This window comes from Chenopodium album, chromosome 26 (assembly GCF_948465745.1).
Source record: "Chenopodium album chromosome 26, dcCheAlbu1.1, whole genome shotgun sequence".
Taxonomy (NCBI): Eukaryota; Viridiplantae; Streptophyta; class Magnoliopsida; order Caryophyllales; family Amaranthaceae; genus Chenopodium; species Chenopodium album.
The window spans coordinates 8,746,232-8,890,410 of record NC_137859.1 but is presented as its reverse complement, the minus strand read 5'-3'; the positions used below and the strand labels follow the sequence as shown (position 1 = coordinate 8,890,410).

General features: G+C 33.0%; 9 protein-coding genes and 4 pseudogenes across 10 annotated transcripts; 6 read left to right on the top strand and 7 right to left on the bottom strand.

The window, feature by feature from the left end:
- Positions 1-783: 783 nt before the first annotated feature.
- Positions 784-3,966, bottom strand: LOC145617210 (transcription factor bHLH62-like). Its single transcript, XM_081671898.1, has 8 exons — positions 2,850-3,966; positions 2,569-2,748; positions 2,368-2,433; positions 2,213-2,281; positions 2,037-2,108; positions 1,710-1,913; positions 1,349-1,439; positions 784-1,207 (listed from the first exon to the last, which is right to left on the bottom strand). The coding sequence occupies exons 1-8, from the start codon at positions 3,762-3,764 to the stop codon at positions 1,170-1,172; spliced, it is 1,635 nt and encodes a 544-aa protein (XP_081528024.1). The 5' UTR covers positions 3,765-3,966; the 3' UTR covers positions 784-1,169.
- Positions 3,967-18,728: 14,762 nt separating this feature from the next.
- Positions 18,729-22,656, top strand: LOC145618393 (uncharacterized). The gene is made up of 7 exons (XM_081673167.1): positions 18,729-19,066; positions 19,918-20,746; positions 21,337-21,496; positions 21,585-21,746; positions 21,838-21,945; positions 22,043-22,111; positions 22,236-22,656. The coding sequence occupies exons 1-7, from the start codon at positions 18,925-18,927 to the stop codon at positions 22,470-22,472; spliced, it is 1,707 nt and encodes a 568-aa protein (XP_081529293.1). The 5' UTR covers positions 18,729-18,924; the 3' UTR covers positions 22,473-22,656.
- Positions 22,657-35,857: 13,201 nt separating this feature from the next.
- Positions 35,858-37,198, top strand: LOC145618319 (uncharacterized). The gene has a single exon (XM_081673098.1). It carries the CDS (start codon positions 36,093-36,095, stop codon positions 37,068-37,070), a length of 978 nt encoding a protein of 325 aa, XP_081529224.1. The 5' UTR covers positions 35,858-36,092; the 3' UTR covers positions 37,071-37,198.
- Positions 37,199-47,082: 9,884 nt separating this feature from the next.
- LOC145618310 (germin-like protein subfamily 3 member 4) lies at positions 47,083-48,071 on the top strand. Its single transcript, XM_081673085.1, has one exon. It carries the CDS (start codon positions 47,229-47,231, stop codon positions 47,913-47,915), a length of 687 nt encoding a protein of 228 aa, XP_081529211.1. The 5' UTR covers positions 47,083-47,228; the 3' UTR covers positions 47,916-48,071.
- Positions 48,072-49,140: 1,069 nt separating this feature from the next.
- Positions 49,141-50,865, bottom strand: LOC145618347 (V-type proton ATPase subunit D pseudogene; annotated as a pseudogene). The gene is made up of 2 exons (XR_014107902.1): positions 50,697-50,865; positions 49,141-50,144 (listed from the first exon to the last, which is right to left on the bottom strand). The product of XR_014107902.1 is annotated as a V-type proton ATPase subunit D pseudogene (transcript).
- A 9,247-nt stretch (positions 50,866-60,112) lies between these two features.
- Positions 60,113-61,925, top strand: LOC145616758 (uncharacterized). The gene is made up of 2 exons (XM_081671489.1): positions 60,113-61,004; positions 61,108-61,925. The coding sequence occupies exons 1-2, from the start codon at positions 60,113-60,115 to the stop codon at positions 61,923-61,925; spliced, it is 1,710 nt and encodes a 569-aa protein (XP_081527615.1).
- Positions 61,926-64,977: 3,052 nt separating this feature from the next.
- LOC145616642 (U-box domain-containing protein 9-like) lies at positions 64,978-68,494 on the top strand. Its single transcript, XM_081671398.1, has 2 exons — positions 64,978-65,668; positions 67,014-68,494. Exons 1-2 carry the CDS (start codon positions 65,309-65,311, stop codon positions 68,121-68,123), a joined length of 1,470 nt encoding a protein of 489 aa, XP_081527524.1. The 5' UTR covers positions 64,978-65,308; the 3' UTR covers positions 68,124-68,494.
- A 7,914-nt stretch (positions 68,495-76,408) lies between these two features.
- Positions 76,409-84,027, bottom strand: LOC145618084 (E3 ubiquitin-protein ligase CHIP-like). The gene is made up of 8 exons (XM_081672867.1): positions 83,779-84,027; positions 83,546-83,613; positions 83,394-83,457; positions 79,498-79,569; positions 77,531-77,664; positions 77,265-77,418; positions 76,963-77,073; positions 76,409-76,872 (listed from the first exon to the last, which is right to left on the bottom strand). The coding sequence occupies exons 1-8, from the start codon at positions 83,893-83,895 to the stop codon at positions 76,747-76,749; spliced, it is 846 nt and encodes a 281-aa protein (XP_081528993.1). The 5' UTR covers positions 83,896-84,027; the 3' UTR covers positions 76,409-76,746.
- Positions 84,028-85,303: 1,276 nt separating this feature from the next.
- On the bottom strand, positions 85,304-93,075 carry LOC145617233 (adenylylsulfatase HINT3-like). Its single transcript, XM_081671924.1, has 7 exons — positions 92,652-93,075; positions 90,649-90,704; positions 90,482-90,539; positions 87,529-87,595; positions 86,021-86,076; positions 85,750-85,803; positions 85,304-85,670 (listed from the first exon to the last, which is right to left on the bottom strand). The coding sequence occupies exons 1-7, from the start codon at positions 92,865-92,867 to the stop codon at positions 85,530-85,532; spliced, it is 648 nt and encodes a 215-aa protein (XP_081528050.1). The 5' UTR covers positions 92,868-93,075; the 3' UTR covers positions 85,304-85,529.
- An 8,771-nt stretch (positions 93,076-101,846) lies between these two features.
- On the top strand, positions 101,847-103,586 carry LOC145618201 (serine/threonine-protein kinase OXI1-like). The gene is made up of 2 exons (XM_081672982.1): positions 101,847-102,299; positions 102,509-103,586. Exons 1-2 carry the CDS (start codon positions 101,920-101,922, stop codon positions 103,473-103,475), a joined length of 1,347 nt encoding a protein of 448 aa, XP_081529108.1. The 5' UTR covers positions 101,847-101,919; the 3' UTR covers positions 103,476-103,586.
- A 7,354-nt stretch (positions 103,587-110,940) lies between these two features.
- On the bottom strand, positions 110,941-112,436 carry LOC145616756 (alkane hydroxylase MAH1 pseudogene; annotated as a pseudogene).
- A 12,882-nt stretch (positions 112,437-125,318) lies between these two features.
- On the bottom strand, positions 125,319-126,701 carry LOC145616755 (alkane hydroxylase MAH1 pseudogene; annotated as a pseudogene).
- An 11,154-nt stretch (positions 126,702-137,855) lies between these two features.
- LOC145616754 (alkane hydroxylase MAH1 pseudogene) lies at positions 137,856-139,388 on the bottom strand (annotated as a pseudogene).
- Between the last annotated feature and the right edge of the window lie 4,791 nt (positions 139,389-144,179).

Here is a 144,179-nt window from a genome sequence, read left to right as displayed (position 1 = left end):
TTGCAGTGAAAAAAGAGAACAGAAGCTTCTTTTTGATTTAATTTTTATTGTGGATAACATAGTAAAAAGTTTTTACAGAATAAAAAGAAAGAAAAAAAGAAAATGACATAAGTCATGAGTTGACTATAATTTAGGAAAACTTACACTGTAAAATTGTAATTATTCAAGCTTATGATTGTTTAGTATAAATAAATCAATAAAGAAAAAGGCCCCACTAATCACAGCTGGTTTACAACATAAATTTAATTATGCTTTTGTAAGTTGTAACCAACCACTTTAACACGATTTGATGCATCATTAAAATCTTAGGCAAATCAAGAAAATATTATGTTTAATCATGATGTAAATAAATCAAGTTTTTAACCCCATCATTTAGATTTTTACTTATGATTATCAAATATTAATTTTTCATAATGGAGATGGTATAATATGCTACCTTCGATTTTAAAAGTTCATAACAATTCATCTTTTCATGCTATACTATTTAACTAGTAATATGTAATATCTCTAATGATGTATTTGAAAAATTTATATAAAAAAAAAAAAAAAAAAGATAGATATCCTAATATACATATTGAGATTAATTTAACAAGATTTGACATGAATACAGAGTGTATATTCTCTATTTATAACATACTACGTACATAAATTGCATAATATAGTCAAAGGTTAGTTTGTAAATAGTGACAAAGGTCAAAATATTAAAAACCATTAGAGATACTAGTCCACGGTGTATATGTTTATCCATACTTGATTATTAGCGGAAAAAAAAAACTTCACAACCATGGAAACTAATTTTTTTTTTCCTTTCCTTTCCTTTCTTCAACTTAATATGTTACATTGAGAGGTGCAAATCCATGACTTTTGCACCAAAATGATCATAGAATATTACAAGGGATACATACTATAAGCATATAACTACACCTAAAAAATAATTAATGACAATACAAAAATTAAAAACATGAGAGGGTGAGATGAACCTATGTTGAATAATAGGGTAATAATAATAAAAGATAAAAAAGTAAAAATAATTTTCTTGATTAGATATTTAGACAATGGCCTTGGAAATAATTCAATTCTCTTTTGTATATACAATCAAGCTGCCTCTCTGTCTCTCTCTCCTTCTTCCCTCTCTTCTGGCAATCATATTCAAGATTGATGATTGGTGGTTAGAACTCAATTTTCATTAGTGGTGATGGATTTGACCCTACACAAGACAAAATTAAAGATTAGCAAAATATTAGTATAAAGTTAAATTAAACATCAATTTGCACTAATATAAAGATTATTATTGTTATAGATACACTTTAATCATCACAAATTATTAGTAACAAAGATTATTAATTACCATGTTGTTGTTGTTGTTGGAATCCATTCTCCTTTTGTCCATAACTCATCTGTACAATACTTTGAAGATCCCCCTCACATAATGATGGTAGCTGTGTAATCAAAATTGTTTCATTAATTAGTCGCATAATCTAAATAATCACTCTTTAATCCTACTCGACGTAGCTTAATTATGAGTTTTGCCAAATTTAAACCTAGCCTAGCATATAGGATAACTATAGACAAAAAGAGTTTAATTTCTTGATCAGGCAACTAGTTATTCAGACCCTTAGTCGTATCCACTAGGCCAAGACCTTATTAATTATTGTTCTATTGTGTTTATTAATTGATATAATGAACGGAAAATAAGCGCGACAAATTACCTGAGGAAGACCATTAGAGAAAGCATCAAGGGAATGTAAATGTAAAGGATGATTTTGATTATGTGAAGGGTCCATAGAAGATGGGGCCGTGGTGGTTATGCTATCTTGTAAAGGATGATTTTGATGAGGTTGGCCATAAAGGTTTGATGCCAAGGAATCTAACGGGTACATTGGATGCGTCAAGGGGTTGTTTGGTTGGATCACCTGGAATTACCATCAAAAAGAAATTTAAATTAGTCAATTATAAAGTAAATTTGTGGAAGAAAAAGATATGCTAACTTTTGAATTAACTTATAAAGATAGTAGAAAAATTAAAGTTGAACTTACATCTTTTGAGAAAAGGTTTCCCATGTTGAACTCTAGTCTTGGATTTACAGATGATAATTTCATTGATAGAAACTACACAAAAATAAAAATAAAAAAATTAGTTTAAGGAAAATGATGTTGATTAAAATCTAATTTAAGTGTAATTAGTGTAAAATTAATTAAGCCTTAAATTTTACCTCAACTTGTCTTTGTAATGACTGTACATAGTTGATAATTTCATCCAACATTAGTGCTTTTCCTGTTACCTGTAATTAGCAAATTCAAGACTATTAAAAAAAATTCCCATAAAAAAAGTTTGATTTTTTCACTAATTTAATGGAAAAAATTGCACCTTATCACAGCCAGGTACAAGATCTTGAAGAAGTTTCATTCTTTCACTAATTTTCTCTCTCCTAACCTGAAATTAACATCAACATTAAAAGAAAAGTCAATCATAGGAAATTACTAATTATGCTAAGATACAATTAAATTCTTAACCTATGAAAAATATGTAATCTTTCTAAATTTAGAATCAAAATATAATAATTCTTACTCTTTCAGCAAGACTATGACTATCAGTTGCCTGACCCCTTCTTGCTCTAACATGAATATAATCTTTTGGTGCTTCTGGAGGCTTTTGGTTTGCATCACCTCTGTTTTCCTCTGTTTTCGAAACACCGCCTTCTTCCGATTTGCTTCTCTTTGCTGTTGAATCCTCACCATTTTGAGCCACCTGAATCATTACACAATCATCAAAACGTGATTCTAAGCATAAATTTCATTTTTTCTTTTCTTTTTTTTTTTTTTTTTTTTTTTTTAGGATCATGAACTTACTTTGTTAGTATGTAGGGGTGATTGAGGCAGAGTTTCCTTTGTTTTTCCTTTAGGAGCAGGGGCTTTCCTCTTCTTATTTGATCCATTTTCGGGTGCCGGGTTTTGCCCGGAAACCGATGAATTCTCTCTAGAATTAGAGAATTCACCATGATCATTACCACACATTTCACCTTGTATTCTCTCATTCTTGTGTTTTTCATCACCTTGATTTTCAACCTCCTTAAGCAATGAAGGACTACTCAAAACCCTTGTTAGCTTACTATTGGATCGATAAGTATTTTCGTTATTACTATCGTTACTACGATTATGACCTTTATGATTATGATTGACAACATACTGGCTTGTTCTTCCGTTGAAACTCCGACTACCAAACGAAGAAAACCTCGCTGCTCGCTCCGCAAAACCCGGATCACCGGGCATTGCCGGTAAACTTGACCTCAAACCAACCGAATTTCCTAAGGCAGGAAATTTATCATTGACTAAATGATCAACGTTAGGTAATGACACACCCATCTTAGGTGGTGAGCTAAGTGGTGTACTATAACACGAGTTACTCGCACTACGATTGCCACCACCAATTCCACCAATGTACGGTGGCAGGCCATGGTGGCCGCCACCGGATACATCACCGGAGTTGCAAATATTTCCAAGTTTACCAATCAATTCCCTAATCATGAAATTGTCATTAGACAAGGCCGGGTTCGAGGCGGCCGGGGAGGACACCATAGAGCTTAAGGCAGACTCAAAGGTGTCATTTGTTGAAGTAGGAGGTGGTGTAGATAGAAAACAATCAGGTGATTGTAATTCCATTGCGGTTGATAAAGCTTGCCATGTTGGCATTGTGGATGATGAGAATGGATGATCAAAGTGTAGTGAAGGCGGTATGCCGGTGTTTAGAAAGAATTCCTTCTCCATAATTGAGAGTGAAATGTAATCCAACTCGAACTTGAACTCGAACTCGAACCGTGAATTGTGATTAGTATTGAGTGATTATTAAGATTTTTACATATGAGTGTAAGTTAGAGTTTGTAGTGTTACAAATTTTTTTTTTTGATGGGTTGAATAATTATAAATAAAAAAAAAACAGGGGAAAAAAGGGGAAGTGTTATGATGAAGAATTGAGAAAGGAGGAAAAAAAAAAGGGGAGGGTATTTGGGTGGGAAGATTGGAGCTATATAGGAAATTAAAAAGGACTGTTTAGTTGGGACCTAAAATATTTAAAAAATTAATATTTGTTTTTTTTTTATTTTATAATTTTTTAAAAAATAAAAAGGGAAAATGATATTTTAGGGGGTGGGTTGATGAAAGTAGATGAAAGGGAAAGTTTGACCAGGTTAATAAGACATACTCCGTAGTAATAAGGTTACTGACTCCCGCATAAGTAGCATTCCAAATTCATGAAGGATAATCAGAATTCTTTCTAGTCTCCGCAAAAGACGGATGAAGGACTTGAAGAGGTGAAGTTGCAAAAATTGCCCTTTTTTTCTTAGTTTTGGGTTCTACTTTGCATGCCTACTTGCTCACTACATGGTCTATACTCTACAATATTGTGTTTGTTGTGGGATTAATTATTACTCCGTGGTTCTTCTTTCTTTCTTGGCTTTTGGTTTTTTCATCAGTGGGTGATCGGATGGTAAAAAAGATATACTTCAGTCCGTCTTGTGTGCGGTTGGCTATGTGATCACTTGTAAAAAAAACAAAGTATCTCCTATAATACTGACAGAATAACCACTGTTATGCGGACCAAGTAGCCCCTTTAACACTGACCGAGTAACCCCTATAATATTGACGAAATAATCCCTGTAACACTGACCGGATAACCCCTATAAAACTAACGAACTAACTCCCATGATGACTGGTCATACGATGGGCTAGCCACCTATAAAAGTATGTGATGAAATTTAGCATAGAAATATGTGTTCAAATCTTGTATTAAGCACATTGCATATTTTTAATTGTATATGTATGATATGGAATCAAATATCTATAGAGAAAGTGTCACCTAATATACAAACTTGTTTATGAACGTAAAGAGTTGTTCAACCCTCTTTCACACACTCTCTCATCTCTTGCCTCTCATCAATCTCTCAATCTATGTCATTACCAATTACCAAAATTTGGCTACACTCAAGAACAAAAAGATATTTCTTCTCTTAGCTCTCACAAGTTTTTTCCCTGCATATAATATAAGTAAAAGTCGATCTTTCAATCTATCTCATTACCAAAGTTTGGCTAAACTACTCAAGAACAAAACTAATTTCTTCTCTTAGATCTCGCAAATTTTTTCCCTACATAACGCAAGTAAAAGTGCCTGAAAGTATATCAATATGAATGACTACACACATGAACAAGATATTTATACTAGTTCCCATCATACCTTGAGCAAATTATCTCTAGCATCATATATTACAAACGTAAGCATTAATCAGTTAATAAATCAACTAAATTTGACTAGATTATGAGGACATTATATATGACATAGATACAAACATGTATGATTGGTTGATTTGGCTTGCATTAAACATGGCTTGGACTTAAATTCCACAATTAAATTTATAAAAACATACATCAAGACTAGAATACAAAAGAAAAAACGAGAAAAAGTGTACAAGTTTATATCTCAAAACCAACTTTTTCTTTCAAGATAAACTCCGAATCACTTGACCACAGTATCACGGCATGCATCACCTCTAGTGATTTCTCTACTTTCCAACCTCCGTTGTCTCATTCTTCTTATTTTCTACCAACCTCTTTCTCTTCTTTTCTCTTCTAACTTGTAATATAACTTTAAATCAAATCTTAATAATTATCATCGCAAATGTCGCTAAATTATTGTTTACAATGCTATCTTAATTTTGATGTTTAGGTGGGCGTGAATCACTCCACTATTGCTAATATAAGCTAGCTATATATCTAGAAGTATTTCTAATTCAATTTTCTCTTTGTTAGGGCATAGTTGTGATGCAAGGACGACTATGGTGTTGTCATAAGTAGTTTGGATAATTGGATATTTAATTCTCTAGTCTTGTTTCCCATTCTAACTTCGTGCACCTAACTGAACTTTTAATTTATGCACGGTTACATGTGACAGTTAATCATTTCACAAATATATATTGTTTGCTGAAATCCCACGTATAAACTTACATAGCGATACATGTTTTGATGATCGATTTAACGGCAACATTATTTGTCTAGGCCAAGATTTAGATGTACAAAGCTAGGTAATGTGTACGAAAGATTTGCACAATTCTTAAAGATGATTCTTCTTTGGAATCAAAATCAATGTATGTATTTTTTTCCTTAAAATTTAGAATTACTTCGTACTACTTACTTATTTAGTAATACTGACATACATTAGTACATTACAAAAAAAAAAAAAAAAAAAAAAAAAAAAAAAAAAAAAAAAAAACATTTGATATGCTTTATTGGTTCACAAAACTCTCCAGACTACCTCTCTTAGACCCCTCACGTACCTAAAGTTTAAAATCTCAATAATCGATTACGAGTTTACAACCCTCTCATATATTTGGTTACAAATTTCTCTCCAAGACTAACTCTCTTAACACGTACTTACACATTATAAAATTGGTAACAAATTTATCTCGAAGACACCCTTCCTTTAATTTCCTCAAAGATGTCATGTTGGCCAACCCTATATTATAGGTACGTAGATAGTGTAGTGGGCATGAAAGGCTGGACATTGGAAAATCATTCCAAGTTAATAATATGATGAGTTGTTATTCAACGAACCATATATAACACGGTTATTCACTGTCTTAGGTACGTAATTCTACTTGTACTTTTTTATTCGACTTTGAATTTGGGCGTGTAGAATTTCTCGTGCCCTGTGGAAAAACTGTAGGAATATTCTTCACCTATAATACAGTAACACCTTTTATTTTTTGGTTTTTTTTGTTGTTCTTTACACAAAATTAATATAAAAATTATAATAAAGTCGTAAGTTACACTTTGAATTACTCCATATTTGATTCCTGCGGTATTATTACGCAATATATAATTTTTATATTTGATGAACTACTAACTACTTAATAAAATAAAAAGATGGTGGCTAATTGAAACAAACTTAAATTGTCATTTCACTAATCTTAGATCAGATTCCATTCGTCTAGAGCTAATACTCACTTTTCTTTTTTATTTTTTTTTAAAAAAAATATATACAAGTAGTAGCTAATACACATGCATTAGTCACATATACTTTGTATTATTTTAGATTCTGATTAAAGATGGTGCTTTAGTATACATAGGCCTTAAGACGATGTTCGCAGTATGTAACGAGCTAATAATATATACGGACTACAATGCTAATTACTTTTTTTTTGGTGTGTAAGACTATAATTCTTAAAATTGAAAGAATTATGATATCTTTTTGTTATTTTGATAAAAAGTCTAATGCTAAAAGTTTTTTTTTTTAAAAAAAAACATGAATTTATTAAGCTTTGGTTGAATCCCATGATTGATTTATATAGTCTATCACTTATGTATTGGGTATGAGTATCTTTTAACCATAACGACAATTAAGGCCGATGGAAAGTTTAATTATTAGTTAAAGTTTCTATATTGCTATAATAAGTAACTTAGGCACTTAGCCACGACAATTTTATAGACTTAGTATTAGCTAGCTACATATGCATACATTACACATGTATGGATTAAAATATATAATAAAAAACTCTATATACATTCCTTAAACAAAAGGTTGAGAAATAATATGACCTAGAAACATATTAAAATGAAGGCTTATAAAGAAAATAGAAAATGCTTATTAAATACTACATTTTATTACTCTATTGATTGTTAGATGATTGATTACATGTTAATCATGCAATTATTCATATAAAAATGTATAGAGGACAATAATTAGCTAGCATAGAAACCAACTCGATCAAGAGAAGATATATAATCAGAAATAAAACTCACAAGATAAGACATAAAAGCCATGAAAAAAAGTTGTTTAATAGAGTGGGCATTAAATTAGAACGTAGGGTTTTGGTCAATGATTGAACATATATAGAAATTATGATAATGATAATCTTGTAGGCTATGAACTATAACTATTAGACAGATTACATTGTTGCATTAAATTTATCCGCTGACCATAATTTTTGGTCGGTGTGACATAATTGGCAATATTGCTTGGAATTTAGAGATCTTGTGCACCTCCAAAATGCCACTAGCTCTATTAAAGAGTTTTATTTGGATGTTATTTTGAGGTTCGAGCCGCCAAGGGTACCTTTGAGGACACTCCTTTCCAATTGATTGGAGTCAGGCTAGATATCTATGGAGAAACGGTTAAATTATACTTCATATTTCATTTTAGTTCGGCTCAGTTTATGACTTTAATTTACTTTAGTTTGGCTTAATCTTAATTTATTAGTTTACTTCAATTTAACTCAGCTTAAAATTAAATAATATGCATTGACCTAGTAGTAAGGAAAGAACCTTTGTTGAGGGTTCAAACCCAAAGTATCTAGATTCTAGACAATGGATATATACATACTAATTGGTAGTGATCAATCTCCTACGGACCCATTAATTATAACCTTGAAAATTAATTGATGACTAGAAGGTTATCATCTTCAATTTTATTATAATTTTTTTGATATAATGTCGCAATCAATTGCTAATTTAATGCCTTTGATAAGGGTTGTTAAGCAATAAACAATTTTGTGTTTCCTATGTTGAAAAGGTGAAAATTGATGATATTTCTGTTGTAATACCCCTCATGATTGCTTTAAAGGAGTTTGATATACTACTCATATCAACAAGATGCATCTTTCTTTTAGGAAAGCTCATATGCTAAGAATACTGACGAAATTCGCCGGAAGGACTTGTGTTGGTTTGTGGGGACAGTCGTTGGCCCTCGATGCGCATTTCGTGACAATAGGCCCCGCCTCTCTAATTTATTTGGGGTCGGGGTGTTACATCTGTTGTGACAAAATACTTCGTAAAAGATAATCATCTATGAATCTTGCAATTTGTTGAATATTTTTGGCTTGTATAATGTATACCAATGTTTGCTGATATTTCTGTTTTCACAAAATAAAGATAGTCTATGCATCTTGCAAATTTTCACGTGCAATGGTTTTTGCTTATTGTATACAATTATTCACTTAAATCATTAAGATTATTACATCATCATCTACCAATGACAATACGATTTGAAAATTGATAGTTGTACTTAATTTAATTTTATATTTTTTATTCGAACAGACATAAATCATGCAAAGAAGGCATTGTCCTCTATGTTACATTAGACCATTGTACACATCTAGTAATAATACATTCAAAAGTTTCCAAAATATGAAAAGTTTTAAAGCTAATTTTGGCTTATTTTGCTTTTGTTCATAAAAGATGAAAAAGTTGGTAAACTAAATAATCTTATAAAAATGAGTGCTTTAGAAACTAAACTACTCCGTAGCTAGCTGTTCTATGGTGTCCCTCTTCGATCATAAGTACTAATTTTCACACTTACGTACCTAATCAATTGTTACTATCTACTAATTTTAGGCTATCTCGTCAAAAACGTAAACCATGGGTGCCAACAGTTTACAACTATCCATTCCTATACATTTTAATAATTAAGTGAAATCTCAACTTATATAAGTATATGTAGCGAGATTTAATAATCAAAAATTATAAACGACTTTAATGTAAGAAAATAGCATTCAATATTTTTTATGATTTATTAATGCATAGTTTGAAATTAATCATTACGCTATTAAGAGTTCATTAGTATCTAAATCATTAAGGATTATTTCTTTATCATTCAACCAACGACAATATATAAGTTATTGGGTATTCAGAAATCAGAATTATTCCTGTATAATTTAGCACGATAGGAATTCGGAAGTGGCCATTTACATAGAATTGTACCTCTAATGCAAAGTCAAAGCATATTATTTATTCTTCACGTTACCATCTTAGCAAGTTAATTCCCACTTAGTTGAATGATTATTAAATCATTACACTTGTTAAACCCCCCATTCCCCCAAAATAAAACGCTATCCAAGAGTAGTAAGTTTTTTTAAAGCCTTGTTTCCATATTAAATGGGTACTTTGTACACAAAAGGGTGTGTTATCTTCACTTTACAAAATAAAATTTCAAATCTGATAAATAAATTCATATAAATTTCAATAAGTTCCAATAGTTAATTCAAATAAGGTTTACTTTTGCATGAAATTAGGTCTAAGAAGTTGCAATCAAATTCAATAAATTAAATTGCAATCAGGTTTAATAAGATCAAATAAGTTCGATAAGGTAAAGGAATGCACTCATATTACTCATATTATTAATCTCAAATCATAAAAAAGTCAATTTTTTGCGAATTACTATTACTCAATTTAGGGGCCTAATTAAACTATTAGTGATGTACGTAGTATGTAATATAACCGTCATACACATTTTTAAAAATGAATTTTACTGTTGCCTAAATAAGTTAATCTCATGGTGTTGTTATGCTCTGCACGATGTATTAGTCAAGTAGATCTGTAAATAGTATGATGCAAGCTAATACGTAGTTTATATTTTGTTTCACTGATTTTTTTTATTAAGAAATTGTACCAATTTATTCCTTCTCTTTACCGGTTCAACCGGGTTCCGGTCGGGTTCACATACCATAACCAAGTGTCCAAGCTACTTATTGCTTGATATTTTATTATGGAAGTTATTATTACTACAACTATGTTTATGAAAACCCAAGTTTTCTTCCTTAATAAATAAATAATCAGTGATTACTTTTATACAATTCCTTGGCTTAGGTCAGCTGTGCATGCATGCTTGTATGTTTGAATATTAGATGTAGCAGAAATGGCCGGCCTGCAGGATGGGCTATAGGGGGGCTGGGTTGGCCTGAGAGGTGGCCTAGTAATGTCCGGTGAGGGATCGTGATTATATATATACGGGTTAATATAGCTAGGGTAGGAAATTAGTGTGTAGCTTGGATGATGCCCTAGGTTATTACATACATTAATGGTTGAAAATTTTCGGCAGGCTATTTCGATTTTTATTTAAATGTTTGATAATTATATATCATGAAAGGTTTTAATTGTTTGATTGAAAATTAAATGTAATAATGTTGATCATAAGAGATAAAGAAATTGGCATCGACTACTTCTAATTAAAAATAACATATGATCTTGCTATTCAAAAAAAATAATAATAATAACATATGATCGATATACATTGCATCAAAATCTAAGGTCTTATTGATAGTTTTAAAGTCATATTAAAAATGGCTGAAAGGAGCATTTGTATGTATTCCACAAATTTTCTACCATGGTGTTTGGTCAATCTCCCAATGCTTAAATTAAATGGCAATTTTTTTATTTTATTTTTTTTCATATACTTCATTTAGATGGTTTCTATGAAAAATTGGCAAAATTTGATTTTATTTCGCTTTTTAGTAGTAATATTTTATATTAAAAAATGTTTCTTTGATCTTATCAAGTTATCATTTGTGCAAATGACAAGTTAAGTTGATCATTCTCTCTGAACATTTTTCTAGTTTACATTTCTTGTCAAAATTAAACAAATTGAACATGAACTATGCTGTAACATGTCTCTTTTATTCCTTCCCTCAATCCCTCTCTCTTTATTTCTATCTCCTACCTATCTCTGAAGTTCTAGTCGCCATCGTTTATAACTTATACGAAGTATATAATATATCTCTAATGAGCTAAACTAAAGTGGTAAATATTTAACATAAATAAACCTTAATATATCATTCTCTTAATAATAATATCTCATATCTTTAACAGTAAGCTAGCTAATTATTGGGGGATGTGAAAATCAAAGCTATCATCTTTCATATAAAGTATATTCCAAATCTAACACCTTTTATATACACTCGGGTGTATGCATATTAAGGTAGGTGCACCCAAGGGTGCTCTATTCTAATTTGCTTTTAATTTTTTGCTTTTTTTTTTCTCATAATTAATAAGCAAAAAATATTAGTATTATTTTTTTTTTCACCTGTTTAAATAATTTTTTTTTGCTCAAAATCAACCTACCGTCTCAAGATGATTCCTCTAATACAAATAGAATAAGCTCATAATAAAAAGAGGGTAGAAATATTCCAAGATATCATATAATTATTGTTAAAAAAAATCGAAACCTACAACTACCTAATTTAAGTAACCATGCAAATTTGACACTTTTGTTTGCTAGCGTTTGCAAGTCGATATATTAAGAAAGTTTTAGTACACTAAAAGATTTGGTGAGTCAATTGTACTAGACTTGTTCAATTTCATCGTTTTATATATAAGTGTCCAACATTTTTCAATGTTTAATTGTTTATTAAATGAATTTAGCATTTTGTTTGATTTTTTATTTGATCGAGTTAGTTACAAGTTCACCACACCTAGCCCTTTCTCACTTTTTAAGGAAATAAATAAAAGCTGAAAGTGATAGAAATGCTTTCTCCCAGACCAAAATTTAGCAAGATGTTATGGAGATAGATCACATATCATATAATATATGATACAAAATTATTATATATAATAAGAATGAAATAGAAACAAATTTTGGCTGTATATACATATGATATTTTTAAACAAACGATGAATAAATAAAATATACTTGTGTATATTATGAATAAACACTAGTTAAATGAATTTTTAATAAGTGGGTGGTCCTTTAATTTTTAGATTTAATGAAACTATTTTGAAAAGGTTGAAACATACACCTTATCTATATTTGTGTGATTGTGTCTTTAGTGGTACGTACGTAGTCCTACTACTAATAAATATTGGGATGATTCCTCAATTGCATGAATAATGGGGCACCACTCTTAAATTGATACATAGTATCTTTGGTACTTTTGGCTGATGGTCTTGTAACTATTTCAAGTTGATGGGGAAGTCCATCATAATAATGTTAATATGACATGAAAGATATTCTAGGATTTGAAACGTTGAATACATGCATACTACATACTACTACCTATGTTCAAGTGGTCGATTAATTTAGGATTGAAATTTCATCATTTTTGTCACAAATGGTAAGCAAGTTTGAAATATTCGGTTTATTTAATTCATATGGAAGAGAGCGAATGTTTGTATTCTTGTAGAGGTATAAATAACGTTCTTTTTTAACTGAAATTATTCTTATTGTAGAGAACGAGTGATCACCCTATTGATTTTCCACAACTTTATTTAAAACAACTTCATGTGTATTAAGGATACGACATATGACTTCTTAATTGAATTTGAAGTAGTGTTTACTTGAAAAAGTTTCGTATTCGTTTATTGTTATAGTACAACATGACTTCTAATTTGTTGTGGCATATGTAGGAATCTTAAACAATTATAACAAAGAACACCTACACAAAGTATTTAAATGATTTACTAACAATATGTTACCTGCGTCCATATAAGCAAGAGGAAATCTAATTACCTGTCGAGAAATACCGATTAAAAAAGCAAATTAAATTAAAACTTAGGAATGAAGATTATAACCTTACATAATACTTCAAAAGTATAAATAAAATAGGCCTCAGATTTAGGCCCAAACAAAAATTATAATCACTATCAAATATCATGAAACGGTGATGGGTCGTTTATAGGGGACAAACCGATGATGAAATATTCTAATACCATTCAAAAACATTTGAAAGAGTATTGTATGTCCTACAATAAATGTGTATTTGATGGCTCTCGTTAGTTTAGTCATTATGATGAGGATTATGCTCTTTTCCATTTGAAAAATAGGAATATATACTACATACTTATCAAAAAAATAAACAAATAATTCAACCTTAACCAATAGCCTTTTGATTGGGTGCCCGTGTGACAAAGGCTAATGTATGTTTCATCATGTTAAAACATTAAACTAAATTTATTTTATAGAACTTGGTGGGATTTTTAGGACATTTTTCCAACATAAGAGGTGTTACTCAACCTATATAATTAATCCATCCCCATTTGCTAATTATTTTTCTAATTATATCTTAATTTCTTAATTATGGTAGGGGATGGTACGTACTTTCGTTCTAATTATTGTACTCCGAATATAATATTTCTTTTGTCAAAATTAAAATTAATAATTGTTTCTTAGATGTCTTTTATACTATATGCTTATATTGTGAAGAATACACTAATGTTTGTTCCAAATAGTTCTGTAACTTTTGTCTACAATTTAACACTACACGTACAACATAACTACTCTACAACCTTGTTAATTATTAGTATAATACAGCATAATTACATAATTAACTGACAAGTTGTTATTGTCTTATCTCTGAAATTAATTAAATTAATCATTCATTTAGAGAATGGTTTAAGGAATTATTAGTACAATAGTCAGTGGTGATGCTGGTGAACTGCTTTTCTTTGTCTTTGGCTTTTTACATCTTCCTTTTTGAGGTTAATTAAATTAGTGTTCTTTGTCCTCTTTCTTGGTTAACACTTGTACTACTTTGTTCATATCTTATGTTTTCTTTTAAGATCTAGGGAGATTAAATAATATTGGTCGGTTCTTTTTTATTTAATATTTCATACACTTAAGTAGCGGCGCAAGTGATAAAATGGGGTATATAGGAATACTAACTGTTTCATTTAACTTATTTGAATTTATTACTGAAAATAACAAGTACAAAAACATTCATGTGTAACATTTAGTATATTAAAAGTAAGTTAAAAAAAATACTTCAGATACTATAAGTTCATATTATAGGAGGTATGATAAGTCCAAGATAAAACATAAAAGGCTAAGTTCAAATAAAATGAGTATAAGCAAAAACAGGCCTCAACTTGCATTGACCGTTTTTCAACAAACTCAGGGCCTGTTCACATTTACTTAATTTCAGTTCAGTTCAGTTCCAATCAGTTCAGTTCAGTTCAGTTCCAATCAGTTCAGTTCAGTTCAGTTCAGTTCAGCTCTTAATTTCTCTCTCACATAAAATATTCATTTCAGCTCAATTCAGTTCAGTTCAGTTCAGTTCAGTTCCAATCAGTTCAGTTCAGTTCAGTTCAGTTCAGTTCAGCTCAATTCAGTAAATATGAACAGGCCCTTAATTTTATTGTTACAAAGTTTTAAATTTTTATTTAGCACAAAAATCAACAAGTCCGGTTCATATATGTTTAAGTTCACTATATAAGCTATAACATACAACTTTTATGATTTGAAAATGACAATAATGTAAAACCGATATTATTTATTTTTTTTAAAAAAAAAAAAAAAGAAAAAAAAAAAAAGGAGCCTCTATAAGAGTTCTTATTTATTTATCTATTCAAATTGTTTGAGCTATGGTCAACAATTTTGATAATTAGTGGATATTGGTTGAATTTTAATTGTTATTCCTTAGTTTGTAGAGGTGCTATTAATTAAATTAAGATATTGACATCTTGACTATAGCAAAAGCAAATGTATGACATGTATATCATGTATGATATATTAAGATAGTTGCCCCAAAAAAAAAAAAAAAAAAAAAAAAAAAAAAAAAAAAAAAAATTGATATATTAAGATAGTGAATATTTTTGGAAATATATCCAAAATGCAGCCTCTAGACACAAAATTGTGCTCTTGTCAAAAAAAAAAAAAAAAAAAAAAAAAAAAAAAAAAAAAAAAAAGACACAAAATTGTTGGATCCAATAAGGGCAATAACTTTTGACAAATATTACCACAATCTACTAACCACTAATGAAAGCACCATCTTATAATATCACAAATATTAGTTAGTATTAATATAACTAATGATTAACAAAATGAAACTAATCAACTATTGGTCTCTAATCTCTACTCTTTTTTTTTTTTTTTTTTTGAAAGAATCTCTACTCTTTTTTTGAGGAAAAAAGAATCTCTACTCTTAAATATATGGCGTTAGTAAATTATTGGTCGGCTAAAATGACCCATTTTGAGCTCAAGTGTAGGGGATTAGTCTGATTGGGCTTTGGCCCAGAATTTTAAAAAGAATAACAAACTCTTTAGGTTGTGTCTTGTGGGCTAAAGATGATCAGCTGTAATTCTTTAAGTTGGATTTAAAATCATACTCCCTTCATCTCATTATTATTTAGGGCCTGTTCACTTCAGCTTAATTTCAGTTCAGTTTAGTTCAGTTCAGCTTAACTCCAGTCAGTTCAATTCAGTTCAGCTCAGCCTCTAATTTCCTTCTCTCATTAAATATTCATTTCAGCTCTATTTAGTTCAGTTCAGTTCAGTTCAACTCCAATCAGCTCAGCTCAGCTCAGTTCAGTTCAGTTCAGCTCCAATCAGTTCAGTTATGTAAATGGGAACAGACCCTTAATAACATTTATGATATGTGCTTGTATTCTTTTTTGTGTGTCTCAAAATTAAACCTGGAAATTCTGACCCGACCTGTGAACTAAAATTATGACTTGAACCCGAACTAACCCGACCTGTAATGAAGTTGACTCGAACGTGATCCGATGCCCGAAACGACCAGATCCAAATGACCCGACTCGAAACCCAAAGTGACCCGACCCGATTTTAACCTTTATGATTGACCCAAAGTGACCTAAGCCAAAGTAACCTGACCCAAAAGTGACCCGATTCCTGAAGTGAATAGGATGAAATGGTGAATTACTTATTTTAGGGCTTCTTTCTTTCCTAATTAATAGATACTCATAGTTTTATTTTTACTTTATTTTTCGAACTATTTTTTAAGTGAATTTATTTTGGTGACCTGACCCAAACTTGATTCGCCCCGAACTGACCTGACCCAAATTGATCCGACCCGAAATTGACTCAACCCAAAAACCCGACTCGAAAATTGGTCCTAAAAATTAAACTGGTATGAACTAACACAACCTGAATTTGACTCGATCCGAACTTAACCCGAAGTGCTGACTCGAAACCCGAATTGACCCGAACCCTACCTGAATATTTGCTGACCCGAAATTGACCCTACTTGAACGACCTGTTTGCCAAGTCTATTATGCATAATTTTACTATCATTTTGTAGGATAACTTTACCATTTTGTACTAATAAATTTTTCATAAAAATATACCCCTATTGGCCCTATATATTAAGATTTGAAAAAAAAAAGTTTGACATGACACGACATAAATCAACATAAAATTGGGTTAGTGTCAAGGATTTATGACATATTTGATTAAACGGGTCAACATAACACGACACTATACGTTACTTTATGACATGTTTGATTAAACGGGTCGAAGGGCTATTGGGCTAAAAATTCATTGATGTGTTGGATACTGGGTTGACGTGGAGTGTTACAGCCCACAGACGAGCGAGTTCGACTGTTTTTTTTTTAACACAAATTCTGGTCTTTTCTGTGAGCAATTGTCCAGTTGTTTGGCCATTGATGATTGAATACAGTGAAACCTTAAATAAACACTTTTAATTAACTTAACTAGTACGGAGTATAGGCGTAAATTCACATTATGTCGTTCTTATAAACAGAGTATTTATTTGTACATAAATTACTACATACGAAGGGTCTGTTCACATTTACTTAATTTCAGTTCAATTCAATTCAGTTCAGCTTTATTCTAATCAGTTCAGTTCAGTTCCAATCAGTTTAGTTCAGTTCAGCTCAGTTCAGCTCCTAATTTCCCTCTCTCATAAAATATTCATTTCAGCTCAGATCAGTTCAGTTCAGCTCCAATCAGTTAAGTTCAGTTCAGTTCAGCTCCAATCAGTTAAGTTCAGTTCAGTTCAGCTCAATTCAGTAAATGTGAACAGACCCGAAGTATATAATTTGATTAGGTAAGAGTTACATAAGAATAAGAGCATCAACTTGATTTTATTTATAGGAAGCTTAGATCTTAAGAGTTACCATTATATGTGTCATGGTTATTTAACACCGACTAGTTTGATTAAGATTGTATTTAAGTAAAACGAGAAGATTCAATCTTGAATACTAGATTTGAGTAGTTAATTTTACTTTTTGCGTTGGTGTGGTTGATAAAGAGTGAGTTAGAAGAATATCTAATATGCTAAAGTATACACAAGAATTATAGTAAAATGCAAAAGTTAAGAATATAGATTGCCTCTTAGGAAATTAGGCATTCACCCTACATTACTATATATAACCAAATTTACTTATATTGTTAATTTGTTACATTATCGTTTTATAACTCTAAAGGCATTGCTTAAACATTTATCTTACCTCCACCTTTGTATAGTGAGTACCACGGAACATGTCTCTTAGTCTAGTTCAATTCCATCGTTTTTTAGTAGAAAAAAAAAAAAAGTAAAAGTAATATTCACTACTCATATAATTTACCAAATCCTTCATTCAATAGCATATTAATTTATTACCCTCAAATAAAGTTGAAAATCAAAGACAATTAGCTTAAGAAAAAAAAAATGACATAATAAGAACGTCGTTTAGTAACTCCATGCATTTTACATTTTGTTTGTGGACTAAGATCCTGCTCACTTCACTTAAAAAAAATAATACAGTATTAAGTAAAAATAATTTCAGTTCAGTAAAAATAAGTTCACTTAAAATAATTTCAGTTCAGTAAACTTAAGTTCAGTCCAGTAAAATTCAATTTTCTTAAACAAGAATCATAATAGAAAATTAGTAAAAATAATTTCAGTTCAGCAAAAATAATTTACTTAAGTAATATTAATTTAAGTTAAGTAAAAATAATTTAATTTCAACAAATATAATTTTGTTTCAATAAAAATAATTTCAATTCAGCGAAAATAAGATGAAATGAACGGGGCCTAATTGAGAAATGGGCTATACTTATTTCTTATAAAGTCCATTCTTTTCCAATTCAAAGAAATGAGTTATGAGTACATGATTTAACATAACACCATAACCCTAGGTCATTTTCATTTTGATCAACAGTAAATAATCAACCCCACTATAAATATCACTACCTTCATTTCCTCAATTTCTCATACTCTCTTGCTTCTTAAGCAATCCCCACAAACCTCCATCTCCTCTGTTTTTCTCTTCCGAAAATTACCCAATTATGGATTCTGGGTTTTCTTCAAAACTCTATTTCAAATTAGGGTTTTGATTTTCATTGCAAATGTTTCAATAATACACCCACAAAAAAAAAATCCTTTATTTTTGTTAATAAAACCTCTGTTTTTTAAGCTTTTTTCTGTCATCAATGGCGAAGTCTGTGAACTCGTTCGCTTTACTCGACGACGACGTAGAAGATGATGACGTTGAAGCTCTTTTCAATCGCATTGTCAACAAAGCTGTTGACTCGACAATTCATGCGCATAATGAGGATGAAACTTCAGATTTTGGTAATTTCTTGTGTATTTTCAATGATCTTTTAAGGGTTTTAGGGCTAAAATCGACGTTTTTTTACGCACTGTGTTATTGTTTGTTTAATTTATTCAATGTTGTGGGTTTAATGTTATGTTTCTTTAATGTTTGACAAATTTCTTCCTGTTTATTTTGGATCTTTTTGTAAAATGCTTGCTTTTTAATCATGTTTAGAATTAATTTATTTGTTTATTTGGAAAAAGTTATATGTTTGCCTGTTTAATAAATAGTACTTGCTTTGTAAAGAGATTTGTTTATTATTATACTTGATATTCACCTTTTATAGTAGTATATTTGATGTTCTTGTTAGTGATTCTATTTATTGGATAAGAATTGTTTTAATTGACACCAATTACTCAATTAGACACGTCAAAACTGACCCGACTTGTACGTTTGTACCCAAATTGTATAAATAGGGCTCTGTCTTGATTTTATCTTTCCTTTGATAACTGTATCAAATTGCTAGTGCCAGTATATAAATTACCCCGATTAGACATGTTAAAATTGACCCAACTTGAATCCCCTGACCCAAATTATATAAAGATGGCTTTGTCTTGATTTAATCTTTCCTTTGATAACTACAGTATATCAAATTGCTTGTGCCAATATATAATTGATCTCAATTAGACATGTCAAAACCGACCCGACTTGAATTGCTTGATTTTTATTGGTCGTGTTGCCAATAGTAGATTACGTATCTTGTTCATGGAGTTTAAAGATTTTGGATTTTATTTGATTTTTAAGTTTTTGCTTGCTATGGGATTTGGTAGATCTTTGGTGATCACTGTTTTTATGTGTTTGCTTCTTGCTGTTTGTTGACTTATATTAGCCCGCAATGGTAGTGGTAGTAGGAAAGGTAAAGGTCATTGGGATGGAAGCCATGATAATGGAAATGGTTGGGATGATGATATTAAGGGAGGTGGTGGACTTGAATGGAATCATAGTAGAGATTCTTATGGAAGTGGCCATGGTAAGGACTTTGGTGGCGAAAATGGGTGGGGGGATAATGTGAATGAGGCTTTTGGTGGCGAAAATGGGTGGGGTAATGTGAATGAGGTTTCTGGTGGCGAAAATGGGTGGGGTAATGTGAATGAGGCTTCTGGTTCTGGTTCTGGTGACTGTAATATTCAAACTGTAAATGATGATGCTGGGTGGCAGGAGGTTTCAAAGAGTAGGAAGGATTATGCTTATAATGGCTGCGCTTTTGGAGATAAGCATGGTTACAAGAATGGGAATGATGTCGAGAAGAGAGGTTACTGGGACCAAGTTCAGGATAATGGTGCTGCAGACGGGCAGAGGCAATACAGAAATGGAAACCAAAGATATGGTGGTGAGAGAAGAGGGTATGTGAATCAAGGTCAGGGTAATAATGCAGATGGACGAAGATACAGGAATGGAAGGCGGGGCTGTGATGGTGAGAGGAGAGGCCACGATGATAAGGTTCAAGATAACAATGCCAAATCTGAACAGCATAGTATGGAAGTTGATGTAAGTGAAGACAATAGAGCTGGAGGTGAAGAGAGGAAACACAGAAGTGGAAACCGGAATTATGGTGGTGAGAAGAGAGGTTATGGTGGAAACAGGGAAAGAGGTAGACCAGATTACAGGAATGATGATGGGCATGATTTCAGAGCTGTACATGTCAATGATTCTGGAGGGTAAGTAACTAAGTACTTTTACGAAGATTTTTTGTCATTGTGTTTTCTGCATGCTGCTTGTCATTGGGGTTCATATGTCATTATTTTTTGAGTTATTTGCTTCTATTCATATGTTTCAAATGTAGAGGTTCATGATCATAATTATTGTATGCTGGTATATTATACGAGTTTCATATTCTAGGAATTTGTATGACTTTGGTTTAGTGTGCTGCTCTGCAATCTCTTATTGTTGGAGGGAGATATCTCAATATGCGGAAGAAAATATATTCTTAGATTAGAAGAAAATAAAATGCTTGTTGAGGAGTAGGGGGACAGTGAAGCAGTCACATATCTTTATATTTACTTGAGGATCTTATTTCAGATTGATCTTTTTATCACGCATCTCAGTGTATGCAAGCACAAGCATTTTATCATCCTCTCATGGCTCGAGTATTTCCAATTAGTATACAAGACTACTATTAATTTCATCTATTCATTTAGCATATGGTGAAACTGAGATTTTATTCCTTGTTTTTCAGTTCAAATTCTTTATTAATTAGGGGTCAAGAAGTTGTGTTCATGTTTGTTTATATGTTTAAATGGTTCAACAGTGATGCTGAAATGGTTTGGGAAGCCTCAAAAGCTGCAGAAATTGAAGAACATAACATTACTGAAGAGGTCTCTGAAGATACTCGAGTCCCAAAGGAGGATACAGAAGAGCAGAAAAAGAAAACCGAACTTGAGCTTAAAAAGAAAGAGGAGGAAATGAAGGTATATGTTTTGTTACCTCAGTAAGATGGCATGTTTCTATGGCTTAAAGACTAATCAATCTTCCTCTTTCACAATTACTGTCATTTAGGAAGCTGCACTCATGACTCTGGATGAATATGAAAAGCTGCTCTTAGAGAAGAAACAGGCGCTGAATTTGCAGAAGACAGAATTGAGGAAAGTGACTATTGACAAGGAATTGGAGGGAATGCAACTGCTTGAGAAAAAGCCTCTTGCTATTGATGAGATATGGGTGAGAGTTTAATTCTCATTTTGATTGTCGGTATCTCTATGTGAAGACATGGAGTTCAATTTTGAGTATTTGTTATTTTAATGTTGTGTAGAAACCTGCTAAGGACAAGCAAAAGATGAAAAATAGTCCCAAGAATCAAGCATCAGAGACTTCAAAAACAGAAGACAATGGAGAGGTTACTGAGAGTGATGTCAATCTGGTGAGTTGGAGTTTTGATTGTTCGTGCTCAGAACTTAATAACTTGTATGGCTTAATTTAGATCTTTTAAATGAACGTTTCTTAAATTTCTATTCCAGATATCTGAGGAGGAAAAGCTGCAGAAAGATGGAAGTCTTGAGAAGAAGGAAAAGAGCCGTAAATTTGTGGTATGTACAAGCTAATGAGATTGATTGTCATTTCTTTTAATTTTTCATGGCAGTTGGTCAATGAATCTTTTAACTTGCCTTTCTGAGTATCTTTAGATTCATAGTTGTTGTTTTTTGTGAGCAGGCTGTCGAGGTACATGAAATCTTCAAGTCAACTTTCCATCGTCGGAGTTCTGGTGGAAGGGGGCAAGGGCGTGGTGGGCGTGGTGAGCAAGGTGGCTTCAGTGACCGCACTAACAGTGATGCTGCTGGACGCGCACCTGCACGTGCTCCTGCTTCTAGGCGCCCACGCATTCCAACTGACAAAGATTTTCCTGTCCTGGGTGTTTCTCTTTCTGCTCCTGTGAAAAAATCGACTTAATTTCCGTTCTTCCTAGTTAGTAGACCTATTAAGACAGCAATATTAGTCCTCTTTAGCTGGTTATCTAGAATCCTTAGGCTTGGCTTAACCATTATACTTTATACAAAGTGATTGTTTTTAACGGTTATCCTCTGCTAGTCTACTGGTTATCTGTGGTTCAGTTGATGCTGCTCCTAAGTTCTTTGCAGCACAGGTTCTGCTGCACTTGCTTTTCTTGTGCTAGTCTTAACAATGTTATAGGATCACATATGATATTACCTTTTATAAAATTAAAATGAAGAGACATTTGGAAAATGGAGTTAAACAGCAAATTTTTATTCCTTAGTTTGCATTAGAATCTATAAATAACATTTCTAAACAAAAAAAATATGTATATAATAAATATATAAACAAAAATGGAAAGAAGCATGCTTTATTTTAAATTTTTGCTGCATGGCCTTGTGAACTTATTTTATACAAACAAGTCTGTCATCATGCAATACAGATTAGTGATTGTTATTCAATGTTACAGCTTTTAGATAATTAAAGCCTGCTATGTGAATAATGAACTTACTAGGAAAGAAATAAGTATATACAAATCCTCAAATTGTGCTTATATTAGTGCAGAAAATACTAATTAGGATGTCGATGATGCTACCAAATCAAGTCTGCCTCAAAAGGTTTTGAAAGAGAACTACTAGAATTTATTTAGTCTAGGTTTAACTATACTAGGATTTGCTGTTGTCTTAGAAAAATAATTTTATCAACAAAAATAAAAATTATTATGCAAAGACATAAGAATATAATTCATCATTTCTTTCAAAAAAAAAAAAAAAATATAATTCATCACAAAACAAATTTACAAATAACAAGTGACTGTGTCTAACTTGCCCTTTTATGTATATCATAGGCCTTTTTAAAAACTCTAACTTATAATGTTTTGTTTTTCACAACAAAAATAATATCTTATGTTAAATGGGATAATTTTATACAAAGTAGGTAAATATTGTGCACTAGTCTCACATGAGATTTAGACATTTAGTTCATTGTTAATCGTTTTCTTATGGAGACCTTGAATTGAGGTTTGTTGAGCTAGGCTTATGTATTTAGCTTATATTGGGCTTATGTTTTAGCCCGATCCTAGGTTGTATAAATATACCCTTATACGTAATACACTGACTAAGGATTCACATTCTTGACATGGTATCAGGCCTAAAACTCTAAACCCTAAAACACTGATTTTTTTTTTTTTCAACGCTTAATCATCAACAATGGAGGACGGAAAGATTGATCCTGCTTCTCCGTTTTACCTTGGCTCCGGTGATCAACCGGGTAATTTGATTACACACGTCATCTTCACAGGTGATAACTACTTGGCATGGTCGAGGGCGATTACACTATCTCTTCGATCTAGGAGGAAATTTGTGTTTGTTGATGGAACCATCACCAAACCTACAGAGAAGAAGAAGCTGCTTGATTGGGAGACGGTCAATTCGATGCTAGTCTCCTGGTTATTGCGGTCTATGGACACTAAGGTTGCGGCATCGATCCCTTACTTTGAGGAGGTGAAGCGCCTATGGGATTATTTAGAGGCACGCTATTGTGTTTCGAATGGACCTCGTTTGCAACAATTGCGGACTAGCATCACCGATTGCAAGCAACAAAAGGGTATGACTGTTGAAGCATATTACACGAAATTGATGGGGTTATTCGATGAACTCACGCGAATCAAGCCCCTCCATGGCTGCGAGTGTGGACTTTGCACGTGTAATGTGGCTGGCAAGTTTGCTAAGGATCGAGATGAAGAAATTTTGCACCAATTTCTGATTGGTATTGATGATGACTTATATGCGGTGGTGAGGACGAACTTGCTTTCTCAACAACCCCCTGCTGATTTGAACCGTGCTTATCAAGCTTTCCTCCAAGAGGAGGAATCCCGTGGCATTGCAAAAGGAAAAGCCGAGAAATCGAAGGAGGCTCATGTTTTTGCTGTGCCTTCTATGCGTGGGAAAGGTAATTTTGATCGTCAAGATCGATCAAAATTATATTGCACTCACTGTAAAAAATCGGGACATGATGTGGAAGGATGCTTTGACCTCCAAGGCTACCCCGAATGGTGGTTCGAGCTCAAAGGGAAGGGAAAAGGGCGAGACAGAGCTGCTGCCCCTGCCCCTGCCTCACTGCCGAAGTCTGCTGCTGCTGCCCCTGCACCGAAGCACACACCTGCTGCCCCTGCTGCTCGTGCTAACAACATCACAGGAACTCCTCAAGCTGCTGCCGGTGTGTCTTTGGCCGATCTCAAGCCTTCCGATGTTCAGGTTTTGCTAAATATGGTTCACAATCAACATGAGCGAATGCAAGGTGAGTGTGTGCCGGGTTCTTGGATTATAGATACGGGGGCTTCTCATCATGTAACCGGGGATGAATCGTGCTTGTTGGATGTGTATTCAATTGCAGCGTGTCCCGTGGGCTTGCCTAATGGAGACCAAGCCGTGGCCTTGAAAGAGGGTCGGGTTTGGTTGAGCGATGATTTAATATTGGAGCATGTTTTATTTGTTCCAAAATTAAAATGCAATTTAATATCGGTGTCAAAAATGATTGATGATTCTCAATGTTTTGTTCGTTTCACTAATTCTTTATGTGCTATACAGGACCTACATTCGGGGAGCCTGATTGGAGCCGGTGAACGGAAGGACGGACTCTATTACTTTCGGCGAATTCCTACAGTATGTGCGGTGCAAGTTCCGGGGCTGTCTGTGTTCGAGTTATGGCATCGGCGACTTGGGCATCCGTCAGACAAAGTTGTCAAGTTAGTTCCTGCTGTTAGTAATAGTACTACTATGAAACATTTAAATAAAGCTTGTGATGTGTGTCCTCAAGCTAAGCAGTCTAGGGATAATTTTCCTAATAGTGATAGCAAGGCTAGTAGAATTTTTGAGTTAATTCATTGTGATTTATGGGGGTCGTATAAAACTCCGTCTACTTGTGGTGCACATTATTTTTTGACATTAGTTGATGATTTTTCAAGAGGTGTTTGGGTTTATTTGTTGAATTCCAAAACTGAAGTTTATTCCGCATTTTTATCATTTTTTGCTATGATTGAGCGTCAATTTGACACGACCGTCAAATTGGTGAGGAGTGATAATGGAACTGAATTCAATTGTATGCTTCCGTATTTCAATGAACATGGCATTATTTTTCAAACTTCATGTGTTGGGACACCCCAACAAAATGGCCGTGTTGAAAGAAAACATCAACATATATTGAATGTGGCTCGTGCTTTGATGTTTCAAGGGAATTTACCTATTGGTTTTTGGGGTGAGTGTGTTCTTGGGGCGGTATATTTGATTAATCGTACACCCTCTCGGTTACTACAAAACAAAACTCCATATGAAATTTTATTTGATAAAGAGCCTAGCTTTGATGAGTTGCGTGTTTTTGGTTCTCTTTGTTTTGCCCATAACCAAAAATCCAAGGGAGATAAATTTGCACCTAGAAGTCGAAAGTGTGTTTTTCTAGGCTACCCTCACGGTAAAAAGGGGTGGAAATTGTATGACCTTGAAACGGGGGAGATTTTTGTGTCTCGTGATGTGAAATTTTTTGAGAATGAATTCCCTTTTGCTAGTGAAAAGAACTTGATTAATGGCTCCGAAAATAATGTGGACATGCATAATATGGATGTGGATAATGTGGGGGTCGATATTGATTTTTTGGATGATTTGGAGGCGATTTTGGAGGTGAGTGAAGGGAGCCGAGAGCTGCATCCAGAGCCCACTGCCGAGACTACTGCTGCTGCCCCTGGCAGTGCAGTCCGCAGCCCACCTGCGGCAGTTGGCAGTGACCGCAGCCAGCCTGCGGCAGGGGCTGCTTTGGCCAGCAGCAGTGCTGCCTCTGCGGTGGACGACAGAGCAGCAGCAGCCCGGGACAGCAGTGCTGGCAGCACCCTTGACATTGGGGCAGCTGCTAGCGACGTGGGTGAGGGTGATGAAAATGTTCTTGATGTTGGTCGTGGGGTTCGTGTACGACGTGCACCGGGTTGGCATCAAGATTATGTTGCACATACGGTACAAGCGACGAGTCCTCCTAGTTCACTTTCTCCATGCTCCTCAGGTACTCCTTATCCTATAGCACATTATGTGAATTGTGAAAATTTTTCCCTGCGACACCGTATATTTCTTGCAGCTGTAATTGCAGGGACTGAGCCTCGTAATTTCAAAGAGGCTATGAAAGATGCAGGGTGGAGAGAAGCAATGCAGAAGGAGATTGCAGCATTGGAAGACAATCAGACATGGGTGATGGCTCAATTACCTCCGGGGAAGACGGCTCTTGGTTGCAGATGGGTCTATAAAATCAAGTACAATTCTGATGGTACAGTTGAACGATTAAAGGCTCGTCTGGTCATATTTGGCAATCATCAAGTTGAGGGCATTGATTATAATGAGACGTTTGCTCCTGTGGCTAAAATGGTTACAGTTCGAACTTTCTTAGCGGTTGCGGCTGCGAAAAATTGGGAATTGCATCAAATGGATGTTCATAATGCCTTTCTCCATGGTGATCTTGATGAGGAGGTTTATATGAAGCCACCTCCTGGGTTTCATGGTAGCAAACCAGGAATGGTTTTTCGTCTTCAGAAATCGCTTTATGGTCTTCGTCAGGCACCCCGCTGCTGGTTTGCCAAACTTGCAGGGTCACTCAAAAGGTATGGCTTTAAACAGTCATATTCTGATTATTCTCTGTTTACTCTGAATCAAGGGAATGTCCATCTTAGTGTTCTGGTGTATGTTGATGATTTATTGATTTCTGGCAATTCGGCTTCTGTGATTTCTGATTTCAAGGCATATTTGAGTGAATGTTTTCATATGAAAGATTTGGGTGTGTTGAAATACTTTCTTGGTATTGAGGTTGCTCGTAGTCCGGAAGGCATATTTCTGTGCCAACGGAAATATACACTTGATATTATTGCAGAGTCTGGTTTGTTAGGGGCACGCCCGGCAGGTACTCCGATTGAGCAGAACCACACTCTGGCAAAATCAGAGGCACTACCTATTGCGGACCCCGAAATGTATCGGCGGCTTGTAGGTCGTTTGATCTATTTGTCTTTCACTAGACCAGATTTGGCATACACGGTCCATATTTTGTCTCAATTTATGCATCAACCTCGTCAAGATCATTGGGAGGCAGCTCTTCGTACGGTGCGCTATTTGAAGGGTTGCCCGGGCCAGGGTATTCTTTTGAGGTCAGATTGTGACTTGCAATTGACAGGTTGGTGTGATGCAGATTGGGCTAGTTGCCCTCTTACGAGACGTTCAATTACAGGTTATTTGATGTTCCTTGGGAATTCTCCTATTTCTTGGAAAACTAAGAAGCAGGATACTGTTGCTAAATCTTCTGCAGAATCTGAGTACCGTACGATGTCTAAGGCCACTGATGAGTTGAAGTGGTTGAAGGGTCTTCTTGATAGTTTGGGAGTTTCACATCCGCAAGCGATAAGTTTATTTTGTGACAGTCAGTCTGCGTTGTATATTGCGCAGAATCCGGTCTTTCACGAACGTACTAAGCATATTGAGGTTGATTGTCATTATGTTCGGGATGCAATTCAGGATGGGATAATTCGACCATCATATGTGAAGACCACGGACCAACTAGCGGACATCTTCACTAAGGCATTAAGTAAGCAACAATTTTTGTATTTACTTGGCAAGTTGGGCATTTGTGATTTGCATGCTCCAACTTGAGGGGGGGTGTTGAGCTAGGCTTATGTATTTAGCTTATATTGGGCTTATGTTTTAGCCCGATCCTAGGTTGTATAAATATACCCTTATACGTAATACACTGACTAAGGATTCACATTCTTGACAAGGTTTGAATTAAATGGTAAATTTGATCAATTAATAATATAAATGGGGGAGAGAAGTTGAAGATAGTTATCACAAGGCTAAAGTGATAAGTGAAGGGCCAAGTCTCAACTACTTATCTTGATAATATCTCCTTGATTATCAAAGAAAATATTTTAAATGCACAAATATAAAAATTATTATGGACTTCTACTTGAGTTGGAGGATAATAAGAAATTATTTTACAATTGCGTTGAATATATCCTAATATCCATTACTCATTTATGAGTGCATCCATATTAATCTCTCACGTTTATCTCGGTGGTAAACATACATGATACATTTGTTTCTATCCATTATATAGAATAAAGCTTTTTTTACTTGGAAAATAAAATAAAAAGATTGAATTGTACCATGTGATAGATATGCTCCAAGTGAATATGATTGGGTAACAATTTTATATTCGCCTATCACTTGTGTTGGCATATTGGGATCAAAATGAGGTAAACTAATGAACTTTTTATTGTTAGAAAAAGTGTTAACAATAGAGAACAACAACAACAACCACAACAATAAATATTATAAAATGAGGCCTTTTGAGAAGGTGTCCAAAACAGTGAAAACTTCCTTATAAGATGAGGCCTTTTGAGAAGGTGTCCAAAACAAATCCATGCGGTGGATTAGGTCTAAAGCGAACAATATCATATAGTATTTGGAGTGTAATGTGCGTGCAACCCGTCAAGGTGGGTAATCCGGGCCCAACACACTAAATAACATGTCTCATAAGTCATAACCATGCAAAAAAGAAATGGAGTTAAGAAGTACTAAATTAGAAGTGTGGGCTAACAAAATCAAAATGAAGTTAAAGTGAGTATAACATGGTATATGAAACATTCTAAAACGAACATTGAGTATATCTAAGGGCGAAGGGAATGTATTTAATAACGCAATATATTAGGTTAATAAGGTCATGGTAAATTGATGATGAAACAAGAAGTGGATTGACTAGATTGTTATCCACACAAAAAGCAATATTTTTCGGAAAGTATAGTCTATGTGTACCCTACATAGACAAGTGATTTGCTCAATTTCTATTGGCTAAAATTGTTGGCTCCACCTTAAAGGTTCTCTAAATTTTAGTTTGAAACATTTTGAAATTCTATTTGAAATTTAAATTTGAATTTTGAATTTTATAGGAACGACAACATTCCCATCATTGTTTAAACTGTTACTTATTAAGTTGATGCTTGAAAATTGGCAAATTCGTAATTGAAGTTGTCAATGCCTTTTCATATGAATTATCTCTATTGATGCTTGAAAGTTGGCGAGATCGATAATGATCTTGCCTGAATATACATTGTTTGGCGATAATTTCTAAAATATGATTATGATTAATTGCAAATTCTAATAATTTTTTCATGAAAAATGGGTGTCAAATAATTTAGCTAAAAGTTACTGTGAAAATTTTGGCTCACCACTTTAGTGCTAAACCTCCTAAATTTTTCCCAACAACAGTTCTCTTTTATTTTTTGGTAAGGGATGAGTTGTCATTCTTGTCAATCCCTAAGTGGTTGTCTATGTGGGCACTCACATAAACTAAGTCTATGTTTATCACCTCCCAATGTTTTCTTCTAGCATGTTTATTTCGAGTGTTTTTCTTAATGAGTTACTCAAATATATTAGATCTAGACACGTGTAAGAGCCACATTCATCCCCGATTTGGAGAATACTCCCTTCGTCCCTAAATTACATTCCTCTTTGGAAATTTACACGGGAATTAAGGAGGGAAGAATAAGACAGATAACAATAATTAGATAATGCAATAGGAAGTACAAAGATACATTAGTTATTACTTATGACAAGTCATCAATCCTTTGCAAAAAAAAAAAAAAAAAAGGACCAATCACATGCTCCTAATTAAAAAATTTTAACCAATCATATTCATTGTAATTTGGCACAAGGATTATGAGTGAGATTAGGTAAGGATGAGTGAGAAAGCATTAAATATAAAACAGAAAAAGAGAGTTGATTTACTAAAAAAAACTTACCAAAAATAGAAAGGAGGAATGTAATTTTGGAATACCAAAAATAGAAAGGAGGAATGTAATTTAGGAACGGAGGAAGTAATGTTTTTTTTTTTTTTTTCTAACTTTTATGGTTGATTGTATTTATTTATTGTGGTAAGAAAAAATTGAATATAGAGAAAATTAGTAAAATGTCAGAGTAATGACATTTTTCATTTCTTCATATTGCTTTTATCTTTCCTTTTATGAATTTATCTTCTTATATAACATATTACCTCCGTTACAGATTATGTACAACGATTTGACATAAAGTAGAGAGGAAAAATGTCAAATCGTTGCACATAACCTGTAACGGAGGTAGTATTAGAGTTGTCAGTCACAATGGTTTGTTTGATACCATTATAAATAATAGTATGAAATTTTGAAAAAAAAAAAAAAAAAGAAAAAAAAAAGTAAGGTTAAATATCATTATTTTCGATTCCTTTTAGTTGCAACTAAGGAGTAATATTTGTAACACATAAAAAATTCCTTTTAGTTGCAACTAAGGAGTAATATTTGTAACACATAAAAAATTCTTTTTATTACAACTAAACAGAAACGAAGGTAGTAATACATTATCATTATCATCATTTCTTATCATTAATTAACAGACGAGTCATAAGAGTTAACCAACCACATAGATTAAGGACAAGGACAAGTAGGTTTCGTTCCCTAATACGGAGAAGGCACAAAACCTTAACACACCACACCAAAATTCGAAAGAACGCCCTTAAAAAAGAGGGCAGAATAGAATAGTTTGCCAGTTTCTAGACAGTTTCTAGACACTATTGTACCATATAAGACGTGGGTTTCTATTCAATAGTCAATCGTCATTTTCGTCAACGGCAACAATACAAAAACAATATGCTCTTAATTATATTATTTAGAAGAAAAAAAATATAGAATAAGGTCGAGTAGAAAAGGTCACTTGACCCCCAAATTAAAAAATAAAAATGTGATTGGTAGTATTTAAAACAGCCATTTGGCCATTAAAACTTGCCCAATCAGGTTACTCTAGACAGCTAGCTTGATAATCTAACGCATTATCCATGTTTATGTTAGATTTATATGTCACTTTCAACTTTATTTTATTATCTTTATCTACTTATTGACTAACCATAACTCTAAAAGGATAAGGAAAATATACCTAACTGCATGCTCATAATATTATGTTTTATTAATTAAGTTGTCTAATAAAGACTCTAAACATATAATTAAACATATAACTACGTGATATGATTAATATCTGGTTTATGTAACGCTTACTATTTCAATCACTAAAGTAGCTTAGTGTGTAATGTAATGTAATCAAGTACAGTACTCCATTTAGTATTATACTAATGAGTAATTCTTCCTAACTTTTACATATATGATTACCTAATATGAATGTGAACTTTACCTTAAATCATATGATCTACTATTACATGAATTGAAATTGAACGAGCTAGGGTTGGTCAACTCGAAGATCAATGTCAATGATATAATACCTTGTTGAAACCCATGTATGTATTGTACACCGGAATTATCTCACATTATAGAGGTGAATATATATATATGATAACTACTCGTACCTTATAATAAGTTTGAGGAAATCTCTCTTCACCTCAAAATAGATCTTACACTTGCTTATATTCATAATATGCATTCAAAATACCCTTCCTCCCGACTCCTGTCTCATATATAATGCTCGTATCTCTATTTAGGGTCAAACTTAAAAATTTTGACCAATAACATTAACATATTTAATTTTATTTATGTGTGATAATGATCATATCGCTGGATGCGTTTCACATTTTTATAATATTAATTTCTTTTTTAAAATTTTTTTTAATGCGTAATCAAATTCATTAGCGGTCAAAGATGCATCTTAAAAAACAGAATAAAATATGCACTCTATTATAGGACGAAGGAAGTATTTGCAATTTTGTTTGGGGAAAAGTTTATGAAACTTCTATGTATGTACTACATTGAAGAAATTAGGGTCTCATCACACTCACTTCATTTAAAATAAACATTACTGTAATAAAGTATATATATAGATATATTACAAATACTTTTCAATTAAAAAAAAAGAAAGTGTGTTATAATTTTTCTTTGTTTTTATAATTGCATTTTATTACCTCTATTTCATATTATGTGCAGTAAAAAATAATTGTTACACATTGTATGCAACAAATATTTTCTTTTCTTTTTAAGTTGTTATTTCTTTCTATCTTTTTCCTCGTCACAACATCATTGTCTTCCCTCTTCATTCAACACTCTCAAACACCTTTTGCATATGATATGAGTCCATGAAAACTCTTTTTATTTTTTGGTTGGATATAAATGAAACAAAGGTAGTATTTACTTTTTGCTGGATATTCACACCTGAAATACTAAACTATCCTTGTTCACATAATTGTGATAAAAACCATTATCATCCCATATTTTCTCTTTTTCATTCGTTCGTATCACTTGAACTTTTTCTTAAATCTCGTGCCCATACCAAATAAATAGTGTGATAAAAAATAAAGTATCAGTAAAAAAAAATAAAAATAAAAATAAAAAAGTAACTATTTGTCAAGTCTCAAAACTAATACCACAAACATAATACTACGTTTAATTTATATAATCTTAATATCTACTACTCCTGTATTATGCACCACCAATAAATTATGATTATAAAATAAAATCTTGTAGTATAATCTAATAATCATGCGGTGACCAGACTGCGCTAACACACCTAGTTTCAAATACTTTCTCACCAAAACATAAAGAGCATATACCAAAACACCATAATGGCATATTCCTTTTCTTCTATAAACGTAGTAATGTAATGCACTCTACATGGCACCAACAACATACACCATATATAACATACATACTTGTATATACCAAAAGATCTAATTAATCATTCATATAATTATTCATGATGATAACACTTTGTTATGTGCAAGGAAACCCCATTATATAAACGACATCTCAAAATCAATAAACAAGCATAGTATAGTTATTGTCATATTTGTCAATGATAATCTTAGGGATAAATAAACTATTGTTAGGGGACCACTAATTATGTGTACAAATTTCAATAATTATTATTATTGGACTGACAAGAAATTTAGTGTTAGGAAGGATAATTCTAGACCCAAAATCCGGATAATTGACTGATGCCATTTGGACCGTTTTTATTGTGAACTTATAAAACAAGGACAACTAGAAATGAACCTCATGCATGCTTTAAGGGTAAACTTTACCGTACTTAATCAGTAGGCTTCTCGTTGGACCAATCGTTTTCGCCCTTCACACTTGTGAAGAGTTAGGGTGTGGACCCACCTACCCTTGCCTTACAAAACCCAATTGCTTATAGAATTACCATTTTATTTTGTACGGATTACTTGATTTTATGAAAGAACTAGGTTAGATCCCGTGCCATGCACGGTAATTTCAATATTTATCATTAGTTTAATACAATTATTTTACTATAAAAAATAATATCAAATTGCAAAATAGGACGAAAGTTCTATAATTACAATTTTTTTTTGAATCTTTAAAGAAAACAGAGGAAGAAATGCATGCACGACTAATAAAAATAACCATGGATTACATTACAAAGTTATATATAATATTACATTATTGTATTATATGACTTTGTTCCCGTCATAAAATAAATAAATATATAAATCTTTGTTGAATGTGTAAAAATGAATATACTTGCCAAATAGAAAAGAAATATTATTGTAAAGTAAGTATTAAATTAAATACTTTTCTAAGAAGCTTTGAAAAAAAAAAAAAAAAAAAAAAAACTTTTGGAGGGAATATTTTTAACCAGGTTATGACAAGTGTCATTTCTGATTTCGCCTTTAGTATAGGTATATTGATATGCTCATTTTAGATTTTTGAGGAAATTTTGATGATTACATTTTACTTTAGAAAGTCATACTTGGATAATCAAAATGTGAACATGTTGATTTGTTGAATAGGGTTGGTTTTGTGCCTTTTTTTTTCTTCTTAAAATAGAGCAAGAAATGGGTTAGATAGGTTTAACAATGAAATCGATATTAAGAGAAGGTTTGCATTTATAGTCTTTCATAAATATTGTTGACATGCATAACTCGACTTTGAAACTACATGAAAATATGGTGATGAGAGAGTTATAAAGAGCAATGATGTATATGAAATTCGATTATAGATTTTGAGTATCATCCCACAAAACTTAAACCAAGTAAAAGTAGAGCGAGTAGTGTAAATGTAAGGGCATGTTCTCTTCAGCTTAATTTCAGTTCAGTCTAGTTCAGTTCAGCTCCCAGTTCAGCTCAGTTTACTTTTGATTTCATTATCTCATAAACAATTCATTTCAGCTCTATTCAATTCAGTTCAATTCAACTCCGGTCCAATCAGTTCAGCTCAGTTTAGTAAATCAGAATAGGCCCTAAGAAAGGTCAATGTGATATATACGTTTTTTTTACAACCACAGGCTTTTCTAAAACTACCTGTTCACATTTACTTAATTTTAGTTCAGTTCAGTTCAGCTCCAATCAGTTCAGTTCAGTTCCAATCAGTTCAGTTCAGTTCAGCTCTTAATTTCCCTCTCACATAAAATATTTATTTCAGCTCAATTCAGTTCAGTTCAGTTCCAATCAGTTCAGTTCAGTTCAGCTCCAATCAGTTCAGTTCAGTTCAGTTCAGCTCAATTCAGTAAATATGAACAGGCCCTAAGTGAAAATGCAAATGAAGTAATACATTGTTTAAAAATTATACAAATTAATTTTGTAAATGTATAGGATATGACTTGACTACTTCGTAGTCAATACTATGAAATATACTTATAAATTCTTAACCATTGTGAGTTTGTGACATAACTTTATATCGATACCTAAGGTAATAAATTATTTACATTAATCTATAAATATTAGAGGAAATTGTGCTCCTAAAAGCCTCAATAAAAATCCTTCTCCAATCTCCATGAATACAGAATACACCATATATGCTAAGAAGTATGTAAATTGACACCAAATATAGCGATAATTACCAACAAAGTGTTGGCTCACAATCCTCGTATGGTAAGGTTCCTACCTCATATCCTAGAGGTCTAGGGTTCAAATCCTACCAAGTGAGGGGTATTTAGGGGTAGGGATTTTCATACCTCCCTCTACTACCAACTCCCAAGTCCCAAATGTCCAGCCTGCAAATATTAAACTAAAAAATCGTTAGAATTTAAGTTTGATTAGAGTCCTTCTTGCCATTTAAAAAATGTAATTGTAATTTTATGACTCATGAAACACAAGTGGTGATTTGCACCTAAAATCCACGTGCCAACCCATGCCCTTATTATTCAAAGCACATTCCCCCTACCCTTAACTCCACAACAAAATCCTTTTCTCTCTCTCTATCCATTTTCAGTCCATCCACCTCATTCCTTCCCTTCTGTCGCATATGCCTTTAAATCTCCAATCCCCTTTTTCTTCTTTATTTAGGATATCCTCTCTTCTTCCCCCCTTATTTATTATTCAAACCCCCCAACATTTTATTTATATTACCCTATAATCCCCTTTCTCCTTTGTTTTATCCCAAGAGTCACTCTTTTTTTATGCCGAATATCCCCTCTTTTTATTCCTAATTTTTCTCACACTTTCTAATTTATTTATTTAGTCCTACTATTTCAACATCCTCCTTTATAAATACCCGTCCTAAAATTCGTTTCTTCTCATTTCATTACACACAACCACCAAATCTAATTCAATCCAATACAACTAAACATAAAAATGGCCGTAAATGTGAGGAGGTGTAATAGAAGAGTAACGGACCCTTTCAATGAGAAGGTCCGTGCTAGAATTTTTAGTTCTATTAGTAGTACCACTAGTAGTAGTGGGAGCGAACACGACGCCGAGACCGACGTCGTGTCCGACTCCTCGTATTCTCTTTCCTCTTCCGCCTCTACCTCTCCGTGCTTATCCCACCTTGTACAAAACTTTCTCGAAAACGATAATTCCCCGCCTAATAACACTTCCACCACCACCACAGCAGACCCCTTCCACACCACTCGTGACTCGTCCGATTCCGAATCGGATGAGCACCTACAATCAGACCCGGTAGCAATGATCCACAACGTCGTTAACCCGATTATTTGGAACAATGCGGATCAATTCAGAAACCAGCTTCTCTCAAATGTAATCAAAGCAAATGAGATTTTCTCCATTTTTCGAAGCAAAAATAAATCGATGTATAATCGGAATTTAATGGCGTACCTTCGAGAAATCGGATACAACGCCGGAATTTGCAAGACCAAATGGGACTCCTCCGCCGGCGGAACCCTAACCGCCGGAAACTACGAATTTATCGACGTTATCCGGCCAAATTCAACGGTAAGATACGTAATCGACGCCGAATTTTCCGGCGAATTCGAAATCGCAAGAGAAACGGAAAACTACAGAATACTACGAACATCATTACCTAGGGTTTTCGTCGGAAAAGTCGACGATCTGAAGAAGATCATACGGCTAGTATGCGACGAAGCTCGAAGATCGATGAAGATCAACGGCCTAACTTTGCCGCCGTGGAGAAGGAATCGTTACATGCAGATAAAATGGCTTGGTGCGTATCGTCGGACGACGAATTATTTGCCGTCGTCGACGGCGGATCCTACGGCGGCGGCGTCGAAGTTCGCCGTGAAATGTCGGTCGGTTGGGTTTGATGTTACCGGTAATAGTGGCCGGTGTTTATTTCCGACTACGACTCAATAGTTTAGTTTAGTTTAATTTGATTGATTGAGTTGATTTAAAATTGATTAATTAATGATGGATTATTGTAAGTAAAGTACGGAGTACAATTTTTTCAAGTAGTATGAGAATGGCCGGAAATTTTTGATATACGTTACGTATTGTTTTTGTCTTTGTTAAATTTTTTTGAATGTATGATTTTTACTCTTCCATTTTGCGTAGAAATGCATTTTATAATGAGTATAGTCTAGATTCGATTATAATTGTTTCATCATTTGGATTCATGTGTTATTGAGTTGGTTCATTTGAAAATATTTAGATTTTTTTATTGGTTTGTGTTTAATACTATTACACATAAGTTGTTAATTGTGGCGGATATATTTTAGAAACGTGGCAAATTTAAATTATAGGACAGTTTTTATGAAAGGGTGTTTAGCGAATTGGCGTAAGGGATATAGATAAAAAGGATAAGGTGGAATGATGATAAGATGTTGTCGGTGATTATGATAAAGAAAAAAATAACTAGTAACCAAGAGTGAATACCAAATTCAAAGTTTTAAACGTCTCATTCTTTCCTCCTTCCGTTGAGGATCTTCACCATAAAATGTTTGTCGTTTGCAAGGTAAATGGTACTCTCTAACATTGAGACTAAGGTTTCAATCATCTCTATAAACATTTTGGTTGGTGATTATCCTTTATCCACCTCTCCACTCGTAATAAATTAGCCTATTTACTCGGGTCAAATAACCATTGAGGTGTTTGTTTAGATTAATTAGTATGGATTTCAATTTATTTGCTTTCTGATGTGTTATATTTACCCGATTTTAATTCATCAGAATATATATAAGTTTATCGGAACTTATTATACCTTATTAGAACTTATATATATTTTAATTATTATTTGAATTTTGATAACCTTTACCATAACTTAATTTTCTTGAAATAAGTGAAAATTAATTGAACTGATTTAACATTAGCTCCCTATGACTTCAAGCTAAGGTTATGAACTATTGTTTCTACTTATAACTACTATGTATTCTGTATTCATGTTTAAGGTTTTTCATTCTCTTTCCCCCATTTTTAAAAGTCTAACCTATATATAAAGGGCTTGTTCTCATTTACTGAATTCAACTCAACTGAGCTGAACTGAACTTATCAGAGTTGAACAGAATAGAAATGAATATTTTATAAGAGAAGGAAATTAAGAGTTGAACTGAACTGAACTGAACTGAACTAAACTAAACTAAACTAAACATATAAGAGCTGAAATGAACTGAAAATAATCGTATGAGAATAGGCCTGTAGTAATTGAGATGTTTTATCTACAAGTGACAAGTCTTGGTAGAGTGTTTCTTCTTCCATAGAAGTATAACATAAACAATAATATTTACCACTTAGAATTGTTTATTATGAATTATTGATGAGAAGGAAATATGTGAATTGTGTGATGCGGAGAATGAACCATGCAATTTAGTATGCCAAGACACGAAACGGAGTGGAAACAACAAACCAAGGCGGATGTCACGTGGGATGATGACTTGTAGCTTTCAATAGCATGAAAATATGAAATCTTAGCCGTTTAAGAAAATTTCATAAAGTTTTGTTTGGATAATCTTTTTTTCCTTTTCTATCCAACAAAACACATTGCACATGTGTCAATCTTTCTTATGGCCTTTGGCATTTTTTAAAGGTCAATTATGTACTTAACCCCATTTTTTTAATTTCATGATTGATATTAGAGTATCATATTATACTAATCAATGTAATCAATTCCCACCTTAGCTTGACCCCGCCCTAGGTTTGTGCTTAACTATGCATGTTACTTAACCAATCAAATCAACTTTCAATATTTTGTTGTCTTCTTTAAATACTTTGTTTGGTGATTAATTGTTAGATTCATGTTTAATATCTATCATAATCTAGACCTACCGGACCAAAATTTTAATAAACTTGTGCTCGCTATATTTTTTTTAAGTAACAATGTGTTTTTACATATAAATTTCAAACAACAGTTGTTTTTCTAATCATAATGGTAAATTTTTTAAGTGAAAAATAATTCTGTTATTTCTTAATGAACGATAGCTTAAGAATATGCGTATTAGCACTTCTGGTTCTCCTTTTTTAACTTCATTTTTAACTTTTTACGAGTTTTGATTTCAAACTTGACATTGCCAAAGAAAAATACTTGATAGATGACAAATCTAACATGCAATGCAATAAAAACTATACCACTTAATTATAATTTCTAGTCAATAAGAAAAAATCAATAGTCAAACATACTAGAATTTGACTATGCAAAACTAATCTAAAAGCTAAGTCATATAAGAGACATTGGCTTAATCAAGTATTAATTTGAACGTATATTAAGCTTAATACTTATATGAAATAGGACCACATACATACATTACAAGAGAGTAATTAGCAGACACAAAGAAAAGTAGCTAGATAGGTGGTTGGATAAGCTAAAGAGGTGAGTTTTTGGGGATGAGATTGGGGCAGATAACCCATTTTCTCTCTCTTCAATAGGATAGGGCCCATTACCCGGGCCCATTTGGGTTTTACTCATATTTATCACCCTTTCGTTTCTATGTCTAGACATGTCTTTTCCTTAGAATTGATTGCAATAATATTCTTCATCATATCTTTCATTTGATGATATGACCATTTAGGTGAATTATCTAGAACAAATTAGATAGATATAAATGATTTTGATGTTTCTGAAGGATTGTCTATTTTGCTTTTGGCTTTTATACGTATAATAATTGAAATTATTAGGGCAATAATGTACAATTTAATTCCAATATCATTGGTGTTGATTATTGCATTATTTGGTTTGATATGAAAAGATTGCAAACATTTGTAAAATTAATTTTAAACCTAACATGATTACATGAATTGTATTTATGTTTATAATATAACAAGATAATATCTCATGTTGTATGTATGGTCTACTAAGACTACTTTATATTAATTATGGGCCTGTTTATATTTACTGAACTGAGCTGAACTGAACTGAACTGATTGGAGCTAAACTGAACTGATTGGAACTAAACTGAACTGAACTAAATTGAGCTGAAATGAATATTTTATGTGAGAGGGAAATTAAGAGCTGAACTGAACTGAACTGAACTGATTGGAATTGAACTGAACTGAACTGAACTGATTAGAGCTGAACTGAACTGAAGTGAACTGAATTGAAATTAAGTAAATATGAACAGGCCCTATGTCCATGTTAGCTAGTATTTTATTGCATAATATTGATCATCAAGTAAGTGACATTATCATGAAATTATAGTATGAATTAGTATATAATAGTCAATATTGGTTTTCCTTGACGATTTAGAATTAAAATAATAATTGTTTCTTCTTGAAAATCAATAAGAATTAGAGTCAAATGAAAGAGTCAGAGGTTAAGAAAAGAAGAAAATAGAAAAAATGGACCGACTCTAGTGTCTCTTTTGCCTCCTTAATATACGTTATTCTATCTTTTTGCCATGCATATATAGCTAAAGATGTTCGATTGTTTGCTCACCTTCAACAAAAATTCATATATCAAATTGTTGTGTATTATTATTATTATTATTATTATTATTATTATTATTATTATTTTTTTTTTTTTTTTTTTGAGAAACAAATTGTTGTGTATTTTAAGTGTTACTGATTTTCAAGACTAGATTAGTACCAATAAAGTATTAATGTATGTGTGATGTATACCAACAAATAATTTCTTAATCTAAGCCTAGTTGATGCTAATAAGATTTAGAGATTGATATGGTACATGATGGTATAGTAATTAGCTGGATCATGTGATGTTTAGTCCCTTAGCTTGCTTTTCTCTCACTCATTCTTTTTCTTTTGATGTTGTTTGGAAGATATGATGATTTGTGCCTCATCGTCGTCGATCTCCCACCTTTTTCTTTCGGTCTCTCTCTTCTCCATTTCATTTTCTCTCACGCGATCTCTTCATTTTTGTATTGAATTAATTTCTTAATCCCTGATATAGTTATTATAGACAAGAGTAAATATATATTGGTCATTTCTCACTTTCTTGTGCCGTAATACTTGTTTTACATCCAAAGTGATGATTTAGGTTTGTGATTCTATGATATACATTCAATAACTTATATTATAAAAGCAATTATCAAATTTGGCAAATGACTTTAGAGCAAGCTTTATTTTACTGTTAGTTGACTGTTGGCTTTTAGTTTGTCTTGATCAAACGACCCAAAAATACATGCATGGTGAATACATTATACTTTCTTCTTCAATAAAAATAAGAAAGATAATTTTAATGGTTTTTGGCTAGCCTCCAAATGTATTAGAATTGGTAATACCATCTACATATCATCAACTTTTACCTATTATAACTATAACTAGTCCTACTAGTCATGTAACAAACAATTATTGTATCATGTATTTAATAAATACTTTGATGGACAACCATGTACTTCTAATGTGTTCTATATTAATTCCATTACTTTCACCAAAAAAATAAATTAATTCGATTATTATTTATTCGAATTTTTCTAAACTAACTTGAATTATTTTGATTGTTAATTAAACTTGAATAACCTTTACAAATTAACAAACAACCATTAGCTCGCAAACAAGAATAATTCCATATTGGTGCCTATAACCAAGATATCTAAATACTTCTATTTCTTAATTAATAATAGTATAAAACATTATTAATTCATGGAATTAACATAAAATGTAATCACACCACGGATTGAACGCGGCGAACAAACAGATGGAGAAACGATCTTATCGACAAAGATATCCGAAAGGATAAGAAAAAGTAAACATAGGTGTAACTAAACAATTAAGCTAATGCTAATCAAAAGACCAAGAGAATAACACAATTAATTAAACTAATAAATCTCATTAGTGTTTTATTTTTTTTTTTTTTTTTTTGACAATAGAATCTCATTATTGTTATAATTTAATCATATGAATTGTTTTAGTTATTTCATGATAGTTACTAGTACGAGTGCACTTCGTGTGTATCATAGGAAATTGCCTTTTACGGGTTGCGAAAGCGGAGTAGGTTGTTCTTAGTTAGCTTTTGGTCACCTGAGTGGGGTTCATTTCAACATTATTCAACTTGATTATTAATTTTCAAATGTTTGTAGTTCTCTCTCGTCAACAACTTTGTCTGTCATACCTTCGAATGTATCTAGACTTATATAGTTATATATAGAATGTATCTAGACTTATATAGTTATATTGTTTCTAAAGTAGAGTTTTAGACTTCATCTTTCATTTTTATAGTCTATGTCACTTCGACATTTTTTTTTTTTTAATACCCGTGTTGGATATTCGACCCTCTAACAAATGTATGAAATTCTTAGGACCTGTTCTCATTGACTGAACTCAGCTGAACTGAACTGAAGTGAGCTGAACTGAACTGAAGTGAATATTTTATAACAGAAGGAAATTAGGAGCTGAACTGAACTGAGTTGAACTGAATTTCAACGTAAGACAACAGACCCTTACTTGACATTACTACTACTACTTCGACACTTCAGTCATCTGGAACTACGTGTCTCTATATTTAAAATTTCTACCTTGACGTATCAGATGCTTAGATATGTTTCATTTTAATCGCACCCAACACTCGTATATTTTGTTTAGGATGTCCACCTAGTTCACCGGAGCTTAGCTTTGACTACATTCGGATTCAACCCGAGTCGTACACCTAGCTTATGATGGGTGAGAATCCCAACAAGAGTTTCTGCATACGGTGAGGCTCGAACCCGAGACCTCCCTCAAGCGTCCAATATGTGTCCAAGTATTATAGCCTGTACTCCTTTCTTATAACAAGAAGCCGTAAATTTTCTAAATCTACCTTCTTACAACTTTAACTTTAAATGTACCTAACTTTAGATGCACCCTCGCGAGTATGTAACTAGTCTAAGTACCAGGGCCGTCTATTAGGGGGAGCACCTTAAGCGACGGCTCAGGGCCCCCCCTATTCGTGGGCTCCGACATCTAAGATTTTTTTATTTTTATTTACAAAATAAAATGAATTTTTAAATACTAGATATATATGAGAAACATTTGGTTTATTTATTATCACTAATTATACCCATAACCATGCTAATAATATAATCTTTTACTACGTCCGTAAGTCAGTTAAGTGATAATTATAATATATTTGCTTCACTTTTATGCTATTCAATATTGATATGCTTATATTACTTTGACAATATTTTTTTATCAATATATAAAATCATATGTTGTCATGTAAAATAATTTTGGATTAATATATACTACGTATATAGTGTAATTTGTGCATTAGCATGTGTGTGTGTGTGTGTTTTTTTTTTTTTTGACAGGAACATGTGTGTTAGTATTGCTATTATTATGAAATAAAAGGAGTATATTATAGCTCTCTAGTCTCTTCTCTCTCTTGTTTCAAATTTTGTGATGCCCGTCAATTTATTTATTTAGTTATCCAATTATAAGGGGTAAAATTTTTATTGCTAAATTACGTATAAAATACACTTTGTAGTTTAGGGTCAGGGCCTCTATTCAAGTTTTTGCTCCGGGCCCCAAAAATGTCTAAGACGACACTGCTAAGTACTACTGTACTAGTTCATCCTCCCTCGTCTCTTGACTTTTGTTTAGAGCTATAAGAGTAAATAAGGATACCGAACAAGTATCATAGTCAATTAGTCACATAGGCTCGTAGTGTTGGTTGATGAATAAAGAGAAAAATGGAGTATCTTTTAGACATTATGATGGGTTGCTATATTGAATATTTGAAGGAGGAATATAAGTTAGGTTTCATTGATAGGAATAATCGTGTATGCACTTTTAATTTTTTAACAGATGTATGTATGGATTGAAGTGAATAATATTCGTGTTGTTGGGTCTTTCTTAGCACTATGTTAGTTTTCAACCAATTTATCAACGTGTGTCATTAAAACTTTAAGAGAGGATCTTAACAAGTCTCTTTCATATATCTCCCCTTTTTTCCTTTTTTTTTTTTTTCTTCTAGTACTATTATATTGACTTATACATTCGTTAAACCGTAAATAAAAAGGTCTAAATAGTGAAATCCTTGATTGAAAAAAATACTGCATAAATTTTCTTAAATGATCATAACTAGATGATCATGAAGTTTTTTCAATTAAAGACCTCACCGATTTGAAGTTTCTAATTAATTAATAACAAACCATCGATAAACATTTCCATAGATTGTACTTGTATGTTTCTACTTTCACCCTATAATATACAGTATAAAAAATGAAAAACTAACCATAATGAAAGTATACTTTTGAGCATGGTAGTAGCTAGTGAGCTTCTAAGAAGGAATTCTAAGAGAGCTATGACAAGTTTGCACCCAAAATTAACGATGGCATCCATAATTTTATATCGAAAGAAAGGGTGGACATTGTACGATCTAGACAACTAAAACAAGGATAACAAAGTTGATTAGTAAAGATATGGACTTATGTAAGATGAAGATAGACATTGTATTAGACGCGGATTATAAAAGCTTAGAGCATCAAAGGTGGAAATCAAAAGTTTATGCAAAGTATAAATAAGATGACATCAGTAGTATAGACTTAACAGCAGAGGGGAGCAAATTTGTTGACTGTCAATTTTCATCTTTACCAGATTTTCACTTGTGATGAATGACTGATAAAAAAAATCATGGAAAGTGGGCTGGGGATACTCTTATGCTGCACTGTTGTAGCCTCTGCTGGGCTCTCCAGGACAGCGCTCAGCATGGTATGGCGGGAGCTATAGCGTATAAAGCCAGCTGAAGAGGTCTGAGTGTCTCAGACTGCCTGTGGTGCTACACTGCTACTGCTCTTCTGCCTCGGTTGTGGGCTGGGTGTGTTTTGTGAGCCATAAAGGTCTTGTATGTCGGTTGTTTTTACCCCTTTACATGATCCTTATGTGTTTTTTTTCTTTCCCTTTTATAATTTTATTTGATCTTCCAAGCATTAAGTACTACTAATTTTCATATACATAACATAAGTTCAGCAAGCTTAATTGAAGAGAACAAAGCCTAAGACGATAGGTCATTCTACAAAGAAGACAGAGAACATGGAAGAGCAAATTACTAGCAAGAAAGTTTTTGGGGTTTCATGCAGATAATAGAAAGTAGTATAATGTACTTTGTGAGATAATTATAAGGTTTTATTCAACCAACTACTTCATTCCGGTCTCTATATTCCTTCGGGTCTAAATGAGCCAACGTAAATATACGCGTGAGAGAAATATGTATCAAGAACAACCTGGGATTGGTAAAAATGTCGAATAATAAGATGAAAATTCGGCCTTTTATCTCTACAGGCTGATGATTTTAAGTTATAAGTTGGTTTATGAGATAATGAGATGTATGAAACATATAGGTATGGAAGTAATGGAACTATGCTGCAACATTGAAGCTGTCTAAAGCTGCAACAGACAAGAAAGATGTGGGGGAGATTGAAATTTCAATGGAAGCTAATTAAGTTTTTTAGCAGCAAGGAAGGATGTCCAACGAAGTATAGAAAGAAAACGGGTGGTTTAATGAGATATCGAGTGTTGTGTGAGCAGATAAATGAAACACAGGACCGTCTATTTCAATCTGCACTCCGTCTGAAGTCTGCTGATGCAGAAACTTGTGGGAGAGCTGTTCGGAGACAACTACTGAAATGTAGAACTGCTCTGAAGCTCCGATCATTACATTGGGGCATCGATTTCGTTTGTGAATCAATCGATGGTTGTTTACATTGGGGCATGTTCATTGGTAAGCATTGCAAAATAGTCTCGTATATTCTAAACTCAAGGAAATGATCGAATCTGATCTCAAGAGTGAGTTGTAACTTGTGTGTAGGACTTCGAAAAACAAGGCTTCCATTGACAAAAGAGAAGATTGGCAGAGAGGAGAGAAGAAAGAGTGAAAGAGAGAAATTCCGAGTGTAGTATTTTTTATCAGGGTTTACAGGGCTTAATTATAAGACTGTTAGGCACTAATTCACATGACATCTACACTCTAACCAACTCTCTAAAAATAGAAAATCTCTAATCATAGGATACCCACATCAATAGATAGCTGTATAATTACTGATTAGTACTCCGTATATGATTAGTCTCTCGTAATCTACTTACAGTATACCAAAAGGGATGTTTCAGTTAGAGCAATGCACAGCAATGAATTAATTCAAAACAATAAACCAAGTCAGAATCATGAGTGAAATAAACACTTTGCATATAAGTATGTCTGTATGTGCTAAATAGTTCGCGAAAAAGGTTACAGACCGTTCATAGACGTTCCAAAAAATTAGTATGTAAGCAATCTAAGCATAAGCATTCCAGTTCCAGAGGTCATTGACATTAGGTTCAACTCTAATCCTCCTTACTCGTTTCAGAGAAGAAATTTGGAATACAAACATAGATCTACTATTAGGCTATTAGCTAAGGTTCTTAACAAAGGAGTAAATAGAAGAAAACCATGACTAGTGTAAAGTTCCAATCAGTTCTACATTGTCTTTAAAAGGTTTTTTAAACAGTAAACATTAGGGTATCTCAGTCAACAATAGTTACATGAACTGTTTGTTGGATGTTCAAAGGTAGTTGTCACCTAATCCGAAATAACTTCCTCAGCCTCTCTATTAAATAGAGTAAGTTACACTTCGACCTTTCTCATATTATTCTATACTCGTAGTCCTTAATAATACGGAGTATCAAGAACCAAAAACATACGAAATCTAATACGATGGATGAAACGTAAGATTCTAAATGCAAGAGCTAGTGTCTCAGATATAACATAATCTAAGAGTACAGATAGATACAACATTCCCCTTACCAATTAGGTAAAGAGCTGAGCATCCTTCATCCTATTCCAAACTACTAGTGTTTCAAGTCCTTGTAAATGCCTCGTCATCCTCATATACTATCAAGATGCAATACGAAATTCTAGCCTTGTATACTAATTTCTACTTAAAGTCTAGAAAATTTAAATTTCCCATATGCATGTTTCTTTTTGGTGCAAAGGAGACTTCAACAGTTATATTACTTCTAAGTAATCACACTTGAAGAATAATCCAACCCCACCATTTCCCAGGAAAAAGATCAGTGAACTCTAAGCCAAGAAATCAAGTATGCATATATATTCATTTTATGCAGCTTATCTAGCACATAGAACCTGATAAACCTCTAATAAAAAAATTTAACCTCAAAATGTTTAGTTCATGGCATGTCATCTCATATTTCCTCTTTGTTAGCTTCAAATTTTGCTTAGCAGACAACGATAACCTCCAAGATATCTGCCCAGCAGCAACCCAAACTTCAAAAACTTGTCACACCGGATTTTTCATCAATGGCCTTCCTTGCAAGAACCCAGCAAATATAACAGCCTCTGATTTCAAAACATCATACCTCAAACAAGCTGGTGATACCTTTAACTTCCTCCGGTCCTCTACAAACATTGTGACAGCAGCCGAATTCCCAGGCCTCAACACCCTGGGCCTCGGATTGGCAAGGACTGATTTGGAGGTAGATGGTATCGTGACCCCACACTCTCACCCTCGGGCTGCAGAAATACTCTTTGTAAGCAAAGGGGTTGTGACAGTCGGGTTTATTGACACCAAAAACCAGGTGTTTCAGAAGGTTCTAAAAGAAGGTGATGTGTTCATTGTCCCAAAGAGTATGCTCCATTTCTGCTTCAATGCTGGATTTGAGTTTGCTACCATTTTTTCTGTCCTTAACAGCCAAAACCCAGGTCTAATTGACATATCAGGGGCCGTGTATGGTTCTAGCTCTGAAGCTGCCACAAAAATGAAGGAAAGAATGGTATCTTTTTCTTCTCAAAAGAAGGCTAATTATGACACCTCCCAAACAACATTTTCACAACATACAGAATTATAAGATGGGCTTTATTGCAATGTATATTAATCATCTTGCGTTTCTTTTCTTGGGGTGTGCTTGTATGAAAGTGTGCATCTCCCAATGTATAGTATAATTATGGCTTGAAATTGTAAGGTTGAATCTGTATGCCTTATTACATTTTTTACAGATATAAGAGGACACAAATTTTTTACTCTCTGTTTCTTCCATACTAACATGACATTCTCCTAACCCATTTTGCAGCATAGTTATGGGAGATAATGAAAAGCAACGGCCCAACTCTGGTAAGAATATCTACAAAGGGATTGATGTGCACTTACACGTACCCCCTATTAAACTTGGTGAAACAACTAGAAACTCTTCTTAAGCCCCTGCAACCTCAATCAGGGCCATGCTGTGACTAAAATCAATTTGCCTGATCTGATCAAAGAGCTAAATTTTATTTTAGAGTTCTTCTACTTGTACAGCAAAAAACACATATAGCACCATAGATACCGATGAAAGAGAGCTCCATTGACTATGGTACAACATGGTATGAACCTTAAATTGATACAACACTTAAAACATCAGACTCCACCAGTTGAAATTCATCTAATCCTCTACACGTGTGACTTAAGATTCATAATCATAAACTTCACCCAAGTCTAGGAGTTGGCTTCGTTGTCAGAAAATCTCTCTAAAAGTTGCTGATTTTCCATCCAAAGTTCTATCATACTTGGTATATTTACTTTCACCCTAACTCAACAACCAAAAACATTTTTAAAAAAATCGCAAACTGAGGAGAAACAAAAGGGAGAATAGCACCTGTCACCATCACCGATTAATTTATTTTGTTAAGCAGACACATTAAGGCTTATGTCCACATATTAGCCACTAAATTAACAGTTCTAACCAAAGAACTTCTATTCAGAAGATCAACAGCCAAACATCACAATAATCACAAAGATGGATACCAACTGACAAGATCTGAGGAAACCAAGTTGAGCTTAATCTCAAACTTACCAGGTCAAGACTACAATAACAAAAAGGCAATATAAACAGCTTCATTCAAGTGTTTCAATTAACTCATCTTATTTGGAAATAAATAAACACAACTAGCCAAAGTAGAGGCCATAAGCCATATGTACAGCAATGTCCATAAACACTGGTGTACTTGATCAAAAGCAATGACAAAGCTTTCATCTTTTTACCAATAGAAGCAAACAATACATATTCGACTTCACAAAGTGAATAAATCACAATGATGTATATCCAAAGTCACTCATAGGATGATTAAGAAAATTAAAGAATTCCGATTGATTCTAACAAGAGATCGGCATATGCTTTTATTTGAAACATACAAGCTACTCCAACTAAAGAATGGGAATTTTCTTCTACAAAGAGTGAACCGCCTGAAATCACACAGCTGTAAGATAAAAACTCAGTAGACTAACCTCAGCATCAAAAGATTATGTCCTCATCCCTCTCAGAGCCAGCCAATATATCATGCGCTGCATTGACTGATATTCCTCTCTGCAAAGAAATTCTTTCCACTACCTGGTCCTCCGCAAAAAGCTTTGCAGCCGCAAGCTGTTTCGCAATCTCCTTCTTCTTGAAACCCTGAATCTTCTTCAACCTGAAAAAGTCTTCTCTTTCCAGCTCATCCAACTCTCCCTTAATGTAGCTAATGGTGTTTTCCAACTTTGGTTTCACAACATTTTCCAGAGCATTCACCCTACGGTTTGTAGTCTTGATAGCTTCATCAAGTGTCAAAAATGAAGTTTGAAGAGAAGCTAGCTCAACAAGAACCTCAATGGCTTTTATATAGGCGCCACGGCACATCTGCACTTGCTGGCCACCTCTAGCCAATCCAGTAAGATCATTTTTGGTGTCTCCCTCTGTGAAGTACTCAAACTTGGGGAGCTTCACTCCAGCAACATTTTCTTGCCGAGAACGAACCTTAAGGGATGCATTTTGGACATTCTCAAGGACAACATGTTTAATATTATCTCCAGCAACATATTTGGCTTCAGTTAAGGAAAAAGCAGAGTCTTTCATAATATCCCCCATAGATTCCTTTGTAGACACAATCTTCTTAAGAATGGCACGGAACTGCACAGTCAAAGCATCACTCTTCTTCTTCAAGAGAGCATGGCCTCTTGTAGCACCAATAAGACGGGCTTTGATAACCCCAAGCACGGTAACTGTTGGCACGACATTGAGACGCTGGCCTGAACCCGCCATCTTAAATTATACAGAATTTTACAAGGCCTACATTGTTCAAATTAAGGTAATCAGGGTACAAATAAACATCGATTTCGGTTTTCGATTTAATAATGTCTCCCAAGATCTATACTTGCATTCATATCTTCTTCCCAAACCATATCTTCTAGCTAAGAACAAGGGTTTTACTTAATAATCCATGAAATCATTGATGATGCTAGACCAGAACACAAATATAATCAGACAAATTTAAACATAAACATTCCGATGAAATTAAAGATACCCAACATAAATTTATCAAAAGCATCCCCACATAAGATCAATCAATAGACCAAACCAAATCAACAAAATCACACAATCACAACACATTGACAATCTAGTAATCAAATTCAATACGATCAAGAATTTAATTCAATTCCCACAAATTCTAAACCAATAATAAAAATTGAAACCAAATATCACAAACCCTAATTCCCCACTAGATCAATCAATGACCCTAGTAGCGAATTAAAGGGGGATTTCAGTGGGATCAAATCATGCAAAAAATCGAATTCGAAAGTGTTAAAGCAAAGAGAGAAATTGAAAAAAGAAGGGAATTACCTAACAGCGGAATTGAATTTCTGGAAAAGTTTTGATCTTGAAATCCTGAAATTGGGGGAAAGAGGAAGGAGGAATTGAAGAAGACGAAAGAGAGTTTGGTTGTATGTGAGTGGTGATCTGGGTTCTGCGATTTGGTTGAGGAGGTGTAAGACAATGTTTTTTTTTTCTTTTTTACTCCTAATTGACTTAATCATTCATCTCTCGGTGAATGATGAAGTTAATCCATTGCGGTGCTTTCGAAATAGTCCCTCCGTCACTTTTCTATGGTTATGTTTATGATTTTACGTGATTAATAAGAAGTGTAAAAACTTTGGGATAGATAATATTCTATTCTAGTCGTTACGAGTTTTAAAAATACAAACAAGTATTCCGTATGATTATTTTTTTAGAGGTTTGTTGAGTCACAATGATGAGTGATAAAATCAATTTCATGATCCCTCTAAATTTTTAGGAAACTCTAATAATTTTTTATGTCCCTCAATCAATTAATCAACAATTATAATTGACATGTTTCTTTTATCTCATTTGTCAACACACAAGTTCAATAATTATATCACTAATCACATGACTATGTTTTATCATAATTATAAATGATAAAATTACGTTAAAGTAAAGTTTATGAATAATGTCAAAAATCAAAATGTATCAGCAAAAAAAGAATGCAATAATTGGATCATTAATTAATCTAGTTGGTTGAAACTTTGAGCAATACAGTAGTACTCAAGACCTAGGATCACATATTGTCTGCATCATTTGCCCTTAGCACTTTTTTTTTTTTTGTAAATACGTGTTAAGTATGTTATAAAAATAGTGTTATGAAGTTTGGAATATGTAACTCAATTCTGCATCAATCAGTGCTATATAAACTCTTAATCTTTTATGATAGCTGCATTTATCATTTATCTTAAAATTTACAATTGTAATTGTTGAATAATGAACATACCATTTGAAAATCTTGATTTGTTTTGCATGTCAACTGAAAATTTTTGTAGTAGTTATTTAAAATATGACTATCGTAATGTTTTAATGATTTTGGAGTTCATAATTGACATATTTTTCTCAAAATAATAATTATATTACTTTATTTTTGGCATAAATTAAAATAGTATTATCAACATTTTTTATTTATCAAAATTTTAGTTTCATTTATGTAATATTTATTTTTATTTTATAGTTTCTCGAAAATATTTAATTTCAAAACTTATATACATTGTAGATATATATTTCAAACGACCGCTGTAAAACATCCGCATGTCAACTATTTGATGCTACTCTCTTTTGGTTAGTGTCTTAACAGTTTTTTAAAATGTCTTATCATGCCCATTATAATACTAGTTGAACAATTTAGACCTCTAAAAAAATAAAGTCACATATTTTCCTCGTGAACTATCCACCTAAGTCTTTAACAATGACATGACACTACATCATAGCTAGGTAATTATATTTTTGTATTTAAAAAGTTTAATAATCCTCGTGTTAGGCTTTAGTCACACCTATGGAATTCACTCTTTCTATCTTAGGACTAAACTTGCCAATGGCTAATTATGTACCGATTTATATCTCTTTTTAGAAACTCGGCTTTTTATGTGATTACCATTGGTTACGCAAATGCCAATGAACATCACACTCTGATAAAGTAATACCCAATATATATCTTCACAACCCGACCATTCTTGTACATAGTAGTTTATATCTCAAATTTTAGTTAATCCCTAATCTCATCGACATTAGATCCCGACCCTCTAATTTGCATAACAATGATATATTTGTGTTATTAAGATTTCCTTAAACCCTCTCTCAAAGAGTCTTGTGAGTTGTGTTCATGCTCCTCCTTTCTTTCAATCATGTGCTCCTTCATCAGTTCATTGGCGGTTTTGCTAGAGATTTGTGGACATTGGGCCTAGAAGTGAACATGGACATTGATTAGTGGGCTTGTCAATATAAGTTGGACCAATAAATTGGATCAAAAACGACATAATCAACAAGGCAAGGCAAATTGCAAATAAATGAGGCCTGAAATACATCTAGTCTAGTATGCTATAACTATCAACCTTATATGAAAGCAGGAATAAAAAAATTTGCCATAAAATTCAGGCATGAAGACTACTTTTAGGTTGTTCTCTTCAGCTTATTTTCAGTTCAGTTCAGCTCTAATAAGTTCAGTTCAATTCAGTTCTTATCTTAATTTCCTTCTCTCATAAATTTTTCAGTTCAGTTCAGTTCTAATAAGTTCAGTTCAGCTCAGTTTAGTCAAACAGAACAGGTCCTTTATCACCTAAAATCAATTCATAATTCATATAACCTAGAGAAATTATTATAAACACTATTCTATTTGGTGAAACGATAGAGTTTTTGCACTATTCACATAATCTACTTTTAGCAATGTTATTGATTTGTCCATAAGAAAAATATGGTCATGTGAATACTTGTTAGAATTATTTTAATGCATAATTTCCGAATGTTAACTTTTTATAATTTATTATATTTATTACTAATTAAATAAATAATTGGTCAAGTTCATGTGTTAGCATACATGTCTAATGAAAGTGCGACACTTAAATAAAAGAGAGAGTAATTCGAGTATCATAAGTACATTAGAATCTACATTGAAAATGGAGAATCAGAGTAAAAGCCTGACATCATTTCCTTAATATGCTTGTTACTCCCTCCGTCCCAAAAAGAACGACCTATTTGGCCAAAACTTTGTCCCAAAAAGAATGACCCATTTGCATTAAAACACCCACCAATTTGCTACTATATTTATGCAAAATTAGCTTCCCCATATAAAAATTTGATTTTCCATGTTATTTTATTACTTTCTCTCTCTATTTTTTTTACAAACCCCATGTAAATTTATCTTTCCAATATACTTTTACTTCTTTTTACTTAATTTCCTTAATACCCGCGTAATCAACCCAAATGGATCGTTCTTTTTGGGACGGAAGGAGTATTTCAATTAGACCCTCAGGTAATTAACAACCAAATCAATATGCATGTTTCATTTTTTTTTTAACAGAGAGAAAAGAAAGTACATTGACTATTATTTTGTGTCTTGTGCGATTAACATGGGGTTAACAAGGGGGTTGCTCATAGTTATTTTTCAGAAATTGATCTTGAATTTGAATACAATTGTAATTTTACATGCAGTCAAAATCACATATGTCATTACTTGCTCCAATAACTAGTTAATACTTTGAAAATTGTGACAATAATGTTTTCCTAGTAGTATTATGTTTACTTTTGACTATTTTGAGCTTTTTTATGGCTTGTATACTATAGTACTCCATAGACTTTATAAAGAATAATATAAACATGGGCACGGGCTGTGCCCGTGCCGCCGCGGGCCGTGCCTGGCCGTGGCGGGGGGCCGTGCCGTGCTGGCTCCGCGGCGGGCCGTGCCTGAAATTGGCACACCCCAGCCCACGGCACGGCACGGCCCACGTGCCTTGCGGGCCGTGCCGGGCCGGGCCGCGGGCCAAACCGTGCCTCCCTTCTTTTTTTTTTTTTTAAATAAATGATAAAAAAAACGAATTAAAAACAACAATGCATATAATAAAAAAAAATACGAGTGCGATAATCCGAAAACACAAAAAATTGAAGAATAACTTATTTTATTATATGACGGTTGCCGGTACGAATGTATGATAATTCAATAATACAAAATAAGTAATGATAATTAAAAATCGTACAATAGTGTATGAATATTGAATAACTTCATTTATTATACGGAATACGAAGTTCGATAATACAAAAAGAATACAATAGTGTATAATGTAAATATGTAATCATGTAATTATTATTGGTCGTCTTCGTCTTCACCTTCGTCTTCATCTTCGTCTTCGTCTCCTAGAGGTTCAAGTTCATTCGCCAATTGAGTGGATTGAGAAGTATGAGAACTAAAAGAAGTCGACGTTCCTTCATCGTCGTCGTTTTGTGCATAAGTACGATCTTGAGAACGAGTTTCGGCATCCAACCAATCCTTGAAGCAAACACACATTTCAAGTGTTTCGGGTTTTAGTCTTGTTCTTCTATCGTCTAAAACTCTTCCCGATGCACTAAAAGCTCTTTCGGAGGCAACGGAGGAGACTTGGATAGCAAAAATATCACGAGCCATTGCCGACAAAATTAGATGTAACAATAACAATAATAATAATAATAATACAACTAACAATAACAAAGTAACAATTAACAACAATAATAATAACAATAACAATAAGAATTAATTAGTAAGTAGTTTTTATATAAATTAAATTTTTAAAAATAATTATAATAATAGTAGATTACTTGGATCAATGAGATCCCAGGTAGGAGAAGTTAGGAGCGACGTTGTCCAGAGCCCAAGTCCCGCCTTAGACAGATTTCAACAATCCAAATAACCCACAATTAAAATAGAAAGTAGTTTTTATATAATTAAGTAATTCCAAGAATATAATAATAATAATAATAATAACAAGATTAACAACTAACAATAACAATAACAATAACAAATTAAAATAAAGTTGAGTTAGATCTTACAATGACGCTTCAATGCTTTCCCAAATTTATAATTTCTCGAACTTATAATTTCCCGAATTTTTAATTTCCCGAATGTAAATATAACAATTTTTTTTTTTTTTTTTTTTTTTTTTTTTTGGTAGTAGACTAATAAAAGTAATAATAGTAAAAATGTAAAATTTATAAGAGAGTAGGAATTTTTTTTTTCTTTTCACAAAAGAGAGCAAGATTGTATGATTTGTAGGAATTTGAGAATTGAGAATTTAAGAGTAAGAAAATTAGAGAGTAAGAGAGAAGAGATGAGTTGATGAATTGTGAAATTTTTGGAGGAAAATATGAGGTATTTATAGGGAATTTGGGTGGGAAAAGGGGGGGGGGGGGAAACTAGCCGTTTTAGAGCTGTTGGAAAACGGCCAAAAACGGTTAGTTTTCCAACGGTCAAGGCACGGGCCGTGCCGTGCCGTGCTGGGCCGTGCCTGGCCGTGCCACGTGCCGTGCCGGCGGGTCGTGCCAGCGTGCCGGCCATCGTGCTACCCGCCGTGCCCGTGCCAAAAACCAGAAAATTGTTCACGGCACGGCCCACGGCCCACAGGTGGGCCGCCGTGCCGTGCCGGAGTCGTGCCGGGCCCGTGCCGCCCGCGTGCCGGCACGGCCCGTGCCCATGTTTAGAATAATATGAATTACAATTTCATGTGAACTAGAATTATTATTTATCATCACCGTCCATTTTACTTTAAAATTAAAAGCCAAAAATGAAGGGAGAATGTCCTAAAGATGTTGATTTTTGTAGTTAGGATTTTAGGAAATTGAAGCTCAACAACTTGTCAAATTAAACATGATAAAATATAAGAACACTTTATTTATGAAAAATAGATATTTGATTTTTAGCTTTAGAATAGTCAACCAATTTTCTCATTAAGGTAGAGCAATTAGAGGGGAAAAGGGATTATGTTAATCTAAATCTAGCAAGATTTTGTACTTTGGATTTCTAAAAGCAATCTTCAATTAATCATAATGAGCAATGTGAGCCCATGCTTGTTTCCCCTTTCTTTTTTCTTTTTTATTTTTGACCCATCTTTCTATATATATGTTTGTGCATTCTTTGCGGTTTATACAATCATGTCATGACTAATTAATTAAGTGCTATGCTCTTGATTTTTTATTAATCAATTGATTTTTTAATTGATTTTCACCCCCATTAATTGAGGACTTGCACTTGTATATATATAGAATAACATTTAACGGAGCAATTTTGTCTTCATTCGCCATGATCATCAATGAACAAGCTAGCTTAATCAAAGAGTCATTCGGTGTTACATACGAAGTACTTAAAGATACCAATCTTATATGTTTTATTATCGCAAATAATGGATCACAATACCCCGTCATTTCAAAATTAAGTACTCAATATATGCCATTAATTATTGTCTCTAAAAAAAGAGAGACAAAGTATATGACATGATTATATTCACGTTGTTCACATTACTCAATTTAAGTGAAAGTTTGAGAAAACCAATTATATAAATATGTAACTTTTCTTAATAATTCAAGTGGGATTCTATTTCTTTTATTTTTAATCGTTAGTGATTTAATTATAAGGTTTGAGTGGGGGTATAATCTATTGGGGTAGTGCATGTATGAGTGTATGTAGAAGATTGAAGGGAGCATATAGTTTTAACTAGAAATAATTAAAAACCTTCTGATAGAGTATAAAACATATTCCTGGGCCTCAATCATCAGCTTAAGTTTTTGGTTGAGTTGGTCCTCTAACATGATATCAGAGCCAGCGTGATACAAAGGTCACAGGTTTGAATCTGTTGCATCCACATTTCAAGCCCAAAGGGTCTTTTATGTGGGGGGGAGTGATAGAGTATAAAATATATTCCTGGGTTTCAACCATCAGCTTAAGCTTAAGGTTGTAATTACGGGCAACTGATTTTAATCTACGAAAATAAACCAATATGAGTAGAGTATTATTTTGAATCGAATGTTGACATTATTCTAAATCTCAAAATTTTCTACTATTTGTTCCTCTTATGTAAACATTATTATACCCTATTCTAATGTTTCATCTTGTCTCCACTTTGCTCGAGAAGTTGACAATATCATGCAAAGTTTTGTAACATGACATTTATGCACGATACTAGATGGAACCTTCATCACAATATTTTAACAATTAAAAAAAAAAAAAAAAATCAAATAACAATCTTAAACAAAGAACATGCAAATTGTCAAATTCAAAGGACATAATTTCTTGACATTTTCCTTTAATTTTGTGATAACGAGAGACGGTGAAAACGACTGGAAAATCTTAAACAAAGACATGCCATCACTTTTTTGCCTCAAATTCGTGGTTATTTCATTTAATCCAAATCCACTGCTAATACACGTAAATGTCTAAAACCCTAATAACGACTAAATGACTAATATTGTATTTATGTTGCACTACAACTCATTAAGATGTGGACTTATGAGCTACATCTATACATGTTATTAAGACATTGTCTATTTGATTGTTTGATTAAGCTAGATTAATCTTATTAATCGTGATTTTGACGGCAATGCAAAGTCTTTTCTGTATTATTATTTGTAGTATAATAGTATCATCACTACTATGCAAAGATTAATTTAATTTTTCAAAACTTATTTGTTTGTGATGTATATATACACTCATTTAATTTATTTCTTAAAAAAAGCTACATACATGCATAGCCTTTTTAAATTTTTCATCAATGAATTTGCCTTTAAATTAATGCATTTTCTAAATAATTTTGTATGTAATTCTTATTATATTTTTAAAAAATAAAATAGAATCTCGAGAGGAAATTGTATTATGTTTAATAATTTTTCACTATTTAATACAAGTTAAAAAAATAATACTTAAAACATGTAGCCCACTAGTCCAATCTATCTACAAGGTGGTCTTATGGTAGTAAAACGATCTTATTGTGATGGTTCTCCATCTTTCTCACTCCCACAAAGATCATAAACTATAAGAGTCAGCTTAACATTTTTTAATGGAAAAAAAAAACGTCACTTCCTAAGTACTTGCATCACAGAATCGGGGCATTAGTAAGTACTGTAATTAGCACTAGTGATTTGTCAATTAGAAGGCTTATTATTTCTTTAAGCTACCTAATATTATAGGGAGCCTTAACCTCTAAGAAACATACAGTTTATTACAAATATATTCGAAAGAACAACCTTTAATTAACTCATTAATTAAGAATTGATTTTCCCAAGAAGATTACTCGAAATTACAAACATTGGCACTGTTAATTCTATGTACGATTATACAGAGGTGGACTTTGAATGCACATGTGGCAAATCTTGTAATCTAAAACATGACACATGTCCTATTTATTTGGTGCACATGCACTACAGTTGTTGCATACATTACTCCTACGTACCCGTTTGTTTTTGGGTTTGGTATAATGATTGTACTTGTAAATTTCGTAATACTTTCTTTGTCTCAAAATAATTGACAACTTTATAAAAAAAAATTTATCATAAAATATATGAAAAATCTATATTTAATCATCCTTAAAATTACTACTCGTATAATTATATTGTAGTATTTTACTTAACCTAAAGCGAAATTGAGTTATATACTATAAAATGGTTTTCAAGTTTAATTTGTGAAGTTTATTTATTTAGGTAGTTAGATACAGTATCAAGGTACGTATGCATTAATTCACTTCAACTTATCTTCTAGCTCTTCATATATGTATAAAGACAAAATTTTAAGACTCAGTTTATTACTTACCATTTTAATTAGGCCTCTTTTTTAATAGAATAAAAATATGCCTAAATAAGCACTACCAATTATTAAAATGGTTTAATTTCATCTATCATAATTTGTAAGCCTGTATGAATATACAAGTATTATATTTGTCAACTAAAAAAATTCTTGTAGGCATATTCCCATAATAATATTAAGAACCATACTGATATCGTGATAATGGAACCATTTTTTTCAAAGACAGCTCAACAGACGACTAGACAATGCCTCTAAACTTAGCCAACAAGTGAAAAACGCAAATCATGCAAGGTAATGCATGAAAATTGCAACTATGCATAGTGTTGTTGTTAAAATATTATTACATGAAATCATTTAGAGCGTAATTTCGTTGCAATGTATTCGTATTATATGCCCATTCACTCATGGATATAAAAATAATTATTACAAGTACGTATTATGTACTACATGTTATAAAAGAAATACTTATTTCTTAAGAAAAGAAATAATTATTGCGCGATCTCATACTCTACTAATAAAGTAAGATAATTTTTGTTTAAGGAGTTTAGGGTTTTCATTTCCGATCCCTTTTCAAACATGTACCCATGCATTACTCTTGCTCGAGTTTCCATGTATTGTTTGATTTATATTTTATGATAAATTAATAGTGTAACTAAATTTATGATGATACCCACGTATAATTTGTACTCCGTATATAAATAATTATCTCTTACTTCTCTTGAAAATTTTATCATTCTCTTTAATTTTGCTTGCTTCCTTCTAGTACGTAGTTTGCATTTTCTTCAACCTTTGGTAAGTACGAGCTGCGTGCATCAGGTCAAGTCACACTTGATTTTCTTTCCTCTAAAGAAAATTCCAATTGATCAGAGTATAACATTGATGAATTATTAAAATGTATATACTACGTATTAATATTCGATGATATTATCATTCAAAATTCCCCAAAATATCATTTTCAAACCCTATCAATTAATTACTCATTATACGTCTCTTATCAATTCTGTATCCTTCCACCCGACGTTAGACAAACCATACTTACAAGTAGCCAGGATCAACGTCCACCTTACATCTTTTTGATCAACTACCAACAATCCAACTTCTTACTTGTGAATAAAACTCAAATAATAAAGACAATTGTACTTATCTGGCTTCTGTGTTGCGTATGGATTCTAGGAGCTCCTTAGGTACTTATCTGGGTATGCCTGTTGATATGGGCAGGGGGAAGTGTCAGGTTTTCCAGCCTATGGTTGATAAACTTGTTCAGCGCCTTTCATCCTTTGCTTCTTTGCACCTTTCAGCAGCTGCGAAGTTGGTTATTATCAATTCTATATGTGTTGCTTCCTTCAACCATATCCTCTCTGTGTTTAAAGTGCCTTCTACGGTTTGTAATCGACTTGATAATCTCTTAGCTCGTTTTTGGTGGCGCTCTTCTCCTTCCTCTAAGGGGATAGCGTTATCTCCTTGTTCTGCTCTTTATTTGCCTCGGGGGCTGGGAGGTTTGGGTATTCGGAAATTTAGTTGTTTTAATGCTGCTCTCCTTGCTAAGCAGTCTTGGCGACTTATGCATAATCCTCAACTGCTTGTTTCCAAGGTGTATCGAGCAAAGTATCCGTCTTTGCTGGCTTCTCATGGCACTGCCAAGACGGTCAGACCGTCTTGGGGTTGTCGTAGTGTGTTACAGGGTTTTCAAACCCTTTGTCATGGTTTGGTGTGGAAAGTGGGGTCTGGTACCAACATTAGTATTCTTGATGATAGTTGGGTGCTTGGGGTTCACGTTCAGTTTAAGGATTCTGTGAACAGGATGGGTGTCCCATCCTTTGTTTCTGATTTGATTAATGTGCGTTCGAACGCATGGAAAACGAGTTTGATTCATCGGTTGTTTCCTCCCCGTACTGCTGGCCTTATTTTGGGCCTTGAACGGCCTAAGGAAAGAATTGATGATTTTGTTTATTGGAAATTTACTAGGGACGGGATGTTCTCCACGAAGACTGCGTATGTGTGCTCCTTGTGTTATGAGAATGGGGATCACCGATCACCTTTAGTTCTTGACTCAAGTTGGTGGAGGCATTTTTGGGCTTCCCCCTTACTTCCAAGGTGGAAAATGTTTGCTTGGAAGATTATCCATAATGCATTGCCTTCTGCTTCATTGCTTGCTAGGAAGGGTTTTCCCGTGGATTCCAAATGTGGGTTTTGTCATAAGGATATGGAGACTATTTCTCATCTTTTTCGAGATTGTCCTTTTACTTGGAGTTTATGGGAGAACGCTATCCCCAGAGTGGTTTCCTGAGGTTCTTTCTAAGTTTCTTCATGATAAGGACTGGTTGATGTTAGATCGTTTTTTTAGTTTGTTATGGGCCCTATGGCTTACTCGGAACTCTATGAGATTTCGTTCTGCAGTTTCTTCCCCTGATTGTATTATGGATCTAGCTTCTAGTTGGGTGGATAGGTGTTCTGAGGCTAGGTCGTTCAGATATGATATTAATATTACGCCTGCATTTCCTCCTGGGTTTTCTTGTAATATATCTTCTGCAGTTCTTCGAGGGAATGCGTTGGATGCTTGTTCTGTCAGCCTTACTTTTGATGGGGCCTGGAGTTCTGCCAGTCATAATGCGGGTACTGGATGGGTATTCTTGGATCTGGCTTCTGATGTTCAACTCGGGGGTGGGGTGCAGGCTTGTAACTCTAATTCTGCGTTACAGGCTGAACTGATGGCTTGTCTGTTTGCTTTACGCCATGCTAGGCAGCGTGGGTATTCCTCTTTACAAATTTTAACTGATTGTTCTTCGGTGGTGGATTTGCTTCGATCTCAGTTTCCCAAAGATATTTCTGTATGTTGGATTCAGCAAGAGATTTTGGAAGTTATTGGTGCTTTGGATGTGTGTCATATTCAGAAGGTTCCAAGGTCTATGGTTGCTCAAGCTCACTGTTTGGCAGGGAAGGCACGTCGGCGTGATTTACTTTGTTTACGTTTTTAGTTTCTTTGTTGTTGGTTTGTAAGTTCTTTTGTCAAAAAAAAAAAAAAAAAAAAAAAAAAAAAAAAAAAAGAAGACAATTGTACGTAAAAGAAGCAATAACAAGTTTCTAATTCTATATCCTTCCAAAAGAATTGACGTACCATATAAACTAGGTTGGACCATGCTACATATCTATGATAGGAACAACAAGTTTTCAAAATGAGAAAGATATAATTAAAACCTTCACATCTTTAAGATTTCAGCACATCAAATTTATATATCCACTTGAAAATAACACTAGTATCAGAGTGAATTACACTGATAGCTTTTTTTTTTTTGTTAGTTTTAGTTTGTAAAATTAATTAAGGGCGTAGGTAGAACTATACTAATTACATAAATAAATGAATAAAGTTGATCATAAACCTTGAGTTCCTAACTCTTGACAATCCCTAGCTTGAGAATTTGGATTTAAAATGCCCATTAAGGTGGCTTGACCAAAATTCAACTAAACATCGCATTTGACTATGTCACTTCTATTCCGTTTTCTTTTATTGATTTTCTTAAATTTTTAAAAAAGTTGGTTACTTGGTTAGAGTGTTAATTTCAATTTGTTCTTTCTTTAAAGTGGAATGACTAAACAGTCTTAGAACACATTTTCTACAATAAAATTAGGGTTAGTTTATCACATTTTATTTGCAATCACCAAACTTTATTATTTGTTATTATACTACATGTACTTATTAATGAGTTGATTATGCTTAAGCATGCTTATATACTCCGTATACTCGACTATTTATTGTTCCATTCGGAGTAGAGTATAATGTAATACGTAATAACATTGTACCAATACATTATTATTTACTCCATATTTGTTCATTTTAAGTATCAATATACAAATAAATTACTACTCCGTAATGTACAAAACACCATGTTAGTCCTTATAAATATCATTGTATGCATTTTTCAAGACTTTATTAAGTAAATTATCCCCATACTGATCATATCTTTCATCTTATTTTTCTTCAATGTTTTTTTTCAGGATTTGCCCCCATATCTTTTATTCAAGTAACCAAATTAATTAAGAGAGTCAATGCAATCCTGACCTAATAGTTAAATAATCAAAAATACATTAAATTTCATACTCGTATCTTGTCCCCCATCTAATTTTAATTGAATCGGTTTAAAGGATATCAAAATCATATCGGATCCACAACCATTTATATATTTACGTACATTTAGAGATACAATGAGATGAATAGAATGACTTTTTGTAAGACACAAGTTATTGATTGCCACGTAAAATGAGATTTATGTTTTTAGTTTAGTATAATTGCTCAATATAAGTTGGGGGAAATTATACTTTTGTGAGTAGTATATTAATAGTTATATGTTGTAAATATAGTAACAATAGTCGTTGGTATGTTTTTCAAAAAAAAAAAAAAAAAAATAGTTGTTGGTATGCATGCATGATATCTCGGGTCATTGTATGTAATATAAGCTTCTTTTTTTTTTCCAATGAAACTTAGGTGTCAAAAAATGGTCGGTTTGATGAGAAAGAAAAATGTAACTGATGATAAGTTACAAATGTTATGAAAATAAGTGACTAGCATTATAGTCAGTGTGATAAATTAAGGGTTTGTTCTCTTCAGCTTAATTCAGCTTTAATCAGTTTAGTTCAGTTCCTAATTTCCTTTTCTCATAAACAATTCATTTCAACTCTATTTAGTTCAATTCAGTTCAGCTCCAATCAATTCAGTATATCAGAACAGACCCTAAGCAATAAAATTTGATGAGTTACATTAGTTTGTTACATTGACGACATACCTGAAAATGTTTTAAGTTTGACAATAAATATATGCAAAAATGCAATTAATTTGTATCAGTAATATATGTTGATATTTATTTAAAAAGCTAGTGTGTAACAGCATAGTACATACATTACACAATAATTTATTTATACCAAGAAGAAAACATGTTCAAATTAAACTTAGGGCTAGTTCACTTCAACTTAATTCAGTTCAGTTCAGCTCCTATCAGTTCAGCTCGTTTCAACTCCTAATTTCATTCTCTCAGCTCTATTCAGTTCATCAGCTCAACTTCAATCAATTCAATTTAGTTCAGTTCAGCTCCAATCAGTTCAATTAAGTTCAATTCATCTCCAATCAGTTTAGTTCAGTTCAGTTTCGATCAGTTCAATAAATGTAAACAGAACCTTAATGTAAAATGAAATTATTGCAAGTACGAAACATTAGAGAGATTATAAATTAATCCCCTTAATTTTTAAAATGCAACAATCTGATTGACATATTTGAGCACTAATAATTTTAATTGCATATTAGAAAATTTAAAATATATCTCTTGATTGATCCAACAATATAGTACATGGTACAGTTGCATTTTTTTTTATGTAACAGTAAAAGAATTAAGTCAAACTTTGCATGTTAATAGATCAGAAGCGGGGGGAGTAATTAATTGTATCCATTGTAAAACGAATAAATAAAGCGGCAAACAAATTAAGCTAGATATCCAAGTACCCAGTCAAACAAAGATCGGCAATTAATAAGATTTTGTAATTTTAAATGTGAAAGGAAATAAAGGGAGACGAACAACTTAAGTTATATATTCAAGTAGCCAGTCAAATAAGAATCGAATAAATAATTGTTAGATTTTATAATTTTAAACATGAAAGGAAATAAAGAGATCAACATTCGTTTTCAACCTGCCTAAATAAAATCCCTAAATCTAGGTGAAAAGTCTCATAAAACTCACCTCTAACTCTCCAAGTACAACATTTGGAATTCATTGAAGAAGATCCAAAAAACCTCACTACTTTTTCTTCTCAAAGTCCAAAATAGAGAGAAAACAAGAGAGAATGATCTCATCTCATCATCTTAAGTGAGAGAGTGTTAAGAAGACGAGTCGACTCACTCACTCTTTCTCTCTCTCTCTCTCTCCTCCGCGTTAAAGCCAGCTGGTCTCTCCTGTGGATTCCTTGGTGGCGTGCATTGTGGACCTTTTGGGTCCCATTTTTCTTTCTCTCTCCTCCAAATTATTTATTTTTAAATTTATTTTTATTTAATTTTTCTTTTTTTTGAAGAAATTATTCAATTTCCCTTTTTTTCTTTTTCTTTTTACTATTTATTATTCCCACCTTCTTCACTCTGCCTTTCCCCGTGCCCCCATTCCTTCACAGCTTCACTCACTACTCTCTCTCTCTTTCTTCTTTCTCCCAAAAAAAAATTAAAAAAAAAAATGTTTTCTTGTATAGTTGAATGATAATTTTTATAAATTCTACAAAATTACTCACCAAGATTAAATTTTGATGAACACCCAATTCAATTGGGTGTGAGATTCGATCTGGGTTTCAATTTTTTTTTTTTCAAAAAATCGAAATTTAATTTTGGATGGCAAAAACAGGGGTAGTTTCAGAGGGAGATACAATTAGGGTAAATGAGTTGAAAAAAGAGCTTAGATTATTAGTTAAAACAATATTAGAAGAAGAAGATCACATTAATAATCTTAATTATAATGATAGTAATGATGATTATTGTGTCTCAAATTCAAGTAATTCGTCCTCTTCATCTGTTGTTGACGCCATTGATAAAGCAAAAGACGTTCCTTTTGCTTTAAAAGAGGCTAAATTGAAGAAAACGACGTCGTCTTTGCGTTTAGATGATGGGTCTTTCTCTTCTTGTCCTCCTGAGTTTCGTTGTCCTCTCTCTAAACAACTCATGCGAGATCCTGTTATCATCTCTACTGGCCAGGTTATTTATTCTTAATTTAATTTGATTTAATTTCAATTTTTACTGATTAATTGAGTATTGCTTAATTTCGTAATTAAATATAAATAAAGTATTAATTTGTTGGTTAATAACTGGAATGTTTTGATTTTTATTGTTTGCCAATTAATCTTGATTGGATAATTGTTTCAATTGTTCTTACATTATTAATTTGATTTTGATTTATTTAATTTTTGAATTAATTGTTTTTTGGGTTTTTGCTCAATAAGTGTCATTATCAGTGAAGAAAAAAAAAATTCTGATTCTTGTCAGAAGTAAAGTAATGGTTAGCTTTATTTCAATGCTAAGCATCTAATTCTGGCTTTATACAATGAATTGTGCACTATTGAGTCGTATGAATTCTTCAATTTTTGTCATTTAAAGAACAGTTTCAACCTTCTTTTTAGGTAGGTGATTGAGAGAATTTTGATTAGTGACACTAATGATTCCTTTCCTTTTGTTGTCGGCGATGATTAATGCAGTCGATTTGAGTAATGGTCTTTGATCGACTAAGCTAGTTGACATCGAAAACACTGGCACCGTGGCACGAAGTATTGTATATGAAGTATTTAATGTTTTTTTGGGGTCCACATGAGCTACAAGGGCATTGCAAATTACAAATGGAGATTAAAAATTCGAATTTGTGACTTGTCATACACAAATACTCGGTCAATGTCATTAGGCCAATACCTCATTTGTGACACTATCACACTAGTGATTAATTATAGGTTGATTATGTGCATCTTGTTGTTATTGAGTATTGACACTAGTGATTAATGATAGGCTTGAGTGTTAGATTATGTGCATTTGTTTGTTATTGTCACCCAAAAAAATGCTAAATGACTAATCCGTTCTTCATTGAACACCATTTGAAATTACATGGCTACCAAATAGTCGAGCTCGAAAAAATTTCAATCTTTTCATTTCGACATTTGTTTAAAATTCTGATAGGAGAATGTCTAATAACTGGTCCCCTGTAATTCTTGATTAAATTCTCTTTGATTTAAAATAATACTTCGTATTAAGAACCCTGGAAACCCTAGTACAAGAATCCTTCTAACCCGGTCTCCTGTAATTCTTGCTTTATTAATCCTTTTTGATATAATAATGTAATTAGCTTAATCCACTTTAGTTGATTAACAATTTTGTCGCGGTTTGGACTATGTACTTTATTCGTGACGTAAGAATGATACTGCTTAACTTTAATGTGCTTAATCTTTAAGTATGATGCTGTTGTTTTAGATAAAATCCTTTTGTTCTCAATCATCTAAAGAATTTTGATGATATTGCTTTTTATGTTGCTAAATGGGTTTTGTTTGATATGTATCAGACTTATGACAGACCGTTCATCCAGAAGTGGCTGAAAGCAGGGCATAGGGTATGTCCAATTACGCAACAAGTCCTGTCACACTCGCTCCTCACTCCGAATTTTTTGGTTAGGGAAATGATCAATCAATGGTGTGAAAGTCGGGGGATAGAGAATCCCGATACTGTTGGGTATGTAAATGAGGAAGGAGCCACTGAGGCTGATAGAGACTATTTTTCTGCTTTGCTTGATAAAATGTCCAAGTCGATTGGGGAGCAAAAGGCAGCAGCCAAAGAACTCCGACTGCTTACCAAGCGGATGCCCTCATTTCGTGCACTTTTTGGTGAATCAACTGAGGCTATACCTCGGTTGTTAAAACCCTTAACACATAGGCGAGGATCCTTTTCATCAGGGAGTAATGAGATGACTCACCCTGATCTCCAAGAGGACTTGATCACAACTCTATTGAACATATCGATCCATGATAGCAACAAGAAGCTTGTTGCCGAGTCACCTATGGTGATCAAAATACTAGTAGATGCATTACAATGTGGAACACCGGAAACAAGGAGCAATGCAGCTGCAGCCCTCTTCACACTGTCTGCCCTTGACTCGAACAAAGTCCTAATCGGGAAATCTGGTGCATTAAAACCATTGATAGAACTTTTAGACGAAGGACATCCAATGGCAGTGAAGGATGCTGCCTCGGCTATATTCAACCTATGCATTATAAAAGAAAATAAGACTATGGTCGTCCGTGAAGGAGCAGTTCAAGTGATTTTCAAGAAGATCAAGAATGGGGTGCACATCGACGAGTTGTTGGCAATTCTAGCAATGCTATCAACCCATCAAAGAGCCGTGGAGGAGCTGTCTGATCTCGGGGCAGTCCCATGTTTACTAAGCATAATGAGGGAAAGCTCTTGTGCTCGGAACAAGGAGAATTGCATCGCCATCCTCTATACAATATGCGTGAACGATAGGTCTAAGTTGAGAGAGTTGCGAGAAGAGGAGCGCGCCTATGGGACATTGTCACAGCTTGCACAAGATGGGACTTCAAGGGCCAAGAGAAAAGCTAGTGGCATACTTGATAGATTAAGCAGAGCTTTTAATCACACCTACACTCATACTGCTTGATCATGAGACCATAAAACAATACCAAAAGTCAAAAACAACTGTATGTAAATTTTGTACCTTCTCTAAAATCTTTGGTTTTTTTTTTTTTTTTTTTTTTTTTTTTTTTTTTGTAAATTCTTGGATTTCTTTCTTTTTTGGGTTTTTATTTTTAATCTTAGGTTAAGCAATATAATCTGTGAATAAAATAAAGAAACAAATAAGAGAGTATTATGTCTACAAAAACTAAATATCTCTGACAAGGTAGCACTATTTATGTTTTATGTGGCAGTTTTGGTTTACTCCTTTGTATTTTTCCTTTGAAGTAGCTATATATTGAATATTGACAGTTGTCCTTTTGTTCTATCTATAAACAAGTGTACCTCATTTAAGTATTTTTGTGGGTTTTTTGCCAGATTCTTAAAGAAGATACCAAATTGGTTCTTTTGAGTAATTAATTTTATTGCATATGTGAATTTATTTTAGCTTTTGCTTTCTTAATCTAATAATAATAGAGACAAAGTTTAGTAAGCAATTTTATTTTATATGTAAGAAAATGAAAGAATTGACTACATATTGTAAACTCTTATGTTACATGGACGCGGGTTGGGTTGGGTTGGGTTGAGTTTAATATGTGTTTGATATAAATTGAATTTCGAGTCTTTTTTTTGGGATTATCTACGGTTGGACAATCTAAACATCTTTTTGACTTTGAAATCGAGTTTTCAATTTGGCTACAATCTTATACATTACTCTAATTTTAGGACAAGTTTGAATAGAGTTATTGGATTAGGTACAATCTTGCACAAGACACTATACTTCAATTAGGGTTGAAAAAGGGTTTTGAACGGATCATAATCTTACATTTTACTCCGTGTTTCAAACAGATTCAAATCGAGTTTTCGGGTTGGTTATAACCTTACATGTTACTCCGTACATAACAATTAAAGGGTTTTGTTACAATTTGGAGGATACATCATTAATTTTTTGTTGAGTGGCTAGAACTAGAAGTGAGATAGGAAGATAGGAATCAAGTATAATGTGTATGTATTCAATGGACACTAATAGAGCATGTATCAAGTGTTTGTGGTCCACTTAAGCCTAAAGGTGTCAATTCCACATTTCATGTATGACATAAAAAGAAGTATTTTATGGAACTGTTACCACCAAACTTTACTTTCATTGTTTATAATTTCCTAAGCTTTTGAATACCTCCTTTTGATGGTTTTTATTTTTCCTAAATAAATAAAATAATTAGTGTTCTTATTTGATAATAGGAAAAAGGTGATTCTATTTTTTGTTTCACTCTATAACTGTTTTGACTTTTGGGTATTTAAGAAAACAACTTTGATATTGTGCAGAAATCAGAATATACTATGGTATAAAATTATAAATGAATACATGACTTCACACCCCACAAATAAATATATACACACCTACCACAGTTCATTGTGCCACTCTACTCCATATATACTCTATACTATGGTATCAATTTCATTAATTGCTTCAATTCGTAAAAGGTGAGAAAATCTGATATGTGAGTCCTTGAGTATTAATAACTTGGAAATCATACCAAATTAAATGCTTATTAGGTTAAACACAAATTTTTATATGTGGCTGACCAAACGGTATGACTGGGATTACTAGGTCGGTGAAGATTTACTATCTATATTATCGATTAAAATAAGCATAGATAATTTACTTATGTTACTCTTCTCCTCCTATTAGCCAAAAATCAATAGGATAATAAATGCGAAATATTATGAGCAAGTCTTAGATGAGACGGAAAAAATTATCATATAAAAACATAGAGAAGGTCATAGAAAAAATTGCCAAAAATGAGCATAGCTCTATACAAGTCAAATTGTCATTATACCAAAATTGGTAATGATAAGATAAGAAGAGTTATTTTTTGTAGACAAAAGGTCCGTGTGTAGTGGTGATAATACAATAGCAATTATTGAAAGAGATGCAAATTCAGTGGTCCTCTTTCTATCTTCAATCTACTTGTATAAGTGTTTTATGTACCACTTGCATGTTTTTATGTCATTATTATTATTTCTTAAGAAAAAACTTACCTGTTTTGTTGTTGTTGTTACTTGTTAGTAGTAATAGTGTAGTAGCGGTAGCATTGATAACAATAAGACTTTGTACTATAAAACGACACGAGTATTAGCGCATAGGTGAGAAGTACGTGGTTTGATTATGGCAAGTGAATAAGTGATCTAGTATATAAACCAATCTTGAACTTCAATCATCAATTTAACAATTTGGCCTGAGCTGGTCTTGTAATAATAAGACGACATATTTTCTAAAAGATATTCTCCGTATATAGGGTCATTTCATGTGAAGTACAAACGACCTTTGCCATCAGTGTGTTAGGAGTGTGTACGTATTATGGAGTACTACGTTACATATGTGTTAGGTTTAACGAGGAATTACTACAAAGAATATAGTTTAAATTTGAACTAGGATGTATCGGGTGCCTACGGATGCTATTTATTAGCAATGTCGATAAAGAACTGCCCAAAGATCAAAGTAAGCCTATGTATGATTAGGACATTTTATGTTCTGTGGTGGGAGAGCCAAGAGCTGAGAATGCCACTAATTGCGCAGTTTAATTCACTGAGCCAACCTTTCAATTTATGTCTAATAATCTCCAAAAATTTCGGTTTTACGTAGATTTAGAAGTATTCATCACCTACAAACTCTTAGGAAAGGGAGCCTATAAGCCTAAGTCGTAGTATCATTTTGTTATATTATTACTCCTTAAAAGTGAATATATTTGCATCTCAATTATTTGTTGATGATGTTATTATTTTACCAGTGTATCAAAATATCAATATATAATAGTAGTTTAGTTATATGAACACTAAAATGGATTGATTATTATGACTCTTTTTTGCTAATGCAAACTCTTAATCCGTAGTTGACATAACTAAGGGCTTGTTCACATTTACTGAACTGAGCTGAGCTGAACTGAACTGATTGGAGCTGAATCAAACTGAATTGAACTGAAATGAAGTAAATGTGAACAGGCCCTAAGTAATAAGGCAAAGCTACATCTATCCATCGGATAAACTACCCAAGTCAATACTAATACAAAATCAAAAAATCTAATTATGTTGACTTAGATTCCACTATCAGGTCTATCACTACTCTTTATTACGAAGTATATTTTATCCAGTAGGTAAACGAAAAAATTGCCAACTAGGTTGAACTAAACCTAGCTTTAAAAACAACATTATCCAAAGTTGCAATAACTAATTCCAACAATTACAATACTAATAACAATTGTTAACATGAAGTGGGAGTGCACAAACAAAAATGTTGGAATAATTGTTCTGATAGAAGCTAGCAAAAGTTGGAATTTCTCTCCATCAAACTAGTCAAAAAAAATGGAGAGTACCGAACACTAAAATGAGGTGGACCTCGTGTCTTTCATAAAATATTTTACTATTAGTAATAGTTTCTGCCTAACTCCAACTAATTTTGATCTTATTTGGACATTATTAGAGTAGTACTAAGAATTTTAATTTATTTTCTTAATATAAAGTTTATAGTAGCATTTTTTTTGCTTTATCCACTCTTCCTTTTTGATGTCGTCTTCCTAAGATTTGTGATCTCACTAGTTAATAGTATCTTGCATTAAAATTGGCATCATCTTTTTCCTCCTCCTTAGCTAGAGTTGTGTTGAGGGTGAGGATGAATGTACATATAGTGCACTAAAGTAAAAGCCATTTGTGAATAATTTCTATTGATTTGAAGATTGTAGGATCGATGAAAATGGTTTGAAGACATATTTTCAGCAAGGTTAAAAAAAAGTACGTGTGGAAAGAATAGCTCACATGCGAGTTGAGATTAATTATTCGACATTGAATAAGACGAAAACAAGGAAGAATGACTAACATATACGGTAAAAGTATTTTGGTATATATTACATTACCAAAATACTTAGGCTTGATTTAGCCCTATAAAGATTTGTCAATTGCTGCCTTCTTTGAGTTGCTCAAAGGAGATAGAGAATAAAGATGTTGCCCCACTTTTAAATGACATTCCTCCAATTTAGGGTACTTTGCTAGTGACAAATGTATCCCGTTGTAAAGTTTCAAGGTAGAACACCACAACATATAATGACATACATTTTATGCTTGATACTACTTGCTTGGTCCATTCATATTAAATGATTAGGCATAAGATAATATTAAGATAATAGATGCATGTAGAAGTTAATAATAAAACAATAATAATCACGTTAAAATAAAATCAATAATACTAACAGACAGATGAATATCTACATCATAACTCAATATTATTATAGATGTGTTTTCTTATGGAATATCATTGCTACTTACTAACTTATTGCTTTATGTAAGTAGGGGCTTATTGAAGTTATTTAGCAATATTTTCAGATTGCATAATTGCAATTGACATAATTCAGTAATTCACCAAGTAGTTGTATTCGAATTCATATTAGATGTCTTAAATATAAAAATAAATAAAAAAAACTCTTAAAATAATGCTTATGCATGCAATAGGTGGAATAATTTCCTTATGTAGAATTGTACGTAGAAGTCTTGTTCATAATTGAAAATTGAAATGACACCATAATTCAATCTGATATCGATGTTATTAAAACATTGTAAATACATTATTATGATAAATTCCCTCAATTTCAATTTGCCTTTAAGAGTTTTCAAGAGTCACGTTATTAGCTATTAAAATCATAAATGACATTGAATATGAAATCATCCAAATAAAATTGATGGTAACCATATTAGATTACCAAGGCTTGATGAACAAAGTCAAAAACCATAACACCAAGTGCTTTTGAACAACCACAATAATGATTTTATACAATCAATTCAAAACAACCATTATAGACCTTAAGGGTTTGTTTTGGGGTACCTTATAGGATCATTTAGATCTTTACCCGCAATTCATGATGTTAGAAAAAAAGAACCCCTAGCCGAAAATGTTTATATTTCAAACCCTTTCTCCTAATTGATTGAAAATTCCAAAATTTATTATTGCTCTTGAAATTGAGCGAAAAGGTCTGATCCCTATAGATGTTCTATCAATGTTCCACATAACGAGATTTATTTATTGTTGCCTGAAAATTGAGCGAAAAGGTTTAATCTCTATAGATGTTTTGTCAATGCTCCACGTCACACAAAATTAACACCCAACGACAAATGAAAAGAAAGAAAAGAAATAAAGGAAGCAAAATCACTTAGAAGTGGTAAGGAGACAAAAGGTCTACCATGTGGTATAAGGCACAAGTGCTTATATAAACACCCAACATATTAATTGCGTATGTTAGAGCCTAGTCTCTTCGTTATATCATTCATCTAAGGACATTATATTAGACAGGGTGGGCAATATATCATTTCTGCCTAACTCCAAACTCCTCTTCAAGAAACTACTACACTACTTATCCAAAAAGTTCCTAATGATATGAACCAATGAAAATAGGACATGAGTACAATTGTACAAATTAATTTTTATAAAGGTAGCAAAAATAATGGAGCATCTTGTGTTGTGGTTTGTGGATGAATTATTGGGGAGATGGCCCATGGGAGCAATTGCATATTTAACATAATAACATTAACAATGTGTTAAACAACACTATAAAACTTAATTATATATTATGGATCATTGAATGATTGTATGATAACTAAATTATTAGTTCCTTCCATTTTTCTCATGGGATGATTGATATAAGGTGTGCTTAAATATTACTCATCTTTTAAGTTTTGGCCTTTTCATATGGTAAAAAAAATGTTTGGTAAATGACCTTCTCAAAGTCTTTATGAAATTATTAAGTATCGCTAAATGTAATTTCGCATATTCTGTTTTAGGATGAGTTTATTATAATTAAAAATAAAAAAAAAACTTCTTAGTTGGTCAAATAGTCAATTTTAAAAAGGCAACAATAATAGTCAATCATACTAGCCAAGTGAAATAGCTAGTTGACAATTGACACTCAAGAAAAGTTAATTAAGCGGTCAGATAATATAAAATAAGTGTTAAATAAGTGATCAATGTAGAAATGGAATTACTAGCAAGTATCGATCATGAATTAAAAAAGAGGGAAGGGGAGGGGCGAATGGGTGATGTGGAGTAATGATTGATAATGAGGAATTTAGGAATCTTGTATTAGGGTATATCAAGTGAAAAATCAAAGCCAGCACATATATATCCTGAGTACCAAAAGACTATTTCCTCATTCGTTGGGGATAACTGAAAAGGAACAACCATCCATTTTGGAACAAGAACAAGAATCCAATAATGTTATGATAAAGACCTTCATGAAATTGACGTGAAAAAAAGACAGATTCTTCATTAAAAGAAGGAAAATAAAATAAAATTTGTTGATTAACGTATCCTATTAATAAATGAATTAGAGTTGCCTTAAGGGGTTAAGGACTTAAGGTTTGAGGAGTAATTGGAAGATGCTACCATGTCTCTTCTATTTGAAACAACACTAGAGAAAATCATGGCTTTGAAATATAATAAACACTTACTATTACATTTTGCAAGTGATACGACTGTACGAAGTATATGGTACTACCTCTTAGTTATTTAAATAAACTAGTTGATATCTACGTATTCTTTCTTTAAATTGTTCATTCCAATATAAGTTTTCTACAGACCAATCAATTTCTTTGCTCGAAAAGGTTCAAAATCTTCTTGTCCGTTGCCATTAAAAATAGGCTTGTGATTATACTTGAGCGTCAATTATCCATCATTCTTTCTCTGTGAAAGAACACTTAGCAAAGATAGATGTTTCATTGCCAACTGCATATCTATCGCTAATAATATAGACTAACAAAAGGGATGAAATAAGAAATTTCCGAATCATTTTACTTCATATAATCTAGGCTCACTTATAAGATTAAGGCGTAACTAGTTAGTTTAATGAGATAGGCGTACAATCTCCGAACTGTTTAGGCATAATACCCTATCAATCATGTATTAATGGGAGAGTTCCAGCTTACGTTGCTTGGACACTAGTATAAAAAATCATGTGATAATTTGGATAATATACTCATGGGAAGACAACAGTTAGCAGCCCATACATATTTAAATTAAAATCAAGTGTTCTTTGCACAAAGACAAGCAGTAGGTCAGGTTCACAATTGGTCAAACACCTCAATTCTACATTGGATCCCTCCATCTTCAGTTTCACAGGTTCCTACCTACAGGCCAGGATCCTGTATTATTACTGGTTTTCTGTCATTCTTTTCCAGACAGATTCTTACATATGAATAGAGGGGCAGACTAGTCATTAAATTTAATTCTATTTACGTCCTGAGCCATTCCAATTGGATTCAGGTCAAGTCAACTTCGGATTGAGTCATCCGAATCTATTGATCTTCTAGTCAAGTAGGGTTTATTTTGGTTCATCAAAATCAAAATTAGTCTTACTAGGTCAAGATATAAAATGGTTTTCAGTCAGTCATATATTAGTAACGTAACCAACTAAGTTAGTTGTCATCGGCAGCAAATATCCACAATAATTGCTTCAATATAATTGCATGTCAGATATCCAACCTTTGCACTATTCCATAAACTGTCTTTTTCCTAGTCTGCAAAAGATAAGGCATGTTGAGTGAGAACTGAAGATAATACCTGCAGTCTGCAGATATTTAAACATCAGAAGAAACCAAAGAAGCTGAATCTCAGTAAACTACCAGTTACAGATGATGACAGGTCTCAGAACCAGCAAATATTGCAAGCTATACACGTGAACCAAAATGGTCATCAAATCACTATTACTCCATATAATTTTACTCATGTTAGATCCTCATAACAAACTCATTCGTACACAATCACAATCCCAACCACTAAGCCACATTGTCCCACCAGTCAAATTTTCACAGAAAATAGGCCAAGCTGATCTAACTCAAGATATCAGAAAGATTTTCAGGTAAGGTTTGTGGAACCGAATACTAACGCGTCTTTGTATGGTAAGCGATAATTTTAGCAACTCTCAATCAGATATGGGAGAAATCCTTGCAATCTTTTAACAAGTACATTACTAATGAAACAACGGAAATCATTAACACCTTAACAAGTCGAGATAAGAAATAAGTCATAGATTGTAGGTCGGTATTTATTTATTGCATTTTCTTGTCAAACCAGCAATGAACTTCAGTGTACATGGAATTAGCTCAATAACATGGTGCTCTTAGCATATTACCGCGTCAATTATAAGAGACAAACAGACTATCAGCAAGGACTGTGAGAAGGATTTCCTTTCAGCAAAAAAATACCAGCAAAATCAATCAACCACAAAAAATGAAATATATAGACCACACACCTTTGGTTTTTCACCCAAGGGAAAATTTTTCATTTTTTCCTGCCTCGGGCAACAATGTTTTACTAACTGTACAAGACTACAAGCTTTACAACCCCTAGTCCTCAACTATGTCTCATAGTAACTGTACAACTTAAAAGATAAATATTACCCCTCAAACAGTTGAATGACAGTAATACTCTATAATGTAAAGAATTGCACAAGATGTGATTAGTAATAGGACCAGATGGGAAGATCACATGTTCCACAGGAAGGATGCCCTTGAGCTTACTTTGAGTTACGACCAGATCCACGTACCAAACCAAGAAGTTTAGCATACCACTGCTAGTCTGTCTTATAAGCCCACCCGTGATCCTCCAGATATGCCTGAACTGCTTCTTTTATGGCCAAATTTGGAATCAATTGGGATTGATCAAGTGGTTCACGAGTGATTGGGTCAAACTTGCCCATCTAAATTCCAACAGAAAAATAAGTTCTCAATATTGTGATAAAATATACATGCAATTAAGAAGAAATATTGTCAAAAAACTCAAATTTAACCTTCTCAAGATGCTCAAGGATAATGGCTCTCTCATATGTGACCCCACTTGGTGTAATGACAGGATCGCGGAATATGTCAAGTGTGATTCTGCAGCATAAATAGTCAGGCACCTGAAAGATGATTTGTGTTTTCTGCATCAATAACTGCCACAGAAGTATCTTTGAAGCACATCTGATAAAAAACTGCAATACAAGTGCCCCCCCCCCCCCTCCTTGCTTTTCCTCTGTTTTGCTTTGTGTGAGTGCGTGTGTGTGCTGGCGGGGTGGGGGCAACAGAAAACAATTTAAACAGACTTGAATACCTCAGAAGGTATGTCATGTTCTCCAGCTTTCCTAAACACATTATCCAATGCATCCAACTGTTTCATAAGGCCAGCATCTGCTTCATTAATAAATCCTTCAGTCTTGGAAGAATCCATTATATGTTGTTCCTTAAGAGCCTCTTGACATGCTTCTCTGAGTGATAAACAAAATGGAAGAGAAGGAAGTAAACTTCAATGTAGAATATGATACTATAAGAAGTGGTCGGAAAACCAAAAGGAAATAGCTAACTTAAAACATTGCATACTTCAAGGTCTGCAATTCCCATGAACGCTGGCTAGATTCCTGTTCCCACAATAGATATCTTGCTTTGGCGAGCTCTTGCCAGATCTCCTCTACCATATAACCTTTTGGATTAGCACCTCTTCCTAGATCTAATGCCTGGAGGTCCAAAAATACCCAGTAAATTCAGTAATTTACCATAATAACTTAACGTTTACTCTAGTAAAAATCAGATCAAACTAGACCAAAATATTTAAGACCAAACACCACCAAATTTCCTTATTTTCATTTATAGTTATTGATAGGTACGAAATATCTTTAAAATTGTTATGTAATAAAAATGTATAAAAATTTTTAATTTGAAGAATATTGATTGAGATGGATCGTACAGTTAAAGTTCAAGATCTCACATAAAATTGTTTAATCTTATATATTAGGGTGAATATACAGTTAATGTTCAGTCAGGCCAGACCTTAACAAATGCATACCAGAACACCCTATTTCAAGAGAACATATCAAGGCCTAAATCAACAGAACATAAAGCTTAATAATTGTATTCATATTTATATACGAAGTATATGATATCAATATTATAAACACAACCAACAGCAACCAGAACCACAGAAACTTCTTTAGCAAAAGAAAAGACCAACTGTTGTCCTAAATCATACAGTATCAACAACTATAAAGTCAATACCTGCTTTCATAATTAACCAGAACCCAAGATCAGCAATATCTAAAACACCAGGCACCCTCTACAGTTACCTTTATTACTTTCCCCTGAGACTACTATGATATTCGCTACCTTAAAAGGAGATCTTGTCTATCTTAATACCTTATCATGTCCATTGACCTTATCTCCATTAAAGAACCTCAAAAAGATCCTAGATCTTTGATCGCCCACAAAATCTTCTAATATCATAATAATTATTCCCAATCTGGACAAATGTTAATCTTAAAGTCATGGCCAACGATATGGAGTCCAAATGCTTATTACGTAGAGAGCTTTTGAAAGCAAAACATGAAGATAATCCTTCCAGAAATGTAAAAAAGTACCAATATATTCTCAACTCTTCATATCCCAACTGAAGACTAACTGATTGACCATAGGTTCATAACTGAGAGGAATCATGACATCAAACCTAAACAGTGAAAAAAAAAAAAAAAAAAAAAAAACAAGCTACTAAAAACACTAAAGTCGTGAAGCATTGGCGCTAATTTAAACCCTAAAACTTCATATAACTCACTGCTTGTTCTGCACAGGTAGGGTAATTAGAGCCTTTAGCACTTCAACCAAAGCTTCCATTCTAAAAGTGCACCTTTCGCATCATGGGTCAGCTAGGAAATAGGAATAGTGGCTTAAGCCACTAGATGTATTTCCAAAGTAATTTAGCAGTCTTAGGAAAACTACTTCCACAGTGCATAGATGAGCACTCTACTTCAACAAATGCCAGATAGGTCTTTCTAAAGCGCTAAACCCAAGCTTTCAAGTTGCTTTTGCAGTGTACAGATGAGCACTCTACTTTAACATGCACCATCAGCATAATCATACTTTGACCTCACACAAGTTGTGAGAAGGTCTAACATATTACTGTAGAGTAGCCCGAAAGACCTATTATTTTGACCTTACTAACATAAGTTTCAAGTCTAAAAAGTCCTAATAAGTTCAATTAAGTGCAAATAAAATGAAATTTAAGGCTCAATAGTACTGTTCACAACTTGAAATAAGTTCAAATAAAGGCCAATAAGTTCATCGTTTACAGGTACGAATAAAAAGCCTCATAAGAGATACATATACCACAAAACCCCCAATCCCCCCCCCCCCCCCAAAAAAAAAAAAAAAAAAAGAGCTCAAAAGAGCCAGCTGGCAGTAAGCAATTGGTGATAAGATTATAGAAGGGGTAGAATGGAAGAATACTTTACCTACAACTCTACTAGTACAAATCATAAATTCAAACAATACTCATCCTTTATCAAAAACCCTTAACATACCTTTTCCAGTTCTTTAACTCCGTCACTATAGTCTTGTTTCCGTATCAATGCAAGACCCAACATATAATGTGCCTGTTATTGGAAACAATACTACTCATAATTATTATTTAATGAGAAGTTAAAAGGACAAAAAATTGAAGACTGTACACCAAACAAGGTTTTTGCAATATATTCTTCAAACTGAAAAAAAAAATCCCAGCAAGTAACCAAGAGAAGAAATTCTTTCAGCTCCAGATCTTTTACGTCAGATACAGAATGCCCATATGGTCTCCAAGGTATATTTATGTCTTCTACTAGAACAAAAGAAAAGGCAAAACCAAAGAAATTCTTTTACTATGTATGATTGTATTGTGTAAAAGGAATTCCCTTCATGGAATCCTTCCTTAACTCCCGCATTTAAAAAATAAAAAAATAAAAAGATTTGTAAAACTAAAATTAGCTAGATTCAAGAAAAATACCAGCAACTCAATGCAAGAAAGTTATCCCCACCCACCCACCCACTCAACTAAGGAAAAATACTAAGGCTTAGATTATACATCAACTAGCTCAGATGGGAAGTCAGTGTAAATGGTGGTTTGCAATTTTGCACATTCCAGAACGATACAAAAAACGGCTCAACACTCAACAATTTCTCCACTTAAAAGTATAACGTGTCTTAAAACTAGGGATGTACGGAAGTAAGATTTCTATTGTTCAGTAAATGTAACCTACTCGTGACCAAACTCCCGAATTCCAAAGAGAAACCATACTTCATAGGCACTGATATCACGTAGCAACCTAACATGATCTAATTTCTCTATTATCAAGTGATTGTCTTGAGTTTGGACAATGTTGCCATCTTGCCATTGCTTAAGGATCAATATTCATGAGGCATTACAGGGGTCTACTAATTTTTGCGGGTTTGAACTCAACATGAAAGGTGTTACAAGCCTACAATTCAAAATCGACTAATCTCTATCAAAGAATGTGATAAGTGAAAGAAAAATTAATGTTATGGTTTCCATTAGAATGTATCCTCAAAATTGCGAATTGATCGACATGCTCAGTGACTATGTCACCTAATTCCACTGTCTTGACAGGCCAAAGTACTAATTATTTTGTTTGAATATAACCCTTTTCTAGAAGTGAGAAAGGGGGGGGGGGGTGTTTTAAACCCATTTGTTTTAAATCACTCAACCGACAAAGTAGTGTTTTTTCTTTTTGGAGTAATTATTTTCCTTCTGTTGGTAAGCACTAAGCATTCAAATTATAAATAGACAGAATAGTTCTACTAATTAATGGTATAGTTGACTTTTTAAGGAAGCAATTTTAATACCTAAATCTATATTGCAGATCACTATTCGAATAGATTTGTAACACTGGCATGGTACGTGAGAACTACCCACAAAGAATCAAGTACAATTAATTAATGGTTTTTCAGCTTGAAGATTCTTTTGTCAGTTATAAATGGTATATATTATAAGCCATAAAACAACAAAAAATACACCATTACTACCTTCCCAAAAAGATAAAGGCATTGGAATATTACAAATAAACTGTTATAAAGTAAAAATACACAACACCATCGACAGCAGTGCATAGCAAATTGATTCCAATAAAAAATAAAAGATAAAAAAAAAAGGCGAGAGAGATGAGCACCATCCCTTAGTGAGTCATAGGATAGGAACGAAGACGAGGCTTCATGCATACAAATTGTAATTCCACCAAAAAGCGATGTCAGGAAAAGTTAGCCACCTATCCTTCATGGACAGCAGACCACCTGTCCACTTCTACTGGTCATTTCAACCTGAGAAATAATCGTCTTGTCTATTCTTTTTCAAATGATGTATTTTGGTTTTTCTAACCTAAATCCTAGTTTTGGTATGTGGAAGAAACACCTTAATTACTTTATCTCAAGAGATAGAGAGCTGATCATTGACAGGACTCTTTGGGGGCACCCAAGATTGGTTGGCTTGAACCACAAGGCAGGCAGGCAAGCAAGTAAATACTTAACCCAAGCTTGTTGCACTCATCTCGAGTGCAAAAAAGCTGAAGCCAATAAGCTGTACAGAAGAGTAACCCATGACATAAATTCAGCAAATAACAATCTCCAGCATAGTGGAATGTGTCCCTTCCAAATGAGTGAAGCCTCTGACCAACTCTCCATCTTCAGCTAACACTTAAAGTGATTTGAAAAGATCTAGCAGAACAAAGTCCAAAACTCTAGGCAAAGAACACAATGAAATCTACAGACTGTAACATATCCAATCAAGCACTCAACATCACTAAAGAGCTATAGTTAGTAACACCTTTCATTTGCTGATAATTGAAACTACTCGTCCCTGAGAAAGAAATTTACACTACGGATGTCCCATAAAATATACGAAGTAACACTTACCTTATCAAGTAAAGTTTCACTCTCTCCATCTCTGCAATATATTCTACCTTTTCCCACTCTAACCTTTATTCTAAAACTATGTGCCACCAAGTGTGAATCCATCTAGGACGATAATCCTTTCTACATATAAGTAAGACCCTAACTCAAACAAGACTATTTCAGACATTGAATGGAGAAGCAGAGAGCTGCACTTCAGCACATTCCCCCCACCCCCCTTCCCCAACCAAAAAAAGGGAAATTCAAAAGCATTCAACTATTAAATCTCTCTCGACACGTGCCCATTCATAAGGTAGTGTCTTGTCTAGTGTAAAGTCACAAACTTGCTATTGGAATTGCTGTTTGAAGCTCTAGTTCGTCCGGAATTGTTGTTGGACAGAAGCCTATGCTTTGGTGATTTCTTCACTTTTGCTCTTCTACTACTTTGCTCATTCCTTATAGTTGGTGTTTGTTGGTGGGATTGGAAACTTTTGTAGACTGAATTGGATTAATTTTACACTCAATTATCAATAAGAGATGTACAAGGTAAAATCCTCAAATTGTCCCGTGGTTTTTACTCTTCACATCTAAGGGGTTTTTCACATATAATTTATGAGTGTTCTTTGCAATTGAATCTTCCTATAATTGTTGTCTTTATACTGCATTTGTTGCTTTTTTAGTTGATGATTAGTTGTTGTGATTATTTGGGTTCATTGTATTGAATTGTTGGTTGATTATCTCGAGCACGGCATTTTAGGTGTCATATTGACCCCCTGGCTTTCCTACAAAGATTGCTAATATTGTTCATTGTAAAGACCACATAGTTACTGCTAGATGAGAAGTCTAAAAAACAAAAACTTTTTTTTTTGTTTTTTGTGGCTTCTCTCAAGTTGTGAGAGTATTAGCTCAAACCTTAAAGGCAACACTTTCTAAACCAATTGGTCCATCCCAAAGGTATGATACGAATCTAGGGATCAATCTGTAACTATGTATAAATCCCATCTCTTGCTGCTTTGTTTATAACACAAGAGGGGTATTGTCACCTACTCGTAATTCCTAAAAAAACAATAGTTTTCAAAATGGCCAGTTGGCTACAAGCTTATCACAGGGACAGCCAAAGGGGAACTCTTTGAACACAAGCTTAGCAAAAAACATTCGACAATAAATAATATAAAACACACAAGAATGTATATTATGTCCTTAACTTCTGTAGTATAGTAAACTTCCATCTCCGGGGAGAGTTCAGCTGATTTCCTTTGCAACACCTCAGTACATCATCAAAGCTGACTAAGTCTATTCGTACTCAAATATCCTACAAGGAACTCAATCTAACATTCCCAAATGAAACGACTTCGCTAACTTCTTTCCAAGTGCAATGTCAATCAATACCAATGCAAGACAGCAAAATAAGGGCATATAAAGTCCGAATTATAGCAGAAACACTGCAGTTGCGCAACACGGAAAAACCGAGACAAATTACCAAAAACTGTCAAACAACCATGAAAGATTACAGCAACAAAAGATTCAAAGAGATACCACACACCTTGACCGAACTATTGTCAAGTTGTACTGCTCTTCGACAATCTTCCATAACTCTATCCCAATTACTACACAGTAAACAAAAACAATAAAAATAAAAAATCAATCAAAACAAATTACAATGAAAAATCGACGATCAAATATAAAGGTACATACTTCTTCTTCATATGACATAGTGCACGATTCGTCCAATAAACCGGAATATTAGGGCACAACGTAATCGCCTACAAAAATCGCACGAAATTCACCAATCAAAATGTGCCAACAAAAAAAAATTCGCTTCCTATTTCTCAATTGGATGATAAATTGTTACGTAAAACCTAAATTATCAACAAATTTCGACGATTAGAAACAAAAATTAGGGTTTTTTTTACAAAAATGAAAAATACCTCAGTATAAGCATCAATGGCAGCTCCAAACCTTGATTTCTTGAAGCAGTTATTGCCGTCTTGTCGAAGTTGCTCCGCTTGTTTCGCCACTGAAGAGATGGCCGCCATTGGAGACATTTCTGGTTTCTCTCTGTTACTGTTAGATTATCGGAAGATTCTGGAGAATTTGAAGATGGAAGATTTGAGAATGTTTTGAGTTTTGACCCAGAAAAATGGTTATTTGGGGTAATGAATGAATAATAAATAAACAGTTTGAAGAAGACAAGGTCTTAAGTTGAAGAAATGAATATAAAGGGGGAAGTTTAGTGTGTTATGTACGTGTGTTGTTCTTTCGGTTTTTAATTTTTAGGAGGAGGGAGTTAGACTGTACATGGAATTGGTAACAAAAATTTACAACTTACGGAAATTTTCGTCTTTTTCGCTCTCAAAGTCTCTTAATACTAGAAAATATGATACTTGAAGTGACTGGATAACGTAATTAATGAGGCTGCCTAAGAAGTTCCGTTTATCATAAACCGCTACTTGAAGTAGAGGTTTATCATAGAGATAGACTTATATTTTCTTGTAATTAATTATATATTTAGAGTGACTATATAACGTTATTAATTATTGACCAAGCGTTGACCAACAAAGTATTCTCTTTGTTTCATTTTAGTCTACCTTGTTAGCATTTCACCATATCCCAAGCAAAAGCAAAAAGTAGAAGACAAAAAAAGTGGATTAGCTTTATATTGAATGTTTTAGTTGGTTGACTAATTACCAAACCCCTTTTGACTCTTAATCCCTACCCATTAATCCACCACCATTGATAGTCATGCCACAATCCTTGTGGAAACTACAAACTATGTTTTGTTATCCCCTTCGATAATCTTAGTTCCTAAATGCATATACTATGATAAGTGTAAAAAAAAAAAAAAAAAAAGTTGATTATATTACTTTTACAGCTCATTTGGTAGGCCGTAATAAATAGTGATAATGGTAATAAATTTAGAGTATACATTATGAAGAAAGTTTAATCTAATTGGTAGTAGTACAGTAAAGAGTTGGATCCAAATTTGAGTCAATCGTAAGAGCTGGATCAATAGACAATGGTAGGAGTTAGAAGTTAAACTATTATACGTAGTAGTAAAGAGCTGGATCAATAGACAATGCCTAATTTTGATTAGCAGGCTAAGATCTCAATGGTACAGTAGTATTATAGTCAAGAGTTAGATGCTTAGATCCAATGTTTTGGACTATGTGCTTAGAAGATTTATTACTTCCAAGTTCCTACTTCCCAAAAAGATTGCTTGAATTATCTTCTGTTTGACCTCCAAATTGGGCTATCAAAACTACTACTTACTACGAGTAACATAAATTCATAATCCAACGCCTCGATTTCGAGTCATTGTTTCCCAGAAAAAGGGGAATTCAGTATGGGACTTTGGGTTCTGAATAACTATGGTCTAATTGCTTCAGAGTGATCTGAAACTGTATTGATATGAAACTGTCAATCTAGAACTCAAACTGATAGACTTAGTGTAGAATTTTGAATAAGTCAATCAAATACATAGTCCGAAAAATACATGTGTATAAAATGATACAAGTAGTATTTATATATTCAATGTGTGTGATATCCATATCCATCAAATTGATTGATCACAAAGAGTTTTTTTTCTTTTATACATTGTTGCTTATTTCTGCACGCTTTCGTGAAAATCAAACTAAAAGAATAAGAATTCATTAGTGTACAAAGATTACATTTAGCAGTGTCATCCTCTACAATTCCCAGCCAAAGCTGATCCTTGATCCTTGCATTCTTCCTCGTTTTTTGCAAGCAAAAGATGTTCTCGAATGCTTTCCACAAGATGAGGTACTTCCTCATCCAATTTCACAGATAGTCGCCTCAGACTCTGCAATAGTTACACACTAATAAGTTTTTATTCCTAAACGGTTGGAAGTATGAAGCTATTACATGAGGAGAAGGAATACCTCTGAGTCCCACAAGCGGTCATGTGCCTTTCGTGGAATTATATGGATGTGTGTCTGAAGATGCCACAAAGAATTGCAAGGAAATTAAGGTATGATCAGTAATACTAAAAAGTACTCCGTAATAGCTAAGTCGAGCAAACTATTACATCCTTTATAAAAAAAAAATAGAAAAACATTTTATGGAATAAAACAACAAATTTGAAAGGCAGAGCCGCAGAGGTTTATAACTTTGGTGGACTGATAAGATGGAGGATAACAGTATTATACTCACATGGAATATGACTTGGCCAGCAGCAGCACCGTTGTTGACTACTAAATTGAAGGAGTCTGCAAAATTCAGATTTGATTGTGTGAATTTTCAAATGACGTTAACTTTCCTTTGAAAAGAATAGCATTGTTAACAGTATTTTACAAAGGACGGATTCTAGGTAACGTAACTGAATGCAGAAGGGCACACATGCTCTTCGAAACAACATGCAAGCATTTCATCTTTGGAGGTATGAACACTGATTTTTGAAATGGCCATATACTTTAAAATAAGATGGATGTATACCATACAGACACGTGAGCTTCACAAGAATCTAACTCTCCAGATACCATAGAAGACAAACCATCTAAGGATCAAGGGATGTTTACAAAGAAGAGTGGTAGCAAGTCCGATCAGCATGTATGAGAATGTACAAACATTACCAATATTATTGGCACTGCACAAGATGAACTTAATCATTATGAGCATCTACAAAGCATTCAAATTTGCCAGTAGCATATTAAAAGATGATGTCAATATCGATTGGTTAAAGCAAACTCCTCTTGCAGCCAGCATGAATACTTGTGAGAGTAGAATGAACAATGAGCTCCTCATTCTAGGAAGCATAAAACAACCAGGTAAACCAAGGTTTCATGTAATATCGCCTAGGAGGGAAGGTCCAAAATCAGTCTGATGTGAGTAATAGATTCAATAATTCTAGGGACATATAGCCACTAAACTTCCTGGAACAGAATAGAAAAGGATGAAATGGCTCATGCAAACTACCCAAAGTGAAGAGAGCAGGCTTAAAATGTTGACAGCGGCCAGGCCGATAAGCTCGATTCAATCGGCAGTAAGGTTACACATGCAAAGAACTAGTCATGTCCATGATAGAGTTATATGTTCAAAGGAACTAACTCGCCCAAGACGTTTCAAGGAATCCTTCAAATCCTAGGTTACGGGATTTTTCTTCCCTAAAGGGTGTTTTTGCTTGCAACACCCTTAGCATCAATGACAGTAAAGCTTGCATTTCATCCAAAATAAATTAGGCCTTAAGTCAATCAATGATAGCCAATATATTGTTTTATAGTATAAGACTCCCCCTATAAGCAAATTGGAAAAGGAGAATGATGCACCCCCATCTCCAGATCCTGTAAAGCCTTTATTACAAGCAGGGACTCCCATTATTGAATACAAGGCCATTATTGATCTTACACTTTGAGAAAACATCAGCTCAGCGAAGCTTAATGTAGTGAGTATGAACCCAAATTATGGTCAAACATGACACAAGTGAACAAATATTCTTTAATTTTTATTTAGATTAAAATAAACCATTCTACATTCAGATAAAACCTCAATTTGAGTCTTATGATCATAAAACGATGCCAAAAACTTAATATAACCCTCTAGCCAAAGAACATACTGAGCCAACATGCTGGCAGAAAAAAAAATAGAGGGGCGGTGGGGGAGGTCTACATGAATTATCAAAGCTGGCACAACAGAAAGATCAGGAAAGAGCCCTGAGGACTTACCGCAGCCTGTAGCTTTCTTAATTGCATTGCTAATGAAGGGTATTTTTGAACACATGGCAGCTATAACCTGCAGCACAATCAACTCAGATGCTGAGAAAGAGAAAGAAATTTGTAGAATGGGATTCAGGCTTTCAGCTAATATTCTCCATCAGCGAAAAACTCCAGAATTTTCAGCAAATAAAACACAAAACATAGAATGAAAATTTGATACATTTATTGTGAGGAACTAGCTTTTATATTTATAATTTGTGAAGAAAAATCTTTTATCATAGCTTTGGTTGCATGATTACACCGTTAGCCATATTCCAGTGATTAAAGTCGACAAGCAAGTACTGTCACATGTTTGAGCATGGATGTCTTATCTCTTTTTTTTGGCCCAATCAACTAAAATCCTTCTTTTCCCTCCACCCACTGAACTACTTCCTCTCCCTTGTCTCATAATACGTTTCCACCTCTCTCATCCATCCTCACCCTGTTATATTCTACAATAGCAACAATTTGAGGCACTGTCAACAAAGGCAATGCAATCCTACCAGATACATACAAAAGTATCTTTTTTCTTATGAGCATCTCATTGATAATTAGGGTTTCAATCAGAATAAATATGCAACAAAAGGTGTTCATATTCCAGCATAGCTTCACTTTAAATTAGGGCTTGCATTGAAATAAGGGATTACAGAATGCAGGGCATCAAAGGATATTTGTAGGGATATTTTAATTGCATTAAAACCAAATTAGGGTGTATCTGATGGCAGGATCTAGTTTCTAATAATTTGAGAGCCTCCTACCCCTTAATTTACTTGAAACACGAATCCATCCATCCTTATGCAGGTGAAAGATGTAATGTTAGTATTAAGTTCATCATCGGCCCCTTTGCTTCATACCAATTGTCACTGTGGGCTGATTGCAGCAATTTTTAATGCATGGAAAATGATAGCCTATAGGGGCTTGCAGAAATTGTGATGTGGAGAATATTTATTTCATCTTGTATTTTGTCTGATATAGTTTGCAGCACCTAATTGGGCTTATTCTTGGTTGAATAATATACAATGTGATTACATGTTCAAAGCAATAAAAGAGAGGTAGAAAGAGAGACAGACAAATAATGGAGGAAAGAATTTGCAACGAATGATGGATTAGATCGAAGAAGTCAATAATGGCAGATCATCTTTGGGAATATAAATTAAGTAATTTGAGTTTAGAATGGAAAAAGATGGGCAAGTTAAGGCAAGGAAAATCACATGACAGCCAACTTAGGTTTGTTGACTTTTCTTACCACACAAAACAGCCAAAAGGTATTCATACAAGATACAACCACAACTTTCATAAAAAGGTGCAGTAGTTCTCTATCCCAAAAAATTATAAGTAAAAGGTATTACTCAACCCATTTAAAAAAGGTAGTACTACAGAGTAATTGACGAATTTTACCCAAAAAAAAAACATAGCTTCAATCTCCTCAATCAATCCATCATAATCCATAAGTCTAAGGTGAAAATAAATAAATAAAAGAACAGTCGTGAAAATAATCCAAGGAGAAATGCTTGGATCTCATATCATGCAACACCCTAGTTCATCAATATGCCTATCATAAGATGCATGTGAAGGGTGAAGCAATATTGACATTATAACTTATATCAGGTAGGAACTTCACAGGAACAGGAAAAAAAAAAGTCTGAAGAGTCTCAGTTTTACAAAAAAAATTTTGAGCATAAATGTTTTAAAATTATAATTCAGTTAGATGGGTTACTTCACTGATTGCATTAATACACGAAATCACTTACTCAAAAGATCACAGTGCGCAGTAGCTCATTGAAGCAGTTCCTGACCAGACACATATTCTATCAATTATATATTGACTTGATAAAGGTTCAAAGGGAGGAGGGTAGAAGTTAACACATAAAATTTAAGTTTTACAGTTGAATAACATTGCAATCAGGGATCTTACTAAACCCTTAGCTATAACAGGTCACACATTAGAAAGACATTAAATAGATTATGGGAATAACCGAATGCAGCCTCAGTCCAACTACAGCATTAAATAAATGGAAAATCACAAGCTTCTTTCAAAAACTATAGTTCAAGGAATGCATGTCATGTAAGATAGCACTAGCTTTCAATCAGATTTATAAGAACCAGCGCAAAATTTATTTGAAGGAACACAACTTAAGCAGAATAGGCAAAGACTCAAAATCCAAATCTTTAAAATGATTGAAACAACCACTTATTATGGTTGGATTACAATGAATTAGCCATGACAATACAGAAACAGTGGTACAGAAATTACAATCATATAAAATTCTTCCACCAAGGCAACAACAAACTAGCATCACAAAACCAACTTATTCAACAAAAGAATTACCTATTCTCAAATAACATCAACCTAATGGATTTGGACTGGCTACAGGATCCAATAGGCTCTCTGGCTGTGTAATTCTTAAAGAGATGCTAGCAGAAAGATCTTCTCCACATCCCTCATGAACAGGAAAAGGATATGCAGGTGGTGGAGTGAAAAAAAAAATGGTAACTTTAAAAAGCTCCAAGTAATATAGTGAATAAAAAAAAAAAAGATATTTCAGGACATTTAGATGGTGCATATTCACAGAAATAATACTTCCATCGTTCTCTTTTTATCACAACATATTCCTTTTCGGGAGGTTGCAAATTAATTTTAACATTACTTTATTTGGCCAATGAATCAATGATGCTCTCTATCTCTCTCCTCATCACACGAGTCTTTCTTTTTATCTCTCTATCTCTCTCCTCTCCTAAAAATACCGTGCATCCCCTCCATGTTGCAATTAAAAGAGAACGAAGGAAATATGATCATAGTATCATACAATAGACACACCCAATTGCATGCAGCAGAATTTTGTCCAGATTTAAGCACCAAGGCACTGATCAATATATGGCCATAGAAACCGAATTGAGTAACAATGTTTGTGAGGTTACTTACAGAAGGATGAGTTGTATCCAAGGAACAAAAATGACGTTTTGGAATGAGAAGAGAGTGCCTGTAAGTCAAAGCATGAAAAAAGAGTAAGTATGACAGCATGATGACAAAAGTTCAATTCAAGGACAACTTTACCAGACTTAAAGTACTATAAATGGATGGTACCTTACCCACGACTGAGTGGACTTGTATCCAAAATGCAAATGCATGTATCATCTTCGTAAAGCTATGAGAGAAAAACAAACATTAAAACAACTGTGAGCTGGCTAAGTGGCCATAAACATGAAGATCACATGTTCAAAAACAATCATCATTCGCCAAAAATCGCAAGTCAACCACACTGAGTCTGCCCACAGAAGGATGGAAACTTCACCAAAGAACAGCTTGTAAAAGGTTAGCATTAGAACACTATTTTCTATTCACAATAAAAATAACGAAATTAAGGGGAACTAAGTTCTACTCGTATAGGAAGTTCTTAAAACAAATAAAGGGTAATTCTACATGGTGACCACTTGTTTTTGCAAATTTCATTTGGTGGTAATTTTTTTTGTGGATTCCTCGAGTGACCACCTACTTTTGCATGATTAATTACAGTGCCCTTATTTATGCTTTATGGGCTTATGGCTAACCCTTGGTGTTTTATGGCTAACCCTTAGCTTTAATAATCAAACTTACTAGTCTACCCTTCTAATTAATTCAACCAACCTCCTCTCCCCACGACCAAAAACCAACCTAATACCCACAGCCCTTGTCCAACCCAATTCAACCACCAATAGCCACCTAACCAGCCCAACACCATCACCCAACCCAACAGAAATCACTTGCCACCTATCGAAACAACAACTGCCAACCAAACATTGAAATCAACCATCCAATTTCTAAAACAAACACCCACCCACCAAGAACCACCACTCAACCTTCAAAAACCACTGGCTATCCATTGAAACCACCAACCACCAATCAAAAAACAGTGAATAACCTCTAAGACAACCACCTGCCAACCAATAACCACAACTCAACCTCTAAAACAAATTAGCAACCCACTAACAAAAAAAACATACAAAAATCATTGCCCAACACTCAAAATCACCACCCATCCACCAAAAACCACCACTCACCCACCAAAATCCGTCACCTAACCTATGAAAACCTTCACTGGTGGGTAGGGTAGTGATTGTGTGGATGGTAGTGGTCGATTGTCGGAGAGTTTAAGGAAGCAATGAGTTTATAGGTAAATTGGTAAATTAACTTTTTAATCTTAGATTAGCTGCCACTGTAGAATTTTGCAAAAGTAGAGAGTCACTTAAAAAAATGGCAACCAAAAAAAAAAAAACACCAAGTGGAATTTGCAAATAAACCAGGTCAACATGTAGAATTTCCCAATAAAAAGAAAAATCTAATACGTTCCAATCTGATACAAGTCAAAATTTGAGTGATGAAACACACCCTAGGATGATTACAAATACAATCCCTTCCCCCTCCCCAAACCCGCGCATCCAAACATCGGATGATCCCCACGGCCCATATTAATTCCCAAAACCTCTCTGCCATTGTATCAGACTATCAGTAATGATAAACCCTTGACTGGTCTACTTTAATTTTACACTCATCATATAAGCTAAGCTAATCAAATCAAGCAAGAACCTTTTCATTATACCTTAATACGGAGTAATAGATTACATGTGCATATTGAGGATCATCCTGACTACTTTTAAAAATCAAAGTCCTTTTTAGTACTTAGTTTCAATTTTCCTAGTCCCACACTTTTTCTTCCAACCCCACCCCCACTAAACTCTCACACACACAAAGTCACAAACAATACATCATTCCCATTTAACAAATTTACCAGCCTGTTCGACGGGCAGTAATAAATAGTCGTAATGGAAATGAATTTAAATTCTACGTACTCTCTTTAACCACAGGAACCATAAATCACGGCGACATATCATAAACTTTTTCAGTACCATTTCTGACTTCTGTTGCAATATTCAATTAGACAACAAACTCCAGTAAAATACAGAAATGCTAATAATAAATAACTTCAACTCAATCACTGCCACAAAAACATAAATGCTGAACAACAAAACCCCAAATTTCAATCAGAATACAACACATGATAATAAATTCCACCCACCCAACATTCAAAATTGAGTAAATATTGTTGTAATTGTACCTTAAATGCCGGGGAATTACCCTGAATAATCTGACAAAAAATGCAAGTATCTTGAGGATTGGGGTTTTTCGCCAAATCCCTAGTTTGAACTTGAGCTGTAGTTGACTCAGATGAACAATTCGAAGTAGATACGATATGGGTATTCCGTGAATTGATGTGGGAAGGGCATAGATGAGAGCTTAGTACAGAAATTCGTCTTCGAGCTTCAGAATTCATGGTTTTTTTTCTGGGTTTTTGGAAAGTTTGAATTTTGATTGTCAAAGATTTGTGGGGAAGAAGAAGAGAGAGGTAAAAGAAGAGGAGGGAACAAAATAGAGGAATCTGTGGGATTGATTGCTTTTGGCTGCTTATCCACTTGAATTCATTGAGAATTGATGGGATTAATCCTTTGGTTTTTCGTCAAACTGTGTCCTCTGTCCTATAAACATTATGAGATAGTTTGACATTGACAGCAAAATACAAGTATGAGTGTATTGTTGCCTAATTTAGGGTTGATTTCTACGGAGTACTTATTTGAGAAAATGAGTTTTGAAAACGTTTTGGGTTATATGACATCTACCATTGACAATTAACGACAATAAAAACTAATTTAACAATCTCAAACAAGAATTAATCGGGAAAAAGCTAAGAATTCAAATACATAAATATAATAATTCGGCTCATTCTCGATTCGTTGTCTCATACAACATTTTGAGTGGATCCCTCGTCGTTGTGTGGAGCTGATTTCGTAATCCGAATTCGAGCCATGATCAATTGTAGCTCCACACAATTGAAAACCAAATTAAACACAAATAAAACCTTGTCTTTGAAAGACCTTGTCTTTCGAACGAGTTTGAAAAAACCTCGTCTTTCGAAGTATCGTTTGAAGGAGACATTATTATAACTTAAGAAACAAAAAACTTAAAATAAATAAAGATTAAAGCTTTCCATCGCTGAAATCCGATGAAGCCCCTTTAAAATTAACAATGTAGGCTAGAGATTAGGAAAGAGAAGAGAGAGAGGAGGCTAGGGTTTTTGTAGAGTGGTTTTATTTGATTTGGGTTACTAAGGGCCTCAGTTCAGTTCTCATCTAATTTCTTTCTCTCATAAAATATTTAGTTCAGTTCAGCTCTAATAAGTTCAGTTTAGTTCAGTTAAGCTCTAATAAGTTTTGTTTAGTTTAGTTTAGTTCAGCTCAGTTCAATCAGAATAGGCCCTAAAGGTCTGTTCTGTTCACCTTATTTTCACTTATTTCAGGTGTAATAAGTTCAGATAAGTTCAGGTATAATAATTTCTGATGAGGGTTACCCAAATACAAATTAAAACTAAAATAAGTTTTAAAAAGGTCAGGTAAGTTCATATTAGTAAAAATCAAGTGAATAGAACATAACCTAACTTAGATAAAATAAGTTTAAGAAAAATAAATTTAGATGAGTAAATTACTTAAATTTAATAACATTGGGTTATTACTTTAATTTAACTTTGTGTTTTTTTTTTCCTCGAAAAAAAGGGCAAGTCCTACTTTAATTGAACTTTGTGATTATATGTATTTAGTCTTTTTTTTTTATGAGGGAAATATGTATTTAGTCATTAAGACAATCAATTCCTCTCTTTTCCGATCTCCCTTCTATTTTTATATTTTTATTTATCAATTAAAATCTTTCTCATCTCCCATGATCAATAATTTTGTTTGGTCATGTTCTCAAGTTGAAATGACTTACATACTTTAAAATTTTGGATATCTCATACCCGTGCCATTCACTTAATTTGTTTTAAATTTTCGTTGTTAATTCTATAAGTATACACTTTGAACAACCTGACATATGCCCACGGATTAAATTGTTTATTTTGGGTTCAGACATAGATCAAATTGGGTTAATCAAATCTTTCCAAAATCTTATCGTTTGGATTGGCTTTAGAAAGCTATCTATAGTTTTAAATTTTGAATTAATTTAATAAGAGTAAGATTAATTCAACCACAAAGTCTAAATAATATTTACTATATTTCTCACAAAGTATATATAATTGTCACGATCCTAATATCCCTCAATATTACAGTGTATATTTATATAAGATAATTACCTAAAATATTATCTCAACAAGTCACAAACTCACATAATATCCTAGCATATGTCTAATTTGATTTAAAAGACAAAATATAATAATTAAAAACTAATTATTTTTATGATTTTTTAAAGACTAATCATATAATAAAGTTCGTAATATATATTTTAAAAAAAACTTTTCAAAATATTCATGAATATACTATTTTGTGGGTAAAGTCCAATTCTTAAAGGGTCTTACACCAAATTGAACCGAACACACTAAAATCAAATTTCTCAGTTTGAAAGCAAAACTCCAATTTTGATGCTGAATGCATATTTTTCAAGATCAATCATTAGTGAGAATAGTATATATTATGTGAATCCCGAACTTAAGATGAAACGAATATAAACTATTTAACTTTTTTTTAGTTTTTGAGCATCTTGGGTTTTAAAATTTATATACCTTGTATAAGTTTTTCAGCATTTCATAAAAGTATTTGAAAATTTCCAATAATTTTTTGAAAATTTCATGTAAATTACTCTATTATTGGATATAGTTCGTATTATTTTTCTAAAACTTTATGTATTTAATATATGGATCTACGATAAACAAACACACCCAATACTTTATGATTATAAATATGAAATTTATTGGAAAATAAATTCTAAATATTTATAATAATACGGTATAAAGAGAAAAAGATCAAAGAAGACTAATTATTTCTTGCCTTTCTTTATATTTTTAATACTAAAGAGCTTATGATATAAAATAAAAATTCCAACATATTGAAGGAAAATTTATAGCATTTTGTAGATGTTTTGTACAATATTTTAATAAATAAAACAAGTGTACTCCATTAAAAAGCGATTTTTTAAAGATCACTACTAAAATTCGGCTAAATTGCGACCGTTTTTTACGACCGTCTGAAAAACGGTCGCAAATTATGAAATTTGCGACCGTTTTTTATGCGGTCGCAATATTACGACTACTTTGACAACGGTCGCAAATTTGCGACCGTATTGCGACCGTTTTTAGCTTTTTAGACGGTCGCTAGGATGTTTGAACAATTAAAAATAATTCTAAATTAAATTAAATCGTTTGCGACCGTCAAAGACGGTCGTAATTGTCATAATCTGCGACCGTCTAAAAGACGGTCGTAAATATCATAATCTGCGACCGTCAAAGAGACGGTCGTAAATGTCATAATCTGCGACCGCCTCTAAAACGGTCGCAGATTTCTAATTTTGCGACTGTTTTAACAGTCGTAATTGTTTTTTTTTTAATTTTTAAAAGGGGGTATAAAAGGCATTCCAACTTCCAACTCACACTAACCCTAATTTTTTTACACGGCCGCTACTCTTCCTTCATTTTCCTTATCTCCTCTCTTTCCTTCTCTTCCTTCTCACGTTCCTCCTCTCTCTAATTCATTATCCTCTTTCACTCTCATCTCCTATTTTCTGACTTTCATTGCTGAGAAACCAAACAAAGCAAACTTGCTCGTGAATTCTCTTTCTCAAAATTTCCTCCTATTCTCCCTCCCGTATTCTTTCCTCTTCTCCTTTTCGTTCTTTTTCCTTAGGATTTTCGCTCCATCACTTTTTCTTTGTTTCTTCTTCATCTTATCTTTTTCTTAGGATTTCTGTCAACTGATGAATTGTGGTGTTGTATTCTCGTCAAAGTTGGGTATTAATGGTCAAATTCGACCATAAAAATTCCAGATCTGGAGTTTTTATGGTCGAATTTGACCATATAAACCTAAAGAGGTAGAAATTTTGTGAGAGGTATGTGTTTTTTCTCTGAATTTTTATTATATTTTTGTTTATTTTCAATTTTTGTTGTTTTATTTTGTTCTCTAATTTCCATGATTGTTCAATTTTTTTCCGATTTTTGTTTGTGTTTTTTTTTTGAGTTTTGGTTTGATTTTTGTGTGATTTTTGACTTTTGGTTCGAATTTTTGTTGATTTTGTTCGATTAGTGGTTCGATTTGTGTCGAAATTGTGTGATTGTTGTTCGAATTTTTGTGGGTTTTTTTGAGTTGAATTTTTGAAATATTGCTTAGTGTTTGTGGGTTTGATTTGTGTTTGTATTTTTTGTTGATTTTTTGTTTAATTTTTGTGCATTTTAGTTGTGGGTTAAATTGTTTTGATTAATTTATGTTGCTTTTTTTTGTTTCCGATTTTTTGTTTGATTTATGTAAATTTGTTCGAAATTATATGGGTTGTTTTTGTTGGTTAAATCGAATGTTTGTTGTTTAAATTTCTGGGTTAATTTTTTTTTGATAAATTTATGTTTTTCTGGGTTAAGGGTGGGTGGGTGGTGGTGAATATTAGTGGTTGAAGGTGGGCGAAGGTGATGGTGGGTAGAGGGCGGCGGCTAGTGGTTGTTTAGGGTGGGCAGTGGTGGTGGTTTGGGTGGGATCTAGTTTCGATGGATCTGGGTCAAGGGTTGTGGGTGATGGGACTGTTTTCTGTTTTTTTTAAAAACTTTTTGCGACCGCTTATGACGGTCGGTAATTTCAAGATCTGCGACCGTTTCATAAAGCAGTCGCAATTATTAATATTTGCGACCGTTTTCTTAACTGTCGTTGAAAATAGTAAAAACGGTCGCAAAAAATCTGCGACAGCCAAACGGTCGTAATTTTGTTTTTTTGCGACCAGGAGAATAACGACCGACATGTTATGACCGTTGACGGTCGCAATTATGTTTTGCGACCGTTTTTGCTAGTTTCTGCGACCGTTTGAGGCGGTCGCAATTTGGCCGAATTTTAGTAGTGGATTTTGGCCTGAGTCAAAATGAAACAAGTGTCCTCCATTAAAAAGCGATTTTTAAAGGATTTTTGCTTGAGTCAAAATGAAAATTGAAAATTTTAATTTTCGGATTAGAAGATTTGATCGGTTCTTTTAAACCCGCTTTAAACCAGACCATTTTTTAAGCACCCATGTTTCTAACAATTGGTAGTGAGACCCACTATGACATCATATAGGGGAGTCGGGCAAAAGTGGTGGTAGTTTTTACTCCCTCCGTATTTTAATAATAATTACACTTCCATTTTTCGGCAAAAACTACATTTAAATATACTAGGGAAGCCTACGCTCGCGATGCGCGCGGTACAGCTAGCCATCGTGGGAAGTTATGCATTTGAGTCTTAGAAAGTGGCTCATGCATTGTAAGTCCTGATGATGTCTAATACTGTGTTTCACCACACCTAAAGCACTCTGCTTCGTTCTATATAAAAATTAAGTAAGTCAAGGATGTCCTCTTTCTGAATTGGTCTCATGCATTTTTCTATTACATGTAAGAAACACAAATTTGGTTCTATCTTTCTTATTCTAAAAGAAAGTTCAGCAGGTATTAAAGGACTTGGAGTTCTTGTTTATTGTCAACTATCATATCTCCAAATCGAACAATAATGAATTTACAGTGTATGTATCTTGCACCTTCTTAAAAGCATAAACCATCGTGGGGGCTGGGGGAATTAAGGTGACTATGATGACAAATATGGTTTGACAAGCATCTATACCAATCACCAATAAAAGAGTGAATGAAGCATCAAGCCATCAATAAGAGAATTAACGACATTGAAACCGCTATTATCTGAAGAATGCTCAAGGCATCATGTAAGAAGCTCTTCACCACACACATCTCCTTCAACAAGGGAACAACCATACCATCCTCTCCAATGCTTTCCATTTCCCCTCGTATAATACCATCTTATCTATAATACCCCTTCATATAATATACTCTACCTTGTAAAATTTGTTGTCCTTGATGGCTTGATGTATGCCTTTTATTTAAGCCTCTTGTAAACAACATCTAATATGGCTCCTTCTCATCCACCAGTATAAAATATAAAAGTTCAAACCTACAAACAAAATTTTGATACAATAGATTATGTAAGATCATGTTTTGTTTTACTCAAGTGAGGATAGATCAATAATATGAATATTGATGTAAATTTAAACTGAGAAAAGGAACAAGATTTACAAATGAAATACTACCTCCGTTTCTTTTTAGTTGACACGTATTCCTTTTTAGGAAGTTTCTTTTTAGTTGACACGTTTCCTTTTTAGGTAAATTTTTTACCTAGCATTTACAAGCTACCCCACTTGTTTTTTCATTCTCTATTATTCTCTCTCATCTCCTTAATATATGTGCCTAAATCAAACGCTTCAACTAAATAGAAACGGAGGAAGTAATACGTATTACTATATAAACTCAAGAAATTACAAGATTTACTACTTAAGTGATAGACATATAACTAAAATGTTCCATGGCTGCACTGATAGACTTGAGAGTGCTTAAAATCTTTACAACTCCATACCATTACCCTACTGCCTAAACAAGAATAAGCTTGAAGCTTGGGTAATTAACAATTTGCGGATTCGGCAGGCCTAAAAGTAAATCAAAAATTAAACCTAACATCAGAAATTAAAATGGAAATTGAACAGATGTTTATTAAAATTTCATTTTTAACAAATGTGCTCTTCAAACCAAAAAAACTTTTCGATTGTTAATTCAATTCGATGAGCATAGTCCATTTCTTAATGATTACCACACCTCCATTTTCGATACATGCCAATATCATCAATCAAGATCATAAACAATATTGAACAAAACAATAACAACAAAAATTAAACTTAGTAATTTTAAAGCGTATCAATTAAAAAGCTCTTGATAGATAAATTAAGAAAAATCAAGCAAAGAAAACAACTTTATTTCTAATAATAATGCACTCACCACTTCCGGAAGCAGAAAATGGGTCAACATCCTTATTGTGGTGGTGGGTGGTGACCGTGGCACTGGATCAATGGAGATTGACGTGTCAACTTCAAGGCGTTTCCGGCGAGATGATTTATATTTCCGCAATTTTCGGCAACCAGAAAAGGGGTTGGTTGGTGAACCTGGTAGAAAGTAGGAGCATAAAAACAGAGAGGAAAGTTGAAAAATGAGGAGTTTTGGGTGGTATGATGAAGAGGAAGATAAACAAAGAAACTTTATTTGAGGCTTTCAATGGAGAAGATGAACAGAGTAACAAAGGTCAAATGTCTCAATATTTTAATTGGGGTAAATATGTAAATAAACTTTTTTAAGGGTATAATAGTCTTCATATTTTAATTGGGGTAAATATGTAAATAAACTTTTTTAAGGGTATAATAGTCTTCACACTGTTCATAAGAGTATGTTTCCACTTTTTATAAAGTAGGGATAGAGCTTTTTCAGTGTGACAGGCTACATGGTGCGGCAGGGGTTGCTTGTATTCTGGGTTACTTGTTTCTGGAGTTACTTGTAGCCATGTAGGTGTTACTTGTAGGATGATACTTGTATTCTAGGGTTACTTGTATTTTGGGGTTAGTTGTGTGGATTACTTGTAGAGGTTGAGTAACACCTACAAGTAACCCCAGACCAAAACCTCACACCAAACCAGTAACACCCTACAAGTAACCCCTGACCAAAACCAGTAGCACCCATACAAGTAATTCCAGAATACAAATAAAACTTACAAGTAACCACAAAATACAAATAATACCTACAAGTAACCCCTGACTAAACTAGTAACACCCATACAAGTAACCCCAGGATACAAGTAACACTTACAAGTAACCCCTGACAAAACCAATAATAACACCATACAAGTAACCCTGCCGCACCATGTGTGTGGTCAGCCGTATACAAAAATTTGTGTTAAATATAATGTCTCTCTTCTCTCATCGTCCCCACCCAAACTCACTACTACTTACTTTATTATTTATCTTCTCTCACATTCAAAACTACTCAATAAAAAATTTATTCCACTATTTTTCTTTACCGCACTTACTTTTTTTTTATTTAAGTCAATTATATTGTCTAAACTATGTTCCGTTCAAAGTGTAACAGCTATTAAAACACGGAGGGGTTGTGTTTTTGATAAACTAGGTGGTAAAATACAATTTAAAAAAACTTGATGTGGTAATGTCAAAATTGACAACAATTGATGGTTGTATTTTTCAAATTGTCCTTTTTTCTGTAATGACATAATATGAATGTTCTTTATAACATGTTGTAACCTTGAACCACCAAACTTCCGTTCCAAATTAGTCTTCAACCTCTCATTATAAAATATCAAAAAAAAAAAAAAAAAAAAAAAAACTAGAAAACATCCACACACCACGAAAAAAGGGGAAATAAGAAAACGCTTAGAAAAATTGGAACTCTAAGGAGGGAACGCCTAAAATTTCCAGATCCCCATGGAAGATCCGAAAATTCCAAGTGTTTCTTTAGAAACGCAAACGTCTAGAATTTTTGGATCTTCCAAGGGGATTCGGAAATTCCAAGCGTTCCCCTTTGGAGTTCCAAAATTTCTTGGCATTTCTTTAATTTTTTTTTAAAAAAAATACACAACTTCAAATGACATATTATATGGCATATTTGCTTCGACAAATGCTACTGGTGGAGTTGGGGAGGTATGGTTGCAAGTGGTAAAGTATTGGGAATTGAATAATAACGAAATTATAATGAAAGGGTTTATATAGAGGGCAAGTTCGTACATACATGTTAAAAAAGGAGCGTTATCTGGTAAAAAGGGAGCGTGTTTCAGTGATTCACGAAATTAAATTTATCGATTAAAAGATCAGATCGAGTTCTCTTTAACCCACATTAAACCGGGCCGTTTTTTAAGCACCCATGTTTCTAACAATTTGGTCGACCATAATTTACAAATATATAGATGTACATTCTTTCTTTAATGGCATAATATGAATATTCTTTATACTAGTATAACATGTAACCTTGAACCACCTAACCTCCTTTCCAAATTAGTCTTCAACCTCTCATTATAAAATACTTGTACACAAAACAAAAAAAAACAAAAAAAAAAAAACATAAAACCCATGACAAGGCCCATAACCTTGTTCTTTGGGAACAATGAAGAATGAACACACCTTGCTTCCCAAACAAATTCTCATATTCTCTCTCCTATATTTATTGACCAACCCCAATTTTCTCTCCCTTTGATTTGAATATATATCATTATTTTATATTTTCTTTATTATTTTTTCATATCAAAAGGTCACACCTTCTTCTAGAAACAGGGCATAACATTACGTACTCCATAACATCATTACCTTCCTGATTCTTCAACAAATTCCCTCATTTCTTGGCACCTTCATATTCAAACCATATTTCTTCCTCCCCAAGTCACAAATCTAACACTTAAAACACCCTTATTTTTGACAAAAATACCCAAAATTTCAGGAGAAAAACAGAGATGAAAGAACAATCAATCGTACCAAAATTAGAATTAAATCAACTCAAAGTTTTCGGCCCAGTTGGAAGAGGAGCAAAAGGGGTTGTTTTTCATGTCAAAATCAATGATTTGGGTGAAGATTTGGCGTTAAAAGTGGTATTGAAATCCGCCATTAAATCCAAAACAGAGAAACAGAGTAATGGGGTTGTTGAAGTTCAAAACAGAGTATTTTTTGAACAACAAGTTTTGAAGGAATTTAATCACACCCTTTTGCCTAAACTTAAAGGGGTTCTTGAAACTGATAATGTTTTTGGGTATGCCATTGATTATTGCCCTGGTGGTAGTCTCAATTCTCTAAGAAAACTTCAAGTTGAGAAGATGTTTTCCGATGATATAATTAGGTAAGTTTGATCAGGGTTTCGCTTTACGTATCCGTAATGGTTAACTATAAGCATTAAATATAATTTGTCCGGTAGTTTAATCACGGAATTTATGATAAAATCACGCATTTTAATGTTTGTTATTTTTTTCCGTAAGCATTGAATACATTCAATTGGAAATTACGTGTCGATCATTATAATTAATGTTTGTTCGTTTTTTGTTTTGGCAGATTTTATGGGGCCGAAATTGTTTTGGCATTGGAATATTTGCACAAAAAAGGGATAGTTTATAGAGATTTGAAGCCGGAGAATATATTGATTCAAGAAAACGGTCATCTTATGTTGGTAGATTTCGATCTTTCAACTAAACTCGTTCCTAGATCGCCTAAAACTCGGTCGAGGTCGAGTTCAAGTTTGAGGTCGGGTTCAAGTTCGAATTCAGAATCAGTAAAAACACCCGAGATAGAAAAGAAAAAGTCGCAATTATCAAGATTTACCGCGTTTTACCAATGCGGTAAATCTAGATTTTCAATGGAAGAAAATTACTCGGGTGAAACCGAGGACGAGTTAGAAAACTCGTTCGAGTCAGACACAATGGGTAAATCCAACTCGTTCGTTGGTACGGAGGAGTACGTGGCACCGGAGATCATCCAAGGGAACGGTCACGATTTCGCCGTAGATTGGTGGAGTTTTGGTGTCGTTTTACATGAAATGTTGTATGGAACGACACCGTTTAGAGGTGTAAATAGGAAAGAAACGTTTTATAGAATCATATCAAAGTCACCTGATTTGGTTGGTGAAACGACGCCGTTGAGAGACTTGATTAGGAAATTACTTGAGAAAGATCCAAAACAAAGAATATCATTGGAGGAAATCAAGGGTCATGATTTCTTTAAAGGGGTTAATTGGGAGATGATCGTACGGCTACAAAGGCCTCCTTTTATTCCTGATCAAGAAGAGGTTGATAATGAGGGTATAGATGGAAATAAAGCAATTGATGTTGAGAGTATTGTTTATGGAATATTTAAGAAAGAAGAGGTGGTTAAAAATGTAAGTGAAGGTAAAAATAAAAATTGTGAGGTAAATAATAGTGGTAAAAATAGTTGTGGTAAATTAGATGAAGAAATTAAAAATAGAGGTGTTTGGGTTGAAGGGTTAGAGCAACCTTCTATTTCAAGCAATTTTTTAGTCTTTTAGATTTTTGCATATTCTTGGCTTGTTAGTTATTTTACCTTTTTGTATGAAGCATTCTTTTTTGTAGTAGAAAATTCAATTTATTAAAGAAGCGGAATTCAACAAAGTATATAAAAAAAGGTTGATTCTTTGTAGTTTTGTGGATTTTGTTGCACTCTTTATAAGTTTATTATTTTTTTTGAAGAATTATAAGTTTATTATTAATTGTCGTAATTGGAGTGTGTATATAATTTGATGAGAATTAAAAGATAATATAATGTGTTGTATACTTTTGTATTAGAAATCAAGGTATCTATTCTATTAGAACATATAAAAGAAATTTTAGTTTTTAAAATATTAGTAGTGTTTTTTATAATATTCTCTTTTCGTTTCAAAGTAATACAACTTGATCGATAAAAGTATATTCTTCCTGTACCAATCGTTTACAAGGTGTAATTTTTTCAATCGTTAAATACATAAGGTGTAGTTGTGGAATGTTGACAAGAAATTTTCATGTTAAATGCCTCAATGACATGTAATCATATCTTTAATTGTCGAAAATTTGAGAAGTGATATTCAAATTAAAGAGTCAATTCTCACTTCCTTTTGCGCCTTTGTGGTGCCTTTTCAACACCAAAAATCATGTAACAGTATGAATGTTTGGCTTATAAAACCTTATTTTTATAACAATATTCCTTTTGTGTCTTTATAGGGTTTTACTTTCTTTGTTCCAAAATATATATTGAATATTATTCACTTGTAACAATTATTTGTGAACATAAAATATTCTCATAAAATATTCTTTTGTTGCAATTAATAAGAAACGAGGTAGTAACTATTATGCTATATAAATAGTTACTACCTCGTTTCTTATTAATTGCAACAAAAGAATATTTTATGAGAATATTCTCATATAATGGTTACTAAGATCACGTAAAAATCGTGTGGAATAATCATCAATCATGCTCATATAATGTGGATAGCAGTGTCATTTTCTATTAAGTGTGCATGATAAATAATTGTGATTCTTGAAAATAATCACCAAAATTTGTTAAAATATCTGTGGATAATGTCACCAAGTCGTACTACAATTCACCATACACTTTGTGCTCTAAAATTTAGTCAATTCGTGTTGCAAATCAATATCCATTAAGCATCACAGATTATATGATAGTCGACTTCATTACCCACATAAAGTTTTCGTTGCTAAAATTGCCACAATAGCTACTTTTATAAGTTGTCAATTTATAGATACTTCATTCAAACCACATATCAAAGAAACTTTTAATTTGTCAAAATTGTTGTTGACAATATGCTATTATAAGAAAAGGACAACATCAAACTATTCACTTGACTTGACGAAAAAAACAAAATTAAATGTAGTTCGTTATCCATATCTTAAAAGTTTGTTGAAAATTTTGTTTCTTGTTAATTTACTCATGTTAGAAGGGTTGAGAAAAAGGTAATGAATAAGGGGTAAGCTTAAAAGATGTTCTAGAGGAAGCTCGATCTCACTACAAATTAAAGTTCGTTGCAAAGTTGAAGACCTAGCCTTTCATTCAAAAAGATTATAATCATGTTAATGATTTATCAAGATTTGCCTGAGTACTGCCTCCATTTCATATTATTTGTAACGACTAGACATTTTTTCCCTCTAATTTATGTCAAATCGTTGCAATTAATACGAAACAAAAGTAGTACAAGATTTGTGTGGTAGTCACTTCATGCATCTATCATTCCAATGCAAGAGGATCTTGATAAATTGAAAATGACTCAAATAACTATTGAATGAAACCTTGGTGTACCATGACCTACCAATATATTATACAACAAGGTTAAGATATAGAACGCTAACTTAATAACTATTTCAATGAACTAATTAACTTTGTTTCTTGTTATATTATAATATCCTACTCGTCTTCTCCTGCTAAACTTTTGTTAACGTATGCTAAATTAACAAAAGATTAGGGAAAAACAATGTACACCATACAACCATTAATCCAACATGACTAAGCTAATAACTTGTACTACTATTGTCCAAAAAAAAAAAAAAAAACCCCTTGTACTAGCTATGGATTACTTATATCAAATGTAACTAACAACCTGAAAACATACATTAGTGGATTCCATTGTATGATCACTCGCTCATATTTTGTTATCCCGAATCTGAAAAAAGAGATATGAGAATATTTAAGCAAAAAAATTATGATATGATATGATATCATGTAAAAGTAATATATCTAGATTTGGACCGTTGCTGGCATATATTCTTGGTACAACTGATTGATCAAGGTATTGGAAATAATTCCTAACAAAATAAATTGCCAATATTTGTTTTTATATATAAGTGGAACAACAATAACAATGCAAGATACTATTTTTCCCCCCCAAAAAAATAAACTAATGCAAGATACTGAGCTACTCCTATTATATACTGTAGTTTTTAATAAAATTATATACATGTATACTTTTCGTACAGTCCTATAGTTTGGTAATTTCTTTTGGGGCATGATTTCGTTAACGTTTCCTGGGAATTAATCTCCATTTTATAACATCAAATCACTTTTTAAGATTCTTAATCAATCATTAGTATGAATAATCAGTTTTGTTAGGTGAGGTCGTAGCCCTACAATAAACTATAGCTGCTTAAATTGACTAGTTTAAAAGCATGTTGCTAAAACTTTAGTAGCTCCTGTCAAAAAAAAAAAAAAAAAAAACACTTTAGTAGCTCGCAATTAAATTCAAATGCCATGTGAAACTCAATTAAGACGAGTTTTAATTATACGGCATGGGGAAAAGTTGGTTACTAAGATATTAACAATTAAAATTTACTCTTTCAACTTATTTAGTACGAGTATGAATAAGATTTGATTATTTTATCTTATTTTATTTGGAAAAATTGGTGAAAATAATCCCAACTTTAAGGCATTTACTTTTAATAATCCCAACTTTAGATTATTATTGAATAATCCCAACTTTAGGGGGTATTCGCTTTTATTGATCCTATAGGGTACCCTGTAACCTGATAAAAGTGTCACTTAAGTTTAAATTTTACATCGATTTTAATAAATATCAAAATTACAATTATAAATATATGCTTTAAAATTTTTCATTAATTACTATTAGTTTGTTTTATTTGCGAGTTATAAACACTTTAAACTAATAACCATCTAGTTTTTTTATATGAAAATCTGCAAAAAAAAAAAAAAAAAAAAAAAAAATTTTACTAAACAGGGTACTCAAAATCGAAACCGGAACCTGTAGGCTCTGATTCTGGTTCGCAATTTCCAGGAACCTGTCTAACAGGTTTCGATTCCGGTCCCCAATTTTGAGGAACTTGTTGCAACAATTTTCTGTTTCGGTTCCGGGAATTTTAATAGGGTACCCTGTTATGCTTACCCCTATTTGACGGGGAATAGCCATTAGCCACTTAGCCAGCCTCATACTTTTTTATTTTATTTTTATTTATTTATTTATTTTTTTTATTTTTGGGCTTTTTTCTTGCAAGGGTCTCAAGCCCAAACATAATTGGGTCATTATAGCCCGTATTAAAAGCACAACAAAAGCCCAAAAGTAGTGCCTCTTGAGAGCTAAGCAAAACCTTGTCCATAAAAACTACGTACTGTATTGTATTGTATCAAACTATCAACAATTCAACACACACAAAAAAGGAACAAACCTGATGCTCAAAAAATAAGATTTATGTAAAATGTAAACAATTCAACAATGACAATGATAAAAGCCAAGGATTAGACGTGGAAAACAACTCCATTGTTGAAAGAAAGAAAATGGGCCGATTTTTTTAGGTAAAGCCCAATTCAACCCATGATTACCGAGACATACAATTGATAGTAGTCTTTAATCTTTACAAATCATACAAAGAAAGTAACATACGTCGTATTATATATAAACACCAAAAAGTATACTTTCTCCGTTTTCTTTTACTTGCAACACAGCTTTGTGACACGTGTTTTGAGGTCGGATTTATGTAATGAAAACGGACAAATTTTGCATTATAATTTTTACAAATAACACTTAACCCTATTCTAATTTTCGGGTAAAAATTATATTGATAAAATCGCTCGTTTACCCTCACTAATTATCTCCTAAAACTGCGTGCTTAAAAGGTGTGTTGCAAGTAAAAGAAAACGGAGGAAGTATATATTAAGACCTTATTTGGTTGCAATTTAATGATGGGAAAATATAAATTCACGAGAAGTATATTTATTCTTGGGTAGTTTTATGATAAACATTTAAAAGTAAAAATGTGAAAAAGGGAAATTCCTTGAAAAATTGATATTCCTACCGAGCATGAAAATTAACTTACCCCCACCCTGCCTTGGTCAACCAAACTTTCCACATAATTTTTTGTATGCAATTACATTCTTATACACTTAGAGTCTGTTCATATTTACTGAACTGAGCTGAACTGAACTGAACTGAACTGAACTGATTGGAGCTGAACTGAACTGAACTGAACTGATTAGAGCTGAACTGAACTGAATTGAGCTGAAATGAATATTTTATGTGAGAGGGAAATTAAGAGTTGAACTGAACTGAACTGATTGGAGCTGAACTGAACTGAACTGAAATTAAGTAAATGTGAACAGACCCTTATTCAACCTAACCTCCTTTCATAATGATAATAACAAGTAGACAATAAATGAGTTTTAATTGGCCAAATTTTTTTAATTAGCTACACAAACAAATCTGCTTTATTTCTTTAAAACAATTTCAAAATATTTTATTTTTTTGAAGCAAATCAATTTATTAATAAAAAGCCATCCAGCACCTACAAATGAAATCTAAATTAACAAATACATAAAATTGAATCAAACTAGGGTTTCCTTCATCAAAGCTACGATCGTTGAAAGATCTTGCACTGCGGTACATCCCTCGCACACATCGCTGGAATATACAGCCTTTTCGGAGAGACAGTCTAACAATTTGTTGTAGGCGTAAGGATGATTTTCATCTGATTCACTTGAACGCATTCGAAAACTTGACAACCGCTGCAATCCCGAACAAATTTTTATCAACAAACTGACAATAGGGCAAAAGATGATTACTTTTTGATAAACCCTAACACACAAACAAACCCTAAACGTAAACAAAGAACTAAACTAACAAAAACTAACGACTCCACCATAGGGAGACGGACGAATATCTACACTACTAGTGTAGATTTATTGAAACCTAAATAGCAAAACTAAAGAAAATTAAGGGAAAAGGGAATTAGACTATTTCCGGCCTAAACGACCAAGATTTTGGAGAAACCCTAGAAGAGAGAAGGAAAGAATAGGAGAGGAGAGGAGAAGCGAGAGAGCCTTTATTTCAAAATAAATTGTACATTATCATAAGTAAACCTTTTGAATATATCTTGCAAGTCGATTTCAACACCACGCTTAGAGACATTGTCGAGCAATAATGGAATGAGTCACCTATCCGTCTCTTCCCAAATTATCGCCATAAAATTTGAATTGAATTTGGGATGGCCGAAGAAAGAATGAGCCAATCTTCGATGGTACTGCCACAAACTAGAATCCGAGTTAAAGATCCCATCTCCAAGAAATTCTACAATTTCTTTAAATTTAGGGCCTTTGATATAATTTCCGAAGCTCTTGCTAAACACATGGTGAACGTTGGAAGGATCAACGCTAGTAATGAAGTTCATGTTGGAGAACCAAGGGCCCATAATAATGAAGTTTTTCTCCAATTTTGAGGATCACACTACATGAGAATGAGAAATTTGAGTGAGAAAGAAAGAAATGGCGGGAAAAGGTGGTTAATGGGCCCCACATGGCGTCAAACACTACAAGAAAACACGCCATTTCCGATGGAATCATTCCGATGGCCACCTAAAACCGTCGGAAAATACATATTTTCCGATGGTTTTATAAGCCATCGGAAATTTTCGATGGTTTAATAATTTTTCCGATGGATCAAGCCATCGGAAATTTCCAACGACCCTAATAAGCATCGAAAAGTGTATTTCCTATGGCTTTAGCCATCGGAAATTTCCGATGGTTTTAAAAACCGTCAGAAAATATATGATTTCCTATGGCCATAGGAAATTTCCGATGGTTTAAAAGCCATAGGAAATTTCCGATGGTCAAAAACCGTCGGAAAATAGATAATTTCCGATGGTTTTTAAAACCATACTCCCTCTGTATTCTATTACTTGCTCCATTTCTCTATGCAGAGAATTTTAGGAAAAACAGTAGAAAGTAAAGATGGGCATCGTACTGTGCCGTGCCGGGGTGGGGCTTGTTTTGCACGGCACGACACGGCACGGCCCACCCACGTGCCGGGCTGTGTAATATATGTATATATATATATATGTGTGTGTGTGTGTGTGTATATATTATAAAAATAACGTGTTGGCAGGCCGTGTCGGCGTGCCGATGATCGTGCCCGTGCCGTAAACACAACGACACGGCCCACGTCCCACAAGTGGGCCACCGTGCCGTGCCGGACCCGTGCTACTCGCGTGCCGGCACGGTCCATGCCCACCTTTAGTAGAAAGTAACAAAATATGAATAAAGTGGGGTTGGTGCCTTGATGGAAAAATAAAGTATGATAGTTGGAAGGAGAGAGAATCTAGAAATATTAAAGTATGATAGTTGGGGGTACACTAGGAGTGAAAAAGTTAGTAAAATATTATGAAAGATTTTCATAAATGAAATGGAGCAAGTAATAAAATACGGCCGCAAAAGAAAAGTGGATCAAGTAATAAAATATAGAGAGAGTTGTAGATATCGCTTGTTTGGCAATTGACTGTTGGTAGGCTGGCTGCTAGCTATTTCCCTTGATTAGCTGGTTTGAACAACTACTTGTGTTGGCTTTATATGTTGGTTGTTTTATCGGCTCTTAAATAGATATGTTTAATAAAGTTAGCTGTTAGCCTGTTAGGATATAAATGTAAGTGTAAGTATAATGGCTAACAACCAATACAAAAAAAAAGCTGGTCTTTCTAGCTTTTAGCCGAATGTCCTGGCTAGCTTTTTAGGCAACAAAAATACCAAATAATTAACTTAAACATATATTGGCTAATTGACCACATAAAAAGCCAAAAACCATAATTAAAGCCAATTGCCAAACAAGCCCATACTGTAAATTGTAGTGTTGGGTGTTACCTATGAAACTAAAGAAGTTCATTCTTATACACTCATACAACCTCTGTTTCATATTAATGCTAACATATACGCTAAAAATAAGTTTTAATTGGATATAAACTATTAGCTACACTTTAAATTTTATTTATTTCTGTAACACATTTGTTACCACCAAAAAAAAAAAAAAAAAAATCACTCTCATTTTAATCATAGAAGCAATGCAAATTCACAATACAATGAACAATTACATCAAATTCATTGTATGCGACTTGTCAAGAAAAAAAATATTCATTGTATATATGCGACATCTTCAACAATCACGCACTTGATCACTATTAACATCGAACAATTTTAGCCTTAAAACCATGCTTCATTTAAAGTTTAAGGGAGACATTAGGAACAACTTGATGTCCTTGGACAGCTTCTATATCATACCTTTGAATTATGGCAGCTGCTACAATCTTTATTTGGGTTAAAGCCATGTCCTTTCCTTGACAAATCCTCGGCCCTGCCCCAAAAACCGAAAACTTGTATGAAGGCTCGAACTTAATGTTTCCTCGTTCCGTTATCCATCTCTCGGGCTTAAACTCGTTACAATCATCTCCCCAAATTGATTTCATCCTTCCTTGTGCATACATGTTGAAGATGATTTGCATATTCGGTTTCATTTGATGACCACTAGGAAGTATGTCCGATTCATCCGAATTCTTGTGGTTGAATGGTACAGATGGATATAATCTTAATGTTTCACATACTGCACCACGAAGATACACTAGCTCATTTTTGTGCTTAGTAAACTTCCTTACAAAATCGTCGTTATTATTATTATTATCACGTCTTTTTCTACCATTATAGCATTTAATTCCTCTCTAATCTTATTAGTAACAAGGGGGTTCTTGGTAAGAAGGTAAAATAACCAAGATAAAGCAACACTAGTTGTATCACCTCCTGCTATGAAAAAATTTAAAAACGCATCCTTTAAAAACTCATCACCATTGCTAGTATTTATTGGAGTTGTGTGATATTCTACCTCATTCAAATAAATTGTCAATAAGTCGTCGAATATTACCTCACTTTCTTCTTTAGGAACACTTAGTTTTCTTTTTGCTCTCTTCATAGCTATCATCTTGTTAGTGAAATCGTAAATAATCTGGCAATCTTTTTGGTATTTCTCTTCTCCTACACCCAACCATCTTATAAATTTCCACATAGATGTTGGCATAGCATGACGCCGAAAAATCACCTGTTCTACATCATTCACGGCTTGCAAGAGTGGAATAGGTGCCAAATCGAGTGTGAGAAATTTAGGGTCATAGTCCAAGAGAATGTGACATACATTATCATAACCAAACCTTTTAAACACATCATGCAAATCGATTTCAACACCATGCTTAGAGACATGATCGAGCAATGGGATGAGTCTACTCTCTATCTCTTCCCAAATTTTCATAATAAAAATTGAATTGAATTTGGGATGGCCGAAGAAAGAATGAGCCAATCTTCGATGATACTGCCACAAACTAGAATCTGAGTTAAAGATCCCATCTCCAAGATATTCGAAAATTTCGTTAAATTTAGGACCTTTGACATAATTTCCGAAGCTCTTGCTAAGCACATGGTGAAAGTTGGAAGGATCAACGGTAATTATAAAGTTCATGTTGCTGAACCAAGGGCCCTTAAATAGAAACTTTAGCTCAGATGATTTCTCCATAATTTCAATTAAAAATTCATTGATTCTGTGAAAATTTTGGAAGAGTGCAGGAAGCATCCCAACAAGAGGCCAATTAGTTGGGATACCATTTTTGTTGCGGAAGAAGTGGCAAAAAATAAACAACGAGATGAGCAAAGTAAAGATAACCAAGTATGTCATTGTTTGCTAAGAAATTAAAGTTCTTTGTAAGGTTTGGTGGGAGAGTTTAATGGGCTTATGGTTCATCATTATGTGAAAGAGTTCTTTATATAGAAAAATACAGAAAAGTTTCTACTACCTCCTTTACACATTATTTGCAACGATTTGACATAAGATAGAGAGGAAAAATGTCTAATCGTTGCAAATAATGTGTAACAGAGGTAGTATATGCTACTTCCTCGCTCTCTCCGTCCCTTTTAAAAATCAACAACTTTTATATGTGGCTGGCCACACCGTGTGGCCAACTAGCATGGAAGTTACTTTATTAATGTTATAAAGGTTACTTAATTAGTGTTATATGGGTTATTTCACCAGTGTTATAGAGGTTACTCAGTTAGCGTTATAGGAATTACTTTGTTTTTTTACAAGCGACCACATGATATGGCTGACCGCACACAAAACGCACCATTTAGTATACTTAAACGTGTTGTTTGGGAAGATTACTCATCAACATATTGTAATGGTAATATTTTTTTCGATCTAATGCGGATGAAAACTCAAGTGACATACTCTCCTTGGCGTTTAGATAAAAAAAAAAGAAAAAATACTAAAAAAAGAAAAAAAAAACTTTTTCTTTCCAATGCATAATAATAATTGACATGTTTGATTTTTAGGAAGACTATTCAATGGCTACAATAAAATTGTAGCTATTGTAATTAGTTCTAATCTTGACCCTTTATTTTTAATGTTCAATCTTGTCCATTCATCGATTGACTTAAATTTTTAATAAGAAATGGAGGACAAAAAAAAAAAAAAAAAAAAAACATTTATACAGTTTCTGAAACAAAAAACTGAACTTTGCCGTCATTAAACTGAACTTTGCCGTCATTAACTGAACTTACAATTTCTAAGTTTCAAGAAATCTCCCATCTCCATTAAAAAATCAACATTTGATTATACTAGTTTATTAACAATAAACCCAATCTACGGCATTATATACGAAGTATATTACAAGGTCCATAGATTTTGCATCAAATTTGTCAAACAATGAATCATCCTCCATAAAAGAAAACCAGAAAAATCGAGGATTAAGGAAGATGATGAAAAATTGTGAGATTTATCTCTAATTTTCAAGAAAACAATCAATTGGCATTAAAGATAAAAAATATTAATCATCAATAAGATAAATTAGAAATTTCATCCTTAGACCAAATTTTAATAATCCAACCTTTGCGTATTCTTATTTTATTAATCCGACCTTTTGATTATTGTACAATAATCCAAGCTTTGGGGGGTGTCTTAGATTATCAGGCCAAGCAGGTCACTTAACCTTAAAATGCAGGTCACCTTCCACGTGTCAGATTGTCATTTGTCCAATAACTATTTTTTTTTTTAAAAAATAAATTTTTAAAAAAGAAAAATTCCCCCTTTTCCACCTTCCCCTTCTTCTTCCCTTCAAACCACCATGACAGCACTACCACCACAGCTTCCCCTCCAAAAATCAACCACCACCACTCCCTCCCCTCCATAATCCGATCACCTGTCACCACCACTCCTTCCCCTGCAAAATCCGACCACCACCACGAACGACACCAACTATCCCGGCCCCTGCAAAATCCGACCACCGACAGTCGGTCCTTCCAATTGCCGAGCACCCCACTTCCTTCCTCCTCCATAATTTCCGGCAGCCCATCCTTCCTTCTTACTTCCTTTCTCTTTCCTTCCTTTCTATTTACTTTCACTCTCCATTAATTTTGATCCCCTCGACCCAGCCACCCACGACTGACCACACACCGCCAACCTCCGTTTATCGTCCTCAATTTCTCTCTTCATTCCCAATTTCCGGTTGCCGCCTACGTATCCACTCTCGACACTGCAATATCAACTCGCCCCCTCAAATAACAGAACCCCTTTTTCGATTTCTAGGTTTTCGGTGTTTTAGGGAATTGGGTGGACTTCGAAGGTAGTCGGAAACTGGACAAGGGAGAAGGAGGGGCAGCAGCTGCGCTTGGGGTGAGGGGAGGGGGAGGGTCGGCAAGGGAGTAGGGGTGGTCGGAATCTGGAATAGAGAGTGCCAGAGTGGGAGGGCAGCAGAGGGTGGTCCGGGAAGGTGGGTGGCTGGGTATTACTTTTTTTTTTAATTATTTTTTTTGTCAAAAAAAATTAAAATGAAAAAAAAAAAATATTACCTGAGAAACAGGTAGCAGGTCACTTTGGCCTGATAATCTAAGATACCCCCCAAAGCTTGGATTATTGTGGAATAATCAAAAGGTGGGATTAATAAAACAAGACTACGCAAAGGTTGGATTATTAGAATCAAATTTTCCTAATAAAAAAGCTGAATTATTTTTATCTATTTTTTTTTTTTTGATAAGATGTATTTTAAAGTAACTAAATGGATGGATATGATGAATTTAATTAATTGGAGGGTTGTGATTCACTCAGTTACAATGGCCACAATTTTATTGTAGCCATTTGAAAACTGTCCTTGATTTTTATCTTTTCACTATTTATATTCTAACTTTGACCATAATTTTTAGTAAAAGGATTATTTACATATTTTATCATGATATTAATATAAAGTTTTATTTTATAATATGTATCAACTTATTTTTAAATTTTTTTTTTTTACAAATATTCAATTATCAAAATCTATGGGTCAAGTTAGTGATTTGCTTCCTGTCAAAAAAAAAAAAAAAAAAAAGTAAATTGCTTGAAATATGTGTTAATTTTGAATGTATCAATTATTATGGGTCAGAGGTGGAACACATAATTTTGTTCCCAGCATTATTATAGAAAGAGATCAATTGGTTTAGGAACATCGAACCCCAAAATCCTAAATCTTCTAGAATTGCATCAATCCACATTATTTCACTAGTGATCGGTTTGTGGCATGCATCTATATTCTGCTTCAGTTTCTCACTGATTTGTTTATCTAGTGACGCTTTAGTAAATAAGAGTATTGGTTTGATGGTTTCACACCACAATATAAAAACTACAGGTTACTCGTATTATTTTGGCTCTGTGTACAGCTTGCAAAGGCGGATGTATATTTACCGTTGGAGTGATAATTTTAGTAATGCAAATCGGAGAGAGCCGAGCTACCTAGGAAGTATATGTGACGTTCGCAGTTCGAGCTGCACTCGCAGCCATTCGTGGCAGTCGCAAGCGACGAATGTGCGATGCCACAGCCCGATTGCTCACCCGTGTTTGCATGTGGGTATTTCGGGGCAATTGTTTTGTGTGTTTTTTGAGCTTCTTTTTCGATATCTATGGTTGCCTGGTTGGTATATTTCGCTTCTAATATAGTGGGTCCCAAACTATGACACAACCAAAGGAAGTTTCATGATAATTGTTCTAAGGAAGTTCTTAATTCTCTAATGGTTGATCTTAATTACAATAGCTATTTTCCAACATTTACAGTGTCTAAGGAAATCAAACTTTTTTTCCCTTTCATTTCGATGTATTTTTCGGATTTGCTTGGAGATGTGAGGATCTACTTTACCCAATAGGCAATATATTTTTATTTGATATCAACTGATGAATTCTTTTTAACATGCACTACCATTTGATATCTCTTGCGTTTTATTTATTTAATGTTGGGTTTTAATTAGGTTTTTTTAGGTTTTTTTTTTTTTTTTTTTTTTTTTTTTTTTTTGGGTGTTGGAATCAATGTCAACGATGAAATTTATATCTAATACCTGATTACTTCCGATTATTTTTCAATAAGTAAACCTAGGCCAGCATAACATTATGTTGTCAGGAATTATTCAATGTGCGACTCATCTGTATGCATGTTGTGTGTATGAGTAGAGGAGTCAAAAAATGACCCAATCTGCCCAATTCGAAATCTACTCAAAATAAACCAAATTCAAATTTCAACTTGTATAAATACAATAATTTAACATGACTCAAATTTAAAATAAACCCAACCCCACTTTATTGAACCTGTTTCTCAGTCCTCACGATTTTTTTAACCCCCACTTAGTACGATCTAAACTCCAGACCTTTAAAATTTGAGGTAGGAAAATTACCATGCGGTCCATGCCAATAGTTTATTGGTAATGCATGAGGATATGAGCTCTCACAAAAACAGTGTCCCAAATACTGGCTGTACACCAATAATGCTGATGCTGACAAATAAAGCATGAAATACGCAATTAGCCAATGACCACCAAATGTTTTTTAAAATAGGGATCCAACAAAAATGGGTTGTGATCTTAAATGCCTTGTTGAACTTAAAAAATAAGAAAGAGATATTCCTTGTCAAAAAAAAAAAAAAAAAATGTTCGGAGTATTAATAAATCAGAGCAAAACTATTACCCCACACAAAACTGAGGAAGTCCCAGTTAATCAATTTGATGAACAAAATTTGTTTATCAAATGGCAAAATGGTAAATAAAATAACATAAATGTCCAGTCATCATGGCATTTTCGTAGATATATCAACAATAGTGAGACCCATATTTAATAAAAAGTTGTTGATATATTTATAATTTTGTCATTTGATAAACAAATTTTGTTTATCATATTGATAAACTGGTATTTTCTGCACAAAACTTGATTAATTACTTCCTCCGATTTGATCTTTTTGATCTTTATTGTTTATGTCTTACAAAAGATATATTTTAATTAGACGAGGGGAAAATTGGAGGAATAATTAGGTTTTTTGTTACTCTATCTCTAAACGCAAGGTAAGACCCTATTCTCTACACCTTAAAAGAATAATATTAAGTAAAAATAATTTCAGTTCAGTAAAAATAAGTTCAGTTCAGTAAAATTAAGTTCAATTCAATAAAAATAATTTTAGTTTAGTAAAATAAAGTTCAGTTCAGTAAAATTCAGTTTTCTTGAAGAAGAATTATAATAGAAAATCAGTAGAAATAATTTCAGTTCAGCAAAAATAATTTTAGTTCAGTAAAAATAATTTAAGTTCTGCAAATATAATTTTGTTTTAGTAAAAATAATTTCAGTTCAGCAAAAATAAGGTCGGGGCATAACATTTTATTTCTCTTAAGAAAGATGTGTAGGATTTTCAACAGAACGAAAAAAAAAGGAATAGAAAGATTAAAGTATTACTTGTCTCTACTTTGGCTAAAATTTGTTTGCGAAATTGTATTATTAAATTTTTTATCAATATAATGTATTATCGAGTTTGCAGTATTTCATACTTATCCATAAATAAGGTCAAGAGATCTAATCTAACCTTTATTTGTTTATTCTTTTGGCTTAGATGTTTCTTTCTTCTCTTTCTATTTATGCACTTGTAAAAAAATTGAAGTTTTCGCCAACTCTTAGTTGGAGTTTCAGGTTGCAATCTTAAGATTACAAAGTTGAATCCCTGCCAGTCGTGCTACACATGCTTAGGTTGAGGATCTTTTACCCTTTTCTTCTCTCTTTAAAGTGATCTTTAAACTAAAATTGTCATTTTGTCAAGGGCTTTCCACGCTAGCTTATACTTCTTTGTTCTCTCCTCCTAACTATTTATTAATCGTATGAAATTATCAATCATGCTCATTCGATGTCGGTAATGGTGGATAATAGTATTGTCATTTTCTATTAAATATGCATGAGATCTTAATTGTGATAATTGAAAATGATCACCAAATTTTGTTAAAATTAAATATATGTAGATAATAACACCAAGTCGCACTACAATCCACCATATACTTTGTGCTCCAATCTTTAGTCAATTCGTGTTGCAAATTTATTTTCGACAAGCATCCCGTTAATAATAATCTTCATTGCCCACATAAATAAAGTATTGTTGGCTTGTTGCTAACTATATTTGGTACCCTAGCTACTTGAATTGCATACTTTAATAAGCTATCAATTTATAAGTACTCTTGAGGACATAGGAGATGGAGCGATGGTTAAGTGGTTGGGGTTCATCCCCCCATTCCTGTAATAGGGTGTGGAGAACCCCCCATATCTTACTGTTAAAAAAAGGAAAATTTGACAATTACCACCTTCTGTTATTGTAACACCCCAATAATTCTCTCTTTAAACCTGTGAGGACCCTGAATAATATTCAAGAGAATTACTGGCGTGCTACCGCCACGTGTTCAAACGTTAAGGCTTTATCAGAAAATAGCAGCGGAAAAACTAAATCAGTTATAAATAAGTTTCAAAACCAACGAATGAAACCAAATTAAGTTATACAACTTGGAACCATTAAGGCCCTTATTCAAAACCCAATAAAAGTAGTAAGTGATTAAATTCAGTGTTCAAATAAATTCAAACCCAAAAGAAATAGTGTCGAATAAAATCGAATTAAAATATATTGAAACTTGCAAAAGAAATAAAATGCAAACAACCAACTCTCTACTCAAGATCCCACAACCCTGATGAATGCTGCATGTGTAAGAACCTGTGGTAATTCTGCTCCCCAATATTACAAGTGTAAAAATTGGATCGTCACAGGGTCATTGAAAGGCGAAGGCCATGACCAAAGAAAGACACACAAAGCACGCAATCAGCAAAGCTGAGTACATACAAGCTGCAACATAAATTAAGAAATCCATAACATGCTACTAATAATCAATCATCATGCATCATTAAATTATAGACTCAACACACGACTCAACTATTTATATTACTAAGACTCCATTAATTAATATTAGGTAAATCATTATTTTTATTCATTGGATTACGTAATAGACAAGGTTGTCCAACCCATGCTCCATTTGGAACATCAATAAAAGAAAAACCCCATGCCTCCTTTCGGAAACATCAATAAACATCCAACGACCACGGGCGCGACTCCGTGACCGTAGTTAGTATGAGATCTCACCTAACTCCTAGTTTTGAAATATATTTGAAATAAGAGACTCGTAGATCAGACGGCCTCGAGAAAAGTACACGGCTAATACCCCATGTACCCTAACCCCTGATTGTCATTACTCCAGAAGTGCACCAATCCAGAGTTTTATTGCTCATCCATCTTGCACTTTACGTGATTTACAGGTTTAGACTTGGTAATGACTCATATGCATAACAATTCAATCAATCCAATATCAATTCAATCAAGTAAAACAACTTTTCAATTTCAATTCTTGATTTATTAGTGGCAAGCAACATTTATTATTTATTCCTTTACTGCCTCGGTGTATAAACACCTTGAGTGCATAAGGCACCCCAAAACCTCAACCTCATCTTAGAAGACTTAAATTCTTCCTTTACTCATCCTGCTTGCATAATCATGAATGAGTAATAAATTAATCATTACACCAATCATATACCTTTGCCTCTAAGCGCACCTTGCATAATTAGAGCTTAAATAATACTTGCAATATAAAATAGTGCACGTCATACGAAATTCACAATGTATAACCAAACAATTTAACTCAGTCATCCATATACATGATACTAAGTTCTCGATCCGTCGTCCTTAAACATGCACCTAAAAGAAAGGTTTCGTAACTTGTACGTACCTTGAGCAAACGAATTGGTATGCCACTTTACTAACTAGAAATTACCTTCAATAAACTCCTCCCAAGCCAATAATAACATCTCAATCAATACCCAATCAATCAAATTTACAGCAATACTAACTTACTTTAAAACCTTCAAAATCACTTTAAAACCTTCCCTTTTGTTAAAATTAAAGGCTTATATATATTTCTTTAAATTTTTCTTCATAAAAACCTTAAAATACACTCTTATACATGAAATTACAACAAGTTCAAAGTCTAATAAAAATCTAAAAATTATGTAAAAACCCCTAAAAATCTCGCTTTTAATAGGTAATCATACCCTTTTATTAAAATCACAATTATACTACTTTAAATAAAATTCCAGCATTTTAAACTAATCGAAAACCACTTCAAAACTTCATCAAAATACATCTTTATACTTAAGTTATCCATAGAAAAATTAAATTATCTCTTACCCTTTAAACTCAAGGATAAAATTTTAAAAAAACTTCGTTAAAAACCAAAAACTGCCCGAAAATCATATTTAGAGGCTGAATTTGGCCACGAGAGGGTGGTGCTACCATAGGTAGTGAGTCTTTTTTAAAACGTTGTTTCCACATGGAAAACACTACTTTTTTGTCAAAATCGGATGAGTTTAGAACCTGATCGAGATTAAAACGGGATTAATATTAACGAACGGAAATCTAAAAATTAAAACACGAATCTATGTGTTCAAAATAATCTGGAATTAAGTTAAACTAATCAGTAGTTATAATCACCAAAATTTCAAAATATCATTACTATAAAAGCCCTAAATCAATTGTTCATAAAAATCCTAAAATCATGATTTTCAATAAATTGAAACCCTAGGTTTTTAATTCATAAAATATGAAATATATAACATAAATATAATCTGAAATTTATAATCTTTATACCATTAAAATATAATTTGGTACTAAAAATATAATCTTTATACTAAAATCAAAACCCAAAACAATTAAATTAACATTACGCAAAATAATGAAACAAATGAGGATGAAAATAAGACTAACCTTTTTGTGTGGGAAATTTTTGGAGATTCATGGGGTATTTATAGGAGAGAATTATTGTAGGGTAAAAAGAAAGATTGGGCCTCATAAAAATAATGGGTCGATTACGTAAACAAATGGGTTAGGCTTGTGTGATTGGACATAAATTGTAGAATAAAGGTGCATAAAATAATTTGTTCAAATAATTATCAACCCAGATTAATAATTTGAAACTTTTAAAATTAAATTATGAAAAATAACAAATAAATATTATAAATAAAATAAATTTTCATTTATAAAATATTTAAAAATACGGGGGATTACAGTTATGTCCATTTTAGCAATTACCACCTTCTATTTTTTTTTTTTTGAAAATTACCACCTTCTATTTTCAAAAACATCAAAAGTTACCACATTCTTGCCCCTCTACTACCACGTGACGTCATTTTAGGCTCATTCTTTCCCTTTCCTCCCTATTTTCCTCACATTTCTCATTCCTAACTCGATTCTCATCCCCCCTTTCACTTCTTTTCCCCCAAACAATCAAAAACACTTCAATTCACTCCTCCAAATCAATATTGATGAACAATTATTGGTGGTTTGGGGGAAAAAAAGTGAAACGGAAGATGAGAATCCAAATAGGAATGAGAAATGTGAGGGAAATAGGGAGGAAAGGGAAAGAATGGGCCCAAAATGACGTCATGTGGTAGTTGGGGGGCAAGAAGGTAGTAATTTTTGATGTTTTTGAAAATAGAAGGTGGTAATTTTCAAAAAATAAAAATAAAAATAGAAGGTGGTAATTTTCAAAAAATAAAAATAAAAATAGAAGGTGGTAATTGCTAAAGTGGACATAACAGAAGGTGGTAATTGTCAAAATTTAGATGCATGGTAAGTTATTTATGTTTTAAATGAAAGGTTTTATGGACTTGACATTTCATTAGTCATCATATAACGCTATTTCATGGTGAGAGAAGAATGACACTAACAATAGAACATGGTTCCTTTAAGTTTTAATATTAATAACTAGTGTTGTGTTCATACCTTGTGATAAACATTTTTCAGCCATTAAAACATGTTTATAATATCTGACGATAATGTGGCATACAAAACATGTGAAACATGCTGTGACATACATATAATATATGGGGTGTTACGTGGCACATTGTTTATTTTAAGAATGCATTTTATAATATACGAAGTATAAACTATAAAGTATAGATATAGATTAGGGTTGAATTCCTAAATAGCTTACATACTGTTACACCAAAAATGAATCTATTTGGGCCATGATGGGCTAAAGCCTAAAGGTGGTAAAAATTGGGCTAAAAACCGTGTGCTCTTACGACCAAGGCCCAAAGGAAATTGATCAACAAGGTAAATAGAGCACGTGACATGCATGAAAAAGTTCAAATGGCGAATTGCAGCACCAAAAGCTAAAAAAGATGTAATCATATTCTTCGTATGGACTATGGAGTATATTTCTTCCTCCTTGAGCGTGTGAATTGACTGATTGTCTAAGGGTATTGTGCATTCCACGAACATAGAACTCTCTAGTTACCAAAGGTGCGCTCCGCGCAATGACTAAGAAATAGGTTTGCGCTTGAATTGAAGTGACGAGGTCACAAAGGAAAAGTAAGCTGAGTATAAAGGATATTATTTGTGAGACAAAAAATATTTCTTTGCTGCAAATAATAAGAAATTGAGTTATTATATCCATTAATACTTATTTTAAGACTTCTATTTGATCTCGTGTATATTATGATGTCCATCCGTTCTCTTGTTAAGCTAATTCTATTTGGAGTTAAACTAATATCGACAACCATTACCCCTATGACGTTACTCCATCCTTATGTTCTTAAGGATTACTTGTCCTTCAATTTATTTATGTTCACACATTTTTTTAAAAATTTTGAATGCGCGCACTGATGTTTTTTTAATTTATATATCCCGTATGTTATTTGGATTTAGCTTGTATGTTCATACAATTTCTATTTGTATGTGTTTTGCGGTGAAAATTTTACAACGTCATTCTTAAAAAATGACACCACAATATGCTGATGTGGCAAAATCCGATTGGCACATATTAAGTATTTTGATTTTTATTTTGAATTATTTTTAAGGTCCATAATATATTAAAACTAGATGAAGCCCGTGCGATGCACGGGCTTTGTTTTATTTATTTATTTATTTTTTTTGTATTTATTAGCTAAAATTTGTTATATATTTAGATAAAATTCCTAATATTAAAAGATAATATTTAATATTTAATTATTTTAAACTTAAAAATCTCATTCGCCAATTTTGCTTACGTGGCATTTGAATTATTTAATTCTAAAAGAAATTAATAATCTCTTATTTAATTGGCTATTACTAAGATTTATAATCCTACATGGCGCGCTAAGAAAATTAGATCCTACGTGGCGCTCTAAAATCTCGGGAAAAAACTCCCCTTTATATATATATATTATATTAGATTGTATTTTAAATTATGTATCATTTAGAATACATGTATTTTGTAAGAAATACTTAATCATAATTATGAAAATCCTTTTGTGTCCATGCCTTTAGACCATCAACAACAACTCCCAAACCGGCTTCCTTCAACACTACAAGAAAATGTCTTTTCGTAGCGATTGTATATTCGCTACAATATGCAAGCATGTTTGTGAAATAATTAAGGAACTCGTATCATTTTACAATCGCCATGGTTTTCCCATATAAAATCGGTACGGAAAACATAATAATACATATCCACACTATTTTTACACATTTATATAATTTTGAGAAATCATATCATTTACAATCGCCACTAAATCCCAAAAATCGATATGAAAAGCCTTTTCAACACTAGACATATAAATATTGTTTGAAATAGAATACATAAAATATGTCATAGCTTATTGGTGAAACATTTACTATAAGAGTTTGAGGTTGCATGTTCGAATCTTATAAAGATCATATGCATGCTTTATTTTTTTTTTTTTTTAAGAAAATGAGTTCAACATTTATAGCGATTGTAATCGCTACAATAATCACCACGATTGGACGTAGTTTTTCGTATCGATTATTGAGGCCAACCCCAGCGATATTGAAAACCACTACTAAAGGCTAAGGCAACGGGGGATATTGTATCGAATGACCATTCGTTGGGAAAGCTTTTTGTTGCAATTACAATCGATACTAAAGGTTAAAATAATCGCTACGAAAAGGTTATTTTCTTGTAGTGCAACTCACCGCTGCCGCACCACCAAGCAGCAAAACAACTACCTCCAACCGTCGGACAACATAGCAGCCACCAGTAGCCTTCTCGCCGCTCCACCCACCGCACTGCTACAGCAGCCCAGGCCAGTCTACCGCTTCCTTCAGCCCGCAATCAATCACCACCGCCCAGCTCTCAACCACACAGCTACACCATTTTCAGTTCACCAACACAACCACTACCTTCAATCCACGCCGCTTCAATTCACCAACAGTAAAACGCAAAAGCAATTTTGACAATTAGAACCTCAAATCCACCATCAATTCACTACCTAATTACAATAATTCGGCCTCCAATCGCAGCAACACCCACCTTCAATTCACGCTCCACCAACAACACCAAAACACACCAATTGCGTGAATTAGAACTTCAATCCACCGTTAATTACATCAATTTGCCACCCAATTACAACAATTCCGACCTTTAATAGCAACAACCATTTCGAATTGTGCTCCAATTGAAGATCCAGAAGATGAACTCATGGAAGAAATTCGAAAATATTTTAAAAAAAAAAAAAAAATTAAATACTATAACTATGTATTTTATAAAAAAAAATACATGTATTTGTAATAATACATACATGTATAGTATAATTTATCTAAAATAAATAAAAAATTGACCAACCATTACATGCCATGTCAGCATGTTATGGTATCATTTTTTTGAAAAATGACATAGTAGAATCATCCGTTTTGCGGTGCTATTCTTTGAATTTAATCCTTTATGATCTGTTTGGTTTTGGTTTGTAAGTTCTTTGATGTAATGAATGGCGCACAAATTCTATTTTTATCATATGTCATTTTTTATAATAATTTTTTCCTTAAAATATATTAATTATCAGTTACTAACTATATGTTTTTTTTTTTTTTTTTTTTTTTTTTTTTTTTTTTTTTTGTGAAATCAAGATCATTAAGGTTAGTGACGATATTGTTTTGAAACCATGATTGAATTTCATATTTATAGAACATCCGTAATAAATTTTTTTTTAAAAAAGATAATATTATGTAATGGACACTATGTTTTATATAAGCAATATACATTATTGGACAATAAAAGTACATTACAGTTACAATTACACATTAAATTATAGAAACAATGCAAATACTCGATTCACAATAACTATACATCAAATTCATTGTATGCGACAGTGTGATGAAGTCCATCTTCAACAATCACGCACTTTGCATGTGCTTTATTACTATTAACGTCGAACAATTTTAGCCTTAAAACCATGCTTCATATGAAGGTTAATGGAGATTTCGGGAACAACTTCTTGGACAGCTACTACATCATACCTTCGAATTATGGCAGCTACAACAAACTTTACTTGTGTTAAAGCCATGTCCTTTCCTTGACAAATCCTCGGCCCTGCCCCGAAAGCCAAAAACTTGTTCGAAGGCTCAATCTTTATGGTTCCTCGTTCCGTTATCCATCTCTCAGGCTTAAACTCGTTACAATCATCTCCCCAAATTGATTTTATCCTTCCTTGGGCATACATGTCGAAGAAGATATGCATATTCGGTTTCATTAGATGACCACTTGGAAGTATGTCCGATTCAACTGAATTCTTGTGGTTAAATGGTACAGATGGATACAATCTTAATGTTTCAAACATTGCACCATGAAGATATACTAGCTCATTTTTGTGCTTGGTAAACTTCCTTACAAAATCATCACTATCATCATTATTATTATTATTATTATCATCGTCTCTTTCTACCATTATAGCATTTAATTCCTCTCTAATCTTATTAGTAACAAGGGGGTTCTTGGTAAGAAGGTATAATAACCAAGATAAAGCAACACTAGATGTATCACCTCTTGCTATGAAAAAATTCAAAAACGAGTCCTTTAAAAACTTGTCACCATTTCTAGTATTTTTTGTTGTTGTGGGATTTTCTACGTCATTCATATAAATTGTCAATAAGTCTTCGAATATTACCTCACTTTCTTCTTTAGGATTACTGAGTTTTCTTTCTTCTCTCTTCATAACTATGATCTTGTTAATGAAGTCGGAAATAATCTGGCAATCCTTTTGGTATTTCTCTTCTCCTATACCCAACCATCTTGTAAATTTCCATATAAATGTTGGTATAGAATGACGTTGAAAAATCACCTCTTCTACATCAATCACGGCTTGGGAGAGTGGAATAGGTGGCAAATCGAGTGAGAGAAATTTAGGGTCATAGTCCATGAGAATGTGACATACATTATCATAACCAAACCTTTTAAACACATCTTGCAAGTCGATTTCAACACCATGCTTAGAGACATGGTCGAGCAATGGGATGAGTCTACCATCTACTTGTTCCCAAATTTTTTTCATAAAAATTGAACTGAATTTGGGATGATTAAAGAAAGAATGAACCAATCTTCGATGGTACTGCCACAAACTAGAATCCGAGTTGAAGATCCCATCTCCAGCAATTTCGAAGATTTCGTTAAAGTTAGGGCCTTTGACATAATTTCGGAAGCTCTTGCTAAACACATGGTGAACGTTGGAAGGATCAGCGGTAACTATGAAGTTCACGTTGGCGAAACAAGGGCCCTTAAATAGAAACGTTAGCTCATTTGATTTATCCATGATTTCAACGTAAAAGTCATTGATTCTGTGAAAATTTTTGAAGAGTGCAGGAAGCATCCCAACAACAGGCCAATTAGTTGGGAGACCATTTTTGTTGCGAAAAAAGTAGCAAAAAATAATTAAGGAAATGAGCAAAGAAAAGATGACCATGTATGTCATTGTTTGCTAAGAAGTTATAGCTCTTTGTAAGGTTTGGTGGGAAAGTTTAAATGGGCTTTTGGTTTATCTTTATGTGAAAGAGTTCTTTATATAGAAAAAAAAAAAAAAAAATTGTATATGCCACTCTTTCGCTCCCTTTATGAAATGGTAGAAATTTATCCCTTTAATTCTATTAGAGGACATTTTTACCGTTAGAATCTGTTCACTTCAGCTTAATTTCAGTTCAGTTCAGCTCCAATCAGTTCAGTTCAGCTTCTAATTTCCTTCTCTCATAAAATATGCATTTCAGCACTATTCAATACAGTACGTTCAGTAAGCATATAGCAATAGCTAGGAGGACTAGCCCTTTAACTTTATAAAGTGTTTAATTCTCATTTCTTTTATTATTGTAGGACACTTACATTATTACATATGATGTTTGAGGAGGTTACAACATTTATTACTTCGTATTTTATTTTTCTAAAGGTAAATGAAACTCAAGTGGCATGATGCTCTTGCGTTAAGTAAAAAACAAAAACCTCTTTTTAAAGTTTGTAATTAGCCTTTGTCCCTGTATTTGACATACGAGTATTTGAATTTTGTTTTCTTCAATATACATATACTACTAACTATAGCCACATTTTTTTTAGTGACGGATAAATTAATAACAAATTTCATCATGATGTACGTAGTTAAATACATTAGGTATTGATATAAAATTTCATAATATCATATTTTAATATTTTTTGAGCGAATATTTAATTATATAAATGTATAGTCAAAATTGACTTGTGTGGTAAATTTAATTGTACGAATTATTTATCCATAGAGGAAGCTAAGAACACATATTTTGGTTCCTAGCATTATGGAGAAAATTCAAGTTTAATTATTTTTTTCAGAATTCCCACCTACATAAACAACAGCTAATGGCATTTTGGTAAATAAGACTCTTGATATTCGTATTGCAACAATTTAAAAAAAAAAAAAACACCTACTGAGTACGAGTAATTGTTTTGGCTTTGTGTACCGCTGGCAAAGACAAATGTAAATTTATAGTGTCAACTCATATAGCTCCTCTAAACCAATAAAGCTTGGTCGGGTTGGTGCGTGGGAACTCACCTTGTGACTTTAAGGTCACGAGTTCGAGCCCCACCAACTACATTAGCTTAGGAGTAGCTAGGGGGACTTACTTACCTCCTCTTAGATCTCTACTCTCAAGTGTTGACTTTTGAATTTTAATTAATTTCTTTAATTTTGATTGAGTCGTTTATTAAAGTGAGATTGAGTGGAGTCAATTTAAAAGTTATGCATGGTTAAAAGATTTAGGCCCTGTTCTTTTGGGCAGAGCAGAGCAGGACAAAGCAGAGCAGAGTTAGGCTTCCACACACTGCGGAGCAGAGTAGAGCAGATTTTAGCGCAAGGCAGAGTAAAGCAAAGCAGATTAGATTTCAGCAGAGCAGGGCAGAGAAGCTCTAAAGAACAGGGCCTCAGTTGTTTATTTCTATACTTAATTAGTACGCGAGAAGTAGATTAATTTAAGGAAATTTTTATTTATCTTTTAATAAGATATAGTTAAGATTACAACTTTTTTAGGGATAGATTACTTTAGAATTTATTTAATTTTTAGATTCCTAGTTGGCATGGGATGTATGCCTTGTAAAAATGTTTATTTTCATTAACAAAAAAGGGAGAGTGATTGATTTGAAATTAATGAAGTTTTACGTAATTTTATGCTTGTGTATTCTTTGCCTTGTTAAAGCTCGTGCGGCTTAGTGTTTGTTGATTGAGACTCAAAATCTATTCCAAACCTTTTAATTGAGACTGAAGGTTATATCCCAATATCCACGTCAAAATCCACATCAAAATGACTATCATTTCACTATTTCAGAAAGAAGACTAGCTCGTCATTACCATTCCCGGAAAAAAATACGTCGTACCGTAGAGATAAAGAGAGGAAATTCAAAGAGAAAGGGAGGAAATACCAAGCTCTTCTTATTTTAATTTGTTAATTAGGAAATTTCCTTTTTCTTATTCAAATCAATTTTTTTTCAATTTATTTTTCGGATTTGCACGAAGATATGAGGACTATGAAGTACGAAACTGTGTTTAGGGTCTATACAAGAAATTTTTAGCTGGAAAAAATGTTTTTCCACAAAAAAATGTCTAGTCTTTTCTAAATATAGGCTGAGTTATTATGTATTTTTATTGAGATTACACAAAAACTTGAACAATTTCATTTTTATTAAAACAATTGCGATCAATGATGAAAAAACTATCCGAAATTTTCATGAGTTAATTTCACTGTTTCATCAAATAGAAATTCATCTTTCGCCTATCAGCCTGAGGTTGCATAATTTCAGCGTAACATGTAACCAATTTCAAATGTTTATCAAGAAAATAAACATGGGCGGCGTAGCATTATGTTGTTTGGAATTATTCAAATGCGAGGTTCATCTATAAGCATATTGTGTGAATGAACAGAGAAGTCAAAACTAACTGAATCAACTCCATTCAAATTTTTTTCAAAAAGATAAAATTCAAATTTAAGTTGATATGGACATACAACAATATATTAGCAAAACTCAACTTTCAAATAGATACAATCCGACTACCCGAATTAATACCAAAATAATATGGATGAGGCTATTAGCTCCACAAAAAGAGTGTGTTTACACATACTCACTAGCTGTACAAAAATAAACTATACACACACCAATAATGCTGACAATTAAAGCATGAGATATTGAGATACGCAGTGACCGTCAATAATCCGTAAAGTAAGGGGTCCAACAAAAAAAAGGGTTGTACACTTGTACTGTGCAGTTGTGCTCTTAAATAAAAGTAGTGTTGAACTTTAAATTAAGAAAGTGATATTCGGAGTCCAACAATTCACAATTTGCCCCCACATAATCTTAATTACTCACTCTGAGTTGACCTTTTTTTTTTTTTTTTTAAATTTTTTTTTAAAAAAAAATAAATCTTCCAACTTTACTTTTTTCGTCTCACAAATAATATACTATCAAATAGGGGAAAAATTGGAGGAAGAATTAGGTTTTTAAATGTTAGTGGACCAACTCAACCAAAAGCTTAAGCAACACAGGCCCACCCATACCTGGTGCGAATTAATTCCACTTTAAAGGAGGGGTGGATGAGATTTGAACCCGTGACCTTTGTGTCACGCTGGCTCCGATACCATGTTAGTGGATCAACTCAACCAAAAGCTTAAGCTTATGGTTGAGGCCTAGGAATATGTTTTATACTCTATCATTAAATTTATTTTGTTTCTCTATATCAAATGATAAAATCTCTACCAATCTGTGCACGTTCTGTGAGGTTTACCTATTTCTTCTCACTTTCAAATAATCCTATAATATGGAGTAATTAAAGTTGTTATATTGTTAAGGGTTTTCCATGCTGATTCTCTTTTTTTAATAACTATTTATGCTCATTCGATGTCGGTATGACAAAAGTGAATTGTAATGTCATTTTCTATAAAATGTGCATGAGAGCTTAATTTTGATATTTGAAAATATTCTTCAAATTTTGTGAAAAAACTGTAGATAAGGTCACCAATTCGCACACTTTGTGCTCCAAACTCTAGTCAATTCATGTTGTAAATATAATATTTTCGATAAGCATGATAGAATAAAAATCTTCATTGCCCACATAAATTAAGAATCGTTGCAATATAAGGTATCTATGGCGCTCCCACATCGGAATTATTTGAGGAGAACGAAGCATTCCTTGTATGGGGTTGATATTTTTACCGAGTAGAGGCCTTTTGGGTAAGACTTATTTCCTAGCTACACCAAAGTAGATCCTTACGGGCTTAGGCCCAAAGAGAACAATAACATCTACTAGTGGCCGCATGCCCTCATGTTGACCTGGCTGAGGTCTTACAAACGGTATCAGAGTTAGACCCATTTCAGTGTCCTGTTGTGCATTCGGGTGTACTCAGGCTCCTTAAAAGAGTGGAGAAGGTGCCTATGGCTCTCCTACATCGGTAGTTGAGGAGAACGAAGCATTCCTTATATGGGAGTCGATACTTTAACCTAGTAGTGGTTAATGCGTGCACACTAGAGCTAACTATGTTTAGAGAGCTCTTGTTGGCAACATTAATGAGGGAAATATGTAAACAAATACTTTAAGGGTATACATATCCGCACACTATTCTCAAGTATTTCTAAAAAGGGCAATTAACAATAATGATGACAAATAAGTAAATAAATATTTTAGAGGGTATAATTTTCTAAATATTATTCATATGAATTAAATTATGATTAAATCACACAAGGAAAAGCATAGATAGATGTAATTAATGTCATATTAGTAAGGATGGCAAAGGGTCGAATTTGGATCGGATGGAGCTTCACCCGCATCCTTCCGCACCCGCCATCCACTCCACCCACCACCCGCTTACCCCATCATCCACATCCAATCCACCCATCATCCGCTGGTAAAACGGGTGGATCGAATGCTAAACGGATGAAAGCTATTAAACGATTAAACCTATGTCATTAATATAAACACATTACTACTAATTCACATAGCGATTCCAAGATCATTTAATTTAAGCCTAAATTATTGTTTGCCGTCAAAATCGACATTACAACCTTAAAAAATGTACTTCGTATAATATTATAGACTTTTTACTACTCCGTAGTAGACAATTACATTGGCATGTGGCAATAAACTTGCAAGAAATACATAGATCAATGAGTTACAAGAGGTGACCTTTGTCAAGTCCTATTTTTCCTTCAAAGATCCATGAAATCGTCTTCATCCTACAAGAGTTAAAAAAAAAATATAATTAAGATCATGTAATGAATATTAACGCATATCAGTATCTAATTAAAAGTTACAGTGAATTAACATATAAACCACAATCTCACCAACTTAATTATTTAACAATCATTTATACTACGAATTTACAACCCTACTTTGGTACTTAATCACAACCAATATAATGAATTTTAATGTTGGCATAAGGGGATTATTTGCATGGGTAAAATTGTTTTTGGGCCTGGACTACCGGGAACTATATTATTCATTGACCCACATTGTTGTTTGCTGACTATGTACTTTTGCATTTCCTATTTGGCTAGTATGGCTTTTGTTGTGTTTTTTTTTTCTTTAATGTTAAAACATACTTCGTATTACAGTACTATTCTAATATTCATCAAAGTGCTACTTTATCTAATTTTTGGTGATTAAAAATTAATTCATAAAATATGATTCCATTTCCACTCTTCTAAATCCAACATCATATATATGAAATACAAAGTACCAAGAAATTAAGTACAAGTACAAAAACGACACATTGTTTCTAAAATCTCTTTAACACAACATTAAGCCTCCATAAGATTTTTCTTAACACACAAAGATTAGTCCTTGAAATTCCGGGAATGTTTCCTAATTCTTCATGCAAGCCGATCTTGACGTTCTTGGCCCTTCAAGATTACTCACCAACTTATCAATTTGAGCATTGCTATTCTTGCTTGAACATGTCAAATACGGCTATGAACCGTGTCCGTCACAGGAGAGTGCAACTCCACCACTTTACAAGACCAAGGAGGTTCCACCTCAAAATCATATGACAATGAGGGGATTAGCCCCTTAATATTATAAAGTGGTGGTAACGGTTGAATTCTTTTAATGTGGGATTTCATTACCACTACACATCCCCTTTAGTCCTTTTAGTGTGGGTTAAGAGAATGCTTACATGTGGGTTGTTCATGGGCTCAACAGAACATTTTGAAGATCCTTGTTCCGTAACTTTTTCTTAATTGGTCTCTTGGATGATCCCGCATCTACACTTCTCTTACTCGTCTGAGATACCTCATTAGGTACAACATCACCGTGATTTGAAGATGAAACTTCAGCGGAATGTTTTGATAATGTATCTTGAATGAGATTTTGGGCAGTCTTTGATGATCTTGAGGAAATTCTTATAAATACAACATTGATTTTACACATAACATTATATATCTTACAAAATTCTTATAAATACAACATTGATTTTATACATACACAATACTTGTCTATCGTAGAGAATCATGAAATATTTCACATGTAACAAATCTGACAATGGAGGCATGATTATTTTATATTGAACCTACATACATTTGGCATCACTACTTATAGTTATAGTATTACTTTTTAGATCGGTTGATCTTAACCTTTAAACCATTCTTCGTACAATCATACGAAGAATTATATAGGGGAATCGAGGACAGTACAGGATAAATCCTTGTATGGTCTCTATATATATTCTAGTGTTGGATGATGATGAAGACACCTATAATTTTCATTTGGGTGAAGACCATCTGCTTTCCCAAGCAAGCTAATAAGTAGTGATGAAAAGTGACTAACTTTTGGCCACAATGCCAAAGTGACTTATAAGTGTAAATAATAATAATAAATAAATAAATAAAGCACTAATTATCTTACATTCCCTCCTATTTAATTGTGATGATAAGTGTAATAAAAAAAAAGCAATAATTAATTAATTATCCAAGTGATTGACATTTTGTTTTAACATATATTTATATGTTGCATATTTTTTCAACATTACCTTTGTTCAGTGTGTGTCTTATGTATTTGAAGGTATGAAAATATTTGTCTTCCACATTTCAATTTGCAATCTAGTTTTAATCATATTGATGTCAATTATTATGATTATTCGTTAGTAATTTTTCTAATCATATAGGATATATGAAAATGTCTGCACAACATTGTGAGTTCATTGAAGACATAACTCCAATGAGGAAATTATGACAATTAAGATACGAATAATACGCTTTTGGAAGCCACCAAGCTTTGATAATCAAAATGACTATAATAACATTGAGATGGTATCTCTGGATGAAAAGGTATTGAAATATATTCAAAATAAATTCTTAAGTCACATACAAAGCTATATTGATTCTATTTTTCTAAACGTCTGTTTTTCTGTAGAGTGGAAAGATTCAACTATTCAAGCATCTGTTAAGAATGCATTGATTAAAAAGTTTATTTGGTTGTATGCTTGTGGAAGGTCAGTTGTATATCATTTCAAAGTTTGGTGTTGGGCAAAATATTGGAAACTTCAAGCCAACACAACACCCTTACAAAATCAATTTCTTCTACTCAACTATATATGGTCAATTATTGTGAGGACAACTTGCCTATATCCCTACATGCATTTAATTTTACATTATTTGATGACATACTTTCAAGAAATTTGGACGCTTCTTTCTTAGTAGATAGGTATGTTTCATTTCTAAAGTTACTATTTTCATTCACTCACCAAGTATTTGTAATTGACTATAGAAGGAATTCATATAACATATATTATTGGACAAATTTGTGCTTATGGGGCTCTTGAAGACACTTTAATAGAGAAAAAAAAAAAAAGACAGGGTAAAACTTTATCTTCTTTGATTACTTCAACATACTCATTCGATTATGAAATACATTAAGAGAAGAAAAGAACATGTAAACTTTATAATCCCACTAAATGAAAAACATATGATAATGATTAATTGACTATAATATAAATTAGGTTAAATATTTATCATCACCGTGCAAGTGTGCAACACATGAGTACTAATCTAATTGAGTAACATTTGCGTGCAAGGCTAATATTTTATTTCGAAATAAACAATCCACAACCCACATTTTTTCCTTTGCTTTAATTTCCATTATTTAAGAGCATACCCCATTTAGTGAAAAAAAAGGATAAAAGGGCCCCGTTTTTTGTTGGCCCCGACCCCTTTTATTGCCGGTAATTCATCTCTGTGAATGCATCTTCTTATCATTTATTTTTTTGTACGGTCTCTCATCATTAATTAATACAGAATAGCGTTACTAAAAACGTCTATGCGCTACGTAGACTCTCATATTTCGCCACGTCACTTACTCAATTTCTTAGTATGCCATGTCATCTACTGAACACCTTAATATATAGATGACAAGGTTCAATTCGAACACGTGACCTCTTAAAAGAAAGGTTATTGTTCAATCATTAGACTAATTGTTAATTATGTTTTAACCTTGCACAATAAATAATATTGTCCTATAAAGTTTTGATCACACATACTACATACACACTACTAGATGCTCTGTTAATTAACAGTTGCACAACTATAAAAGTAGTAACCCGCCAACCCGGGGCAACGCCCGGGCTACTCACTAGTTACTAAAATAAAATAAGTTAACATCATATTTCTCCAAATTTTTATACATTACACTTTCTCATAAAAATATTTCTCTCGTTGCTTCAAATATATATATATATATATATACATACATATATATATAATATACATATACATATATATATATATATATGTATATATATATATATGTATATATATATATATGTATATATATATATATGTATATATATATATATATGTATGTATATATGTATATATGTGTATATATGTGAATAGATGGTTCTACAGATAGACTACTATACTACCTGTATTGTTAATTGTTAGAAGCTAAAATAATATTGACCATCATATTAATTAATGATTTCTTCCGATCCTACTCTTCTTGATGTATCTTTCCCTCCCCCACTGTCCTTTAATTAAACACACATCCTCATATGATGGATGACGTTGTGCTAATTGTATACTGTATAATTATTTCTTCATATTTCATTAATATGCATCCAGTCCTATAATCATTTTCTTCGGACTATTTCAATTCTTAATTGTAATAAATGTGGTTCATATATATCCTTAAATGTAAATGATTTTTATATGTAATTCTAACCTTTATGTACAATGTAATGCAACATAACATAAATTACAAGAAAGATTAATTTTAAGTTATACATAATTATTAAAAGATGATAAACTGTTATTTCGCGATAGTTGCAAGGTCCACAATCTGTATTGTGTTGAACTGTTGACTATATATATATACTTGCAAAAAAAAAAAAAAAAAAATAATAATAATAATAATAAAAACCAAACAATTTAAAAAGATGGATTTATTTGTAAAATACTGGCTGTACAATACACTATACATACCAATAATGCTGAGTATTAAAGCCATGAAAGAAGATACACTCACAAAGATCAACTAACACTCAAACATTACACTATGATTTTCAAAGTCAATAAAAAGTGGGTTTGCTCTTAAATACTAATGGAATTGAATTAATACACAAATGTAAAATTTAATTCAAATTTCTAGCATTTCTTATACATATCATGAATTAATCAATTATAGTATGAAGTATTAGTTACTTGTATTAGCAATATTTATATTATTAATAATTTCAGTCGAAAAAAAAAAAATTGTCCTCTTTTCATCCTTATGACTGAGTAGAAAGGAGTGAAATCTTATGTCTGGCGATCCTAGCTTAATTTTTGTAATGGTGCGTTTTCTTAAATCAATTCATTGTTGTATATTATTGGATATAAGTTTTACATAGTATTTATTTGTGTTTATTAAAACTCGTTGTAATCCACTTGTGAGTGTCACACATTGAAAAAAAGAAAAAGTAGAGACGATAAGACCCTATTTGGTGGTAGCGTTTTAGATAGTGGGAGAAAAAATTTGTGAGTGTTTGGCAAGGTAGCGATTTTAGTAGCGGTTAGCGATAGAGGTAGCGTTTAGGTAACTTTCATCAAACATTAAAAATAGTAGCGTTTAGATGTAGCGGGAAAAATAGGTCCTATTATCACTAATTGATTTTAGCATAAATATGGAACTACCTAATTAAGCCTTGTGGACCAATTTCTCCTCCTTATTTGAGTTGCTAGACTCATTTTATAATATCTCAAAATTTAACGGTTTTTCATCTTTTAGTAGTTATAAATGGAATTCTCTTATCAAAATCAAAATGAGTTGAAGTGAATGAGAGGAAACCCAAAACATGGCTCAGACCTGAATAAACCAATTTTGACTTGTTTATTGTATATATAAGAGCAACCCTAATGACAAACTAATTTAACAATTAGCTTGTCATGCCACATTAGCTCTTAAGCTAATTATCATTTTAGCTACTTTTTGCTCCAATGGCTAGCTATTGGCTTAGTAGCAGTTGTTGGATAGAAATTACATGGAAAGAGCTTAATTTGTGCAATGAGCATTTTATTTTGGAAAGTTTAATTTCCAAGCAAACTAGCTTGGCAAAGCTAATTTGCTTAACCAAGCTAATTGAGTTTTCTAGCTCCAATGGTCAAGCTAGTAGCTAGGGCCTAGGGAATTATTGAAATTGCAAGCAAGTCTCTAGCTACAACCATTGGAGTTGTAGTAATCATATACTTCACATAACTAGCTATTTAATAATTTGTAAAAATTTAGCTAGTTGAATATTAATAGTGTAAGATGTAGTTTGTGTACACAAGAATAGCTACAAACTAATCGGTGAAAAAAAAAAAAAAAACAAAACTAATCGGTGAAAGATTAATAGTCTACGTATCTTTTTTCATAGAATTAGTAGACCTCTTCTGACTATATATTATTAATGGAATCCCTTTTCTTCTTGTCAAAAAAAAAAAAAAAAATGTCACACACAATGTAAATTTCCACAATATACCTTTTTTTTATAGTAATGTTACAATAATACTCCCTCAAAAAAAAATGTTACTAATAATAGAGAATTAAAAATATTAATGGTCAAAGTTGCAAATTAAATGTGTGATCGGTTAAATTGATGCACTATATTCAAATACAAAGTGAGTATAGGTTTTTGAAATTTAATTACGTACATAAATAAAGAAATATATTAAACCAAGAAAAGATGTATGATTTTATGTCATACAAATTCCTATAATACAACGTCGATTCAACATGTTTAGGAAGAAATATACTACGTATTAAACCAAGAAAAGATGTATGATTTTATGTGATACAAATTCCTATAACACAACGTCGATTCAACATGTTTGGGAAGATAAATTTTACATAGCACTACGTACATTACATGTAAATCTTATAAACTCTCGAAATATTCTACTTATATCGCATGTGATGTAACACATCTAACAATGTACTAGTAAAATATTATGCGTATTATTTTTGAGAACGACTTATCTTAACCTTAAAACCATTTTTCATACGAAGAAGTATGGAGTGATCGAGGACAGGAGAATTTTCTTGTACGGTCTCTATATTGTAGTGATGGATGATGACGACAGCTATAACCTTCATCTGGGTGAAGGCCATTTGCTTTCCCAAGCAAAACCTTGGCCCTGCCCCAAACACCGAAAACTTGTATGATGGCTCATGTTTAATCGTTCCACCTTTAGTTATCCACCTTTCGGGCTTGAACTCGTTGCAATCTTCTCCCCATATCGATTTCATCCTTCCCATCACATACGTGTTTATGATAATTTCCGTATTTGGATTCACTTTATCACCACTAGGAAGGATGTCAGGCTCAATTGGTGACTTGTGATTGAATACTAACCCAGGATAGAGTCTTAAAGATTCACATAATGTAGCATGAAGATATATTAGTTGTTCACTAAGCTCTATAAGATTGCTTAAAAACCTATCATAGTTATTGTCCACTTGTATCATTATAGCATCTAGTTCCATTTTAATCTTGTGAGCAATTTGTGGGCTTTTCGAGGGAGTGAAAAAAAACCAAGCCAATGCAATACTTGCTGTTTCTCCTCCGGCTAGGAAAAAATTCGAAATTGTATCCCTCAAAAATTTATCATTATCGTTGTGACTCTTTGACTTAATTGTGTTTTCATCGGTATCCATTAATAAGGTCAATAGATCTACTCTACTTACCTCTAAATCATTATCCTTTGGCTTAGATGTTCCTTTCCTCCTTTCTTCTCTCTTCTTATCTATGCACTTGTAAACATAGTCATCAAGGGTTTTCCACGCTTGCTTGTACTTATTCTCTCCCCCTATATTCAACCACCTTTGGAATTTCCATATGCATGTTGGCAGTATGTGACGAGTGAAAAGAGTGTGTTCGAGATCAGCCACAGCCTTTAAGAGTGGGAAATCTGGCAAATCGATTGAAAGTGATTCTGGATCATGGTCCATCATGATCCTACTCATTGTATCATACATGAACCTTAACAATATATTTTGTAGGTCAATCTCAATCGAGTGCTTAGCAACATGATCAAGAAATGGGATGAGTCCATTCTCGACTTTTTTCCGTGTTATATTGATCAAAGAGTGGTGGAATTGAGGATGATGGAGAAAATAAAGAGCCACATTTCGATGGTAACTCCATACATCTGAATCTGAGTTAAGGATCCCATCACCAAGGACGTCAAAGATTTCATTAAATTTGGAACCTTTTACATAAGTTTCAGATTTTTTGCAATATATATGGTTAAGGTTAGCAGGATCAACGGTTGCTAGGATATGCATGTTGGCAAACCAACGGCCCATTATATGGAAATTCATGTTAGAATTTTCCATAAGATGAAAGAAAAAGTCATTAATATTATGGAAGTTTTTGAAGAGTGCAGGAAGCATCCCAACAAGGGGCCATTTAGTTGGGAGCCCATTTTTATTGCGAAAGAAGCAGGAAAATAAAGCAAATAATAGGAGGATCAGTGTATTGATCAACATGTAATACCCCATTAGGAAGTACAGTATTTTTGTAGGTTTTGCTTGTTTGGGTGTTTGGTTGATGATTATGTGAAAAATGTACGTGCTTTTATAGTTTTATGAGCATGATTTTCTAATCTTATACTCCTTATTTTGTAGAACTTAATGGTGTAGGCCTCAAAATAAATGACACATCAAAATCATAACATCTCATCTTAATTCAAGTCAGTTGTCTCATTAATCGTATGCGTCCTATTTACCTTGTTAATAATGTTTATTTATTTATTTTTTTTTTTTTTTTTTTGACGGGAATGTTAGTTATATTTCAAATGATACAACAACTGATCTAAACATATAATCCTAAAATGAGTGAAAAATAAGTGGACTTAATTAAGACCTAAAGGCATGTTCTCTTCCAAAAAAAAAAAGGCATGTTCACTTCACCTTATTTATGCTGAATATTATTATTTTTTTCAATAAATTTTAGTTATCACTAGATTAGAACCCATACGATGCACGGTTTAAAAATACTATAAGAATTACAATGCATCTTGTTTAAAAATATTTGTAATTTTTAAAATTTAGATTTTCATCAAAATTATGATATAACATACCTGTTCAATGTAGCCTAATACATATTTTAATGTAGGAATCCATATGTTAGTGTGCAATAAATAATTGTTTCATTTTTTTAGGATAAATTGATAGGTTGTAATAATTGCAATGTAGAAGATTTTAATATTCAAATTTCAAAATTGTTAAATATGGTAACTCTGAAATAAAATAAAAAAAATGATATCATCCTTGCATTTATTATGAGAGTGACATTTGAACAGTAATGACGTCAACAACGTTTTGTTTTAATATTTGTTGGTAGTTATGTAGCCCTAGCCTAACGGCCATATATACCATTTTCTAAATACACTAACAAATGTGATAAAAAAAACAAAAAAAAAAACAATATGTCAATTATTGATGAAAGTATATTGTAGATTGTGTCAAAGGTTAGTGTGTACATTCGATAAGGGTGGAAGTAAATGAGACAGGTATGCATTATATAGGTAAGTATATTAATAAATAGGAAAAATACAGTTTAATAATCCCAACTTTGTTCAATTTACTTTAAATAATCCTAACTTGCGATTATTTTACAATAATCCCAATTTTCACCTGCGTTTTCATTCTACAATCCAAAATCGGTCAACGAAAGTCAATGACCTCTTATTCTAGGTAACTTGACACATGTCAAATGGTAATTGGTTCAAAAAAAATAAAAAAAATCAATAAAAAAAGGAAAAAAAAACCCAACCAAGCCACCACCAACCCACAACCGTTGGCGGTGGCCACTCACCCTGAACCACCATCTCCGAGCCCCAGCCACCAAAACCTCCCCAGAAATCGCCCTACCCCCGCGAATCGGCCCACTGTACCTTCCCCCACCCCTTAAATCAGCCATAGTCAATACCCTTGCCTTGAACCGCCACCCATTAACCCCGAAATCACATAACCAAAGGCCACGTCCTTGAAACTGCCACCCAAAACCCTCAAAACTACCAAAATCACAGCGCCCTCACTTTCTCTCTCCTCTAATTTGTGGAAAACGCAAACAAAGGGAGTGAGGGGAGAGTTTCCGGTGCGGGAGGGAGGGAAGGAGGTCGAAAAAGTGGGGTTGGGGGATAGAAGAAGGCGGTATGGGATAACAGTTTGCTGCTTGAGGAAGGGCGGCCACCAGCGTCTGGTGGCTGGTGCTCTTTGGGTTTTTTTTTTCTTTTTTTCATTTAAAAAAAAATTAACCCTTTCTTCAAGTAATCGGTAATCCGGATTGAAGATAAGAAAATGCAGGTGAAAGTTGGGGTTATGGCAGAATAATCAAAAGTTGAAATTATTTAAAGTAAATTGAGCAAAATTGAGATTATTAAATTGTATTTTTCCTAATAAATAGACAGGTATGCATTACCTAATAATATTAGTACAATACAATATTGACGAATCGCTAAGATGCCGCTAGTTTCTGTATGGAAACAATCTCACTGTCCAGAAAATCAGTCCAGTACTGGTATTGATTAATGAGCCTTAGATTATAACTTATTATGAAAATATTATTTGTATATTTTATCTTAGTCACATGAATAATGCTGGTCGGTATTGAAATCATTCAGAACCAAAATGATTAACTAATTCTTCATCTAACACCTACTTTAATCATGACAACATTTATTACCTAGTGTATAATTAGAAATAATAATAATCCTAACTTTGATGAATTTTGCTACAACAATCCCAACTTTGAATTATTCTGATAATCCAAACTTTAAGGGTTTCTCTTTTTCTTCAATCCCTAACCGGTCAACAAAAGTCAATGACCTATTATATCAATTCACTTGACACGTGTTAAGTTACAATCGGTCCAATAAATAAATAAATTGTTAAATAAAATAAAATAAAAAAACAACCCCCCCCCCCCCCCCTTTTCCCACACACCCAGTGCCCAGCCCGCCTCCCCTACGTCGTCGATCCACCGCCTCTCCTCCACCCTAGAGTCACCGGTTTCCCCTCTCTCCAAAACCCCCTCCTATTCCCCTAAACAACCACCAAGAAAACCCCTCTTCCACTCTAAAAAAAACCCCAAACTGCCACCTTAGCCAACTCGCACAATCTTAACAATTGCAACACGCCGCTGCCAGCCAACTCGCAACTGCAACAAATCACCACCAATTGCTCCTAAGTGGGGGTTAGGGTGGTTTCCCGTTTTCGTTTAGGTGGTTTCGAGGTATAGGAAGGGGGGTTGAGGATCTGAAGGGTGCAATAAGGGGTTGTGCGTGGTTTACCGACGTGGGAGAAAAGTGGGTGGGGGGAAAGGAGGGGTAACAGCAGCCGGGAGTCAGGGATAGGGTGGCCGGCCGGCGTCAGGCGTCAGGGTTGGGGTTTGGTTGGTGTGACAACCGTGAGAGGAGGGTGGTTTTTTTTAATTTTGTTTTTTTGTTTTTAAATTTAATTTTCTTTTTAAGTTTTTATTTTTTAAAACCAATTAGGTTGCAACACGTGTCATATAAAGGAAAAATAAAAAAAATTTACCTGTTCAATAGGTAACCGGTATTTGGGATGGAAGAAAATCAATAGCCCTCAAAGTTATGATTATTGAAACAAAATACTTGTACGTAAAAGTTGGGATTATTATTTCTATTTTTTCCTTTATTAAAAACTAGACTAGAACATGTACGATGCACGATTTATACAAAATATATTTGTAATTAATTTTTACATTTAAAAATAAAATAGCTATTATACATGAATATAAATAAGCATTACCTGTCAAAAAAAAAAAAAGTATTACATACAAAAAAATATTTGAATTTTAAAATTTAGATTTTTTCATCAAAATTATGATATAGTATTGTACTTGTTCAATGTCGTCTAATGCATAGTTCAATATAAGAGGTCATATATTAGTGTGTTATTTAAATTTATTTCAATTTTCTACGATAAATTGATAGGTTTTAGTTGTAATGTAGAAGCTTCTAATATTAAAATTTAGAACATGTTTTATATGATAACTCAAAAAAAAAAAAAAAGATGACATCATCATTGCATTTAGGCGGGAAATTTTTTATCAAAAGAGCGACACGTGAGCAATGGTGATGTCAGCATACTCTGTTTTAGTAATAGTTAATAGATAATGGTGATCAAAAGAACATAATTTATGGGTTTTATTAGTATAAAAATTGCACTTAATTTCTGAAAAATATACTATAAAGTATTGGATTTTATCTCAACATACATAAATGAAAGCATAAGTACATAGTACTATACTTTGTTATTATTATTATTATTATTATTATTATTATTATTATTATGATTATTATTATTATGATTATTATTATTATTATTATTATTATTATTATTATTATTATTATTATTATTATTATTATTATTATTATATGAGTGAAAATAATGAATATGTAAATGAATTGATAAAATTGAAATGATAATGTTTTATTTTACATCTATCAATACTATATATATATAGTATATGCTAAAGTAAGCACCAAAATTATCCCAAAATTACATGTATTGAGTTCACAACAAAATATTCCACCAAAAAATTAAAAAAAATAATAAAAAAAAAAGAAACTTATTTCTTCCTTTAAAATAATAAGATTTAATTTATTTAAATCAATAAATTTTTTTTCTTTGCTTTATAAATAAACTAGATTAGACTCGTGTAATTTATTTTTATTATTATGCATAAGATAAATTTTTATCATTTGTGTAAAATAGAATGGTGTTTTTTTTTTTTTTTATGTTAGAAAAATGTATAGTGTAGGTTTAAAAACATAAAATAAATTATGACATCACTTATTGAAAATGAAGGGAAAATTTTTAATATAATAATGACACGTAGGATAATTTGAGGGTTGATGATGTCAGCAATGTTTTGTTTTAGTAAACTGCAAGAGTATATAAACCAATTATGAGCTTTAACCATATGGTTGAGATGGTCCTCCAACTTGGTATTAGAGGCATCATGATGAAGAGGTTAGGAAATCTAATCTTATCAATCATTGTAAGGATAGGTGATAGAGTATAAATAAACAATTTTTGGTTACAACCATCAACTTAATCTATCTATATCTATATTAATATATTAAAAGACGTTCTTAAAATTGTCTATGTACCAGGTGTATCCACCAGCATCACGGTACATCATCATTCAACAAACAACAAAGGGAATGAGAGTAGTTGATTCTCACTAGCTCCCTTTAATTTCCCATCGCCAACCAAATGACCCTTTGTTGTTATATCAAAAATTAA

Coding starts and splice junctions, on each gene's coding strand:
- LOC145618393 (XM_081673167.1), top strand. CDS start 18,925: ATGGCGAAGTCTGTGAACTCGTTCGCTTTACTCGACGACGACGTAGAA. Junction 19,067..19,917: donor GGATGAAACTTCAGATTTTG/GTAATTTCTTGT, acceptor GACTTATATTAG/CCCGCAATGGTAGTGGTAGT. Junction 21,946..22,042: donor CTGAGAGTGATGTCAATCTG/GTGAGTTGGAGT, acceptor TTTCTATTCCAG/ATATCTGAGGAGGAAAAGCT.
- LOC145618319 (XM_081673098.1), top strand. CDS start 36,093: ATGGCCGTAAATGTGAGGAGGTGTAATAGAAGAGTAACGGACCCTTTC.
- LOC145616758 (XM_081671489.1), top strand. CDS start 60,113: ATGGATTCTAGGAGCTCCTTAGGTACTTATCTGGGTATGCCTGTTGAT. Junction 61,005..61,107: donor ACCTTTAGTTCTTGACTCAA/GTTGGTGGAGGC, acceptor ATTGCTTGCTAG/GAAGGGTTTTCCCGTGGATT.
- LOC145618310 (XM_081673085.1), top strand. CDS start 47,229: ATGTTTAGTTCATGGCATGTCATCTCATATTTCCTCTTTGTTAGCTTC.
- LOC145617233 (XM_081671924.1), bottom strand. CDS start 92,867: ATGAATTCTGAAGCTCGAAGACGAATTTCTGTACTAAGCTCTCATCTA. Junction 87,596..90,481: donor TGGATACAACTCATCCTTCT/GTAAGTAACCTC, acceptor ATTGTGCTGCAG/GTTATAGCTGCCATGTGTTC. Junction 85,804..86,020: donor CTGGCCAAGTCATATTCCAT/GTGAGTATAATA, acceptor TGGCATCTTCAG/ACACACATCCATATAATTCC.
- LOC145618201 (XM_081672982.1), top strand. CDS start 101,920: ATGAAAGAACAATCAATCGTACCAAAATTAGAATTAAATCAACTCAAA. Junction 102,300..102,508: donor TTTTCCGATGATATAATTAG/GTAAGTTTGATC, acceptor TTGTTTTGGCAG/ATTTTATGGGGCCGAAATTG.
- LOC145618084 (XM_081672867.1), bottom strand. CDS start 83,895: ATGTCTCCAATGGCGGCCATCTCTTCAGTGGCGAAACAAGCGGAGCAA. Junction 79,570..83,393: donor TTGACAATAGTTCGGTCAAG/GTGTGTGGTATC, acceptor TTCCAATAACAG/GCACATTATATGTTGGGTCT. Junction 77,419..77,530: donor TGGGAATTGCAGACCTTGAA/GTATGCAATGTT, acceptor TTTATCACTCAG/AGAAGCATGTCAAGAGGCTC.
- LOC145616642 (XM_081671398.1), top strand. CDS start 65,309: ATGGCAAAAACAGGGGTAGTTTCAGAGGGAGATACAATTAGGGTAAAT. Junction 65,669..67,013: donor TTATCATCTCTACTGGCCAG/GTTATTTATTCT, acceptor GATATGTATCAG/ACTTATGACAGACCGTTCAT.
- LOC145617210 (XM_081671898.1), bottom strand. CDS start 3,764: ATGGAGAAGGAATTCTTTCTAAACACCGGCATACCGCCTTCACTACAC. Junction 2,434..2,568: donor GTCATAGTCTTGCTGAAAGA/GTAAGAATTATT, acceptor TGTTAATTTCAG/GTTAGGAGAGAGAAAATTAG. Junction 2,282..2,367: donor TTGTACCTGGCTGTGATAAG/GTGCAATTTTTT, acceptor TGCTAATTACAG/GTAACAGGAAAAGCACTAAT.